At 40.8% G+C, this 121,896-nt stretch overlaps 8 protein-coding genes, 1 long non-coding RNA gene and 1 other non-coding gene across 11 annotated transcripts; 5 read left to right on the top strand and 5 right to left on the bottom strand.

The window, feature by feature from the left end:
• Positions 1-11,572: 11,572 nt before the first annotated feature.
• Positions 11,573-14,921, top strand: LOC137586934 (lysosomal alpha-mannosidase-like). Its single transcript, XM_068303146.1, is given in 6 exon segments — positions 11,573-11,693; positions 11,760-12,130; positions 12,189-12,436; positions 12,439-12,658; positions 12,721-13,615; positions 13,679-14,921. Coding segments are annotated over 6 exon segments (3,000 nt in total). The 5' UTR covers positions 11,573-11,609; the 3' UTR covers positions 14,861-14,921.
• Positions 14,922-15,200: 279 nt separating this feature from the next.
• Positions 15,201-15,272, bottom strand: TRNAD-GUC (transfer RNA aspartic acid (anticodon GUC)). Its single transcript has one exon. It is a non-coding gene; the product is annotated as a tRNA-Asp (tRNA).
• Positions 15,273-18,295: 3,023 nt separating this feature from the next.
• LOC137584761 (lysosomal alpha-mannosidase-like) lies at positions 18,296-21,605 on the top strand. Its single transcript, XM_068300355.1, has 5 exons — positions 18,296-18,407; positions 18,469-18,839; positions 18,903-19,373; positions 19,436-20,306; positions 20,369-21,605. Exons 1-5 carry the CDS (start codon positions 18,327-18,329, stop codon positions 21,548-21,550), a joined length of 2,976 nt encoding a protein of 991 aa, XP_068156456.1. The 5' UTR covers positions 18,296-18,326; the 3' UTR covers positions 21,551-21,605.
• A 1,378-nt stretch (positions 21,606-22,983) lies between these two features.
• Positions 22,984-26,293, top strand: LOC137583915 (lysosomal alpha-mannosidase-like). Its single transcript, XM_068299142.1, has 5 exons — positions 22,984-23,095; positions 23,157-23,527; positions 23,591-24,061; positions 24,124-24,994; positions 25,057-26,293. The coding sequence occupies exons 1-5, from the start codon at positions 23,015-23,017 to the stop codon at positions 26,236-26,238; spliced, it is 2,976 nt and encodes a 991-aa protein (XP_068155243.1). The 5' UTR covers positions 22,984-23,014; the 3' UTR covers positions 26,239-26,293.
• A 1,552-nt stretch (positions 26,294-27,845) lies between these two features.
• On the top strand, positions 27,846-31,343 carry LOC137586464 (lysosomal alpha-mannosidase-like). Its single transcript, XM_068302513.1, has 6 exons — positions 27,846-27,980; positions 28,045-28,415; positions 28,477-28,947; positions 29,010-29,901; positions 29,962-30,422; positions 30,458-31,343. The coding sequence occupies exons 1-6, from the start codon at positions 27,897-27,899 to the stop codon at positions 31,215-31,217; spliced, it is 3,039 nt and encodes a 1,012-aa protein (XP_068158614.1). The 5' UTR covers positions 27,846-27,896; the 3' UTR covers positions 31,218-31,343.
• Positions 31,344-47,204: 15,861 nt separating this feature from the next.
• LOC137586444 (lysosomal alpha-mannosidase-like) lies at positions 47,205-50,474 on the bottom strand. Of its 2 annotated transcripts, none has more exons than XM_068302491.1 (5): positions 50,336-50,474; positions 49,908-50,278; positions 49,377-49,847; positions 48,494-49,313; positions 47,205-48,435 (listed from the first exon to the last, which is right to left on the bottom strand). In XM_068302491.1, the coding sequence occupies exons 1-5, from the start codon at positions 50,417-50,419 to the stop codon at positions 47,254-47,256; spliced, it is 2,928 nt and encodes a 975-aa protein (XP_068158592.1). In that variant the 5' UTR covers positions 50,420-50,474; the 3' UTR covers positions 47,205-47,253. The 2 variants fall into 2 exon arrangements, with proteins under 2 accessions (XP_068158592.1, XP_068158601.1); XM_068302500.1 differs by having other exon boundaries at positions 48,337-48,443.
• Positions 50,475-50,787: 313 nt separating this feature from the next.
• LOC137585094 (lysosomal alpha-mannosidase-like) lies at positions 50,788-54,160 on the bottom strand. The gene is made up of 5 exons (XM_068300782.1): positions 54,030-54,160; positions 53,552-53,922; positions 53,018-53,494; positions 52,085-52,958; positions 50,788-52,025 (listed from the first exon to the last, which is right to left on the bottom strand). The coding sequence occupies exons 1-5, from the start codon at positions 54,111-54,113 to the stop codon at positions 50,853-50,855; spliced, it is 2,979 nt and encodes a 992-aa protein (XP_068156883.1). The 5' UTR covers positions 54,114-54,160; the 3' UTR covers positions 50,788-50,852.
• A 401-nt stretch (positions 54,161-54,561) lies between these two features.
• LOC137582805 (lysosomal alpha-mannosidase-like) lies at positions 54,562-57,903 on the bottom strand. Its single transcript, XM_068297537.1, has 5 exons — positions 57,784-57,903; positions 57,351-57,721; positions 56,813-57,286; positions 55,866-56,757; positions 54,562-55,808 (listed from the first exon to the last, which is right to left on the bottom strand). Exons 1-5 carry the CDS (start codon positions 57,862-57,864, stop codon positions 54,627-54,629), a joined length of 3,000 nt encoding a protein of 999 aa, XP_068153638.1. The 5' UTR covers positions 57,865-57,903; the 3' UTR covers positions 54,562-54,626.
• Positions 57,904-68,806: 10,903 nt separating this feature from the next.
• On the bottom strand, positions 68,807-69,619 carry LOC137587119 (uncharacterized). Its single transcript, XR_011033869.1, has 3 exons — positions 69,576-69,619; positions 68,911-69,407; positions 68,807-68,853 (listed from the first exon to the last, which is right to left on the bottom strand). It is a non-coding gene; the product is annotated as an uncharacterized lncRNA (long non-coding RNA).
• Positions 69,620-92,926: 23,307 nt separating this feature from the next.
• SoxN (SoxNeuro) lies at positions 92,927-96,381 on the top strand. The gene has a single exon (XM_068303164.1). The coding sequence runs from the start codon at positions 93,895-93,897 to the stop codon at positions 95,737-95,739; it is 1,845 nt and encodes a 614-aa protein (XP_068159265.1). The 5' UTR covers positions 92,927-93,894; the 3' UTR covers positions 95,740-96,381.
• Positions 96,382-121,896: the final 25,515 nt, after the last annotated feature.

Below are 121,896 nucleotides of genomic sequence, written 5' to 3'. Positions count from 1 at the left end.
TGGTCCCGAGAAGAGCAGATTAGCGAATTTATAAAGCAAGTTAAAGTCTCCATTCAAACTTTGGGTGGTTAAACAATTTACTCGATAAATGAAATCTTCTACAGTTATATCTTTGGAGGACCCTGTGAATCGTATATGCCAGTTAAAAATTATACTAGATACTCGATCGGGTCGTTCTGGTACTATCTCTTGGTCAATTGCATTTGGATTACTCCGAATATTGAAAGCTCGAGTTCTAACACTATTTTCGAGACTTCTTCGCGGAGCAACTGAGGGTGGTGGAAAGTCCCACTCTAATTGAGGTTCATCAGTGGATTCCGCACGAACTCCCGTGATGCTTAAATTTCTCATGGCGTTACGAATTTCTTCGGTAATTACTGATGCCATATTAACTCGATAAGTTTCTAATGAATTGGAAATAAGTTGTTGAATGCGTTCTTCTGACACTACTGGTGGCTGGTTTGCAACTGAATTTCGTGGTTGTTCACGTCGAGGTAGTCCCACAGTTCTGGGATTCTGATTTGGATTGGCACGAGTATTTGCTCTTGTGTTTGGTCTTTTTGGTATTGCTCCTAAGGCTGCCGAGTTGTCTGCTCCAAGAGAAGCTCGTGGAGGTTGACCATGAGTAGTCAATCTATCCTCGCTCCCTAGTAGACTTTTTGAACAAGGTTGCCTACAATTTGGACATGATTCATTGGTCTCGAGCCAAATCTTGAGACAATGTTTATGAAACATGTGCCGACATGGGGTCTCTACAATCTCTGTCTGCCCACTGGTGTCATTGCAAATTACGCATACGAGTGCTGTTTCACTTGGCATAGCAGAAGCCAAGTTTTCTAGGCTTCGTCTAACGGCCATACTAAAAACTAAAACTAAAACAAAAAAAAACTTTGAATATTAAAGGTAAGTATCAATTTTTCGTAATCACGAAAGATATAAAACAACTAAAGATAATTTGACGATTCTATTTCGTAAACACGAATTATGGATTCAAATTTTTTAAATATCAAAATAATTTCCTTACAAATTTGGGACTTCTCCTTCAATAAGAGTTTAACAGCATTAATACCCCCACCACTCTGCAATTTATTTGCATAAGCTGTATTTGAATGTGTAATTCGTTGAAAGAGGGACTTGCCAGTAACGATTCCAGAAAGAACAGTTCTCAATTTCACCTCACTACAACAACTTTATTTAAGATCTAGGAAATTGTATGGCCTGGTAGGTATCCGAACTATATCCAGACACATATTCCTAAGCTACATAATTTCCCATACTTTGTTCTATTTATTTAAAATGATTTGTTCAAAATTAAGAAAACATTATTGAAAGGGTATACAATTTCACTTGGTCCAGCTATAATCTGATACTCATACGCTGGCCTCTCCAAAGTGATATATTTTACCATCATATTGCACGGTAGAAGGTGTTGTGGGAAGTAAAGGAGTGGACTAAGGACACGTAGGGCAAAAAAAAAAAAAATATCCTTGCTTCTTCGTGCCCCACGTTGGGCGCCATTTATTATGTAACGAACACGCGGGTGTCGGAGTGCACTCTCTGTCTTACTAACAAGTGGCTCGGCTGAGCTCAGGGAAAATGGGGTGGTTCTTGTGCTCTCCCAAAACATGCGCTACATAAGTAAAATGAAGACAGAGATAAGGAATAAAGGACTACACCTAAATAGGGATTTTATGCAGAGGTGATGGAAGTTGTTTGAAGGACCTAGATGTTATTGCCTTCTCTTTACCCACCCAACCTTGTAATACCTAATGAAACCCGGTATTACCCATCTTGCGGCTGTTAAATCTCTTACGTCAGGTGCCCAAATAAACTAACTCAGCAATTCATCATTTCATACATATATTCAATTCAATGGAAAAACGGCATATGCCTTTAAGATCAGAAGTTAACATCGGATTTCATATCCAACTTATATTCATAGTATTAACAAAAATTTCAATTATATTTAAATCCTAACTAATTTGGTAAAAGTAATCGTACAAAAATGTGTGGGTAGATTTATAGGCATGAATTCGATTTAACTTAGATTTTACGTTAGGCATTCATTTCAGATTCAAAATCTACAAAAAAAACTAGCTCTGTGGTCACGGCAAGCTGTTATATATTGCCAATGGATTTTAGGCGGCTATGCCGTACTTACAGTTTGTAGAGTCCAATCCAGTCAGCAGGCCTGAAGACGGGCGGAGCACTAGATGCTGTTAAAAATATTAATAGTGGTGGCACCGAAATATAACTTGCTTCTCATTACCAACAAGAATCACTTTTAACACCTGCTATATAGAAAGTTAATTATAAATTGCAAGCTTATAAATTTTAACACATGTTTGTACGATACTTAAATGAAAAAAAAAAAAAGAGCTGCTGGTTAAAGGCCAACTACGGGCTGGGGCCGAGGTTAGGGTTCCTCAACGATGGGTTTGGAGTCTGCGACAACGTCTTCCACTAGAAATCTCCAGTGATGGTGGGCGGAGCTATCCCGAGTCCTACGGTGAATCATCCACTCCAACGAGGGTTCGCCTAGGAATTAGGCTGGTTGGCTACGCTCCCCACAACTATATGTGTGAGCACTTATGGCCAAATAGCTCTCCAAAACTTATCCGCTGGTCAAGTCAAGAACCGGGTCGACATTTATTTGGTCGCATTCCGAAAAGTTCGACTTGCAACCATGGATGGGGTCGTCGTCTGGCACTGGTCTCTTTGGCCTTATATGGCTAACATTAAGAGTACGCGCTTGCAGTTATTGAAGGCAAGACCGCGCCGGCAGTGGCGAATAAATTTTATTGTTCCTTCCTTATAGTTGGAACTTGAGAAAGAGGCGTGGACTTAGGAAATGTCCACGAGGGGTATGGAGTGTTACGTAACTCCACGTGCCTTTCTTGCACTTGCGATTTTTCTTTCGCTTTCTCCCTCCTCTTATTCGCACAACCGCACTATCGCTCAGACCATTCTAGACTCCCTGCACACTATTCAAGCTCAATTTTTGGGCACTTGGCTTGCATGAGCTTTTCTATGGAAGTGGATCGTGTAAGCTCGGTTCCAAAAAAAAGCTCAAGGTCAATTCGCCTTAGAAATAGTGTATGCTAAATATATTCGTCTAGCTAGCAGATTTACATATATAATTTAATGTTTGAACCAGCGCACCCTTACAAAATTCTTAACGATATGCGTGGGGCGTAAACTGAAAAAAATAAACAAACAAATGCCTCATTACATGCGAAATTAAATTTAAATGTTTGCTTAATGTGATTTCACAGTTGGCCCGGGGTGGCCTCGCCCCGAGTAGGAAGGGGGCAAAAAAGGTATACGAATATTTGCCCAGCACAACCGAAATTAAAGAACCAAACAAACCCAAGCATATAAAATATAATTTCATTTTGAAGCCTTGGGCTAACCAAGGATGATGTTTTCCATGATGTTGATGACGACGATGACGACGCTGATGGTTCGGGCAGCGGTCCAGGGAGGGGGCAGTCTCGGGCTTAGAAATATTTCTGGAATTTATTTTCTGTTTGCTGTTTTGGGTTGAGTGGAGAAATTAGAATTTTTGCGTGTGTCTGCGGTCGCCGGTGGACGCCGACGGAAGCCGGCGCAGCTCCCGGCCGCATTTCCTGACACCCTCATAAAAAAAGAATGTAATATATTTATGCACGGTGGGTACCCTGGCATAAGGGTGTATCAGAAGGAGCAAGGAGAGGCTAAGAAAGTACAATTTGCCACTTTAAGCTTGAAATTTCTGAAATGTACAATCAAAGTCCTTCTGCCACTAGGAACTATCCTTCCAAAGGGGGAGTATATGAGGTATTCGAAGTGTCGACCCATTGAAGGGATGTGTCTATACTGGAAACCGCAAAATCATAATAACTTCAATATTTTTGTTGCCTGTCAGTGGCAAACCTGTCAACGTTGGGCGTTTATTTGACAGCTGCCGGGGATTAGAGCGGTGCGGATCCGATGCCGGAGCAGGAGCCGGTGACGGTGCCGGTGCCGGGCAGTGGGTGGCAGTAGTACTCTCAATTAAAATATATAATTTTTGAAAAAATAATATCATAAAAATAAGAGAGAGGCACTCGTCCTTTGGACCGCTGCATTCACATGGCCATAAATTAAAAACTTAATAACGAGCGGGGCAAGGACTCGTACCAAACCAGGACATGCCCAATACGTGTGTCCCGCTCCTGTTGACAATGCATCCGCAGTCCTGTCACATATTCCCTTACTATTCCCGTCTCTTCCTTTCTGTCTCTCTCTCTCTCTCTGCCTCTTTGTCCTTCTCGCCGGTCTCTCGCTGCAGCAGCAATAAATCGCTAACAGCAAATAAATCAGCGCGCATAAATTCCAATGTTCAACGACGATGCCTGTGCCCCGACTTTATTTACGACATTGCGACAAAGACAGTTACGGCAAAATGTTGGCCCAGCCCGGACCGTAGGGGGGTTGATATAAGCGGAGCGAGGTCAAGCCAAAAGGGGAAACTGTCCCCTCTCAGTCCATGAGAAGCCACAGAATATTGAATATTGTCTAAATTCAGAGTGTAAAATGTTTCACAATTTAGCACATTTCGACAAACAAGGATCACAGTATCATTCCAAATAGAATAAATTCTATTTTAAGCCAGAATTAATCTAAAGTTAATCTATTCGGTAGCAGCAGAAAAAGGTTATCAATGTTTGATAGTATAATCTGTACCGTGAATACCTGATATAACAATCAGTTACTCAACCTCTGTGATATAATTTCAGTAGATTATTATCTGAAGATTAGCAAATCTCAAATAAGATTTCTTATTCTTACGTATTTTTTATTTCGACAACTTGCCAAACTTATAAGCAGCTTTTACTAGTTGAGTTTGGAGAAGCCTTATATATATTTTGACGACTTTAATATTCCATTTCCCTTCATGGGTGCATGGTGTAATAATGTTCTTATAGCCTATAGAATGCCACAACGAAATGACAGAGCAAATCAGATCTATTTCCGACTTTATGTATGAAAATTTCAAAATGTGTTATAAATAAATGCAAAATAGATCTAAACTTTTGGAGAACACGTCTGAACTTCTTTTTTTCCAAACAAGATCAGATTTTTTCGATTTCTTATCGTGCATAGATGAGTAGAACCATTGTTCTAGTTTAGAATTAGAGAAGAATCCAATGAGAGTAGGATGGTTAAACAGTGTGAGGATCCACTGTGGGATCCACTTTGTGCTGTATGTGACTAGATGCCGATGAATTGCCCCTAAAGAAGAAAACTTGACCTACTTGAACTTGAAAGATTGAGCAAGTCTCTATAAGCCACCGACAGAAACGCAAACATAAGTCTGCCATGAAAACACTCGGTAAATGCTGTCATTAAGATCCTTAACTAAATACAAATTAAACTCTTATTCTAAGGGCATGACCAGAAGATACTTTACCTATCAATGCTAAAGCTGGGAAAAGGTTTTGGGTTTTAAAAACTGGCGCTAAAAACTACATATTATCTTTGATCTCATGGGTTATTTACTTACTTCCATCGGTTCCCTCTCCAAATGAATTTTGAATTAAAGAAACGATGATTTGGTTTAATTAGAAAAGCCATATGAATAAAATGTCATTAGATAATTCTTTGGCCTTATGCATGCCATCTAGTGCCTATGCCACGTTGTGGTAAAGCCAATGAACATGAAAAAGGTTGACCTCAGTGTCGTGACAATATGTCCTGGAAAAATGTCCGTGGTTAACCAGAAAGAAAAGATAAAGAGAGCGAGCGAGAGAGAGTGTAGAGCCCGGGCAGGACATTTGCCAAGGGGTTAAAAGGGTTAACCTCCAGGCGAAAAATGACAGAGAAATAAAAGGAAAGAATGGAGAGAAGAGGAGACAACTACAACAACGATAGCGACGAGTATATTTGGCGTATTTAAAACAAAAGGATGCCGTGTGCTAGGCGAAAATAGACAAAAGGACAATACACACACCGCACACACACACACACACACACATACATAAAGGCACATGGAAGGCGCCAAATCAAGCGTTGATTTATGGTCCAAGCCAAAGGATTGTCAGCCAGCAAAAATCCAGAAAATAAAATGCATAAAACTAACATTAACACCCTTGTAAAAGTGTAAAACCGCCAGTGACAGGCCGAGAACTAGAGAAGGAGAGAGAGAGAGAAAACGAGAAAGACATATGTAGAGAAGAAAAAAAAGAGTCAACAAATCAAAGACTAGAAAAGGAAAAGGAACTCCCATCCCGTAGCCGGCAACTATTAGCTAAGCCACTCGGTGATAATTTATTTATTTGGGATTATTTATTGCTCGTACATCATAATTTTTCGAGCCTCTGTGGATAATATTTTATTACGACCGACTGAGGCACGGGAAGATCCTTTGCATTTCTTTTTTCCATCTCTCAGGATAAGGATATGTGTTCCTCAGTCTGCAGAAGAAAGAAGTATAAGTTTTAACAATGAAGGATGCGCAATAAATTAAAAATTCCGAAACTTAAAAACGTAACAATAAACACACAACGAAATACAGGAGCAGGCAACAGGACATGCAGTTGATTTATTTCCCTCAAGTAAAATCGTTAAAGAGAGAGACGCATAGAGTGACAGACAGAGAGAGAGAGAGCGAGTGAGAGTGAGAAAGAGACAAATGTAAAAGAGAATAAAGTAAAAACGCAGATCCCACTCTCCTTCCCCATGGCGAAGTATGTACAAACCCAAGGATTCAAAAGAAACGGAAGTATTTATTTCATAATCGTTATGAAGTAATGAAGAAAATGCTTGAAATGCTGTTGGAATCGGCGAGGTTGCCTATCGCTGATCATTCACAAGGCATGTAAAATGAAAATACAAGTCCTACTGACCCAGGTGGAAGATAGAATATAGTGAGTTATCTCTGTCTAACATTCTGTATTCCACAAATTGCTCTAGTGAATGATAGGAAAACGATATACAGGGAAAATAAAATTTCGCTACTGAAAACACATAAAAATACGTGGCGCATATTAAATTCTTATAAAATCAACGCTCGCAGAATGCGCTATATGGGAACACTAGGGAGCCATTGTTGTAGGTACGAAGGCACTTTGTGTGGATGCGCTGTTACCTCACCACCGAGGAACTCCAGCTGGGATATTAAAAAACTTGTTGCTAATAAAATCCACGAATGCTGTCGCTGCTGATGCTCCTGGCGCAGTCGATGGATGAGGATGCCGTTGCTGATGATGACATCAATGACATTTGTTGCGGTTCAATAAATTCGCAAACGGCTGGAAAAAAAATGCGGAAGAAGGGAACGTATAATAAAAATCAAAAGCGGAACATCATCATGGAATAGCTATGGGATGTTGTTTATAGCGCCTAAATAGGCTTCGGGCCTCACTGCGCATTTAATTGTCATATACATGGATGGATGGATGGATGGATAGATGGATGGTAAGCAATTGTCAACACAGAGTACTTCCCCCATACAGCGAGACTATTCATTCATGTCCCTCTGTCCTCGGTGTATATCTATTTTTTACGGGTTCAGGGTGTTGTTTAGCTGCTGGATAATCTGCTTGCATATTGCCATTGCACCGTTTTTTGATTAAAATGACATGCACAGAGGGCTGCATATGGATGTGGATGCCGCAATTTACCGCCTGGTTGTCAATGGGTCCATCGAATGCAGTTTGAAGTGCCAAAAAGCTCACTTTGGTCTCGATTTGCCCGTTTTGCTGAAAGGATTTGCGCTCTATGGCGATATTTGTTTTGCCGCTTAGTTTGCCTTTTGCCTATTGTTTTAGTCCGAATGTGGCAATAGCAAACACCAGCAAAAACAGATTTTCACTTCGACTCGTTTGAACTTTGTTTAAGCCGCTTTGCAATGTTAAGTCCCTATATGAAGGGATTAGGTTTTCTTCTTATTTGATACTTCACACAAATCAGAGGCATGGGTTCTACATTAATTATGGCCACAAGTTTATGTACATATAAGGCATAAAAGTAAATATGCCCATCCAACTTTTTTTGGACGTAGTTAAATACTCTGATTCTGTCCTTCTTTGTTTGCTTCGTCCATCAAGAGAAGCTAATCTATAGACTTAAAGCCTTCACTCTGACGTTTTACCTGTAGCTAACTATTAAGTTTTTATAAATTTTCAAAAACCAATGCTGTTAAGAGTTTAAAATTTGTATGGAAAAGGTTTATGATTGTTAAGACTCCAGATTTAAGTGAATTAGATAGCTGGTTCGCGGTAAGTTTGCTGAATTGTTTTTCTTGGTGTCCATTGATTATAATCAATAATTATTGACAGTGTTAAGGTCCGGTCCGTTCCGGTAGGTATCAAGTAATTACATATATATAACACGTCCTGCCGATGCATTTCTTAGTATTCTAAACGCAAAACTGTCTTTATAAGAAATAAAGGACTTTAAATGTAAATTTATCTTTCTTTCTTATAAAACTTAGATGGTTGTGGTTAAAAAATATATGGCATGTCGGTCCGCCTAGAGCGACGCGATTTTCTCCTAGACCTAGTAAGAGCGATAGAGCAGTAGGCTTGTATATACGGCACAGTTTGTGTAACTCGAATTAAGCCGGATCGGACAACTATATCATATAGCTCCCATACAAACGGCAAAATCACGAACAGCGACTTTTCTCAATTACTTCGTTTTTTCAAACCATGCAGCCATAGTGTGCAATGGTATATTAAAGTCGCCAAAATCTTTGTAATAGGTGTTCTTGATCAGGATCAACAGCCTTGTCGATCTGGCCATGCCCATATGTCTGTCTGTCCGTCCGTCTGTATGAACCAGTAGATCTCGTAGACTATGGTTCATTTCCTGCGATAGAGCCATTAAATTTGGTATGCACACTCGTGTAGTATGTAAATGTATAGAGTTAATTGGAATTTTGGCCACGCCCTCTTTCGCCCCTCAGAATTTACATAAAGCTGTTTTTCGATTGACTCCTGCCTCCTCGACTGACAAAATCAAATTAGGCACACTTAATTTCTACCGATCTGCCAAATTTGATTAAAATCGGACTAGCAACACTCGAAATATTCGTATACAAGTGCTATCCTAGGCGGTTTAAAAGGCCGGAGTTCACATGTCGAGATGGCATTTAAATCGAAATCAAATATTTGTTTCACCTGGTGCATGGTATACCAAAGTCGGCGAGACGACTATTTACTTTATTTTGAGCTATTGTCGTGATATTAAATATTTGTAAAGTAACTTTTGACCCGACTATCGGCTATCTAAATTATATATGTAGCTGTCCTATAAACACACGATGAAATAGCTTGCCACATGCACTGGATTGCTTCAGGTTGAGCTTGAAGGCTGCTGTTTCGCTAACATTTTTATATAAAGCATTTTTTCTCGTTGATGGGTATAGGGAAGGGAAGATTAACAAGGAATACTTGCAAGGATATACAAGCTTGGGCGCGTCAATGTTGGTGGACATTGTTTAAATATATATGTAATTGTTTAATTCTAAACCGAAACTAGGCTTCAATAAAGGTTGCTGATAAAGGTATTATACATAGGTACAATTGTTTGCTTTGTTACAATCAAGTTAACAATGATTTTAAGAGCTGATTTTAATTTTTTGGTTTAAGCTTGTGAGTCATAAGTTTTCCTATAGTTTCTTGGGCAAGACATTGAAACATGGATTTTACTAATTATGAAATATTGGAGGCTTTTTTTCTATCCAGGCGGACTACCTCTGAGCCTGCAACAACTGCATAATCGAAGAAATTCTGTTGTATTGCCCAACGAACACTTTGAGGCTTTGGGTGAAGAAGGTACTCGACATTGGAATCAATTGACCAGAAACAATAGTGCGCTGGTCGGAGGTGGAGATGGACCAGTTCCCAATCCATCGGACATAATTTTGAACGGGCAGGACGCTCCGACTCTGATTATTATCCATGGCAGAAAGGTTACAAGCTTTCCCTGGTCCTACTTGGAGAATGCGACACAGATTTTGATCATTCTATCCGGAGTTCTGTTTAAAAGGTTTTCGATGCCTTTGGCATCGATATGCGCAGTGTTTTTATATTGGGACTATCCTATAATGCCTACGTGACAATTTTTCAATTCCTGATTGCCTTTGGTTCTTATTGGCTGAAAGGATCCTTTGGTTTGTAGATTCCAGCTTAACGTCATTGTTGAGTATAAAAAAAACTTAATTTTTTTTTAGTTAGTTATATCTTTCCGGGACAAACAAGGCGTTAAAAGGGGCGTTCTTTGGCGTACATATATGAAAATAACTTTGTGCTTATAAATCAATGCGATCAATCGGATGTTAAGCCAAATATATGGATAAAGTTACATAACAAACTTAACTCTTTGTCTTACTTTAGACTCATGGGGCTGGCTACAATGAAGCACAAGTCTCTAGCTATCATAGAAGGATGTTAAAATCACTTTCAAGGGGTTAAGGAGGGTTAATTTAATTTTTAGTATTGCACGAACACTATTTCCCTTAAAATAATGACTCAGATGGGATATAAGTAGATCTTTTGATCCATAAACAATTCTAAGTTAATAAGTCGTTGGATTAACTGAATACAATTTTGCGCTAACAATACAAATTGAAGTATGATAGTGATAGTTGCTATGGGTGATACAAGTCATGAGGAAATTATCCACAAGAATATAAGCCCGTTTAATCAAAATTACCAACAGCAAAGCCCTTAGAGCGTAGTACGTGTGTTGACATATATGTATGTGGGACACGAAAACGCGGAGTAGACAGAAATAATTTATTACATCTTAGTCCCCTTTACTATTTAGATTCAAGGGAACCTCCAAATGAAGATTTTCGCAAGGTCTTCCATCTTGCGTTTTAGTTATTTGTTTTTAGTTTAAAACATATTTAATGAAACATTTTCATTTTAATATTACATTATTAATAACATGGAATTCGTTTGTTGTTTACTGTTTTGGAACGTTAATTCAGTTAACATTCAATTAGCATTGACCACAAGTAGACCACTTTGCAAACGCTTAAAACTTATCATAGTAACCAAGTATTTTTTAAAAATTTCATTGAGTTTTTTTATCATGATCAATTGAAACCCCGTAATCTGCCCCCCGAAATAAACACTTCATTTGGGGTCCAATTTTGCTTATCAACTTAATTTGCAATTTGTATACTACTAACTACTTGAATTAGTTCAAAATCATAAACATTACTAAGTGTAATTAAAATCCATTTACCTAATCGAATTGTAAAGATAAGAATTGCAAATATAATTAAGACTTTGCTCGGCATGAGCAATTGAGATATGCAGAATGATTATTGTTGGAGGAGCGCATGCGGAAAACTCTTCTGGTTTCAATTCGGCTGAACTTGAACTAAGCATTTACCTGTTTTCACTATCGTAAAATCGACTACAGAGTTAATTGGCCTTTACAGCATGCTTCCCCACTTGCCCTAATCCAAGTTAATTTCAAGTGGTGATTGCTTATCAAACTGTCGTTTGCTGCAACAGCTCCCCCAGGTGGGTTGGACACAACTAGTATAAAAGCCGTGGCTTAACCAGTTGGTCAAATCAGTTCTGGATTCAGTTCAAAGTCGTTCGGGAAATCGGGAATTTGTCGCAATGAAGTATTTGGGTGGCATTGCTCTTCTTGTCGCCTTGTTGGCCATCAACATTAAGGACGCACAAGCTGTCTGTGGCTACGAAGTATGCAGAAATAATCCGAATAAGTCAACGCGACTCGAGAGTGATTTGAAACCTTCTTCTTTTTAGTCATGTCCTGCCACACAGCCCAACATGATCAACATTCATATGGTGCCCCATTCCCACGACGATGTCGGCTGGCTAAAGACAGTTGACCAGTACTTCTACGGCCATCGCAGCAACATTCAGCACGCTGGTGTCCAGTATATTATTGACACAGTTGTTGCTGAACTCATCAAGGATCCCAAACGTCGCTTTATTCAGGTGGAGACATCGTTCTTCCACAAGTGGTGGTCTGAGCAGTCGGAGACTTCTAAGCAGGTTGTTCATAAGTTGGTAGAGGAAGGTCGCTTGGAATTCACTGGCGGTGCTTGGGCCATGAATGATGAGGCAGCCGTTCACTACCAGAGTGTGGTTGATCAATTTACCCTTGGATTGAAGTAAGTTGAATTGCAAGAAAAGGGTTGCAACCGTGTTTCTAAGTTATTAATGTCACAGATTCTTGGATGACACTTTTGGAACTTGTGGCCGTCCCCGCGTCGGCTGGCAAATTGATCCCTTCGGTCACTCCCGTGAGCAGGCCTCGATATTTGCTCAAATGGGATACGATGGTGAGTTCTTTGCCCGCATGGATCACAACGATAAGGACAAGCGTTTGGATGATCTATCCATGGAAATGATTTGGGATGCCAGTGAGTCGCTGAGCAATGATGAGCTTTTTACTGGTATGCTGTACCGTCACTACTCCGCTCCCCCGGCTACTGCTTTGATGTACATTGTGGCGATGATCCCATTATTGATACTAAGAGCTATGACAACAATGTCAAGTCCAGGGTGGATGATTTCCTCAGCTATGTATCTGGGGTGGCCGCAAAGTATCGCTCGAATCACGTGATGATTCCTATGGGAGACGATTTCCAATACGAAGATGCTCAGGTTAACTTCAAGAATATGGACAAGCTGATCAAGTGAGTAAAAAAAAATTTTTTTTTTGAGACTAGTTTATAGCGGATTATCTTTTGTGACATAGATATGTCAATGAACGCCAGTCGGAAGGATCCACCTACAATCTCTTCTACTCCACCCCTGGTTGCTATCTGCACTCTCTTCACGAGAGTCTGCAAAGTTGGCCCAACAAGACCGAAGATTTCTTCCCCTATGGTAGTGACACCAACAGCTTCTGGACAGGTTACTTCACCTCTCGTCCAACCCAAAAACGTTTCGAGCGTGATGGAAACCACATGCTGCAGGTTGCCAAACAATTGACCACACTTGCCCATCTCACAGGCGAACAGCAGAAAGAAGATCTGCTCTACCTGCGTAAGATTATGGGTGTGATGCAACATCACGATGCCATCACTGGAACTGAAAAACAGCATGTTTCTGATGACTACGATCGCCTGTTATACGATGGCATTCTTGGAGCTGCAAACACTGCCCGCGATGCACTGCGCGAGCTAACCAACCTGCCTGAGGGAGAGTTTGAATCTTGCCTGCAACTGAACATCAGTGTGTGTGCCTTTACCAAGGATAGTGCTGACAATGTTGTCGTTACTTTGTTCAATCCATTGGCCCATTCTGCCACTGAGTATGTGCGCATCCCGGTTAAAAAGGAAAGCTACGAAGTTACCGATGAACAGGGCCGCACTGTAGCCTCTGAGGTTGTCCCAGTGGCCTGGCAGGTTTTGGACTTGGACTTCCGCAGCAACGATACCCAACATGATTTAGTTTTCAAGGCTTCTGTCGATAAAATCGCCCACTTTTACATCAAGAAGGTAGACTCAGGAGAAAGTGACTCAAAGACTTTGGTGAAGATCAATGGACATAAATCAGAAGTGCCCAAGCGTTTCAAGAAGGTGCACGCAATGCAAAATGTTGAGACTTATGATGATGATGACTCTGGTGAAACTGTCGTGCAGAATTCGGTAAGATTTTATGGTTAAGATTCCATCCATTGAACCTCTCCTAACAAAGTTTTTAACAAACAGCTCATCAAATTGGTGATCGATAACAGCTCTGGCCGTTTGAAGACTATCGAGATGAACGGTGTCTCCGAGAGCGTTGAGCAGAAGTTTGCCGTGTATGAGACTAAAGAATCGGGAGCTTATGTTTTCCGTCAGAATGGTGACATTAAGGAGGTGGACGATGATGTAGAGTTCTCAGTCTACGACGGTACCTTGGTTAAAGAAGTTCACCAACAGGTGAGCGAGTACATCTCTCAAGTGATTCGCATCTATGAGGGTGTTAATCGCGTTGAGTTTGAATGGCTGGTTGGCCCCATTCCCACGGATTCTGATACTGCTAGAGAAATCGTCTCACTCTTTAAAACTGGAATTTCGTCTGATGGCGTGTTCTACACTGATTCCAATGGTCGCGAGATGCTGAAGCGTCAAAAGAACAAGCGTGAAAACTACGATCCTGACTTGGGTCAGCAGCCTACCAGTGGCAATTACTATCCAATTACCTCTCGCATTGCTTTGGAAGATAGCAAGAAGCGTTTTGCCGTCCTTAACGACCGTGCTCAAGGTGGTTCCAGCATGCAAAATGGACAGTTGGAGATTATGTTGCACCGTCGCCTGATTCGTGATGACGGTTATGGTGTTGGTGAAGCTCTGAACGAGGAGAAATACGGAAATCCCCTGATTGCTCGTGGTAAACTCCATGTGATCTTGAACACTGCTGGAAGTAAGGCAACTGCTGCCGAGCGAAAGGCCGAAAAGGAAATTCACTTGCCATTCGCCAAGTTCTTTAGCAAGAAACCTTCCACCACCAGCAGTGCCGTCGCCAAGGCCCTCCCCAGCTTCGATGACTTCCCTCAGTCTGTTCATTTGTTCTCTCTGGAGCCCTTCTCCGACGATGAGATTCTCTTCCGCGTAGAGAACTTCCTGGATCACAATGAGGGCAATGTAGTTAGCTTCAACATTCGCCCCATCTTCGACAGTTTGAATGGTCTGGAGATCCGTGAAACTTCCTTGGATGGTAACTTGCCTCTGAGCGACATGAAGCGTTTCAAATTCCATCATGATGGTTCTGGAGTCAGGCCCACAGCTGTTGAATACTCGTACCCTAGCCACAAACCTCTAGCTGCTGATAAGTCGCAAGATGCTTCTGATTTCAGCGTTACTCTGAATCCAATGCAAATTCGTACTTTCATCATTAAGTATGAATAGATATGGTTCTTAAACTTTGTATTACCTTTGATAATAAATAAATAAATCAATATTAAAGACACATATGTACTTTTGAAGCATTTACAAAAAATGGTCACGTTCCATATCGAGAGGATGTTGCGAGAGAGATCGGCAATACATAATCGGAATACAAAAACAAAGATATTCTTTGGTCAAAAAAATATAAAACTATTTCAATTAGTGTATGGTATACCTAAGTCAGTAAGACGACCAATTTCATTGAAGATGAGTGCATACATTGTGTACTCGTTGCAATCTTATTAAAATTCGAAATAAAATAAATAAATTTTTACAATAGAAAAAAAAATAAATTACACCTCTCCCCGACGGGGAATTGAACCCCGGTCTCCCGCGTGACAGGCGGGGATACTAACCACTATACTATCGAGGACATTTTGAACCACTTTCCCCAATAAGATCTTTCAACATTCTGACTAGGCATTTAAAATATCAAAAAGTTGTACAATCTATATTTAGAAACAACAGTTGATGAATGATAATGATTGAAAGTAAATTTCTTAAGAATAATAACATTGAAATGCACGTGAGATTACAATATCTAATATAAAGGAACTGATTGGAATTTTTAACCATTTCGAATCTATATTTCAGAGGAAAAAACTAATAAAAGCGTTGTAGAAAATACATATGTATAACCATATATGTATGTATGTACATACATATATTGTTAAGCTATTACCATAATATACATTCATACATAAAAGAATATTTAAATACATACATGCATACATATATGTACATACATATGAATGAAAGAAATACAATTTCTTTTATACCGTTGCAAAGAAAGGATATTCATTTTGGACAGAAGTGTGCAGCAATTAGAAGGACGCATCACAGACCACAAAAGGTATATATGTATATTCTGGATCAGCATTTCGAGACGAGTTCAAATAGCCATATCCGTCCGTCATTTCGTCCGTTCGTCTGTCTGCCCGCATATTTAAAAACGGATGTAAATAAAAGTGACAGTGGCAAATTCAAGTGAGCTCAAGATTAGGTAATTAAATAATATATTCAGGTGTGATCAAGACCAGATGACTATATTATATAATTGCATAGGGACGATTGGCCAAAACCTGTGCGTTTTGTCAATAACTTCTTCCAAAGTTAATACTTGACTGTCCTACAATGACTGTGTTAAATTGAATAAAAAAATATCAAAGAAGCTAACATCGGCTATGCCGAAGTTTATATACCCTTGCAGTCCTTGACAATAATAATTTTACATGTTCAAAATTTGATTTCTGCAACTCAATTCGTCAATATACAAACAAAACAATTTTACTCTTTATACTACAATTTTTTCTTCTTCTTCCCTCGTTCCCTAAGCAAAGCAACGCACGCATACACATACAGTTTATGTAGCGTTGCGTCTGTGTGTGTATGCATGTGCTCTGTTAACAGATGGTGACGTAGTAGGCAGCAAGCAGAGCTGCCGGCAGCGATTGAACCGATTTATATAGACTGTAACTTGTGTTCTATTTATCCGATCAGGGTCAAATTTTGGGATCTGAGATTTTATATCAAATTCTATTATATTGGTAAATTTCATGGGGATACTCCAATTTTTGCAAAAATTTTTGTTCCAGAGCTATATGATATAGTAGTCCGATCCCAAAGATTTTCATACTTTATCTCACCCGGGTAAAAAAAAAGCTCCCAAAAAAAAATTTCATCCCGATAGCTCTTAAGATGGCTGAGTAAAACGCGTACGCACCGACGGACATGGCTATATCGACTTAGCTTCTCATGCTGATCAAGAATATATATACTTTATGGGGTCGGAAACGTCTCCTTCTGTGCGTTACAAACATCTGACCAATTTTATAATACCCTCTGCAAGGGTATAAATATCAAAGAAGTTAAATTCGGCTATGTCGAAGTTTAAATACCCTTGCAGTCCTTGGCAATAACATTTTTACATTTTGAAATTTTTATCCCTGCAACTCAATTTATCAATATACTTACAAACAAAACAATTTTACTCTTCATAGTACAATTTGTTCTTCTTCTTCCCTCATTCCCTAAGCAAAGCAACGCACGCATACACATACAGTTCATGTAGCGTTGCGTCTGTGTGTGTATGCATATGCTCTGTTGATGACGTAGTAAAACCGATTTATATTGACTGTAACTTGTGTTCTATTTATCCGATCGGATTGAAATTGGAATCTGAGTTTTTATATCCAATTCTATCATCGTAGTAAATTTCATGGGGATACTCCAATTTTTATGAAAATGTTTGTTCTGGAGCTATATGATATAGTAGTCCGATCCTGACAATTTTCATACTTTATCTGCTCCGGGCTATAAGTAGCTCAAATACCAATGGCGGCGTGAAGTTGATTTGTACAGACGGACGGACGGACAAGGCCATATCGACTCAGCTTCTCATGCTGATCAAGAATACATATACTTTATGGGGTCGGAAACATCTGACCAATTTTATACTACCCTCTGCAAGGGTATAACCAGAGGGCGCGGGCTAACTTCGACCGCGTCAAAGTTTGTATACTTGTATACTTTATAACTCTTTCTTTACCTATGGTCTTCAAAGTGCAAAAACGTTTTAAAGGGTTTCTTTAAAGTCTAATGTTTGCTAAACGGCTTACATATTAAAAAACGAAGTTATTAATCAGAGTCACTGTTTTCCACCGATTATTCCTATGGGAGCTATAAGATACAGTCGCCCGCTCTTGATCAAATTTGGAATCCGAGATATGCAACCCCTGCAGTATATACAAGCCTACATGCAAAATTTCAGCTTTGTAGCTCTTACAGTCTAGGAGGAGTTTGCGTTGATCCAAACAGAGTGACAGATGGACGGACACTGATCAAGAATATATACACTTTATATGGTCGAAAATGTTTCCTTCTATGCGTTGCGTATGCACACTTCTGACTCCGGCAAAGGTCGGGCCCTTTGCTTTGGCTTCATTTAGATGTTTTGGAGTTTAGGATATTTAAGATAACTGACTACTGCTAGGCAGAAGCGACATACAAATGAAAGAGCGAAGATCGTATGCAGCTACTGATAATGCTCGTACCGTTGGACCTACTTATACTAAACAGTTGTAGATACTATAGTAGATTATTTTGTGAAAATACACTACTGCACTGTAATAGGTACCGTGCAAATTTGTTATTTGAAACTTGTTCACGAATATCAATGAAAATCCATTTATATTTAGATAAGAAGAGTAATAACAATCAATAGCCCAAGATAAGCATCTGCATGATTGCTTTGAACACAACAGCACTTATAGAACATAAGTATTTGGTTATTCCATAAAGTTCCTAAAAATGCTCCAATATGCACTTGTCATTCTTATCAAATGCTTGGCTTATAAGGCCGTGTCCATACCCCACACAGGTTAGTTCTGGTTTGGATGGTTAACCGACTGCTGGATCACTTTTCATCATGAAGTATTTGGGTTATCTGCTCTTTGTCGTCTTTTTGACGGCCAATATTAAGCAGTCAATTGCAGTTTGTGGCTACGAGGTAAGGATAAATTTGTCAATGCTCAGAGGAACCCATTGGCAATTGTAATTGTGTTTTCTAGGCCTGCCATGATACCATTCCCGGTATGATCAACGTTCATATAGTGCCTCATTCCCATGACGATGTTGGCTGGCAAAAGACAGTGGAACAATACTTCTATGGCCATCGAAATGTCATTCACCACGGTGGTGTCCAATACATTTTAGACTCCGTTATGCAAGCTTTACTAAAGAACCCTGAACGTCGTTTTATACAAGTGGAGTCCGTGTTCTTTTCCAAATGGTGGAAGGAACAGTCAGAGGTTATTAAACAAATGGTGCAGCAGCTGACAGATGAAGGTCGCTTGGAATTCACGGGCGGTGCTTGGTCCATGAACGATGAGGCTGCGACTAACTATCAAAGCGTGATTGATCAATTCACACTGGGATTGAAGTAAGTTCATTAAGAAAAAATCTTGAACTTAATGGTATTAAGTGTCAATGCTTTCGAATGCAGATTTTTGGATGATAACTTAGGCTCATGTGCTCGACCACGCATTGGCTGGCAAGTCGATCCTTTCGGCCACTCCCGGGAGCAGGCTTCAATATTTGCTCAAATGGGATTCGATGGCGAATTCTTTGCCCGCATGGATGAAACTGACAAGGCTCAACGCTTGGAGAAATTGAATATGGAAATGATTTGGCAAGCTAGTGAATCCCTAAGCAACCATGAAATATTTACGGGTCTGCTCTACCGGCACTATTCCTCACCTACCGGATTCTGCTTTGACGTTCACTGCGTCGATTATCCAATAATTGATACCGATAGTTACGAGAATAATGTAAAAGATAGAACTGATGAATTCATTAGATATTTGGATCAAGTAGCCCCTCATTTCCGATCAAATCACATCATGGTCCCATTCGGCGGCGACTTTCAATTCGAAGACGCTGAGTATACCTTCAGAAACTTGGATAGACTCATTAAGTAGGTGTATTGAATCCGTTAATTGTACCCAGAAACTTCTAATGGTCCATTTAATTTATCAGGTACCTTAATGAACGACAATCAGATGGGGGGATGTACAATATGCTCTACTCGACTCCAGCTTGTTATCTAAAGGCTGTGCATGATAGTGTGCAGACCTATCCCAACAAGACATTGGACTTCTTCCCACTTGCTACAGACAATAATAGCTTCTGGACTGGATACTTCACCTCGCGCACCACTCAAAAGCGTTTCGAACGCACGGGAAACCATATGCTTCAGGTAGCCAAACAGCTTTCCTCATTTGCCCATCTCACAAGCGAGGAGCGCAAGAAGGAGTTGGATTCGTTGCGTTCAATTATGGGCATTATGCAGCATCACGATGCCATTACGGGAACGGAGAAACAAGCTGTGTCCGATGACTACGATTACCTTATGTACAACGGCATTATCGGTGCATCAAACAATGCTCGTGATGCTCTACGGCAGCTCACCAATTTGCCAAACGGAGAGTTCGAGAATTGCTTACAGCTCAACATCAGTGTATGCGCCTTTACCAAGGATAGTGCTGACAATGTCGTCGTCACCTTGTTTAACCCTCTGGCCCATACCACCTCCCAATATGTGCGCATACCTGTGAAAGACGAAAGCTATGAAGTTACCGACGAGCAGGACCGGACTGTTGCTTCTGAGGTGGTTCCAGTGGCTTGGCAGGTTCTGGCTTTGGAATATCGTTCCAATGATACTCAGCATGAGTTGGTTTTCGAGGCATCCGTGGATAAGATTGCTCACTACTTCATAAAGAAGGTGGACAAGGTAGAAAGTTCAATCGCCGCTATGCCAAAGAAATCCAAAATCCTGACAAACAATGACAAATTCAATAATATTGCAACCTATGATGATGATTCAGAAGAGACTGTCGTCGAGAATTCGGTAAGTTCCCGAGCGGAAAAATAACCTACAGAACTACGACTTACGCAACTTTTATTTAACAGCTTATAAAACTAACTTTTGACAACAAATCAGGTCGATTGAAGACGGTGGAAATGAACGGTGTCACTGAGAATATTGAACAAAAGTTTGCTGTGTACAAAACTAAAGATTCAGGAGCGTATCTATTCCGTACGAATGGGGAAGCTGAAGAGATCGAGGATGATGTTGAGTTCACCGTGTACGAAGGAGCTTTGGTCAAGGAAGTTCACCAACAGGTGAACGAGTATATCTCGCAAGTAATTCGTATCTATGAGGGTGTCAATCGTGTTGAATTCGAATGGCTAGTTGGCCCAATTCCCACGGATTCAGATACGGCTAGAGAAATCGTTACTCTTTTTAAGAGTGGCATTTCCTCAGACGGAGTATTCTACACAGATGCCAATGGTCGAGAACTGATTTGGCGTAAAAAGGACAAACGTGAGGACTACGATCCTGACTTGAGTGTTCAACCCATCAGTGGTAACTTCTACCCAGTTACCTCTCGTATGGTTCTCGAAGATAGTAACAAGCGCTTTGCTCTCCTAACCGATCGTGCACAAGGTGGTACTAGTTTGAAAAATGGACAGCTGGAACTTATGCTTCACCGTCGTCTGATTCGCGATGATGACAAGGGTGTCGGAGAAACTCTGAATGAGCAAAAGTTCGGAAATCCATTAATTGCTCGCGGAAAAGTCCAGCTAATCTTGAATACGGTGGGCAGCAAAGCATCTGCTGCCGAGCGGTTGGCCGAGAAACAACTTCACCTGCCTCTATGGGAATTTTTCAGCAAGAAGGGTTCAGTCGACAGCAACGCAGTCGCAAAGGCAATTCCCGATTTTAATGACTTCCCTCCGTCTGTTCATCTATTGACATTGGAGCCTTTCTCACAAGATGATGTGTTGTTCCGCGTGGAGAACTTCATGGATCACAATGAGGGCAAGGTTGTGAGCTTCAACATTCGTTCCATCTTTGACACTTTGGGTGGTCTGGAAATCCGAGAGACCACTCTCGATGGCAACTTGCCTTTGAGCGAAATGAAGCGATTCAAGTTCTACCATGATGGCTCTGGAATTGTTCCGACAGAACCTCAGTATTCCACGGCATCTCACAAACCTTTGGCAGCCGATAAATCCCAGGAGGCTTCTGAATTCAGTGTTACATTGAACCCAATGCAAATTCGCACATTCATTATTAAGCGCGAATAGTTACAGTTCAATAAAAATAATATTTACCAACAAATAAAGAAACGAAATTAACCAATTTCTTGTGTATAATTGTTTTTGCAATCAATGATCTGCACCATGCAGCAAATCATGTTGATGAAATAACTTTTTACTCTAGTGGTTAGAGTCTCTGGCCAAATATATCTCGATTCAAACCTACATAGCATCGATACTGTAGAATTTGGGATTTGCAACCAAGTCGCAATTTATTTTAAAGATGACGTCTATCCACTAAGCCATCAACTCGCCTTCTAGCCTTCTAAAATCGCCATAATTGAGGACTTAGGCCACCTTAGACCTCACAGGCATTTATATTTTTTTGGTAGTCCTTAGGAAACTGCTGCAAGACTTTCATCAATGTTTACCATATTGACGATGCAGAAGTAAAAAAAACTGACGTTAAAGAATGGACATTTTAACTAATACTTATTACAATCTTACAATATTCAGGATAGTAATTTGGGGGGTGCTGATCACGGCCGTGAACTTAATTTTTGTCCAACACGTGATTTAAAAAAAATGGTTGGAGTTATTCAAAATGACCTCATTTGCAATATTTAATAGTATATTATAAACAAATTATTATACTGAAAATTATTATTTTAACCTTTTAATATGTTAAATATGATTTAAAAGCAATTTCCAAAATTTCAACGAGGCGCTTCTTTGTAATGCATATTATCTGACACTTTGGATATTGTTCCAAAATGAGTAAAATTTTAACCAAAAAGTATGCTATAGATATGCCAGATCCCTGATTTCACAAAATCTGCATGTGATGGACGACAACCGAGTAGGCAGTCAGAATTAGCGCACCCGAAGAACACCTCTCAAGTCACCAAAGAAGAAACATTCTTAAGTGAATCATTCGACTAGTACCACCACAAATAATTTTTTTTCTTATAAAAACCTTCGTTGAATTTTCCAATCTGTTTTGTGGTTGAAGATATTGAATGGCCATTACAAATTTAGTAAGAGCTATTAAAAAAAGCTTAAAAGAGAAAGAGAGAGAGGGAGAGAAAGCATCTTCTCACTTTCTACTGCTAGGAAGAAGTGATAAACAAATTAATGAGCACGGATTGTACGCAGCTCCTGATAACGCTCGTACCTTCTAATACAACACTGTAATTGGTATTGTGCAAGTTTGTTATTTGAAACTTGTTTACGAGTATCAATGAAAATCCATTTATATTTAGATAAGAAGAGTAATAATAATCAACCAGAAGATTAAAATATTATAGCCCTAGATAAGCATCTGCATGATTGCTTACGAACACAACAGCACTTATGGAACATAAGTATTTGGTTTTTCCATAAAGTTCCTAAAAATGCTCCAATATGCACTTGTCATTCTTATCAAATGCTTGGCTTATAAGGCCGTGTCCATACCCCACACAGGTTAGTTCTGGTTTGGATGGTTAACCGACTGCTGGATCACTTTTCATCATGAAGTATTTGGGTTATCTGCTCTTTGTCGTCTTTTTGACGGCCAATATTAAGCAGTCAATTGCAGTTTGTGGCTACGAGGTAAGGATAAATTTGTCAATGCTCAGAGGAACCCATTGGCAATTGTAATTGTGTTTTCTAGGCCTGCCATGATACCATTCCCGGTATGATCAACGTTCATATAGTGCCTCATTCCCATGACGATGTTGGCTGGCAAAAGACAGTGGAACAATACTTCTATGGCCATCGAAATGTCATTCACCACGGTGGTGTCCAATACATTTTAGACTCCGTTATGCAAGCTTTACTAAAGAACCCTGAACGTCGTTTTATACAAGTGGAGTCCGTGTTCTTTTCCAAATGGTGGAAGGAACAGTCAGAGGTTATTAAACAAATGGTGCAGCAGCTGACAGATGAAGGTCGCTTGGAATTCACGGGCGGTGCTTGGTCCATGAACGATGAGGCTGCGACTAACTATCAAAGCGTGATTGATCAATTCACACTGGGATTGAAGTAAGTTCATTAAGAAAAAATCTTGAACTTAATGGTATTAAGTGTCAATGCTTTCGAATGCAGATTTTTGGATGATAACTTAGGCTCATGTGCTCGACCACGCATTGGCTGGCAAGTCGATCCTTTCGGCCACTCCCGGGAGCAGGCTTCAATATTTGCTCAAATGGGATTCGATGGCGAATTCTTTGCCCGCATGGATGAAACTGACAAGGCTCAACGCTTGGAGAAATTGAATATGGAAATGATTTGGCAGGCTAGTGAATCCCTAAGCAACCATGAAATATTTACGGGTCTGCTCTACCGGCACTATTCCTCACCTACCGGATTCTGCTTTGACGTTCACTGCTACGATTATCCAATAATTGATACCGATAGTTATGAAAATAATGTAAAAGGCAGAATTGATGAATTCATAAGATATTTGGATCAAGTAGCCCCTCATTTCCGATCAAATCACATCATGGTCCCATTCGGCGGCGACTTTCAATTCGAAGACGCTGAGTATACCTTCAGAAACTTGGATAGACTCATTAAGTAGGTGTATTGAATCCGTTAATTGTACCCAGAAACTTCTAATGGTCCATTTAATTTATCAGGTACCTTAATGAACGACAATCAGATGGGGGGATGTACAATATGCTCTACTCGACTCCAGCTTGTTATCTAAAGGCTGTGCATGATAGTGTGCAGACCTATCCCAACAAGACATTGGACTTCTTCCCACTTGCTACAGACAATAATAGCTTCTGGACTGGATACTTCACCTCGCGCACCACTCAAAAGCGTTTCGAACGCACGGGAAACCATATGCTTCAGGTAGCCAAACAGCTTTCCTCATTTGCCCATCTCACAAGCGAGGAGCGCAAGAAGGAGTTGGATTCGTTGCGTTCAATTATGGGCATTATGCAGCATCACGATGCCATTACGGGAACGGAGAAACAAGCTGTGTCCGATGACTACGATTACCTTATGTACAACGGCATTATCGGTGCATCAAACAATGCTCGTGATGCTCTACGGCAGCTCACCAATTTGCCAAACGGAGAGTTCGAGAATTGCTTACAGCTCAACATCAGTGTATGCGCCTTTACCAAGGATAGTGCTGACAATGTCGTCGTCACCTTGTTTAACCCTCTGGCCCATACCACCTCCCAATATGTGCGCATACCTGTGAAAGACGAAAGCTATGAAGTTACCGACGAGCAGGACCGGACTGTTGCTTCTGAGGTGGTTCCAGTGGCTTGGCAGGTTCTGGCTTTGGAATATCGTTCCAATGATACTCAGCATGAGTTGGTTTTCGAGGCATCCGTGGATAAGATTGCTCACTACTTCATAAAGAAGGTGGACAAGGTAGAAAGTTCAATCGCCGCTATGCCAAAGAAATCCAAAATCCTGACAAACAATGACAAATTCAATAATATTGCAACCTATGATGATGATTCAGAAGAGACTGTCGTCGAGAATTCGGTAAGTTCCCGAGCGGAAAAATAACCTACAGAACTACGACTTACGCAACTTTTATTTAACAGCTTATAAAACTAACTTTTGACAACAAATCAGGTCGATTGAAGACGGTGGAAATGAACGGTGTCACTGAGAATATTGAACAAAAGTTTGCTGTGTACAAAACTAAAGATTCAGGAGCGTATCTATTCCGTACGAATGGGGAAGCTGAAGAGATCGAGGATGATGTTGAGTTCACCGTGTACGAAGGAGCTTTGGTCAAGGAAGTTCACCAACAGGTGAACGAGTATATCTCGCAAGTAATTCGTATCTATGAGGGTGTCAATCGTGTTGAATTCGAATGGCTAGTTGGCCCAATTCCCACGGATTCAGATACGGCTAGAGAAATCGTTACTCTTTTTAAGAGTGGCATTTCCTCAGACGGAGTATTCTACACAGATGCCAATGGTCGAGAACTGATTTGGCGTAAAAAGGACAAACGTGAGGACTACGATCCTGACTTGAGTGTTCAACCCATCAGTGGTAACTTCTACCCAGTTACCTCTCGTATGGTTCTCGAAGATAGTAACAAGCGCTTTGCTCTCCTAACCGATCGTGCACAAGGTGGTACTAGTTTGAAAAATGGACAGCTGGAACTTATGCTTCACCGTCGTCTGATTCGCGATGATGACAAGGGTGTCGGAGAAACTCTGAATGAGCAAAAGTTCGGAAATCCATTAATTGCTCGCGGAAAAGTCCAGCTAATCTTGAATACGGTGGGCAGCAAAGCATCTGCTGCCGAGCGGTTGGCCGAGAAACAACTTCACCTGCCTCTATGGGAATTTTTCAGCAAGAAGGGTTCAGTCGACAGCAACGCAGTCGCAAAGGCAATTCCCGATTTTAATGACTTCCCTCCGTCTGTTCATCTATTGACATTGGAGCCTTTCTCACAAGATGAGGTGTTGTTCCGCGTGGAGAACTTCATGGATCACAATGAGGGCAAGGTTGTGAGCTTCAACATTCGTTCCATCTTTGACACTTTGGGTGGTCTGGAAATCCGAGAGACCACTCTCGATGGCAACTTGCCTTTGAGCGAAATGAAGCGATTCAAGTTCTACCATGATGGCTCTGGAATTGTTCCGACAGAACCTCAGTATTCCACGGCATCTCACAAACCTTTGGCAGCCGATAAATCCCAGGAGGCTTCTGAATTCAGTGTTACATTGAACCCAATGCAAATTCGCACATTCATTATTAAGCGCGAATAGTTACAGTTCAATAAAAATAATATTTACCAACAAATAAAGAAACAAAATTAACCAATTTCTTGTGTATAATTGTTTTTGCAATCAATGATCTGCACCATGCAGCAAATCATGTTGATGAAATAACTTTTTACTCTAGTGGTTAGAGTCTCTGGCCAAATATATTTCGATTCAAACCCACATAGCATCGATACTGTAGAATTTGGGATTTGCAATCAAGTCGCAATTTATTTTAAAGATGACGTCTATCCACTAAGCCATCAACTCGCCTTCTAGCCTCCTAAAATCGCCATAATTGAGGACTTGGGCCTTAGAAAACTGCTGGAGAAGCAAGGCACTTTCATCAATGTTTACCATATTGACGATGCAGAAGTGTTTTTTCCATAAGTGCAAAAAACTGACGTTAAAGCATGGACGTTTTAACTAACACTTATTACAACCTTACATTGTTCATTATAGAGAAGTGAGGTTTTCACCCATGATTGCCATATCGAAAAAAACAGCAAAACTTACGCAGATCATTGATTATTTTATTGATTCAAAAACGGAGTTCTCGAACGACTTCCGACTGATTGTTGTTACACATTTGATATTTATCGGATGAAATATATATCTTACGCTAAATAGCTTTCTCTGTTGAGAACACTAGCGCCACTTGGTGTCGCCGACACAACTCTTACAAACATTTGTAAGAGTAGTTTTACCTATGTTAAATTTTAATAAAATTTGGTATGTTGACAGAATTTAATATGAAATACTGGTCTACCAAAAGTTATTGTGATAAGTTAATTATTGTGAGAGAAATACTTTTCTGATTAAGTGGAATTTGGCGTCTTTCTAGCTTTTAAAAGTATCTCGAATAAGACTTGGTCGACTCGAATGATGGGGAGGTATAAAAATCTGTCTTTTGTCAACTACATTCATTTTGAGGAATCCAAAATACCATTTAATTCTATGAAATTGAAGTTTAGAAATGAATGATGGGAAGATTTCAGGTAAAGAACTTATTCAAATGAAATATCTAGGTACAGATTTGTCTGATCTTCTGTACTTAAGGTCCATTTATACTGGTAATAAACTTCAACCTTGTACTTGACAATATTACGCAATTTGCATTCGATTTCCTGTTAAACATTAATTTTTTGCCCATTCTTATCAATGTCGTTAATTCATTAGCGTGGTAATAAAAGTCGTATCAGTATTCAACTTTTGTTGGATCCAATCGTGTGCACAAATCAATTAAACTCTTGAGATAAGGAATGTAATTACTTATTAATTCAGAAGTTACTATGCCAAACTGAATGATTGATAATAATTGCGGCTCATTAAGATATGGATTATTATTACGATCGAAAAGGGAAAACAAAATTGTTAAAGAACCCCTCTAAGAGTCAATTTACCAAACATGAACCCAGCAAAGAGGAACTAAGTGTTCTTGAAATCGGTTATCGTTACACTAATTAATAATTGACTTTTCACCATGCTCCACTTAACGTAATCCATGATACCCCTAGAGTGGTGATTGCTTATCAATTGACATCCCTCCAACGAATGTAGGTTGCCCATATATAAGCAGTTTGAGTCCATTTAATTGTTAGTACTTAATAGTGTCCGATTCCTAACATCTGCCTTAGTGAGTCGGAAATCGACATTTTCTTGCCATGAAATCTTTTGGAGCGATCGTCCTTGTTATCGCTCTTTTGGTGATAAAGGACGTTAAAACTGACTCAGCATGTGGATATGCGGTAAGGAAATATAATTAGTTTGCGATTAACACAAATCAAAGAAATGTAACCACACCTTTTTTAGGCATGTAATACTGGCAAAGCCAATATGATCAATATCCATTTGGTGCCCCACTCCCACGACGATGTAGGGTGGCTAAAGACAGTGGATCAGTATTTCTATGGGCTTAAGAATAATGTTCAGCACGCTGGTGTCCAATATATTCTGGACACTGTAGTTTCTGAGCTCATCAAGGATTCTAGTCGCCGTTTCATCCAGGTAGAGACTTCGTTCTTTGCCAAGTGGTGGGTCGAACAGCCGGAAACGACTAAGCAGATCGTAACTAAGCTTGTCAACGAAGGACGCCTGGAGTTCACTGGGGGCTCATGGAGCATGAATGATGAAGCGGCTGTCAACTATCAAAGTGTGATAGATCAGTATTCCCTGGGACTGAAGTGAGTCATCATATTTAATGAAGGAAAATGCGAGGTATTAAACAAAAGCATCTCTGACTAGGTACTTGGAAGACACCTTTGGAGCTTGTGCCCGTCCCCGCGTCGGATGGCAAATTGATCCTTTTGGACACTCTCGCGAACAGGCATCTCTTTATGCTCAGATGGGTTATGACGGCGAGTTCTTCTCTCGTATGGATCATAATGATAAGGACGCCCGCTTGGAAAATTTGTCCTTAGAAATGGTTTGGGATGCTAGTGAATCACTTAGTGATGCGAAACTGTTTACCGGCATGCTCTACACCTTTTATTATGACATTCCCGGTTTCTGCTTTGACGTTCACTGTGGTGATGATCCAATTATTGATACCAACAGCTACGATAACAACGTAAAGTCGAGAATAGATGATTTCATCACATATGCAAAAAAGGTTGCTGCACACTTCCGTACAAATCATATAATGATTCCATTTGGAGGAGACTTTCAATATGAGGATGCTGGACACAATTTCAAGAACATGGACAAACTGATTAAGTAAGCAGAATATGGTAGCATAATTTTTAAATTCATTCATTTTCCCCATTTGCCTTCATCAGGTACCTTAATGAGCGCCAAGCCCAGGGTTCGAACTTTAATGTCTTTTACTCCACTCCATCTTGTTACTTGAATTCTCTCCATGAGAGTCTTCAAACGTGGCCAAACAAGACCCAGGACTTTTTCCCTTATGGCAGTGACACAAACAGTTTCTGGACTGGTTACTTCACCTCTCGTCCCACTCAAAAACGCTTCGAGCGCGATGGAAACCACATGCTTCAGGTCGCCAAGCAGTTGTCTACATTCGCCAATCTCTCCAGCGATAAACAGAAGGAAGATTTAGAGTACTTGCGTCGCATTATGGGTGTGATGCAACATCACGATGCCATCACAGGAACTGAGAAGCAGCATGTTTCCGATGACTACGATCGTCTGTTGCACGATGCCATTGTTGGCGCCCAAAACAACGCCATTGATGGCTTGCGCAAACTTACTAATTTACCAACTGGAGAGTTTGAAAGTTGCATGCAGCTGAACATCAGTGTATGCGCCTTTACCAAGGACAGTGCCGACAATGTTGTCGTTACTTTATTCAACCCATTGGCTCACACATCGACTGAATATGTCCGCATTCCCGTGAAGGACGAGAGCTATCAAGTTACTGACGAGAAAGGACGCGTTGTAGCTTCGGAAGTGCTTCCCGTCGCTTGGCAGGTTTTGGCCTTGGAATACCGTTCCAATGATACTCAACATGAATTGGTATTCAAGGCGTCTGTGGATAAGATTGCTAGTTACTTTATAAAGAAGGTTGATAGCGGAGACAGTGCAGTTAAAGCTCTTCCAAGAAAATCGAAGGCAGCATTGACGAGCAATAAAAATATCGCATCCAACCAAGTCAACATGGTGGAGACCTATGACGACAATGACTCTGGAGAAACAGTCGTTGAGAACTCGGTAAGAATTTTTACAAAACTTTTTCATTTCCATTTCGCTAATTAATAGTTTTTGTAATAGCTTGTCAAACTCGTGATTGATAATAAGACAGGACGCCTCAAAACCGTAGAAATGAATGGGGTCTCTGAAAGTATTGAGCAAAAGTTCGCTGTATACAAAACACAAGATTCAGGTGCATATGTCTTCCGCCAGAATGGTGATATTGAACAAGTTGAGGATGACGTCGAGTTCAGCGTGTACGAAGGTGCTTTGGTCAAGGAAGTCCATCAGCAAGTGAACGAATGGATCTCACAGGTTATTCGAATTTATGAGGGAATCAATCGCGTCGAGTTTGAATGGCTCATTGGGCCAATTCCAACAGATGATGATACAGCTAGGGAAACAGGACGCCTCAAAACCGTAGAAATGAATGGGGTCTCTGAAAGTATTGAGCAAAAGTTCGCTGTATACAAAACACAAGATTCAGGTGCATATGTCTTCCGCCAGAATGGTGATATTGAACAAGTTGAGGATGACGTCGAGTTCAGCGTGTACGAAGGTGCTTTGGTCAAGGAAGTCCATCAGCAAGTGAACGAATGGATCCCATCAGTGGCAACTATTACCCTGTGACTTCTCGCATTGCCCTTCAGGATGGAAACAAACGTTTGGCTATTCTCACCGATCGTGCTCAGGGTGGTAGTAGTATTAACAATGGAGAGTTGGAGCTTATGCTGCATCGTCGTCTCATTCGCGATGATGGCTATGGTGTTGATGAAACATTGAGCGAAGAAAAGTTTGGCACTCCGCTGATTGCCCGTGGCAAAGTGTTCCTCATCCTTAATGTTGCCGATGCAAAGGCCACAGCTGCGGAACGAGTAGAGGAGAAGCAAATTCACCTGCCCTATTGGAAGTTCTTTAGCAAGAGTAGCTCGGTTAGCAGTAGCGCTGTTCCACTCGAAACACCTGACTTCAGTGACTTCCCTAATTCCGTTCATCTGTTGACCTTGGAGCCCTTCTCAGAAGATGAGATTTTGTTCCGTGTGGAGAACTTCATGGATCACAATGAGGGCAAGGTTGTGAGCTTCAACATTCGTTCTATCTTTGATACATTGGGCGGCGTTGAGATTCGAGAAACTACTCTCGATGGTACCTTGGCTTTGAGCGATATGAAGAGATTCAAGTTCCATCAAGATGGTGCGGGTATTAGTCCTTCCACCCCGGAGTACTACACTGCCTCACACAAGCCTTTGGCAGTAGACAAGTCACAAGATGATGATGATTTCAGTGTTACCCTGAAACCCATGCAAATTCGCACTTTCATCATTAAAACACAATAGGAATTCTGCTTTTCTTGGGTAATTAATAATTTATCTTTAGTTAAACGCAAATCAATAATACCCAGTTATTTGCCAAAGCGTTTGACACCACCTATATTCAAATAAAGAAATTATAATAAAACCAAAAGCAAATTTGAATAATGAATATTATTCCGGCACATTACTTGAATTAGGTAATACCAATACTATCAGGTGATATTAAGCTTGAACTGAAAATGGCGCTAATCGGTTGTCCGGAAGTGTATGTGTGCATTTAGAAGAAGTACTCAGATAATGCTCATATGGCGATCGATTGCATTGGGGCAAAACGTGATGGGAAGCCAGAGTGGCAGACTGATTGTAATAACCAGCTTGTTAAGGTAAATAAACTATCTAACGTAACATTCAGATTCACATTTGGAGAAACCATCTATCTTTTAGATTGACCCAAATAAAATAAAGGACGGATCTAACTGCCGTCATGATGTTTTCCTGCTTCTGCAAGCTTTTGTGTTCCTCTTTTATTTCCTGAGATCCTATGGGGAACCGATCTAATCCCTAGACTGGCAATCTCTGTAAATGTCATAAATAACATATTGTGGTATTTTTTTGTCTCCAGATTAAGGAAAAGGCGGACGTAACTATTTGATATCGTCTAGAGTGCAGTTTAAGATAACATGTATTTATATTTCGGTGGGTAAATTATTAAAATCAAAGTCAGTTCAACATTATTTGGCTTATGGTTAACTAACTGTTGGACATTATTGGTCAATACAGATATTTAAATAAATAGATTGAAATTGTAATTTTACATTTAAAGTTATTTTAGCAAATCAAAGTGAAATGTTTCCTCTACTTCGAAGATGGTCGAAAGTATTTTCCAGGAGAAAAAAGAAGACCAAGTAAAATACATCAGCGAGAAGACATCTTAAAATTAATGCGCTTGGCATAAGGCATAACCATAAGAAGGGACCCAAAAGCCCTGGCACTTTTCAATTTTCATTAAAATAACAGCGAGCCGCTGTCGCCATTATTTCTAAAGCGCCGCATGGATGCTGGCAAACTGGAAACCCAAGCCCACAAGGCCCCAAACTCGAGAGTCCGCAAGCCCAACCCTGATCAGTGTATAAAGTTGGAAGAGCGGGTGAGGAGGAGAGAAAGAGAAAGCAATAGCAAGTCATCCCTTCCAATGAGCCACCATTTGGGGCGACCATCGTCATCATCGTCTCGTCGTTGTCGTTGTTATTGTCGTTGTCGTAGCCATCTCTACGTGATTGCTGGGCTATGGATGGATGGATGTCTGCCACCCGCTCCCAAAGAGCTCGAGCCTTCGTTCCATTCGTTAGTTCAACGCACACTCGGGAGTATGATGAAATTAAATTGGGGAAACTTTTGCCAGTACTCCGTCCTTGCTGCTGCCGTTGCCGTTGTCGTTGTCGCTGATGATGGCTGCCATCAACAACAACGTCATCCACATACACAAACATCACCGGCAACAGCACCAGCAACAGCAGCAGCGGTCGCCTGGTCCTCTCTGTGTCCTTCTGTTTTGGGCCACTGCTTTAAATCCTCGTTTTCTGTTGGGCTGCCATCTTCCTTTTTTCAGTGCAAACGAAAGCGAATGTAAATGTTTCATCGCTGCCTTGTTGGCTTGTTTAAAAATTTAAACTTGTCGAGGGAATGTGAATCCAGCGCTCTTCTTGCCACTTCTTCTGCTGGTTGGTTGGTTGGTTGGTCGGTTGGTTCTTTTAAGCTTTTACCTGGCCACTCTCTCCTATGTGTCCCATCCCCAGGGCACCCATTCTACTTGCCTCCTGCTTCCCACTCTCCCTCTCTTTCCTTCTTGTTGGAAAATTTAATCAGTTGCCAAAGTTTTGCAATTTTAATTAAATTCTCCAAATTGGTTTTGACTGCTCTGCGCTAAAGTTTTTCTTTTGCCTCAGCCTCTGTTCCATTTCATTGTCGTTCACTCATTGCCCTCTTCTGTTTTCAGTTATACCCGTGCCCCGCCTCTATCCCATATCACCATCGTCTTGTTCTTGTCGTATTTTGTTTTTGTTCTACACCAAATCCTTCGCCTTGCTCTTTAAAAGTAAGACTGTCATCGAATCGCTGCTTTTGTTGTAGGTTATCCAAATTGGCAACTTTGTTGTAGGAGAAAACTTTTTAATTGTTAAAGAAATGCAAGGCAAATGATTCGCTTAACTTGTTGATAGTTACATTAAATAAAATCCTAGAAACCTCTTTAACTGTAACTAAAATTAAAGTTATTTTCAAACGTGTAAAAGACAAAAACAAAACAGGCATTTTAAAACTAATGTTTCAACTTTTTTGAAATGTTTCGGAAAGGTTCTAAACCCATGGACCCTCACGATATATGTATGTCCATCAGAAATGAAGTGAGTATGTGAATATTTTAAAGGTATATTCATTTCTCAAAGTGGCATTTAAGTTGTTATTACATACAATGGAAACATAAGCAAAACCTTCGAATGGAGTCCTAGTGCCACCCTGAAAATATTTGACCAAAAGTGAAAGAAGGAAGTAAGAGCAGAAGAAGCACAAAAACTCCATTTAGCGCACAGGAAGCAGTTTTAAAAGCACGACAGACGGTCAGGCGGGCGAATGGAACGGCGACTGGTGACTGGCGACGATGCTGATGGCGGAATGGCGACGTCTCGTCGCACTTGGACCAACGCAATTGCGTTTAATTGCAGCAAAAAATGAGCCAGCGACTGCAACGACAAATTACAAATGGCGAAAAAAGGAAAATTAGAAAAAGGTTTTCTATTTTGGCAAATTACCAAATGGTTTCGAAGCACTCAGCCAAATGTTTTGATTTTAGGTAAAGGCCTTTTAATGTGGATGTTCGATCGATTCGGTGAGCTAGATTAAGATCGGCAATTACACTCGATTAGAATTCTTCATCTTACTTGAAATTGAAAGTTTTTAAGTTCGATTGCAAATCGGTGCCATCGGTATCTCTCCCTCTCTCTTTTGTTCCTCCCTTTATATATATGTACATATATCTTACTTACACTTCTTTATTCTTTCTCTATCTAAATATCTTCTTTCACTTATCAACTATATGCAATCACTTGCTTAGTTTACTTCCAAATAAAGGGGTGGGTCAGCTCAACGGAAGCGCGAAGATTAGTTGATTGCATCAATATGCTAGCTGCCCAGATTCACCCTCCCATTCAAAGGCCTCCCCACCATCTCTTGTCGACGTTGCCTTATCTCATCGCTCATGCGAATCCGAAATTAAATTATCTGCCAACTGCGAACAGGCAGACTACGACGACTATCAAGGCACTGAGGACAGACAACCCTTGTTTCAAAGTCGTCCTCGCTCTAGTCCTCCAACTCATCCTCATCCTGGCCCACCCACCACACTAAAGCTACGGCCGCCTTTATTCCAATCAGATTGTTTCCGTGGTTGTCTCTCTCTCTATGCATGTGTGTGTGGGCCTCGAAATAGGCTTTTTACTTTGCCTTGCAGATTGAATTCGAATTAATGCCTTTGACCCGCCCCGCTGCAACCTCATCATCATCCTCATCAGCCACACGTTTCGATTTGGCTCTCGTCCATTTGGCTGGTTTCGTACCCTCTTCGTCTCCGTCCTCCCCGGCCCTTCGATGTCCTTTCTGGCGCGTGTTCGTGCGCCTGATTAACATATGTCAACAGTATTATATAAAGTGGTATTTTTGGGCCCAGTTTTTCGTTGGGGTGCTGGGCACATGTTGCTTACCAAATTCAATTATACCGACATTTGCTTATTTTTGTAAGAAATTAACTTGTATTTTTTGCTTATATTTCGATAAATTGGACAGGACTTTGAGAGACTGTTGACGGGTTGACACTAGGCCTTGTATAGTTAAGTTACTTGTTCAGTTGTGGCTGCGCAGCTTTTTGGCCACCGTCTATCAGCAAATCAAGCTAATTAGCGGCCATAAAACGCACATAAATATGCGCTTGGCCAATAAATCATAAATTATGACAATTTCACCACCCACAAAAGAATATGAAAAGCTGAGCACCCCGAACCAAAAAACCGCAACAGTTTCATAAAATTTCCACTCGACTGCGCAGAATCGCAAAAGCAGGAGCAAAGCCAAAACCGAATCAGACTTAAGGCGGATGCATAAAACAGTGCGATGACTTCCGGTATTAACTAATTTTTTTCTCTACTTTAAAACGAGGGGTGGGGTAGAGAAGGGGATCAGCCCAAGGTTGGGCATAACAAAAATCGAGGAAAAAATATGGGGAGAAGAAAAAATGCCTGCCGTTAAGTCCTATCCTATCCCTGGAGTGGTTACAAGTGGAGAATGCTTGTGTGGGTGCAAAAAGAGATGATAGGTAAGGAGAGCGGCCGGGGTAGTGCGGGGGGATAGACTAATCCCTAGCACTCATGATGCCGTTGGCAAATACTTTGCACCGCCGACTGCGCGACGAATTGGAAGCAATCCGCTGTCGCTGTCTGTCTGCCGCACAGACTCCACCAACGGGGGGTGAAGTAGAATCAAGTGGAGTGGAGTGGCAAGCATGGGCGTTCCTCTTAGCTGGGGGTTGCTTTTGCTACAAATGCGAATAGCAGAAGCAGCAGTAGCTAAAAAAAAGGGAAAGAGGAAAACAAGTAAAGAAAAACTTAAACAAAGTATCAGGCCAGGCAGCCAAGCGCAAAGTGACAGCTCCAACTTCAGACTCCTCCACGAATCTCGCTATGTAGTGAGATTCCAGTCGAGTACTCGCTCTCCTCGCTTTCGTCTCGCCTCAGACTCTCTCTTAGGCCAGACTAAAATGTGGAGTTTGGAGTCAGCCCCAGTCAAGTGGTCCAAAGACTCGGCTCAATTCGACTCACTCATCTAACCCAAGACAAACAGCATGTGATTTCCAGTGTCAAAGCAGCGACATAAGTCTCTATTAAAAAATAGTACCGAACTGACTAGAGATGGCCAAAGGTGGCAAAAGTATCTATATTAAGACCTTAAAGGACAAGTGACTATGCAAACTATGTAATGATTTAATGATAGATTAATAATACTAGGTTAGGTTACATAAAAGTACTATGTCATTTTTATTCTATCCTGCCGGTAAGGCTTTCCTTTTTATATTGACTGCCATCTCTGGCATCATTTCTAGTCTTGGCACTTCGCGGCTCATTGAATGGAAAAATTATAGACAAGTAATCAATGCAGAGTCTCAACTTGCCCTGTGTCTATTGTGGGTATTCATTTACTTCTCAAATTTAGCAGGTGTTTACGCTTGTTTTACCAACAATTTGCCCATCTAACTGCGGTAGCAGGTGGGTCGAAGGGCCTCAGGACGGGGCAATAGCCGCCTTACGCCCCGCCTAATAGGCGGGCAAATGTTTTCCACTTGGCAAACACCCAAGTGAAGTCTGTATTTGTTTTCTGGTTTGTTTGTGGGTGCCAAGCGCGAACCTTTTCATGTAGCATATTTATTTTTTGGCAAATTTTGAAAAATTTCTCCTATTTTATTGTTGTTGTCTACTTTTCATTTCAGAATCGGAGAGGAGCAACTTTTGCCGAGAAACATTTAGCAAAAAGTTGGTGGTTTTTTGCGCCGTGTTTGTTGCATTTGTATGGCATATGCTCGAGGGTTTTTGCAAAGGGAACCCGAAAGGGGAGAAGCAAAATATTTTGCTTGCCATTTTAAATAATAAGTTAAATGTTTGTTTGTCCAAAGTTTGTAAAACGTTGCACAAACAAATGAGATTTGTTCATATCATTAGGAGGAAACGAAAGCAGCCCAATGTCAAGTGTTTTGAGAACTATTTCATGAATGAACAATTCGACAATTCCACAGCCAATTCATAAGAAATGTGATTTCTTTTTTTCTCTCGCCCCTCTTCAGTGTAGTCAGAAAACGTAACAAACAATAACAGAATAGGTAGGAGCATGGGAGAGTGGGGGGAGGTACTTGCAGGACCAACAAAAGTAGAAACTCTTTTGACTTTTTACGTTCAGGTAGTCCATGGGCAGAACAATTCAGTGGAAAGAAAACCTGAAAACCTTGTTAAACAATGGCGGAATGACGAATGACACATTTCTTGATGTCGAATTGTGTGTCATTGACAGGACATTTTTTTTTCCTTTTGGTATGTTTTCTCTTTTTGTTCACTTCTTGTTTTTTCGCACCCACCCAAAGGAAAAAAGCAAACAATAAATTATGCCAATGTCATGTGTAGTTGGAGTAGGCTCTGGACGCATAATACGCAATCATTCATTCACTCTCTGCTCCGGCTCAGACTCCGACCTGACCATGAAAACCGAAAAGACCCATCTGAGAAATGTTGATTGATTTTCTCTCAAATTTTAAAATCTAACCCCAAATCGAGGCAAATATTTTTCGAGTTTTTTCCTCTTGGTTTTCACACTTGAACTCTGCAACGCTAAAAGGCAGCTTGTCAGTCAAAGAGTGAGGCGTAGGTAAGGGAACGCCGTCATCCTCGTCCTCGTCATCGTCAAGGCATAAGAACAAAAGCACTTCCGGTGACGTTTAAATGCGTGGCATGTCAACGCAGCTTCTGGCAGACAGCCGCATCCTGGCAGGCACAGCTAAAAGCTATGGCTACGGAGTGTGCCCTTCTGCAGGAAGCGATGAGGAGCGTGTTCCAAGACCCCAGCGGCGCAAATGAGCTGGGATCAGCGCCAGCAGCACGAAGGCAACTCCACTGAACCGAACTGAACCGAACAGAGCTGAATATGCCGTTTCCAACAGACTTTACACTAATTTATGCATTACTTCTAAAAATAAAACTGACGATGATTCCATTTTCTTTAATCAATGTCTTAACTAAACAATAGTCGTGCCATAATTAGTTGATTGCAATGTTAAATATCTTGTAGTTTGTGGTTCAAATGCTAAAGGACATAAAATTTATAAAAAATCTTTAACTGAAGCTTGAAAAATTCTTCAAGTTTTTTAGCTAGTCACCCATAAATTTTGGAGTATAAAGAAAATTGCATAAGTTTTTGTTTTTGTTTCACTAATTTGTGTTGGCCTTGTTTACAGATTGTCTCTTTTTCCTGGAAGTATTCATATATACATAGTTGGACAATTAAAATCGATATTATTATTGAAGCTCTGCAGAGTTTGCCAGCATAAGATTATTTTAAGTATTCTTTGTGGTTATTAATTTTGGCCAACTCTTAGATGGTGAAGGGAGTTTCGAAAAGAATCATCTCTTTAAGCATTTACTTGCAGTTAGTGCTTGCCACGCCCACTGCAGCGCTCTAATGGCCTTTCAAAGTCAAAATGCCAGTTCAATCATGCAAGAAAGACGCGTAAGTCTATCAACTTATTAATTTTATGAAGTGCTGCTGCTGCAGTCGAAGGAAGGAAGAAAAAACCCATACACGTTGACAGCACATCAATGTCTTCCAATTCAGGCAACAACAATGCAAAGACTGCTCCGCCTGCCACCACCCACCATTCGTTGGAGATGAGGATGACGACGACGACGACGACGACACATCACATCATCACGTATGATTACGCACATTGTTCGTGCGCAGCACAAAATGCTGTCGAAAATTAAAATTCAGAGACCCTTCTACTTAACTTACCTTAGCCCAAAAGTTTTCTGGGGATGGGGAGCAAAAAAAAAGGAAAATAAGGAAAAAAAGGAATAGGGGAAAATGAAGCAAAACAACGACGTGATTGCATTACACAATCAAAACAGGCAGCAGGCTCAGGATATAAAGCACTATACCGGGGGTTGCTGCTGGACCGAAACCAAGATCTCGTCTCGGCAAAAATCAAAGACCCGCCACTAGCCGAAATGTTGAACGTGTGCGTGGGCGTTGCAATTGCTACGCCCCATCATCAGAATCCAATCAAATTAACAACAACAGGCCACAACAGAAGCCAACAGCAGCAGCAGCAGCAGGAGTGGTAACGCCGTTTGGTAGCTTTATGGAAGCCACGACGACGACCAAACCAAAAACTGAAATTCAAACTCAGCCCATAGAACGTTAATTTCAATTTGATTTCCGCCATGCCACCCTGCGCCCCCTTCCACATCCCTGTGCCAATCGTTGCGTCTGAGCAACAATTATACGGCAACTTCATTAGGTCAACATGGCCTCAACTTAGGACTCGTCTCGCCCTTTTGTCCTGATATGTAGTGTGTGTGTGTGTGTGTGGGATGATGTGTGTGGGATGGCGAGGGGCGGTTGCGGCTAGGTCAGCCCAATGATGAGGGGGGCGTGTGCGTAAGGGCAGATTAATCAGGGTAAAACTATTAATTAAATACCAATTCATTTCCGCAAATTCAAAGCACACACACACACGCACACAAACATACAGATGAACTCGAACTCAATGTGGGTTTTGGTTGGATTCCTATTTCTGCTCACTCGGAGAGGGCTTACAATTTACTCCACACTGTGGTTCGTTTGATTTCAATTCCAATTTGGCCATTATATTACCAAATGGCCATCGCGTTGTAAGCAAAAGGTGTGCAGGCCAAAGCTCATTAAGGTTAGTGGAACTTTTGGTTAGCACTGCAAACACTTCAATAGAATTCAGCATTAGAGGAATCTCTGCTGCACAATTCAGTTGACTAACAAATACAATCCAAATGGCAACGTTTCGATTGGAAGACAGAAGAGGATTCTCCCCACAGGATAATTTTGAAATTTGTTTGCTTTATAAGTCGTAAAGAGATTGAAAAACCCAAAAAATATCCTTTCTTTTCTCTGATAACATACATGTCGACTCTATGATCTTAGGACTTTGATTTGTGAACTTCTGAATACTTTTCCTAACAAAACTATTCTCTTCAAAACTTAATCTTGTCTTGCATTGAAAAAAAAAATACACTTAACTTCTTCATTCCTTTCAAAGGACATTTTTCTAATACTCATTTATTATTTAAACAGGATAATTGCAAGTTAATCTAGATAAAGTAATTGACACAAATGAAATGCTTTCTTTAAACACATCCAATTGGTCTTGTATGAAATATGTATCCATATAGGATATGGCTTATATCTGAAGAAAAAAATCTACACGGATCTTTCTTAGTGATTGAGCTTAATTTTGCAGGATTGTCTCTCTTTAAATTGTGAATTAGCATTCCCCGAAATATTAAATTCCTGACTTTGAATGAAAATGGCATTTAACCAATTTTCGCACCTCCTCCTCGATACCTCTGGCATTGGGAGTTAGCATTGTATATTACCCAGCAATAAAACCCTTTAACAGTCACAATGTATCTCACTGTTGAGACTCCATTGCCCGCAGCTCTGAAACCAGCTGCAAAATAGGACGAAAGGCAACCAAAAACACACCAAGAGGAATATGGGGGAAAAAGTAATAATAAAATCCCCAAGCTTATCAGTAAGCACAGCGCAGTCACAGGGTATAGCAAAGAAAAAAAAAAAAAAATAAGAAATTTAAATCAACGTTCCGACTTGGGCATACCCTGCTTTAACTGAAACAACTATAAAATTCCTGAAACCAAATGTTTGTAAGTATTTTAAATTCTATTCAAATATCCACTTTAAACCCTTCAGAGAGAAACTAATCCATTGGGTTTTCTATTCAGAAGGAAGATTTATCCGATATTCTTGGTGCATACGAAGGACTACCTCTACATTCAACGATTCTAAATGGTACATGCATTTTAGCGACTTTAATATACCATTTCTTATTGTGAATGCATGGTGTATAAAGAACGTAAATTCTATGCGGCTTGGAGATCTAAAAACAGAGCCAAGCAGAGAGTTTCGCTCATCCGGTGTGTCAACAATTCCCAAGCTTCAACGCTTTGATGTTGCCTAGACTAGGGTTAGGGATGGAACTGGAAAGCGAGTTGGAGCTGAAGCTGGTTGCAGAGACATGGCCACTAAGCCAGACAGTGTCATCACTCGGGTGACGATGATGATGATGCCATCATTAACGCATTTTCCATGCCCTGGCTGCCTTTCGGGCATAACGAAACGCCCGTCGTCGTCGAGGAGGTTCGCTTCCATTTCCGCCTTTTGAAGTTTGAGCAAAGCTTTTAATTTTCTTTGTGTTTTTTTTGTTGTTTTTGTCTTCACGCTGCTGACATTTGAGGTCAAAAGGCGTGAATTAATCGAAGGCTTAATTAGTAAACAGACGCCGCAAGGACTCCCAAGCAAAGCTAGCTGGCGTCAACATGGCGTATGATTAATAAACTGCCTTTGCTCTTCCAGTCTCTATTGTTGCCTGTTTATGGATATCGATGAAGGTGAAGGTTGCCAATATTTGCTGCTAAATGAGAAATAAAACAATCCATTCCATTTCGAATGTTTTTTTAGGTTGTTGTAACAATGCGTTGCCGTCCAGTGGATGGGAGGCACTTCTCCATTGCTTATTCGCTTTCTCTTTCTCTCCCTCCATCATTCTTTCACTCGCCCTTTCTTTCTACCTCTGTATTCCCTTTACCACCTATTTATGAGTGCTGCGGCAATGTAGTTGTTGGGTGTAGTACTTAATGCGTTTTGCCTACTAATTAGGTTGTTGGCGGCTGCCTTCACTTTGTGAAGTGTGACAGAAAAAAAGAAGGAATATGAATGTGAAACTCAGTGCAGAAAATGAGAATTACAACAACAACAACAACCAGCGACAGCAACTGCACTTGTAGCTGACACTTTGAAGGCGCTCTTACCTCGGAATATATACATATGTATCTTCGGATAAGATGATTATCAAGAAACCTTGAATAAATTAAGCGACGAAAATGTTTTGTAACTTTTCTCATATAGCAACAAATCTGGCCATGAATTGCAGCAAATTTCAGACTATATAATTTCAATTTGAAATAATCTTATCCCTTGTCATTATTAAACCAAATATTGGGAACAATTTTTTCCCCCAATAAGGGATATACATATGAAAGGATAGACTTGAGAGTTGCAAAAGAAACTGCATAGAAAATAACTAATATGCCCCATTTTTCTATCTTTGTCGGCGTTTGGTCTACCATCGTAGTTTTTTTTTTTATTTTGAAATAGACACATAGTCATAAGTGGTGCAAAAAGATGTGGCTGGGATCACCGATGGCTGAGGGAAAGGAGTGAAAAGTGGGGGAAAATGAGTTGCCTTCTTGCTTTATGAAAATGCAGGCTGAAACTTTGTGAAAAAGCGTGTTAGGCAAATACAAAACCCGAGGAAAGAAAGAAGAAAACCCAGAAGAACAAGAGTGTCGGAGCAAAAAGAAAACGCAAAGTGAAAAATGTTTTAATTACTCATTCAAAGAAGTGGAACCAACGCCTCCTCTGTGTCTCTCCCTTTGCCAAACGACATGCCCATGGTCATGATACGACACGCAAAAGGCTAAAGTGCATTTCTGTCGCAGTGCCAAAGAGGAGCCAACAGACAAACAAGAAGGACATATAGAAAACGTTATGGTAGATGTGGAGAGAGGTAGGTTTAATCGCGAAATCATAATGAATATAGAAAACCAAAATCAGGAAAAATCTTGCTTTCACATAACATCTTTAATCTTGAAATCAAAGCTCATTTAGCAATTGTTCTATTTATATTGCATACTGGGGACACTCAAATGCATTCATTTTCTTTCCATTCCATTCCATTTTATTTTACGAGTGTTCCATTCTCTTTTTTCTTTTTTCCAACTGTTGTGTGCTAAATAGTTCCCCGAGGGCAAAATCCACTTGAGTCGTGCTAATGAGAACACCCAAGCGACAACAACAACTCTGATGTTGATGCTGGCAACACCAAACACCAACTCGTGGGGGGGGCCAAGAAGCTGATGGGAAGTGGTTGGGGAGGAAGGGAGGGAGCCAGCTGCAATATGCAAATACAAGGCGAAACAATTTTTGCCGCATTGCTGCTGCTGTTGTCGCTGTTGCTGTTGCTGATGGAGCAAGCAACAGATCTCAGCCATGGCCGCGAGCAATGCAGCCGCCGCCTGCTCCATTTGCACACATTTCGACAAGGCAATTAATTATGCTAAATTCGTTTAGAGAATGAAACGACGACAATTACAATGGCGATGGCAATATATGTACAAGTATTTTACAAGCACACATAAATATGTAATATGTACAGGGCCATGTCAATTTCTGCTAATTAAACAAGGCTTTATATGTATGTCCTCAATCATTAAATCATTAGCTGCCGTTGTCGGAACGTTGCCTACTTTTTGGCGTAGGAAAACTGTCGAATTGTCAGACTCATTCTTATTCCAATGTTAAATGTTTCTAAATTTTTCAAAGCCATCATTTAACTAATCTTTTGTTTTAAATATCAGAAAGCATTCTTCATTTCAGTCGTCTAAAGTAAAAACATTAAGACATTAATGACTGGCTGAACACTTTAAATCAAGATGAGATCTGTTTATATAACTAATACTCAATCTGCTTGAGACGAATCCTCTTTTGATATGTGGCATATTAATATTTGTTTCCTGTGTGAAGCAAAAGTCACTACACAACCTTTAAGCCGCATCTATGGCGACCATTGAGTGACTTAAGCGGTGGTCAGCAGGTGCCCAGATGCAGGATGACATTTGCTGGCCATACGCAATTAATTACAACAAAAAAGTGTTTGCGGACAAATGGCGCACAACAAACAAACAGAAAGCTCGGCACACGTGTGTGCAAGGACCCCAACTGGACCAGGTTGTGGACTTCGCCATGGATGACTGGACCCAGGATGGGATGGGAAGAATTTCTTTCAGCGTTGACGTGGTTCAAGTGGCACACACAGGAAAAACGAGAGTGGGAGAGGGCGAAGGGCAACCAGGTAAAGCGTTTTGCTTTGAGGTTATTTACTTTTAATGACTCGCAAACTACACACAGGACTCCAACAGGGGGCGACTGCATGTGTGGATGTGTTTGTGTTTTAGGTGGATGTGGGAAATGTGAGGTCATGTTTGTGGTGCTTAAGTGTTTTCAGATATCGCGCATCAGTAGCCAGAACGGTTTGTTGACTTTTAGACCATGTTTGTTTGCCAGCACACAATTTTTTGTTCAACTTTTTTCAGTCCTTTTTTTGGCTTTTCATCTTGGCATCATCTTCTCCTTGCTGGGCGTAGACGGGGCCAACAGCATCCTCATAAATGAGCTTTGAAGTTTGCCTGAAATGCATTCTCTCTCTCTCTCTCTCTCTCCGTCTCATTCGTTTTCGTTGGCCAAGGGATAATGCGGCGCAATTATAGACATGGACCCAGCCAGCCATCCAGCCAGTCAGCCTGCATATACATACATCCTTGAAAATAAATTGTTTTGTTAATTATTTATGGTTGGTTTAATGAGTGTATATATGTGTGTGTGTGTGTGTGTGTGTGTGTGTGTGTGGGGGGGGTGCGACGACTTTCATGAGTTTGTTTCTACTTTCTGCATTTTGCAATTATTTTAATGAGTTTTGCATTTAAGCGATTTTTTAATGCGAATACCATCAAACAGAAAGTCATCATCGCCATCACAATTATTATTTCACTTTTCAATAGTGTCGGGTAAAAATATATGCATAATTGCCATTTTTGCGCTTCATTAAAAACGCGAGACTTGTTCTCTTTCTGCCACCGTAAATCTCATTAAAAATGAGATAATAATTGAAAAGGTTCTAGATGTATTAGAATTCTATACATAGTATGTTTGTACCCTTTACCCTTTTATCCTTTTGTTCATGTGATGTTAATCTAATATTCATTTCGGATAACAATTCCTCAATTAGTATAAATGCTATATTAGTAGCATTAGTAGTACTTAGAGTTCCTATGAGGGTGCTGAATGAAAAAGGCCAAGTATATTGATCGACGGTGAAATTTGTAAAGTTCAGCAGAATTCGAAGAAAATATTGCAGTATCAGCTAATATCGAACTTATCTTGTTTCTAATTTCCAATTAGATACTTATTATTTATAAACACTTTCAAGTTTTTTGTTACCCTGTTGTTTGATATAATAATTTACATTTCAGCCAAAAAATGGTTTATAAAATCAAGCTGAATCAAGGCAATTCACAGTGTAGGACCATAAAGTAACCGATTTGGATCAAAGTTGTCAGAATTATAGTTTGGTTTATGGCCAAGTTAATAACCTAATTTGGTGAAAATCGAAAGGAAAGCAAAAATGATTGTAAGACAATATTACTTTTAGGGCCGACTGTTCCAAAGATATTTTAAAGATATAGTCCATGGATTTCCACAGTGCTCACATTGTGGCTATAGCACCCTAGGATGAGTATCATAAGAACTCGTCGTGTTACGCTATGCCCAAAACCAAAATATATTAAGGCTCTTTGCCTATCACTGATGCATCTAATTTGTTTGAAATAAAGTAACTCTTAAGTAACTGAATCACTATGATGAAAACGTCAGGAGACACCTTATCACAGCTGATTCCACTAGTAAACTTCGGCCGCCAGGAAATCCACAAGATAGTGTCTCATGTAATCGAGCAATACGAAAGAAAATTTTGCCATTTGGAGTCTTCTTTTTTCTCAATCTTGTGTTTACGAAAAGAAATGACTGCAACTTCTGTCATAGCATTAGAAGTGGCTCCTAATCGTCATCAGTAGCAGGCGATGACTTTGAACTGTGGGGGGAAATGATACCCTTAACGATAACTATGAGTTGAGGTTGTACCTCCATAATTACTTTTGTAAGTACATACAACAACATAACATAACAAGGGGTTCACTTATGAGTTTGGTCTTGACATCATCTATTAAGAAACTATTATAAAATGTATTGTTTATTGTTTAATGTTAACTCTAAAAAGACCACTTCTATTACACTAAAACAGTAATTATTTGTGAGGAATTCACATGAGTAAACGATTAGAACATAATTAAGGTAATTGCAGTCAAATTGCATATGCCTCAAAATCAAAGTACTGCAGCAAACACAGCGGCAGATGAGCAGCTCCTGTAAGCAATAATAATAACCATTGTTGTTCTACGGTGGGGGTTGTTTCGGTGAGTTTTTGTTTTTTGCATGGGAGACTCGCCCACACATGGGAATAAACGGCTGAGTCTTGGATTTGCACACCAAACTTATTACAAGCTCTACGGACGTTGAAATTACTTAATCAATGTTGGATTATCTGCAGCCCGGAGAGTGACGAGAGTTGTGTACCATGGTGTGAGTAGATCGGAGTAGGAGGGAGTTAAGAGTGAAAGCATTGTATGGCTTTCATTTGAATTAAAAGCGTCAGCGCCCGAAAGTCGGCAGCAAGTTTGACAGATTTTTGCCGCAACAGCATGGGGGCAGTTTGGCACATATATGCTTATACTATGTACATATATAGATTTACGTGAGTATGACTCCACACACACACACACACACAAACACCCTGTTCACACCCGCTACCTATCACTGGGCTCTCCAATCCACTCATACACTTGGCAAGCAGCATGCAGCTGAAACTAAATTAAATTCCATGTCTAATGCTCGCACAAGGATTAGGCCAAACAACGCCTCATCGCCTCATTGCCTCAGACGAGACTCAGAGTATAATATTAAATAATTTTTCCCATCCGCTCGAACTGAACTCACTAGGAAAGACGGCTCAAAGGATACTCACACACAGGCACACATATGCCATGAATTCGTTCATTGTTTTGCATCGGCTGTCCCAACCAGGAGAGCCCAGAGCCACATATTAAAGTCTCCCGTGGTGAACTTAATAATAAAAGCCCAGGAACGGACGATAATACTTGGCAAGTATCTCGTAGGCAATGTGAGCGAGTACCAGAACGGGAATGAAGGGGAGTAAGAGAGATGATACGATATTTTTTGAGTGCAAGACATTAGCAGCATTAGAACAGCAACAGCAACGCAAACAACGAAAATATTGCATTCGAAAAATGCAAAAACAGAACACAAAATAGGAAAACGGAAAGAACTTAAGTCGGTTAAGTCCCTTTGAAGCATCAAAGCCTTTCAAGGGGATCGAGTTAGGCGAATGGGAATGTTGAAACACTTATCTGTAGAAACAAGCTGAGATTTTGGTTTAGGATATACATATGTAGATTGATATATTCAAAAATCTTTTATACATGCAAGGGGATCTATATTTTCTTCATTTTCTTCACTCGTATGTGATAATAAATGTGCGAATCTGCATGGGCTGCAAGGTGACACTGAATTCGGATACCTCCTGGGACTTGTCAGCGGCGAGAGGCTTATGAGTGGCTGTAAAATACTCAGCAGTTGTGGGTCTAGCCCCGGCTCCGTCGTGGTAAAACTTTAATCTCTTCATTTCGCTGAGGGGCAAATTACCATCGAGTGTAGTTTCACGAATTTCCACACCTCCCAAACTATCGAAGATTGAGCGAATGTTGAAGCTGACCACATTGCCTTCGTTGTGGTCTAGGAAGTTCTCCACGCGGAACAAAATTTCATTCTTTGAGAAGGGTTCCAGAGTCAGCAGATGCACCGACTGAGGGAAGTCACTGAAATCGGGAAGTGTCTTAACTATAGCCTTACTTGTTGCCGTATTACGCTTGCTGAAGAATTTCGAAAATGGCAGATGAATCTCTTTTTCGGCCAAGCGTTCAGGAATTGTGTTCTTAACTTCTACCTTGTTGAGTACTAATTGAATCTTTCCGCGTGCAATTAGGCCCTTGCCAAATTGCTCCTCATTTATAGCTTCATCAGCGCCCGAACCATCGTGAAAGACGTGTCGGCGATGAAGCATAAGTTCTAAACGGCCGTCTTCCATACTTGTGCCAGCCTCAGAGCGATCGTTTAGAAGTGACATGCGCCTACTTCCATCGTTTAGAGAAATGCGTGACGTAACTGGATAATAGTTTGCGCTGGTGGGCTGAATACTTAAGTCAGGATCAAAAGATTCCCGCTTGTTCTTCTCTCGCTTCATCATCTCTCGACCATTCGAATCGGTGTAGAAGACACCCTTTGAGGAAATACTACTCTGGAAACGTGTAATCACTTCCATTCCGACATCGCCGTCAATGGGAATGGGACCCACGAGCCATTCGAATTCAACGCGGTTAACGCCCTCATAGATACGTATAACCTGGGAAATGAACTCGTTAACGTGCTGGTGAACCTCCTTGACCAAGGTGCCGTCGTATACGGAGAACTCCACATCATCGGTAAGAACTTCGATTTCGTCGTTTTCGCGGAAAATGTAATGACAAGATTCTCGAGTCTTGTAGACTGCAAAAATTTGCTCTATTTCCTCGGAGATGCCGTTCATTTCTACCGATTTTAAGCGACCTGTGTCTTTGTCAATTACGAGTTTGATTAGCTGTTGGACTAAATATAGGTTAATTGATTGATTTTATGTAAACGTTTTCATTTCTCACCGAAGTCTCTAGCACAGTATCTTCAGATTTGCCACCTGGTAAAGTCCATCTACCTGATTTCCTAGAACTCTTTGACTTTGTAATGTAATAGCTGGCAATCTTATCGACAGAAGCCTTGAAAATCAACTCGTGTTGAGTGTCATTGGAACGGTGCTCTAGTGCTAAGACCTGCCAGGCAACAGGCACAACTTCAGAAGCTATTATAGTTCCCTTTTCATCGGTAACCTCGTAGCTTTCATCTTTCACTGGTACTTTAACATATTGGGTAGACGTGTGAGCCAATGGATTAAAAAGAGTTACGACGACATCATCAGCACTATCCTTGGTAAAAGCGCACACACTGATGTTAAGCTGCATGCAACTCTCAAACTCGCCATTAGTCAGATTGGTCAGCACACGTAGGGCATCGCGGGCGTTGTTTTCCGCACCCACAATGCCATCGTACAATAGACGATCATAGTCATCGGAAACATGCTGTTTCTCAGTTCCGGTGATGGCATCGTGATGTTGCATGACACCCATGACTTGACGCAAGTAGTCCAAATCTTTGGTTTGCTTATCGCTTGAGAGATTAGCAAAGGTTGAAAGTTGCTTGGCTGTCTGCAACATGTGGTTACCATCGCGCTCGAAACGTTTCTGCGTAGGACGAGAAGTGAAGTAACCAGTCCAGTAGCTCTTGGCTTCGTTTGAATGTGGCAAAAAGTCCTGTGTCTTATTAGGCCATGTTTGAAGACCCTTATGCAAGGAGTTGAGATAACAACTTGCTGTTGAGTAGAAGATATTGTACCGCGATCCATCTGCTTGGCGTTGGTTCACATACCTTAGAGTATGAAAAGGACCGCTTAGAAAAAAGAAAACCAGAGAAGGGTTAAGATTGACTCACTTGATGAGCTTGTCCATGTTCTGATAGTTTTGCTGGGCATTCTCATAGTGGAAATCATCACCCATAGGTATTAGGATATTATTGGAACGGTAGTGTTCCGCAACACCGGCCACGTAGTTTAGAAAATCATCGACCCTGGACTTAACATTGTTGTCATAGCTCTCCTCGTCAATAATTGGATCATCACCGCAAAGTCTGTCAAAACAGAATCCAGGTGGAGCCGAGTAATGATTGTAGAGCATGCCGGTGAAGAACTCAAGATTGCTCAGGGACTCGCTGGCATCCCAGATCATTTCTAGACCCAAGTTGCCCAATCTCACATCCTTATCACTGTGATCCATGCGGGCGAAGAATTCGCCATCAAAACCCATTTGAGCAAACAGGGAAGCCATTTCACGGGAGTGACCAAAGGCATCTATTTGCCAACCAACATGGGGACGACCACAAGCTCCAAAGTTCTCATCCAAGAACCTGTTTTAGATAGAGAAGTTCTAGAAAGTCAACGTTAAAAATCCTTAACAAAACTCTTACTTCAATCCCAAAGTAAATTGATCGATCACACTCTGATAGTTCACTGCCCCTTCATCGTTCATGGACCAAGCTCCTCCTGTGAACTCAAAGCGTCCTTCGTCTACCAATTTTCTCACAATTTGCTTGGTGGTTTCTGGTTGATCTACAAACCATTTGGCAAAGAAAGCCGTCTCTACTTGAATAAAACGACGACTTGGATCTTTAATGAGTTCGCTGACAACAGATTCAAATATGTATTTCACTGAAGCATGTTGAATATTTTGCCTATGACCGTAATAATACTGATCGGCTGTCTTTAACCAGCCGACGTCGTCATGAGAGTGGGGCACCAAATGGATATTGATCAAGTTCGACACGGATTGAGGACAGGACTAAAAAGTGCGCATTTAAGCGGAGTTGTTCAAAATATCTCTGAATATTATCCTTACCTCATATCCGCAAGCACTTTTCGATCCATTAATCGTTATTGCAAATAGGACCGCGAAAAGGATGAGATCTGCAAAATGCTTCATTGTAACAAATTGTTGATTTCACAAAACACTCCCAGCAGGTGGGTTCCAATCATTAAGAAAACTGACTAATTTTTTGGAACACACATTCCTTTTTATATAGGCATATTGTAACAACACGATAAGCAATCATCTACTTGAGGGGTCTTTGGATTATATATACATAAGTGGAGCATGTTGAATAGGCAATTAAGGAAGTCACTTAAGATAATCAAGGGGTTCAATCATTCATTATAATTGCCGCTACTTCTGTATCGAACGGAATTGCAATGCGATAAGTCAAATAGATTTTCATTTTGCATCGTAATCTTAAAGATTAAGTTTAGTTTATGAATTTGTACTAACTGACTAATAAGATAAGAGTTCAAGTATTTGGTTTGGTTTACACAAACAGTTTGATTATAAAATCTCTTTATTTTTGAAAATTGCAATTTGTTTATATTTTTATTATAAAGGTGCGTATTTGCATGGGATCCAAACAGATTTGGGAATCATTTAAGTCCCGTGAGTTAGCTTCCAATGGGGTGTAGGAGGCTGTGAAATATTCGGGGGACTTTGATTGAACGCTACCAGAATCATGCTCGAATTTAAGACGCTTCATCTCCGTCAAAGGCAGATTGCCGTCCAGTGTTGTTTCACGAATCTCCTTGCCACTCAAACCATCAAAGATTGAGCGTGGACTGAAACAGACCGTACTTCCTTCGCTGACATCAAATATATTTTCCACACGGAACAAAATTTCATCCTCTGTGAAGGGTTCTAGAGTCAGGAGATGTACAGAATCTGGTAGAACATCTAAGCTTGGCAGAGCCTTAGGAACTGCACTTGTAGAAGCGCTCGCCTTGCTGAAGAACTTCCAGAAAGGCAGCATTATTTCCTTTTCTGCCAATCGTTCGGAAGTGGTAATTCCCTTATTAACCGGGTTAAGCATAAGGTAAAGATGTCCGCGAGCAATTAAGCCAGTACCAAACTGCTCTTCATTAAGCGCTTCACCCACGCCGCCACCATCATTGAAGAAATGGCGACGATGTAACATTATTTCCAAACGTCCATTATCCATCCCAGTTCCACCCTGTGAACGATCGTTGAGCAGAGCCAAGCGTTTGTTTTCATCCTGCAAGGCAATTCGCGAGGTTACTGGGTAGTAGTTACCGCTGTTTGGAGCCTTACTTAGATCCGCGACAAAGGATTCACGCTGGTCCTTTTCGCGTTTCAGGAGCTCGCGGCCATTGGAGTCAGTGTAGAATACTCCATTTGACTCGATTTCACTTTGGAAGTAGGTTACGACTTCCTTGCCCAAATTATCATCAGTCGAAATTGGACCCACCAGCCACTCAAACTCCACGCGATTGACGCCTTCATAAATGCGTATGACTTGGGAGATCCATTCGTTTACTTGTTGGTGCACTTCTTTAACGAGGGTACCATCGTAAACGGTGAACGCGAAATTATTCTCAAAAACCTCGATGTCATTGTTTTGACGGAAGGTGTAGGGACACGATTCGTAAGATTTGTAAACACCGAAATTCTGTTGAATGTTCTCGGACACACCGTTCATTTCAATATTTTTCAAGCGTCCAGACTCGTTATCGATCACCAATTTGATCAGCTAAGGAAAAAACCTTTTGTTACTAAGCTTCATATTAAGTACATAATATAAACTCTTACCGAGGTCTTAACTACGGTTTCGGAGCTGTCATCGGCAAAGGTCTCTGTATTTTTCAATGAATTGATTTCCTTGAATCGTAGAGGGACTTTGCTTTCGCCATCGTCAAATGCCTTGGCTGACTTATCAACCTTATTAATATAGTAGTTTGCTATCTTATCGACAGAGGCCTTGAAAATAAGCTCGTGTTGAGTGTCGTTGGAACGATATTCCAAGTCCAAAACTTGCCAGGCAACAGGCACAACTTCAGAATCTACCACAGTTCCCTTTTCATTGGTAACCTCGTAGCTTTCATCTTTCACTGGCACTCTAACATATTGGGTAGACGTGTGAGCCAATGGATTAAAAAGAGTTACGACGACATCATCAGCACTGTCCTTGGTAAAAGCGCACACACTAATGTTTAACTGCAGGCAACTCTCAAACTCGCCCGTGGTCAAATTGGTAAGCACTCTTAGAGCGTCGCGGGCATTATTTTCGGCACCCACAATGGCCCTATGCAACAAGCGATCGTAGTCGTTGGACACAGCCTGTCTTTCAGTACCAGTGATGGCATCATGGTGCTGCATTACTCCCATGATTTCACGCAAGAAGTCCAGGTCCTTTTTCTGCTGTTCGCTTTCGAGTTTAGCAAAGGTAGATAGTTGTTTGACGGTCTGTAGCATATGGTTACCGATGCGCTCGAAACGCTTCTGATTGGGACGAGAAGTGAAGTAACCTGTCCAGAAACTATTTGGTTCATGAGCATAAGGGAAGAAATCTTGTGTTTTGTTTGGCCATGTTTGAGCGCTTTGGTGTAGTGAATTTAGGTAGCAACTTGGAGTCGAATAGAAAATATTAAATTGGGATCCCTCCAACTGTCGCTCATTTAAGTATCTAGGCGGTAAAAAGTAGATTAAATTAAATTAAATAATAATATTAGAGATTTAACCTACTTGATCAGCTTGTCCATATTCTTAAAGTTCACCTGTGCGTCTTCATATTGATAGTCTCCTCCAAGCGGTATCATAATATGATTCGTCCTATAATGTTCAGCAACTTCTGATGCATAGCTAATGAATTCATCGATCCGAGATTTAACATTATTGTCATAGCTATTGCCATCTATGATTGGAGAATCGTTGCAGAGCACGTCAAAACAAAAGCCGTATCCTGGAGTGTCGGAGTAAAAGGCGTAAAGCAAGCCTGTAAAGAGTTCCACATCTTGCAGGGATTCACTGGCTTGCCAAATCATTTCCATTGACAAATTCTCCAATCGAGTGTCCTTGTCATTGTGATCCATCCGTGAAAAGAACTGGCCATCGTAACCCATTTGAGCAAAGAGTGACGCTTGTTCGCGTGAATGGCCAAACGAATCAATCTGCCAGCCCACGCGTGGTCGAGCACAGGATCCAAAGGTTTCATTCAAAAACCTGTTGAATTGGAGCTAGTTACTTTTACTTACACCAATCACCCACCCGACAACTTACTTCAAGCCGTGTGTAAACTGATCAATTACAGGTTGATAATTAACAGAGCCCTCGTCATTCATGGACCAAGCACCACCAGTGAATTCTAAGCGCCCTTCGTTCACTAATTTTTTGACTGCTGATTTCATGGTTTCTTTTTGCTCCTTCCACCATTTTGAGAAAAATGCAGTCTCAACCTGGATGAAACGACGACTCGAATCCTTCAGGAGCTCGGTGACCACATTATCCAATATGTATTGGACGCCAGCATGATGAATGTTGTTTTTGTAGCCGTAATATGACTGATCGGCTGTTTTTAACCAGCCAACATCGTTGTGGGAATGAGGGACCAAGTGGATGTTTATCAAATTGTCTTTTGTAACTGGGCATGACTAGAACAGAAGTAAATTATATAAAAACATTATGTTAATTCATTTGCGCTCTGCATTGCACACTGCATTTGAGTGTTTAGTCTTTATCGAACTAATTGATTTGTTACCTCGTAACCACACACCGCCATTGAATCTTGGATCTTTATCACCAAAAGGGTGACGAAGACTGCAATACCGGCAAGTAGCTTCATTGCTCTGACTAGCCAATCTACACAACTTCAACAAGCCACACAGTAGGGTAAACTGTTTGCTAAAGGCCGTCTGCCTTCGTTTATATGCCGCAAACTTGGGGGTTCCATACGTGATTTCATAGTTAATAGCCACTTGAATGCTCCAATAAAGCTATAAATGAGGCCAATAAAAATTGTACCGCTTAGCGTCAATTAACTTATAGCAGTGGTAATTTAAATTTACCAAGTATTTTAAAAACAGTTTCAAGTATAGCGAAATTTACGTACCCATAAGTATATTTCTTTCAGTAAAGTATTTTTAAATTTACAATACGTTGTTGACAAATAAGTATTTTTTACGATAAATAGTTTCAAGTACAGTAAAATTGGGGTTTTGAATTTAATACTGCACTCATAAATGATAAGGAATATTTGAATCCATTGCACAATTAAAACGGGTTAGCTGCTGTTCGCTTTTTATTTTGAGTGATTTCGTTTATTATTCAAAAATAGTTATTATTGTCGACAAAAAAGTTATTCTTTTTTAATGATGAAAGTGCGAATTTGCATGGGTTTCAGGGTAACACTGAAATCATCATCATCGTGTGACTTGTCTACTGCCAATGGCTTGTGTGAGGCAGTGTAGTACTCCGGGGTGGAAGGACTAACACCAGCACCATCTTGATGGAACTTGAATCTCTTCATATCGCTCAAGGGCAAGTTACCATCGAGAGTAGTTTCTCGAATCTCAACGCCGCCCAATGTATCAAAGATAGAACGAATGTTGAAGCTCACAACCTTGCCCTCATTGTGATCCATGAAGTTCTCCACACGGAACAAAATCTCATCTTCTGAGAAGGGCTCCAAGGTCAACAGATGAACGGAATTAGGGAAGTCACTGAAGTCAGGTGTTTCGAGTGGAACAGCGCTACTGCTAACCGAGCTACTCTTGCTAAAGAACTTCCAATAGGGCAGGTGAATTTGCTTCTCCTCTACTCGTTCCGCAGCTGTGGCCTTTGCGTCGGCAACATTAAGGATGAGGAACACTTTGCCACGGGCAATCAGCGGAGTGCCAAACTTTTCTTCGCTCAATGTTTCATCAACACCATAGCCATCATCACGAATGAGACGACGATGCAGCATAAGCTCCAACTCTCCATTGTTAATACTACTACCACCCTGAGCACGATCGGTGAGAATAGCCAAACGTTTGTTTCCATCCTGAAGGGCAATGCGAGAAGTCACAGGGTAATAGTTGCCACTGATGGGTTGCTCACTCAAATCGGCCTCGAATGACTCGCGCTTGTTCTTCTCTCGTTTAAGCATTTCACGGCCATTGCTATCAGTGTAGAACACGCCATTTGACGATATTCCACTCTTGAAGAGAGTGACAATTTCCCTAGCTGTATCATCGTCTGTTGGAATTGGCCCAATGAGCCATTCAAACTCGACGCGATTGATTCCCTCATAAATTCGAATAACCTGTGAGATCCACTCGTTCACTTGCTGATGGACTTCCTTGACCAAAGCACCTTCGTACACGGTGAACTCCACATCATCATCAACTTCTTCGACATCTCCATTGGAACGGAAAGCATAAGCACCAGAATCTTTTGTCTTGTATACAGCGAACTTTTGCTCAATACTTTCAGAAACGCCGTTCATGGAAACAGTCTTCAAGCGACCTGTCTTATTATCAATCACCAGCTTTATAAGCTAAAGAACAGATATCATATTAGGGCAGACACGACAAAATTTTGCTCTTAAACTTACCGAGTTCTCAACGACTGTTTCTCCAGAGTCATTGTCGTCATAGGTCTCCACCATGTTGACATCGTTGGATGCGATATTTTTATTGCTCGTCAATGCTGCCCTCGATTTTCTTGGAAGAGCTTTAACAGCACTGTCCCTGCTATCAACCTTCTTTATAAAGTAACTCGCAATCTTATCCACAGACGCCTTGAATACCAATTCATGTTGAGTATCATTGGAACGGTATTCCAAGGCCAAAACCTGCCAAGCGACGGGAAGCACTTCCGAAGCTATAACGCGACCTTTCTCGTCAGTAACCTGATAGCTCTCGTCCTTCACGGGAATGCGGACATATTCAGTCGATGTGTGAGCCAATGGGTTAAATAAAGTAACGACAACATTGTCAGCACTGTCCTTGGTAAAGGCACACACACTAATGTTCAGCTGCATGCAACTTTCAAACTCTCCAGTTGGTAAATTGGTAAGTTTGCGCAAACCATCAATGGCGTTGTTTTGAGCTCCAACAATGGCATCGTGCAACAGACGATCGTAGTCATCGGAAACGTGCTGCTTCTCAGTTCCTGTGATGGCATCGTGATGTTGCATCACACCCATAATGCGACGCAAGTACTCTAAATCTTCGTTCTGTTTATCGCTGGAGAGATTGGCGAATGTAGACAACTGCTTGGCGACTTGGAGCATATGGTTTCCATCGCGCTCGAAGCGTTTTTGAGTGGGACGAGAGGTGAAGTAACCAGTCCAGAAACTGTTTGTGTCACTGGCATAAGGGAAGAAGTCTTGGGTCTTGTTGGGGTATGTCATGAGACCTTCGTGCACGGACTTTAAGTAACAGGCAGGTGTAGAATAGAAGATGTTGTAATTTGAGCCTTCAGATTGTCGCTCATTTATATATCTATAAAGGAAAGAGTTAAGAATGTAAGGATTCAATTAAGTTGATAAGTTCCTACTTGATCAGCTTGTCCATATTTTTAAAGTTGACCTCTGCGTCTTCGTATTGGAAATCGCCTCCCATGGGAATCATAATGTGGTTTGTACGGAAGAAAGCAGCAACTTTTTTAGCATAGGCTATGAAGTCATCAACTCTTGACTTGACGTTATTATCATAGCTATCACCATCAATTATTGGATCATCACTGCAATGGACGTCAAAGCAGAAACCGGGTGTTTCCCAATAATACGTATATAACAAACCAGTAAAAAGCTTTGCTTCGTCGTTTAGGGATTCACTGGCTTCCCAAACCATTTCTAAGGACAAATTTTCCATGCGAGTGTCCTTGTCATTGTGATCCATACGGGAGAAAAACTCGCCATCATAACCCATCTGGGCATACAGCGAAGCCTGTTCACGAGAGTGGCCAAAAGGATCAATTTGCCATCCGACGCGGGGACGGGCACAAGCTCCAAAGGTATTTTCTAAAAACCTAATCAGAGTTTACTTTTGTTTAAAATCTCCTATCATCTCCGTCATCAAATTTGATTGCTTACTTCAGTCCCAGGGAATACTGATCTATCACACTTTGATAGTTGACAGCGGCTTCATCATTCATGCTCCATGAGCCCCCAGTGAACTCCAGGCGTCCTTCGTTGACAAGCTTAGTTACGATCTGCTTAGTTGTCTGCGGCTGCTCAAACCACCACTTGTAAAAGAAAGCACTCTCCACTTGGATAAAACGACGACTTGAATCTTTGATGAGCTCAGAAATAACAGTGTCCAAAATATATTGGACACCAGCGTGCTGAACATTGTTCTTATGGCCGTAGAAATATTGATCAACTGTCTTTAGCCACCCTACATCGTCATGGGAATGGGGAACCAAATGGATATTAACCATATTTGGTTTCGTTTCATGACATGCCTAAAAGCAATATAACAAAATTTGACATAGTTATAAACTTAATAGAAAATCTGTTTTCTTACTGCGTAGCCGCAATCAGCCTCCGACTCTTTAGCGTTAACGACTAATAGAGCCACCAGCAAAATACACCAATGGTATTTCATGACTTCCTATTTGGCATGCACGATGCACTCTGCGCGAATGTGAAGCCAGAACTAACAGAACATCCGTAGATCAAACATTTTATATGCATCGAAAATGGGGGTACTGCTTCTATCGCCACAAGCTGATAAGCAATCGATACTTGAGAACCGTTCCTATTTTAAGCTAAAACATGTGTAATAATGATTACTTCATGAGGGGTAATTCAAGAATAACACTTAAGACTGCAAACCGATTAAATAGCAATCTACAAAGAAAACATAATTAGCCGTTCGTTATCAATAGGATTTTCTAGCTGAAATAGTTCGCCTACTGGTAATGCAAAAGGTAGTCATAATGAAATTGATTAGTGACCTTCTGTCCGTCTGTGCCGTGTGTTCCAAACTAGTCTATTAGTTGTTAAGCTATTAGTTTGAAAATTTGTTGTATATCCAAAATAGAAATCGGAATCGTTCCAATATGTTTTCTTTATGTTATCGGTCAGACCAAGAGTGTCATTCGGGTAAGAAAGCAGCTGGATTAGAACAAAAGTGAGAGTTCTGCAAGTGATGTAGATTCTTGAGCTTCTCTGAATATTGAGACTTCTAAGTTCTTTGTAATTTTTACTCATATGTATTGTAGGTCGTAATCTAAAGACATGATCTAAACTAGTTCTAGTTTAAATGTGTCCCAAATAAGTTTTAAGATTCCACATTATTGATTTTAGGGTGAAAGTTAGAATAATATCGATTTGGTCTTACTTTAAATTATGAAATTTTCCTAGTAACCTTGAAACTGTATTACAAAAAGGCTGAATGATACACAGGTCTACTCGCAAATATATGAGGGACTAGCCCACGAGCCAAATTACATATCGATACTAGCCCTTAATAAAGGGGGGAAAAGAAAATGAAATGAAATGATTGCACTTAAAATTGCGCCGCCGCCATTTTACCGACTCTGGATGGTGGTCAACCAGCAATAAACCTGCACAGAAGCCCCATACATATCGAAAATGCAAATGAACAGCCCAAGCTCCACTGAGTTTCAACGAGAGTTGGATGAAGTGGCAGGGGTAAAACACCAATAACTCGTCTAGGACCCACAAGCCAATCTCCATCTCTGCCATAAATCAGAGGACCAATAATTGAGTAAGGCTAAAAGGGTTGGCTCGCAAGTGTAGAGTTGCCTGTCCCCCTGACGTCTGGCGTGGTCGTCTGGTCAGCCTAGTCAGACTCTCAAGTGCTGGTTCTCGTTCTGGTGCTGGATCAATGTGGGGTTCCCCTTTTTAATTAGGCGCGTAATTTATGAAATATTTTCATGTGATATTGAAGTGGCTGGCAAAAGGCGGCTGGCGACTGCTGCTTCTGTGGCTGAATCCGTCGGCGATGCCTAAACAACAATTTTTCACCCACTTTTCTTCTCATTTGTTTAATTTTTTTTGCAGAACTGCCCGACTACTCGTCTCATGGAAAACAATCGACGAGGAGGCTCTGCCTCAAGTACTAGCCACCGTGTGCACTCGAGTGCCTGGCGAAGGGTTCATCATCATCATCAACATCATTCTCATCGTTGAGGTATTTCTTCGTCGATGAGTTTTGTCTATACAGTGGCGGATGGTTTCTGCTCCTGCTGACTGCCTGTTTTTGCTTCTGCTCCAGCTCCTGCTCCTGCACTTGCCTGAACCCAGGCAGCCACACTTGAAATATTTTGTGGTTGTTGTTTGATTGAAGCAGTTCAAGCCGTTTGCAACGGAAGTGTGTTTGATTAAACGCACAAGAACAGACAGAGGCAGAAAGTGATAAGGAAGCAGGGTGGGACAGAAAGATGGAGTGGTGTCTACAGATATCCTCTCAAATATTTGGGGACTTAAAAACAAGTCTTGCAGGTAATAATAAATACGCATCCTGAGATGGGAACTCAGCGATTTCATGCTGACTGTAAGCAACAAAATTTAAAAGTCTTGAATGAATAACTTAAAAATGAAAATGTAGGTATAGGCACTCGTATGTGCTGTATTTGTATACATACTTTCCTGAATCCCATATATATATATTTTTTTAATAGTGTAGTGCTTAGTTACTTTCGGTCCATTTTGTAATAACTGGATAGTTCTGGGCTAAAGAACGCACCAGGAAGGAAAATCAATTTTTCACATATTATGACGCTTTCTGAAAATCAAGATTGTAAATTGGTTCCTAAGGGCTTTTTTTTTAAACCGCATTTATTCAAAATCATTCATTTAAAAGGCAAAGTTTCATAAGTAACATAAAGTGAAGGAATTAAGTCAACATACACCTTCAATTTGGATGGGTCTTTTCGGAATGCAACAAAGTCCTACATCCCTTGACGAACATTTTGCGATGTGATTTCTTTTTCTGCCCGATTGTTTTGTATTTTGAAGGACTTTTGTACGAATACTGTTTTTTTCGAGATTAAATCCGGTGTGTTAACTTCTGAGCAATAAGGGAGACCTACAATTTGCCGAAATATCATTGTTTTTTTTTTTTTTTGGCTATTAAGAGGAGGGACTATTAACTCCCTTCGTGTTTTGACTTGACTGCATCAATTTTCCACAGACGGACGCATAACGTGTTTATATATGTATTTCTGAGCAGTCTGATTTCTCATTCTGAAATCATTTCTATCATTTATGAAACAGCAATAAAAGTTGTTGGGCAGAATATCATCCCTCTCCAATCAAACCAAATAACTTCTTAGACTCGTTTGATACCACTAAACGATAACATCTATTAAAGACTTTTTTTCCAATACTTAAAACCTCTGACTGAAAATCAGGATAACATTTTAGATGGCTTTTATTTGTTCTTGTCTGAAAAAATGAATTTAAAATCTGGTTGTTGCATGAGAAAGCTACAATTCTTGTCAATAAAAGTAATCAGTAACCTTGAATCAATCATGTCTGGCTGACATGCAGGAGTTCTGCTTTTAATGGGATATCGATTTATGGCCCGTTGACCATTGTAGTTGCTCTTATTGCTGTTGTTTTTCTATATGTTGCTACCTTTGTTGATCCTGGCCGAAACCAAGACCAGGGGCAGATGATAACGGACCAAAGCCTTCTCCAATGCCACACCAGAGCCACCTCGGCTGCTGTCTGCTGTGTTCCTGTGTGTGACATTGTCGCCACTTAATCCGTTTATCTAACTTCGTACACCGTTGGACTTAATGCCCCTCTCCAAAAAAAAAAAAAACCAAAAAAAGTAAGCTGAGCATGGTTTAAAATCGTTTTATTTGTTTCTTTCTGTTTGTTTCCCTTTTTATTTGAAGCTGCCCACTCCCTAATTCCGAAATGAACTCAACCGTAGTCGCTGCCCAGAGCAGGAGCCTCTCCGCCGTGGCCCAAGCACTGGCGTCCATTAGCAATCGCCGTCATACAGACTTCCGCATCATACTTTGAACTTCCGCCTATATTTGATGTTTGTGTTTATGTGTTTTTGAATGACTGTGTGTGTGTGTGTGTGTGCACACAAAATGGCGGTCCAGGTCCTTGTCGGCCATGCGCGAGCATCTACATCCACCTCCTCCCAATCTCAAAACATATTTTTGGCGCCTGCTTTGCTTGTTGCCAGAGAACTTTTCTTCAAGTTCGTGGCCGATTGGACTCGTTTGGTTGTTTGCAAATCCATTGGCCATTCCTGTTACACTTCGCTATGTCTGTCATTTTCTTAAGGGATTAAATTTAACTGCAATCGCATAAACTTTTAATCACCTTTTGTCATTTACCTTTAACAATAATGTATGCCACCTGATTGATATTGGTTGGTGAGAGTAAAAAATGGTTATCTCAAATCTAATCAAATTTAGCAGAACTTAAAATTATTTAACGATTAACGAATGATATTTTCTAATTTACAAAACTTAAACCTAAATTTGTAACAAAGTTTAAATTATCCGATCTTAGCACTCGATAAATATTTGAAGTTTTTGATGGCATTTGTAATCTCATTCTTAATGCAATATTTAAGTTAAATAATAGATCATGAATTCATGTTAGATAATGAGCAGAGAGAAAGTCTAAAAAGCATCTATGTAGAAGAAATAAACGTGTTTTAGGGAACGATCTGGAAGAGGTTCCACAAAAGATGCAACTCACTCACCATTGTCTTGCAGGAATGGTCTTCTTTAACCTATGAAATTTCTCCTAATTCCTCACAGAATTGGCCTGCCATATAATAAATTTTATTATTTTCTCTCAAGGAAAGTATTCTATTAATTTGAAATTTCTCATAAGAATTTATACTTAATAATAATACTAAATATTCCTCAAGATTTGAAACTCACCTCTTATTTGATTGGGAGGAAGCAGTTCTGAGCCATTTGACTGAACCTATCCAATAAGCCAAAACACACAAAGTATTTAAAATGCACAAAGAAAATATTGCGACAAACGACAACACAGAGGATATCCATCAAGTATGGGGATGGGATCAAGGATGACGATGCGGATGAGGTTGTGGAGCGGTAACAAAAGTACATTTGCACGTTCATATATGTATACAAACATATACTCGTTCATATATTAAGGGCCTTGAGGCCATTAATGACTAAGTTTACATAGTCAACGACCACACACACGATTGCATTCGCTTGATATCAATTATTCACGGAATTTGTACACGGATTTTTGCACATGGGTCTGAGCCCGGACCTACGCCACCCCGGAACGCTTTTTGGGTAAACATATATTTACACTAGGCGCATGTCAAATTGGGCGTGATTTTCAAGTGCCCCGAACGAGGTACACACATACTTTTGATTATGTTTGTCTATTTGTTGTGGCTAAGGGCGGGCAGCAAGCAGCAGGCAGCAGGCAGCTGGTTGCCATCATGCATTTTTCAAGCTGGAGCTGCCCGGGAATTGGGTGGGTGGTGGTGTGTTTTCAAGTGGGTGTGGAAGGAAGTCTGTTTGTTTGCTTACGGTCAAGGCAATTAGGTTTTTCTAGCCGCAGGCCGAGTAAATATTCAATAAGTAAGCGTCTTAGTACACCCAACTCGACCCAAACCAATCCTGGGCAGTGCAAGCCAAGGCAAGGCAAGCAACCAACCAGGCAACAGTCTGCGAGAGTTGCCTGCTTCTTTTCTGACATTTAATTTTCGATTTTAATTGGATACTAACAGCAGGATGCTTCTGCTTCTACTGCTGCTGCTGCCTCACTACAACTACATGGCAAGGACTACGAACGTAACTCTCTTTGGACGTTGCAAAAATAGTAAATTAAAAGGTACACAACATGCCAGAAGAGCACCAGCCCAGACCAGCAACTCAGCTCGAAAAAAGGAGTTGGCTAACATAATTGAAAAAGCGCTTTTCTATTAAGAACGCGCCAGGGCTTTCAACCGAACAGGCAAGCCTAGGAGAAGGGCTCGTTGGGTAACGGCAGACGGTGGGCCAACTTGAAGCACTGATTGGCGGCGGCGCCTATTGACTGACTTAACACACCATTGAGTGATGTAGCTGGAGACCAGGACGCAAATTGGCGCACCAACATGCAAAGGAGAAGGCAGAAACTGAGGCAAAAAAAGCGCAGATTTCACGATGCCGAGCACCACCCTGGAGGAGACCAGGATAGGAATGACGTTCGACGCCAAAGCTGGCAGCATTACAGCCAATTAACAAGCTCGATTCGATTCCAACTCGACACCGGTGCCTAATTAAAATAAGAATAGGGCTTAAAACAATGAAAGGTACGACTATCTGAATACCTCAAAAGATAATATGCAAGTGCCAATTCAAAAAAGAATCATAAATATGTTTAAGCCTATTTCAGATTAATTTCACACATTGAAACGTTGATATAATATTTGAAGATTCTAATATCGAGTTGCCTGTTCTAGTCCTATGCGTTCTTTGTCGACTTTCGGCTCCAACATGCCATATTCCATACCCTTGTTTGTAAGAATGCTTAACAAGAAGACTGAGAAAATTGTGTGTGAGCCACCAGGTTTTCCAATCAATCAGACGCCATCGTGTGCATGGGAAAATTAGGCAATTGGGAAATTGTGAATGCGTACTACGGCAATTTTCTTCTGCATTGTGTATTTTCTCAGCATCTCTCCACCCATATCCATCCGAATCCTCATCAGCCACTCGTTGGGTAAAAATATTGCATAATTATCGCTGATAATTGTGGATCTCGGGCTCCGAGGGTTGTTTGTTGACAACTTGATGTGGTCGTTGTTCGCAATGATGTTGTTGTCGTCGTCTTAGAGCCAGCCCCTACATGTCTTGCGAGGACGGTTTTGAACGGCAAAGTCAGTAAGCCAGCAGCAGGAACGGCATTGAAAAGCTGAAATGATTGACAGTCCTTCAGCATAGGACTCAGCATGCCGAATAGAATTATAACTTAATTGACATATGCTGAGCACTCATCTCTTACGCTTATCGTGTACTTACGTGTCCCTTCTCCGTCAGTTCTCGGCAGGAGTCGTTTTCACCCTTTACTTGCGTATTGTGGAATGCGGGATAATATTTCTTTAAGTAGACACCAACTGACAGCGCAATTAAGGCGCAGTAATTATTTTAAGTAGGGTTACATTTGTCATTACAACACAGACAGAAGCAAAGCAAAGATTTCCAAGTGGTTCCTGAGAACAGGATGTACCCTAGCCATAAACTTCAGTCGTTGACCATAGTAATTTATCCAAAGCCACCCCATGTAAAACAATCCAACTTTTCATTTAAAAAAAACATACATTTAATAAACGATTTTAGATGAAAAACTGAAGTAACACAAATTATTAAAACACTAACATCATAGAAACTGTGTCCTAAAACTCAATATCAAACGATGGTTGGATGATCAATGGTGAAAAGAACTCTGAGCTAGTTATTGTAAGAAATGTTGTACACCAAAGCACACTTATCCACATTGCAGATTTTGAAGCATATGCTGACATATTATCTAGTCTTAAAACAGTACAAAGATCCTAGAATAGTTTGTGGGCTTAGTCAGCCCAGCCCCTGTGAGGTTCAGAGCTTGCATTAATTGCGGAGAGAATAGTTCTTGGTGGGTGTACAAGATAGAGACTTAAAAAAAGACTACAATGATTTGGAATGTACTATCATTCCCTTTATTTGGAATATCTTGAAATTAAAAAAAAAAAACCAAGGCAGTTGTTGACTTATTAACTACATACTTATCTGATCCCGACATTAGTCAGAAAAGTTTACACCAACAATCGTCAATTCGACAACACGATCTAAAAGTGACAATTCTTTCAAGACGGAAATTTAATTCGGCAGTCTCTTATCATTTTGGATCGTCAGAAAGTACGGCTTTCCCTTAAATCGATGTCTTTAAATATTTTGATAAAAAGGAGACAGACTAAAAGTTTGATGGCCTTTTGTTCAAATTTCTCTAGTTAAATTTCTCCTCAGTTCTGAAGCTATTTAGCTATAGCATCATCTGAAAGTAAAGACTGATTTTCGAAGTTGACTTTTCTTTATAGATTAAGTTTAAAACACTTAATGGCTTGAGTTCGAAACATATTGAGGGTAAAACATTTTCAATATCCTTACTTGATTTTTTTGAGTTTTTATTGCCACCCTTTGAATCTTTTCAAAACTGGCCGAAAAAGGAAAACTGTATAGACCCGGGAATCATTAAATCATAAACAATTAGCCGTTTATTACTTCCCCTTAATCATGCGCCATTTGCAATTAATTTAAGCGCAATTTTGGTAGTCCTCGCTCTGAGGGAGGTCGAGCAAAAGGACAAGGACACGGGTTCGGGAACGGACACATTAAATCCCAAGACACAAGAGCTTCCTGCACACCCACACCCACACACACACACACACACGCACATGCATACAAGACAAGCAAATCTTTTGCACAAACATAATTTTGAAACAGACACACGACTTCGGAGAGATGAACACTCCCCTTTCCTCCAACAGCTTTTCCTCCATTTTCCCTGAAAGTATAAACCAGAAGCAAGAGAACTTCTTGGAGAAATCTCGGCAGCAAATTGCAGGCAATCCACGCAAATGGCTTAGAACAACGGGTGGGCATTAGAGCCACGACAGAGTGAGGCGGAGGCGGAACGGAGCTACTTGCCTGGCCAAATAATTTTTCGCGCATATACCTCTAGTCAGCCCCCACCACCCCGGGCAAGCAAAATATAAGGAACTTTTTGCCAGAGATACATGGAGAACACCCTTACCCAATGGCGTGCCAGGCATAAATCATAAAGCGTAAAGCAGCAGTGAAGAGGAAGACGCGGGGGATAAGCAGGAATAGGGCAGAAAAACTTGGAAGGAAAGTTTTTCCACCTCATCCCAGACTTGAGACCCCATCTCCCCCCCGCCCACAGCGGATCTGTGAAATTTGTCTTGGCGTTTGGATTTATGTTTTTGCGACGCTTCTCTGCGAAACAAACATTGAAAGAGACGGAGACAGAGGCAGAGACAGAGAAGGAGACAGCGAAAACAGACATAAGAGAGAAAATAAGCGAGAAAGAAGGTAAATTCAGGATATGCTGTCTTCAACAAAACAAAGGCGAAAGAAAAATCAGAGAACACAACAAGCCTACCAAGTTGGTGGCCCTTGATTTATGGCTAAGGTAGCCAAAGTTCTTCTAGTTGTTGTTGCCGTTGTCCTTATTGGGCTTTAAAAAGTTTGCAGGTTTGCACAGGATTTGCATTTGAACACGCCACAGGAAGCACTTCTGCTCCTCAGATATATTTGTATAAGATGGGCACAGGTACAAGCATTTTGTTTCGACTGAGTTTGGAGCTCGAGTTTCCTGTTTTGTGTCGGGCTCCCCAAAAATTTGTCACATTTTGTCGACGACTGCTATTACGGAACCAAAGCCAAGTGGCAACATTTTGTTTGAGAAAGAAAACGAAAACAATTTGCCCCATAATCTTGCCCTTTTTGTTTGGTTTGGCAGAAGTAAGAAATCGGAGTTTAATGAGGAAGAATTATGGCCACTAAGGGAAGATTTACTTATAAATTGGGTATTTCACCCTAGGAATAAGTGGAATATAACCTCATACCTAATCCAAAGATTCTTTATAACATTAACATTAATAATCTAAAAGCCCCCTGATTAACTTGGAACTCAGTAACTAAGCCATCTTGTATAATTTTGATATTATGACAAAAGTTAAAAATATCATTCTTTTCCATTCTTGTTGGTCCTTCATGTTCTAAACATTTCCATTAGAATTCACTGCTTCTGTCTTCCCCTTTTTGAGTCACTCAGCTAATAAAATCAATACCCTTTCGTTTAAGCTTAAATTTAAAAGGACTCCGGATGTGTATCCGTTCCTTGGCCATGTCTAATCATTTTTTGGGTGAACGATGATGGGGCGTATAAACTAATGTGGCTTGCTATGACCAAAACTGAATGCAGAGAATTATTCAAGCATTAATATGGAAATGCCAAAACTGAGATGGATGGTTCCATATGAAATTATAATGCCTGGGAACACTTTAATATGACGCTCGTCTGTTTTTATTCCCGTTCTCGTTTTTAATAACGTCCTGGCACGCAGCAAGAAGAGTGAATCGCATGACACAAAATGATAAACAAGAAACGAAGGAATGTACAAAAAATTATATAAGTATATTATATACATAGGTATATATATGTATGTATATGGATGTGTATGTATAAGGAGATTTATTACGCAGGCGGAGGCAACGTCCGTGAGATGCTGATGATGGACCATAAACAACAACAGCAAAACAAAAAATGCAAAACATCATAAAAAACGAAACGTGGCTGAAGAAATAAAAAAAGATATGGTATATACATAGGTACATGTTCATATTTATGTATATGCCGCACACCCATACAAATGTATGATCTACATCTGTGTGTGTCTGTATGTGTACCCGGACCCGGGACAACGGCAACCCAGCAGCGTGCCACAAAAGCCATCAATCATTTTGAGCGAAAGGGGCAAAGCGGAGGAAACAGAAAACCATCCTCACTCTCGTTTGGCTGCCTGTTCGCTTAGTCGGCGGTTGGGGGCATCGGGGGTGTCAGCGGTTGGCATAATATTAGAATAATCATCCAGCGTCATCACGATGGCCGGGCAAAGCCTTTGCCTCCTTCCAACTTCTGCTCTCTGTCCTCCGTCAACCCCTCCAGCCTCATGGTTATTAAATATGGAAAATCCCACCGATACCTAAAAAAAAAACACCGCAAGCCCCCAAAGTGTTGACGAGCTAATCGATTTATTATGCTAACCAGGCGATGCAGCAAAGTGTGGCAGAAAGTGGAAGTACATGCAAAAAACCAACAGCATTCCATTGAAAGGACGGCACATTAAGCAAATGAAGCGTGTGGCCTCAATGAATTTCAATCCTGGCCCGAGATTCAACCTATTTCACTTTGACGCTGTAAATTAAACAAACTTTATTAAGAATAAATGAAAAAAAAAAAACAAAAGGTTGTTCTAACATTCAAAGTCGACATATAAAGACTAAAATGAGTCCATGAAATTGATATTGTATGAAAATCTTCCATCTCATCCATTTAGTAAGATTATATTTTTCGTCTTTCTCCACAAAAGTTTTATATGAGCAAAGGAACTATTTTGAAAGAGTTTTCCCGAGGTGAGGAAATTATTGCGAATGTAATGTCCTGTAGGTGTTATGGTTTGAGTCGGTTTAGTTGTTCAAAATACTGTCCAAAACTAACATTCTACTAAGTGTTCTGAGGAATTGAGTATAATTCGGTGTAATGGTGTGAGGATTGTGTCTACAGGTTGTATTTCAAGAGTTCAAACTGATCTGTAATGCTTCTGTGATTCATTTGCTTTCACAAATGAAGGGAAGGAGTTGTGCTTCTCGGGCTGCTCTCATTTTCCTTGATGTTGCTGTGTCCTGGTAGCCAAATCAGAATAATACACTGCAATTTCTGGGTGATGATGTCTCTTATTTCGATTGAAGTGTTGATAGAGAGTCTATGCAGACGGCATAGTATCGGTTACATCGGTCTACTCTTGTGAAGGCTTCTAATATAGCTGCGATTTCTGCAATATATGTATAGTGAACTATGAATTGGGAGGACACGGGACTTAGTGACTGACACCTGAGCTGAAATCCTTTGGTTTATTAAATGGGCCTACTTTGTTTTCTGTTGCAGAGAGAGGTTTATTTGGTTTGAGTGGCCACGGTGGAGGACTCAGTTTCTTTTTTGTGATTACTGGGAATAGGTACTATAAAGGATGATGAATTATAATACTAATACTTATGGCATTAAAGTAGTATTTACCGGTAACTGAAAAGTAATTCAGAATTGGTTCCACTTACAATTAGAAAATGAAGATAACTTCCTTCTTTCATTTTGACTTTGTCCTTTAAAGTTTGACTTTCACTAGTAACTTGTAATTGATAAAATTTATACCAGTTATTCTAGTCCTAGGTGGAATCATTGACACTTGAGGTATCGGTCAATTCGGAAAAGTGTACATAACCAGCGTAAAAAGTAAGATCATCCTTTACTTTTTACTATTTAATGAAGACAGTTTATAATTTAATAACTGAACCTAATGTTTGATACTGTAGTAAAATTGTATATTGCAATCTGTAAATAATTTATATATTCATTGAGTGGAAGGCCTTGAATGATTAATGATTTTTCGTTTAGCTAATTAAGAATATGTAAATTTTGGTGCAAAAGAAATAAAAAATGGAAAACAATCCTTCAACTGATTTACCAAGGCAACACCAGGGCAATAAGGAACATACTTACCCAATAGCAGACCACTGATGGCTCTGGGCGTCGCATACACACACACGGACACACTAACAGCAGGATGTTGAGATGGAGATGATAATGGGAAGGGCGACAGCGATGACGACGGCAACGTGGCCTGGACACGTGCCGCCAACTTGGCCGAGCGTGTGCAGCGCCAGTAGCATCATCAGCATCATCAAATGGTGATGGCGACAGCAGCCCACGGCGCTTGAGATTGAGCCTGAGTGTGAGTGCTAGTGTGAGGACTTGTGGTCAGCCAAGCGATTGCCTCGGCAAGGCAGCCACGCCCAGTGATGGCGCCCCCTCCAACTGCAAGAGCATTAACATTATCGTCAGCCGCTGTCTCCGCTCGTCCGTCGCCCGCTCCGTATACTTTTGACATTAATGACCGAGGCGGTTCGAGCTGATGTCCATCAAACATTTTCGACCATGTTTATAAATTGCCATTTGTAACGCTTTTCTCTCGCTTTTCTGGCTTGACATGCTACAAATTTATATACATACGTATCTGTATCCGTATCTGAAGCCGAATCTGTATCTGTCGTTGTCATTGATGTCTTTATCTGCACTTTGCGCTAGAATGCTCGTCACTTGCCCCAACTTTTCAGTTCAACGGCATCGGCATTGGATTCATCGCTTCATCTTCATCAGACTTCATTATCATGTCATATCGCGGAGCATTTCACTTTGATTCAACTGGGTGTAAAAGTTTGTCTGCTATTAATAATAATAATAATAATAATAATAGTAGATACTAGTACTAATAATAATAAGTCTGCATGTCTTACGCTTCACTGGACTTTAGTTCCGGTTTATGCTAATGCAGTTATCTAAATTTATGCTCACATGTCACATTTGGAAGTTAGGTGCGGACTAGGCTTAGTAAGGGCAGCTAACCCCCTATAATTCACATTTAAATGAATTGAATCCATATACATACACTCGAAAACCCTTAAAGTTCAATCCTATAAAAGTTTTACAGGCATGAGAATTCAAATTTCCACACACTCCATTTCCATACACTCCATTCCATTGAGTGGCAGGTTTATAGAAAAGGCTTCGTCTTCTTTTTTCACTCATGTTTATTGAATAAATCAACGCTTGAAAAATTCCAACTAAACTTAACAGCTTTTCATTGGCCTTAGCCAAATAGCTTTGGCTATTTCAAATACAAAACGGGAACGAGTTACGAAACAAAATGGAAAAAAGAACATGAAAACTGTAGCCAAAAAAGTGCGCGTTTTATACAAAACACTGACAGTTCACTGCAGATGAAGAGCCAGTGTGTGTGTGTGTGTGTGAGTGTGTGGCAGGGGGGACAGGTCACTAAACAAATGGCCAATGCAAATACATAGTGGAGATTCAATGAAGCTTAACCGTACGTCTACAGAGTTCTAAGCGACTAAAAACTTGGTCTACTAATTGGGCGTGTGACTTGCTAGCTAAAAAAGGAAAATGTAAAGGGGATGTGCCTGAGGTGGGGGGTTAGCGGTTAGGGGTTAGGGGTTAGGGGTTAGGGGGATGTGTGTGTGTGTGTTGAGGACATGCTACGTGCATCAATGAACCGTAAAGCTATTTCGTCATTTAACGTTAAAAGCAAGCAACGGGCCATACACACACACCCACACACCTCAGCACAACACACAAAGACCAACCGACAAAAACGCGAACGAGCGCGACCAAAGTGAAAAAACTAATTTGCGCTGCTTCAAAAGCAAACACAAGGCAACACGAGAAGGAGGAACTAGGACTGAAGAGATGTATGTGGCTGGCTGGGTGTGGGATGGAAGGAATATGAGGCAGAGAGGAGGATCCTCTTGCCGGCTAAAGAAAAACATACACGTATTTTTGGCCAAGAAAAAAGAAAATTGGGTATGTGCTGAGTGCTAACCAAAAAACTTTTTCATTTATGCTCGACAGAGAGAAAAAAATCAAGCAAAAAACAACAAAAATTCAAGGGACAGAGAAGAAAATGGAACCGTGGGTCAAAATAAGCAACAGAGCATCAATCTTTCAGTAGGAAGATCTATTTTCCATCTGCACTAATTACAAAAACCTGAACGTTTCGACGAGGTTATGAACTAATTAAGCCCAATGACCATACGAAATCATTAATTGATGATTCAGGTGGATAAAAATGTATTTCTTGCCTCGCCATTTCCATAATTGCATCGAATTTAGTTCGAAAATCAATTAAAATGGTTTCAAATGACTCTTCTGACTCGTGTGGACTTGGAATCTGTAGCTTACATTTCCTGGTTCTTCTTTTCGACTAGTGCTACTTGGATGAATTACTAAATTGATTTGGTTTTAAAAGGTCTTAGATTCACCCCAAAATGAATTCAATCCTCTGAGACCACTGTGCCAAAGGTGAGCAGAACCTACAGCATACAGCAGGCAGCTGATGGCTTCTCCAGTAGCTTCTCCGCCTCCTTCGATGACTTCCTGTATATGGACGAATGAGTAAGTGTGTGAGTGTGTATGTGTTTGCCTGTCAATATTGCATCAGAGGCGCCACAGGCGGTGCAGAGCTAAACTGGGTAACTTCTGCCTCGGCTCCTGTAGTCAACGCGCCAAGCTTACTTTTGTGCTGTATTTGGAAACCCGATGTCAATCAAAAATTCCCATAACCCATGCAGACCTCGCCTCCACATAAGGATGAAAAAATGGTCGAGTAGTTGAAGGCGGGATGTGTGTTTGCTTTATGAAAGCTTTTGGCACATGTGGCGCATAAAAAAACGACGAGACGAGATTGAAACCAGGATGGGAGAATTCGTGCACCTTCACCAGTTTCTTTCTCCTTGCCTTTCCTTTCCTTTCCTTTTCTCTTTTTATGCTGAATGGCCAACCAAGAAATATGTGCTGAAAAGGATTTTGCCCCTTGCGTCTTTTACTGGCCTCTGACGAGGACACTGCCCCGCCCACGTCAAGGCGTTGGTACAAGCTTTTCTTTGGCAATATTAAATTGCCAAAAAAAAAAAAGGAACAAAATCAATTAGGAACATGTCAAGTTTGCGGAAAAGCTGTTTTTGAAAATTGGTGTCAGAAGCAAATTTAATTTCCAATTTTTCCTCCCCCACGCAGAAGTCCCGAGAATACGCTGAAGCTGATGTGTGAGTATATGACAAATAACTTATAGTTATTTACTTACAATTAGATTGATAAGTGAGAGCTTCTATCCTAGTACAAAAAATATTCAACCAAATCGGCAAAGAAGTACAAGTTGTCGTCACATAACATTCCATAGGCCTTGGGAGTGAGCTCTGTTCTGTGCGCATTGTTCTTCTACTACCTTTGCCTTTCCGGACAACCCAAAATGAAAATAAACTCACATGTTTAGTTAACTCTTTGCACAGAGAATTAAAGTCAAAATGTTTCCAAGGAGAAAAGTGTTGATTCGACACAGTGATACCTCTTACTTTCTATAGGGCAACTAAATTTTGACAGAATTCTTATTTTCATCTATGAGGACACTCGGAGAGACGTGTTGGTGTGGCCACAGGGTATTCAACTGCAGGAACAACTAACTCGTGTTACCCTGTGACTCTCTGACTTTCTTTTTTTATACCCTTGCAAAAAGGGTATATTAATTTTGGTCAGAAGTGTGCAACGCATAGAACGAAGCATCTCCGACCATACAAAGTATATATATTCTTGATCAGCACGACGAGACGAGTTCAACTAGCCAGGTCCGTCCGTCCGTCCGTCCGTCCGTCCGTCCGTCCGTCTGGATCAACGCAAACTCCTCCTAGACCGTAAGAGCTACAGAGCTGAAATTTTGCACGTAGGCTTGTATATACTGCAGGCGTTGTATATCTCGGATTCAGCAGGATCGGACCACTATATCATATAGCTCCCATACAAACCCCAAAGTCACGAACAGTGACTTTTCTCAATAACTTCGTTATTTTCTATGCTATTATCGTGAAACTTAATATTAGAGAGTTTACTACGCCTATAAGCGACTATGCCAAATTTGATCAAGATCGGGTGACTATATAATATAGCTCCCATACAAACGGCCAAGTCACGAATAGTGACTTTCTCAATACCTTCGTTATTTTCTGAGCTATTGTCGTGAAACTTAATATTAGAGAGTTTACTACGCCTATAAGCGACTATGCCAAATTTGATCAAGATCAGGTGACTATATCATATAGCTCCCATAGCAACGATTGGTCGAAAACAGTGACTTTTGTAAATAACTTCGTTACTTTTAACGCGATTGCTTTTAAATTAAACATTTCTTAATTTAATATATATGTTAATGACTGTGCCGAATTTGATAAAGATCGGGTGACTATATCATATAGCTCCCATAGGAACGATCGGTGGAAAACAGTGACTTTGATCAATATCTTCGTTATTTCCTATGATTGTAGGCCATTCTTTCGCAAACATAAGCCTTTTTTGATAAAACGTTCTTCCACATTGATGGCTAATAGGTAAGGATAGAGTTACCAAAAAAAGTTGCAAGGGTACACAAACTTTGGCGCGGTCGAAGTTAGCCCCGGCCCTCTGGTTTTTTGGTTTATTTAATTTTTTTTTGCATTTTCTACTTAATTTCAAACTGCTTTCTAGATGAACCGAAAGGGGCGGAAGACAGAAAAAGAGAAGAGACTGGACCTTGCTTACACCCAGCACATGCAAATGTCACATTGCATTGCTCAGGACAAACAGGACACACAGTTCGAGATTCTCATTTCTAGATATGTATGCATGTAAATTTTTTTAGCATCTCTCTCCTTCTCGCTCCGTTTCTCGGTGTCTTTGTATCTCTGTTTGCTGGCAATTTGAAATGATTTCAGTAGGAAGCCGGCAAGTCCAGTGCAATTTACTTTATTTCTAGCTTAGGGACATGGCAAACAGGAAGAGACAAAACTCACACATAGACAAACTTGCACACACGCATACCCAGGACAGAGCGAAACTGTCTGGAGAAGAGCAGAGTCAAGTCAATGACTAAGTTCGACTTCCTCTATTTGTTTTTGCTTCATGACGAAATAAATAAACTCTCTTTCTCTTGAAAGTCTTTGGCCCTATGACCTTATCCATAAATCATATACAAAAGTGTTTGATATTTTGTGTTGCATACATTTGTGCGCCTATTGATTTCAGAGAAAGAGCAAGAAGGACAGAGAGAAGGAACTCTGAACTTTGCGTGCCAAGTATCGGTTGTTGGTTTTAATCAACCCATAAATTGTCTGCACACGCACTCGACAAATGTGTCTTTAAGTCGTAAAATATGAAATTGCGTGCAAGTGTTAAATTATCCTTAGTTATTTCGTTACACTTCACGCATTTTGCGGTCCTGCCTCATCCTAATGGATTCCTAAGTAGTTTAATACATATTTCATGTATGTATGTGCATATGTAGAGGTGTGATTAGCACATGGCTGCTGCTATTTTACGAGTGTTCATTCATTACTCATTCGAACTTTTACTATCTCTTTGGATCCCCGATCCATTTTAGCAGCTGCCGTATTCGCCGCTGTTACCCTTGACCCAATCAATAAATCAGAGACATCACAAACTTGTTGACAACAGAAACTTGAATGAATTGCAACACGTGTTGATTATTGAATCTTTCTCGCCCGGTTCATTGAGCAAACCCAGCCCAGGCGACGGAACATACAAAAGCGAATGATCGCGAAAGATGTTGTGGAGACAATGCCCAGATCGTGTCCATTGTTATAGCTCAGGGAGACGATAGCGAGCGCCGACGAGCTCTCTTATTGAATGGAAGTTTTCTTCTTTATGCCATCTGAAGTGGGTTTTTTTCATAGGAAATTTCTTGTTATTTATATTGCGCACGCGGCTCGGCGCTCAAAAGGTGTTCTCTATAGGTGCGCAGCTGCCAGGATTGCGGAATGGTTGAAATCGAGGACCCCAGTGCCAGGCCAGTGCCAGTGCCAGTGCCAATGCCTGCCGCATGCCAAGAAGGGTGGGTTCTATTATCGATTTTAATGAATTATGGTGACATATGATAAAGTATGGGGGTAACATTTAAAATGGGGCATACAAAGTACAGTTGTGCAGGAAATTTAAACAAAACTAACAAATGATTTTAAGGCTTACCATAGAGAACGACTTAACTTTGATAACTGATGGTACAGTTGTGCTTGGCATACATAAACCATTTGAATATCTAAAACAAATCCTTAGTATGCTCTCGGATTGCAGTGACAGCCACATTATGGATTATGGATTAGGAATTATGAATATATTTTATATTTCCATCAGTCTTAAAAAGTACCGATCGGGCTGGGACTCTAAGCGACCAGCGACCACCAAGCAATCGGGCAGCCAAGTCAAGTCACCTCGGCTTAGGCCGAGCCAGGACCGACAAAATCTTTGGCACAGTGTTTTTCGCTCTAATTCACCTTAAGCCTTCAGAAACTGCCGCTCTCAATATAAATATATTGTGAGCGACAAGAAAAACGAGAGCAAAAGAGGGAGAGAGGGAAGCTAAAATCTAAATTTCATTTTACCAGAGAACAAAACACGACACCGCTGGCCAAGGACCCAGCAACCAGGATCCAGGACCAACCCCTCTGTGTAAGGCCAGGTGTGCCTGTGTGCTGGTGCGCAATCAGCTTTGTAGGCGATTTGTGAGGATTAAACTGCGCACCATGCGCATTTATAGTGAAAGGCAGAGAGAGACAGAGAGAGAGAGAGAGAGAGAGAAAGAAGAGAAAGAAGAGAAGGGAAAAGAGAGAGAGAGAGAGTGAAATAGTTGTCTACCTGCTGGAATGTTGCTTTGTCCTCCCGGATGGATGGATGTGATGTAGTAGGAGGAGGATCAATTTGCTGACTAAATACCTATGGAAAGGTGTAGCCGTAAAATCTGTCAGAGGGGATAAAAATCTTTCATTTTTTGCGTTTCAATGGGCACTTTGAGGGCCCCGAACTCACAAATATCGTTTACGAAATTTTGAAATTAGAAAATTGAAATACCAACAGACAGAAAGGAAAGAAGGTATAAAAATTTCATGCTTCCTGGTAATTGGCAAACAACAAACAACAACAACAACGTCGAGAAATTGTAAACGGTAAAGCAGTTGGCAACAATGCGAGTTGGAGAAACAAGTTATAGACCATCGAGAGCCAGTTACCCAGCCAGCCAGCCAGCCAACCAGCCAGGTGGCCTATCAATTTGAGTCCCCTGAGGGGTTGCTACTTATGGAAAAACCAATTCCGAATTCGTCTCTCTGCCAACTCCAAACTGCGCAATAACGACTGGTTCCATTCCATTGGTGTCTTACGTTCGAGATGACAGAGTTTAATCACAACCCAAATCGTCGCCTCACTGTCTGCCCAGACGGGCAAATCGATTAAGACTGGTCTCCCAGTCCCTCTGCAGGACTGGGCCTAGTCCTCACACCTCGAAGACTTAAACGACAGGCGGTAATCTTGACTGCATTACAGCACATCATCGATCATCGTCAGACTGCGCCTCAGGCCTCTTTCACATCATGGTGTGGTCTTTGCAGAAATTGAGAGATGGACGTATGGATACTTGTTATGTTTTATTGCTCCGTTGGGACTTTTCTTTCAACTGCTCCAATGGCAGTGACTAGAAGGAATAAACCACTCTTTTGAACATTGCTCAAAGCGTCTAAAGAAACACTTGCCTATCGGTTCTGAAGTTATAATGTCAAATGTCAAACAAGTAGGAACAATTGGGTTAAAATAGCTAATATGACTGCAGGGCTCTTCGTCAAAAATCATTCATGGGTGGGATTCCCAGCGAGTACCAGTCTAGGTACTCACATACCCCCAAGTCATTGAGTCATTGCCATTATTTGGTGTCTTTATTAGAATTCCCACTCCCACACTTACTGATGGAATCGCATAAACACTTTTACGACTTTTGCACAATTCCAGTTCAGTTATTTCCCAGCAAATGAAGAGAAAAGGTAAGGAGACGGTACGTATTCCAAATAAGTTGGCCTACATTGAATGCAGTTCACCCTATCCCGAGGCCACTGCAATCACTGACAATGCCAAGCCGCAGGATATATTCTGCCTGAGCAAATACAATAAATACCTGTTGGCTCTATTGTATGTTCCTCTGCTTATGTATATCATCATCGACCATTGTCAATTGAAACGGGAATGGGAATGGGAATGGGATCGGGATCGGGAAGCTACAAGTGCCTTTAACCCCGAAAAGGAACAACAGTTAGTTAGTTACCTACACAGAAATAAAAAGAAGAAAATGCGAAATGTCGGCAACTGCACTTGAGTTTGGTCGAAGGTAGTCGGAAGAAACGTAGCATTTCCCCCATTGTTGGGTTGGGTTTGGTTCCAACTATTGTCTATCGATTTTTTGCACTTCAAACGAATTGCACAACGGCAGAAGAAAATGCAATTCATTTTCACACGCAAACGAAACGGGACAAAAAAATTTGTGAAAATTTCATGGAACGGATACACATTTGTTTGTGTGTGTGTGTGTGAGTGTGTGTGTCGCTGGAGTGGGCGTGGAAGTGTAATTCTGATGGGTGGGCGTAATTTATGGCACTTAACGATTTGCCTGCCCAGAGAATCAATAAGCGAAACTACTGAACTCCCATGCTAGCTTTAACTTTAACAACTTTAACCCGAGGCTGTGAATTTATTGTTAGGTCGTAAATCTTGGCAGCGATTTTTTGTTTTATTTCACTTTATATATATATTTTTTTTAAGGTAGACTTTTACGATTTATTCTGGTATAGAAGGAAGACGGTTGACCCCAGGATGGAGGTACGCTTGGGGTTGGCGTCGTCTTGTCTGGTTCTCGCCCGTAAAGAAAAGGATTCCTCCAGCAGCCCAGGGGCAGCTGGGATTCTCTTCTCTTACGCATTTCTTAATTTTTATTGAATTTTTATTTCTATGTCATTTCGGAGTGAGCAAAGTTCGTTCGTCTTTTTTTTTTTGTTTTGTTAACGCTTTGAAGGTATACATGTAGGTTCAGATCAAGTCAGGGGCAGTAAATTAAGCGTGAAATCATAAAACCAGGCAAGGTGTGAAATTTTATGCCAACTTTGATTTATGCGAAAAGCAGATACCAGATGCTCGACAGGATTAGCAGTGATTTAAGTGTAGAATTCCGTGTGTTGGGAGCACAAAAAACATTGCCATGTATGAGTGTAATTAAATTTTTTTATGACTTAACTCGAATGAGATTGGTTGATGGAGGATGCCGTTGGGATGTAGTCGAAGGACGTGGACGGGGATGCGAATGAGGGACCACCGAACATTACTTCTGGTCAAGACTGATGGTAAGAAGTCCAACATGTATGTATGTACATATATCTGAAAAGAGAGATTTATCCAATTAATTTTGAAGTCTTCCATTTTCTCTCATTGACAAATTGACTTTTACCATTAACAAGTCTGAAAACTTTTTGTTAATTATACTCACCTGCCCCTTGCCACCCCTCACATAATGTCTAATGGTCCTGCTCTTGAACAATGCCATGTTCTCAACGTTTTTGTTTCCGCATTTCTTGTTTTTTTTTTCGCAAGACTTACACTTGAAACTCTACAACATCTCCCATGAGCCCTATCAACTTTTTGTCATCAGGTACTTAGCTGAGTACATCTGAGTAAGTATGAGTATATTGGGGCCTTGAATGCTACTCCGAACTCCGACTGACTGGCCAAATGTAAGGCTCTTGAAGAAAATGTTTAATTGCAGGCAACTTAAACTCCAAATAAGCACTTAATTTACCAGGCAAGTGCTCCCAGAGTTTCCACTTCCAGCCGCCATAAATCGCAACGAGTCTATGTACATAAATATGCACATGGAATCAAGTAAATAAAAAATATCCAAGCGGAGCAAGGTGACATCAAGCGATGGGTAGGGGAGCCACGACAACGTCCAAGGCAAAAGAGGAAGACTCATTGCCAAAGACCCCAGACAACGCAATGAGATACAGTGTCCAGGTTAGTTATTCAATGTAATCGAAAAAGTGATTTCATTATAAGGCTAAATAAATAAAGAAAATGCAAGGCAGAATTATGGAGTTTGCAAAAGTGTGAGGTACAATTTCGGATACTTTTCGATTTCGGGACAGAGTAAACGCTTTTATTTTCGCCCATAACGACTGAAACCAGTGTGCTTCCCATCTCCGACTCCTCTTGCTCTGTCTCCGACAACGACGACGACGACGACAGACAAACAATAAGCGACAGTAGCACTGATTACTTGAGCACTGGCATAACAACGGTTCTTGTCCAACCATTCCCCGCCAGCTTCAGCTTCAGCTATCACTGAGGCTGCTGCTGACATTCGAGCCACGTTTGGTTACATTTCAGAGGGGGGATTTAGGGGCAAGGAGGCAATGGAGATGGGGATGGGGATGTTGCTGTTTCTGACAGCCCATAAGGTACATGTGCCTTGAGTAAGTGCAACGTTAGAATGCTGCATCCAGCCAAGAACTTAAGTAAAATAACTCATGTGCAAAAAATAGAATGCGAATGCCAGAGAGCACACCGAGAGCTCAGCGGAATGAATATGTCTAGCTATGCTTATGCTTTTGCCCTGCCCTTGCCAAGCCGAGCCAGGCCTTAGCTGTCCCAGGGTTTTCCACGTTTAAAACGTTCGTTGCACTTGGATGGGCTCTGCCACGCTGCAGCGTGGCATACAGTTTGAAAGTCATTGCGTTGTACTTATTTGCACATTTACTCAGGCAAAGTGCTTGGCTTACTTATGGATGATGGAGGTGCCCCACTTGATGATGGCGCGGGGTGGAAGGTTTCGGTTAGCTACCTAAAGGCAAAGTGCTTGCTGCTCCCCCTCCCCACCAAACAGACCGAACCCCACGTCATTGGAGCACACCAAGTTGGCTCTTGCTGTATCTTTGCCTGTTGTTTGTTTGTTTGTTGTTTTGTCGTAGATTGCTTTTAAATTACTTCGACTCAAAGGCAAATGGTCTGAGATTTTTGATTGATTTTGCTGCAATTTTTCCTCCCTCCCGCATTTTTTCTGTTTATTATTATTCCCCACACTCACCCCAATCGTTTTCCATCCATTATTGTTTTGACTTGGTGAAATTGCTTGGAAAGTGCGCAAAAATGAAGATTGAAGTTGTTGAAGGGAGCAGCCAGAGGAGGATTGAGTGAAAAGCAAAATACTAAACCGGAAGATGAGTAAAACTGAGGATGGAAATTAAAAGCAACAAATCAGAAGCAAGTAACTAAAAGCAAATGGAAATATACATTTTAATAGATCAATCATAATGAACTTTAACGCGGTCTCTACTCAATATATCGAAGAGAAAACCATATCTTTGAAAGATTGAAACACCTCGAAGACAGTCAATCAAAGTGATTATGCATTGAATGGAATGGAAAAGAAATTAACTAAATGTTAATACTTACTGTCGTCTCAATAGTCAGTTAACTTATATATCAATAACCCATAAATCAATTTAAAATCTAATGGCTGAGAAGCCTTTAAAATCTAACAACAAAGAGAGCCACTTGATTCTTGGTTCAAATTTGAGACAAGAGGCAAGCCTATGTATAATGTAATCAGAAGTTCAATCGAAACAACAAATCAAACTGAGGCCCACATTAGATAAGAGGGTGTGGCTTCTCTCTTCAATCAGCTTAAATAAATGGCTTTAGTCAAGCAGAAAATTAGCGTCATTTCGCTTTTTCAATTAGATGCCCGAAATCGGTGACCGTGGACAATAAAATTGTAGCAATACACAAAAGTCGGGATAATATATGTATACACTATACACCTACAAGTACCAGCATATGAAGAGGGCATTCTCGCCCCTCGAAACCGAATTTCAATGGCCAACAAAACAAGTGCTTGGCTCAGCGAAAAGTCGCCTGTCGAACTTGAGTGAACGTGCGGATGTTGAGGATGAGCATTTTATTGGTGGTGTCAATTGCCAATGGCCATTTTTTGGTAATTTACGCCAGGAACCTTTCATCGCCTCATCGGGCGAAAGATTCAACTTTCAAGACTTTCAATGCAAATGCTGATGGTGCATTTCCTTTCAGGTCGCCGAGATTTGCTGCCGTTGCAAATTGAAAATGGCTCCTACAAGACTCGTTTATATGTCCATATACATATGTATGTATGTATGTATAGATATATTTGATTTGTATTATTTGTCTTGCAACTTAATTGAATGAAATGGCAAATAGCCGTACCAAGTGCGACAATTTTAGCTTGCTTTTTCCGTCCCCAGTTTAGAGGGGAGCGAGAGCCAAAGACATTTTATTTCATTGCTTCACGTTGGACATGGACATAAGACATGGGACATTGGACAAGGGACAAGGGACGACAGCGACAAATTGGCAGCCATATTAATAACATCCACTATGTGGTGACGGCGGAATGAAGGCGGTACGATGGAGGGGATTGGGCATTATTGTTCCGTACTGGCTGGCTGGCACGTTCATTGTTCGCTCTTCTGTTACTTGTAACAGCATTTCAATGGCAAAAGACGACAACGTTGGGCTTTGCTTATTACTTTGTGGGTTGAAGATTGCAGATGAAACCGCAGCAGCAGCAGCAGTTCATCTCTCTGGCCCTTCGCCCTACTCCCAGAGCCCCGAAATAAATGTCTTGCCACATGCTACGCGGTCAGCAAGTTCTTTGTTCACATAATGTGCGTGCGCATATCTGTGAAGTAGTCGAAGCCACCTTGGTTTATCCATCCAAAATGACCACATTGGTCTATAATGTAAAGTAATCTGGAATTTGGTATGGACCTGATCATTATCAATATCGATTTGTTAATGCCATTCTAGAGTTTCATATGTTTCATGTTATTCAACGCGGTTTTCATCACTTCATACCACTGTACGATAACTGACCCCGTCTAATTTATGTTTGACAAATCTCACACTCACGCTCCTAGCCTCATCGGAGTCCAGAGTCTCCACTAATTTATGCTCCAATCACTGTCCACTTTTGTTCGCCCTCCACCCAGAGAGGCAACGCGTTTCGGCGTGAGGTTGCCTAATTATAAATTAATTTCGCGCGACATTGGCAAAAAATTCTTTTACGCTTATTTATGGCCATCATTAAAAGGTTCTTTTGCTGCGTTAGTTTTGTCTTGGAGTGCTCAAAGTGTTTTAGCTGCTGCTGCTGCTGGTGAATGATGCTGAATGAATGAAGTCATAATCGGGAATTATTAATGTATGTCCACATGTGGCAGATCTAATGAATTCACTGTTAATTTATATTTATGAATATCGCGACAAGCCCCACTGGCAACTCGACATTTCAACGAGAATTTATGTATAGATACAGATACGGTTTTTGCATTTTTAATCTCTTGAACTCCCATTTAAGTTATGCGAATACTAAATACATATTCCAGCTATATCTTGTATCTCTGGAGAAATACATATGTAAGTTTCGAGTTCAAATAAAATCTCTGATATATGATCAGAAAGTCTTAACTGTACGAGCTGTAAATTACAGGGGTGATGGCACTTAACAAATAAAAAGCAGCCTCATCCCCAACATATTTAGATCTATCGATCTGAGGTTGGTTATTTGCATATGAAATGCCCTAATCTGTGGAGCATGCCACATTTCACAGGTCAATGGGTGGAATAAAAGACTCCAGAAACGTTGTGGGGGGAGACGACAGAAATCAAAGTGTGAAGATCTTTGTAAATGTCTTTGGGGCTATCAGCACAAGGTAAGACACAAAACTGAAACATTGTGCATATATTTTTTGGTTTCATCTATATATTTCATTCGTCGACTCTTGGAAAATTGATTCGCTGTCTTTCTTAGAGAAGTTTTAAGTAATCAAATCCAGGCTCACACGATGGACCACCTGTACAGAAGATTTATCTTTCGATCTCCGAAATTATGCAGTCTAAACATCGTTTAGAATAGCATTTAGCTAGGACCACTGAAGGCCAAGGATTGCGTGTAATTGTATACAGAAACAGACCGTTCCATTATGGTTGAAACATTAAGTCCCTAGCAATTAATGGGAACTATGCTGCAACCCTCGGCCGGCCGAACCAAGATTTCAAGATCAATCAGAGGCGCTTATATTTGATGCAAAGTACACACACACACACAAAATGAGTAGAAAATTTCCATCTAATTTAGCAGAAAACGTTGTTTGGAATACACTGCACCAAAAATCTGTCTTTACTGACAGACAGCTGGCAATTAGGGCACGCAAATTTTGTTCCAAGTAATGATTTTGCGAGGGGGTAAAATGGTAGCCGTAGCCCAAACCAGAGGCCTCTGTATGTAACTTGAGTAGATTTTTCCGGCAGTCTGTTCGACCGAAACCCAGACTCCATCCCTCCCTCCCCGCCGTCTCTCTGGCAATTCCCTTGCTTTAGCTTGTCGTGGTTCCATATTAATTGCAGCAAAGAGAAAGAACGAAAGAAGAGAAAAAAGGTCGCCTCATTTGCAATTAGATCCACAAGTAAACTGAAGCCGCAGACCAAGGAGAAGGATCTCAAAGATCGCAAGATCATCAGATATATAGAGCATACCCTTCAGAGGCTGTGGCCGTGGCTGCTGCAAAACGCTTCTTGCAGGATCTCTCGTAGTTCTTACAACCATCTTGGGATCTGTAATTACGGCAAGTCGTGAGAAACCTGCCCTTGCCAGGGCCAGCATTAACTCCAGGCAAATTAGAATAATTTGAATGACAATGACGGCAGGCGAATTCATTCCTCCTTTTTCGCTGGCGGAAGTTCGGTTTTAAATATTTAGTAAATTTTGTGGGCGTCGTCGACGAAATGTCTGAAGATTTGTGTATTTAATAAAATTATGTGCGTAGTCGCCGGCACCGATATAGTACCTATAGTAAAATGGCGCAACTCACAACGTATACTTATACATACAAAGCTGATAATGTGCTGTGCACTGGAGTGTAGGAAGTTTGAGGAGCAGACGACAACAACGACCACGACGATGACGACGACGACGCATGTTTTGGACACTCCCTCGAAAGAAGAGACTCACAATCCGACTGAGAAGTGAGGAGTGGCATAGGGGTAGAGGGGCGAGTGAGGGGTGTTGCCACAACCCCACAACTCAACTCCATGTGATGTTTGTTTGTGTGCGCTCATTCCAGTTGGTCGGTGATGAGTTTTTAATGGCTGGTCCACAGCGTGTATACGTATTCCCAACACTGCCTGGCGCTGGGCCAATGTGAGTTATTGTTTTTTCTTTTCTTTTCTTTCGTTTTTCTCTCTTCACTCTTTTTGCACAAAACTGGTTATGCTGATTTCGATTTCGACTTGGGCAAAGTGGAGCTAATCAAATGTGGACGAGCTATACCTACATACGGAGGTATGCTTTTTGCGCAGTACTTTTAGGCCCAGGCAGGGAAGAAACGAGACAAGTTTGATGTAGGTTAGACAGCGAATGCCTAACTGAGGGGGACGGAGTCACTCCAGGCAAATCTGTATGATTTTCCAAAAACAAACGATAAATTATTTCACCCAAAACCTCTGGCAGAGCATCAGAAGCATCATTCTTTATGAATTATACAAAGTGTCGTCAAAATGCTGTAACTTCCATTCACTAGTCTCCGGATTACACGTGGCATTACTCAACAGATCAAGCATAAGGTATGGCAAGTTTAAATATCCATTTATTTGGGTTATAAAGTATTTTTAATTATATTTTTAATTACTTTTGGAAAATTGATTTTTGAGATATTGAGATCAGTTACTCAGTATCAAGTTTCGTTTAGTTATTTTGCCTTAGGACGTGATCTTTAAACAATTTAACTTGATCAGTGGAATATTAAAACAATAAACAATCAATAAATACACCAGAATATGGCCATAACCCTTTAGTAACTTTTTCTACTTCAAAGATTGCCTTTTGCCTAAAGGAAACCCTTCAGATCAGCCAAATATACAAATTCCTTGATCATAGCTGTGTTTTCTAATTTGAAGAATTCATATGCTGAAATATATTCCATAATGTTATTATAGATTATTATATGTATATCATATAATTAGAGCCGTAACGGTCAGTGTAGTACATCTACAGATAGATGTCTTTAGATAATGAAAGAGTAACCATAGTGTTGGTGCCGTTGGGAAGTCCAATTGGCCAAAGGCCGACAAGGTAGTGTACTGGGTCCCCGTCCTCTTCACACTTTTTGTTGACTAATGAGTTCCAGAATGATTGCAATATATGCTGATAAGACAAAGTCCACCATGACCCGGGCTTAGCCACAATAGTTCATCCAAATCCCTCAGCCATCGACTTGGCCTTTCGACCTACGTTTTAGAAGGGTTTCTAGCTTTTTAATACATACATATATTCTCTTTCTGGCATAGAATTGAATTTTGCTGCCATATAACAATATTTGAGTTGGGCTTTAAGAATTAGAAACCTATCCTTTGTAATTATTTATTAATCTCATTGTCAGACCGGACAAAGTTTTTAAACCAACTGACCTTAAATCATTTAATCAGCCTGCTGAAAGCCGCCGCCGGCAATGGCAAATGCCAAACAAACGACCGAACAAGGCCCTGCCAGTCCCTGGCCTGGCCTCCTCTCTGCCAATCCAGCTCTGCCTTTGGGTAGAGCAACAGAAGAAGCACATGAAATATTTGTGAATTTCAAACGTTGGATGACAACTGTTTGCAGATTTTAATCTTTCAAAAAACTCAGAGCACGCACAGGCAGAGACACAGGCAATAGCAGAGGACTGTCCGATCTGTATGTCCAGTAGCAGTCCAAGACCAGTTCAGCTTTAGTCCAGAGGAGGGGCAAAAACTTGCAGTGACACTTGTTAGACGGGCTGACAGCTGAACTCTACGAGGACGGCACTGTAAGGAGAGGATTTCGAGGATGGCATGGAGTGAGTTGTGACCACGACCCAATGCAGATGCAGATGTTGTTGTCGTCGGTCATCTCAGGCTCGTTGTCCTTCAGATGCTGGACCCTACAGCTGCCGGGCTGCACAGCAAAAACTTGGACTGGATGACGACAAGTTTTGCGAAACGAAACGAACGAAACGAACCGAACCGAAATGACTTTGACAGACGCCATAACTTGGACTAGAGTAACGCCTTAACCCAGAGGCAGCCTGAGTCTCCCTTCCTCTCTTCCGTCGGTCTCCGTCCCTCCAGTAATGAGGACAAAGTTTTGCATTTGAAATGTAGGCAGAATTGCAACTGCGACTCGGATGCGAGTGGCGACTGCCACTGCTTCTGGTGGTGGTCAGGCGTGGTGCAATTTGCAAACTTCATTTATTCACGCCTGCAGGGAGCTGGTTCTTCCTCTCAGTTCTTGTTGCTGCCGCTGTTTGCCTACCAGTTTTCTCAAGAAGTTTGACGCTTTCGACAGCGCAGCAGAGCCAGAGGACTGAAGTCCTTTCGCCAGCCTTACTGGACTGGTTATTATATTTTTGTGTGCCTGAAAGTTGGCGATTTGTCACTTGCTCGGTTAAGCGAACTTTGTTGCTTAAATGTCAATTCGAGGGCGAAAACTCGAAAGAAAGGAACCAAAGTTCTGAAAGCGAGTGAACAGAAGAAGGGCAAAGCAGAGCTAATGGGTTTAAGTAAATGGTCGAGATGTCATCAATTCATTGCCAAAGAGTGAGGCAAAGGGAAAGGATTATCTAATTGATTATTCAGGAATCTCTGCAACGCGCATGGATGCATATCCATTGCGAATGGCTATTCCCTGTGACTCTATTTAGCATCTGAGCTATGTTTTATATCACTTTTTGTGCCGCGTTTTGTGGCATTTACATCCATTCTACACTCTAGTTTTAATTTCAATTGTCATAATCAAATACATATCCAGTTATTCAAGATGCTCTCTTGCCACAGGGCAAAGTGCCCGCCCGGTCATCTACTTAGTTAGTTGATCGCATTTTAAATTTGTTTAAATTGAATTAAATGGCTGCACAATTCGAAGTCCGCCATCGCCCATAGGAGCAACGTATGATAATGATGCGATAAATTACGCCGACCACTGGCCAGACGAAGCTCTGCAGTCGCTCTGGCAATTGGCTATATCCGCCAACTGAGAGACATACACTAAATGGAAATGGAAATGGCGATTGTCAGCGATTTTCTTCATGCTCATCTTTTATTTTTCACTCGACAAGTTGTTGACTTGTTTCTTGGATACCATCCCATCTGATTAGTTATATTAAATGAGCAATTGCCACTTAACATCTGAGTCCCAGCGATGTCGTGATGACGATGATTGTGATAAAGATGGAGATGATGATGGTGGGATTGGTCTGTAGAATGCAAATTAAAATGAAACCATCTAACTACCCAAATGCAATTGTATGATAGACATTGACATTGTTTATACATGAATCGCAGAACTCAGAAAACGAATACAATTTACTTTGTAATGGATCAGTAAAATATAGAAGTCAGATTTTTCCTCAAAGAGACTAAACAGATTTCAGATAGCCAACATTTTGTCACTTCTAAACCACCTTCGAAACCCTTTTACCTCAGAGTTCTATTATAAAATCCAGAATGGAATTCATAATCAATAGTTGTTCCTATCTTTGGATACCACACATAACGTTTTCGATCTCAAAACTGAGCTCGCAGTTTATAAAAGTCTCGTCTGTGCCGTCGGTGTATGAAGTCAAGTCAATTGTAACTGAATCGGATATAGTCTTAGCAGTTTTTTCCTCCTTTGTCGAAGTCATTAAATATTCGATTGATGATGTGACTCAACTAATTAAGCCACGTGAGCATTTTTGGCCCAACTAGAACTTCTGAACAAAAGAGCAATGAAAAATATTTCCAATTCGTTTAGATATTGAATTCGGGTGCACCCATAAACAAGTTTTAAGCGAATGGTTCTTTGGCAATTGTTTTCCGCTGATTAACAAAATCGACATCAGCCTGAATCCGATTGAATGGAAATGGCAATGTAACAACTGTTGCGGCATTTCAATGAAGTGAGCCATATTCCACGTGCTGGGCTGAGGTGTATCATGACAACCTACATTTCGTTGTGGCACAATTGGAATTGGATGTTTTGTTTTGCTGCGCTGATGAATTGATTTCTTATTGCACTCGTCGTTCCCTCTCCCTCTCTCTCTCTCTGTCTCACCGTCTGCTTTTCTCTGGCGAAAAAGTTCAATGACACACAAGAGAATAAAAGTATAACGATAATAACAATAAGAAATAATATCTTTTGCCTTTTATATTATATTGTTTTCTTTTTTTGTATTGTTCGTCTTGGCTGATAAACACGCCCAGTCTGCTAAGGGATTCCTTTATTGTGTTGTGCCCCAGTGAGAGAGAAAAGGAGAAGGACATGGCGAGCCAGAGAACGATGGTATTCTCTATTATTTGCATCTTTCACTTTTCAACTCTTTTTGTTCTCATTGAAGCTCTATCCTTTTCTCTCTTGGCTGACCGCATAAAATCGATGAGAAGAGTTTGCCTCCATGGCTCTGACATCAAGTTCAGCCCAAAAACTAATGCCATTTTATTGTTCCTGGTGACGACAACGACAACGACTACGACGATGTCGACGACTTTCACTTTTCTGCCACCCTCACCACACACTGTAAATGGGTATGAATGAATGTGAATGAATGAATGCTAGAGACACACTCATCAACACGTTCATCGGAATTTCTATGGCCAGAACTTCGCGCTTATCATCATCATGCAATCAGGACATACCCACACACACACACACGCATACACAGACACAGATACATAATACATTCATTTGTTTGTTGTTGGCATGTTTCAAAAGCTAGAACAACCTGTTGCCATACTCGACTCGACTGAAACTGAACTTCTCTGGCATGCAATGCAATTTTCAACAGCGTCATCATCATCATCATCATCATCGTTCTTCATCAACATCAACAGGAGCAACAACAATACCATGTTATCCTCTCCTTTTCTCACTCTCTCTCTCTCTGTCTATTTGTCTGTCTCTCTTTCTCTTTGGCAAAGCCACAACGCATATAATACATTCAACAAACAATTGAAATTTCGTATACAATTGCGAATTGAATGAGGAAATGAATGTGTAAAATGAATAAGTCTGAATAGCGTCTGTGTCTGCCTGCCTGCCTGTGTATGTATATGTATATGTTTCTATATGTGGGTGTGCCCGCGTGTGTGTGTGTGTGTTTGGGTTCTCGTCTACAAGTGTCGAGACGGGTCGTATACGTATTTTTTTGCGCTGTGCACTTTTTGTTCTCGCCTCGTTGAGTGTTTTGCAGTTTTTTTTTAGCCTTTTTTTCTGGTGTTGGTAAACGGATAAACTCACAAAACGGCAAAAATCGTTAGAGGCAAACATTTATAGAGAGGTTTTTTGGAGATTAGAGTTGAAAGTTTGGCAAAAAACAGTTAACAGCATCTCCGCAATTGCCGCAAAAAGTATGCAACGAAAAAAACTATAAGAAGGCTTACCAAAGTGGCAAAAGTTCAAAGTTCAGAACTATTTGGATTGGTGTAAAAGAGTTGCGGGAATTGCTGCCATCTGATAGTGAAGAAAGATTGGAATAGCGATTTCCATTTCATCTGTAACATAATTTTCAACATAACCATAAAGATGCCCAGGATCTGCGACAGCTAATATCTGGAAGTGACTTGCAATTAAAGTTATCATGAAAATATCCGAGTATGTAACTTCAAGTTTCAGTAATTTATCTCAATTGTGCGTATCTGGTTGAAATGTGTCATTATCGGTCACATTCAGGGCGAATTTACCTACCAAATGTGTTGCTATGCCAAACACTTGTCTTGTTATGGACTTGACTCTTGTGAATTGTGTGGAATAATGTTTTGTGCAACTTGTGAGATTGCCTTTTTAGCCTCTCGTGGCGTAGTTGTTGGCTTTTGCTCCTCTTGTTGCCTCTCTGCCATTGTCCGTTGTTGCTGCTGTTGCGGTTTTATTTCTTTTATTATGTACGAATGTTTGTTTGGAATGCTCTTTGCCATTGTTGCATACATATGTATGTATGGGTGTGTGTGTGTGTGTGTGTGTGTGTGTGTGTGAGTGTGTGCGTGTTTGTACTTTTATTTAATTTTTTTTTCTTTTTTGGTGCGAACAATTAAAACTCTTTACAATGACCTTGACTTTGTTTTTTTTCTTTCAATTTTGTATTTTTCTTTTTTTGTGAGTGTATTTGAGCTTCCTTTTCATTCACACGCGCCCAGCACGCTCAAGCGTCAAACATAAAACACAAATACAACAACAAAGACGTCTGAGTGTCTACTCGGCCTGAGTCTGGGTTTGGTCTGCTCTGGTTCGGTTCAGTTTTGGTTACTCTCGCAGAAAGGGTATATTCATTTCGACCAGAAATCTATGAACTCAACTGGAACACAGATGGTCATTGCCTACCATCGAGTATAAGATAGTTCTTAGGGATTAAATGGTCCTTTTAGATCATAATGCGGACACTTAGATGAATGCCCAATGAAACGGATAGTTGGAAATTCCTTATGGAATGATTCATTTGCAAGAGTATAGAAACTACGGCACAGGAGAAGTTAGACCGGCCCTCGGATTTGATTTTGTTCATTTTCAACTGAATGGCAAATCGTTTTTTCTCTTTTTCAAGTGGCAACAGCTCCCTCCCCACCCCCTTTTTGAAGAGAAGAAATAATAAAAGCGAAAGAAAGAAAGAAAACAGAATCAATGGCTGCACACACAAAAAGCAAAACATACAATAATAATAGCAACAACAAGTACATGGATAATGAAGAAGAATTGTGTTTGTATTTTGGCATTGTACAATAGAATCGACTTATTCCTCCATCCTTCCCCCCTCCAGCCATCGAGGTATGTATTTCTGCCAACATTTGCGGTTAACATTTGCCATCATTGTGTAGGTCAGTTACTGGGGCAGGTTTTTGCATTGTTTTCGGTTTGTTTTATATTCTGTTTCTTTCTTTTTATTGCCTTTTATTTTTCGGTTTACTTCTTTCCCTTTGTTCATTGCCAAAATCATTTGCAAATTGGTCATAAATTTGTTAAACAGCCGAGCCCCTTTAATACATATATTAACTCATTAATAAAGGAGAAAATTAAACATTTAATGACTTGCAATTAAATCTCATAAAATGATTAAGATTCTTAACCTTCATGAGGAATATCGATTTAATGGTTTTCCCTAAAGAAAGTTAAACAAACTTTGTTTTTTAAGCATTTGTAAGAAGAACGTTCCATTCCGTTTAGCACTATTTCATTGAGGTGGCTTACACCGGGAAGTAAGAAATTTAGTAATTTAGTTAGACATGACTTGCATTCGGTTTGATTAGTCACATTTCTTTTCTTTTCCTTGGGCCCATTAGAGTGACTAACCGCAGCCCAACCCAATCACTTTGTGCTAATGAAAATCCTAAAACTAATGTAGAAGGCATCCAAATATTACTCGGAAAGAATCTGCGCCAAAAACCTCGCGGCCTAAAACAATACCGACACACACACACACACACAGATCCAAATGGATACACACACATTCGAGACCACATCAAAGCCAAGCTCATATGTACAATAAGATTCATACGTATCTATCTATGTATGTGTGGATGTACATACTAAAAGATACATTTTCGTAGTCAGTTACTGCAATGCACTTGCTTAATAAATTTTCCAACTGCTGCTGCTGGTGATGCCGTTCCTGACGCCTGCTACCTTGGCAAACCCATTAGGTTAATAAGAAGAGCAGAGGAGAAAAAGAAAAACATGAGCAAAAACAAAATGAAGGCAAAAGAGGAGAAAAAAAAAGAAACCCAGAGGCTCCCGAAAAAAACTATGCGCGTGAGACGCGTGCTAACGGTAAATACGCCACAAACACTGGCAGCGCCAGTGAGTGCCAGCTTGCCATCCCGCCTGCTGACCCCTTCCCCTGCCTGTCCACCACCAATTCCTTCGGGTCGGCCATGTTTAAAGCTAAAATTTATCTAGCGCAAAATTCCTACAGACAAGGCTCGATTCGATTCGAAGCGGTGCGAGTGCAGAGTGAAGTGCGGCAACAGCGCTTCCCATAAAACGGCGACATTTTTATGGCAGAGTCACCGCAGATCGATATAACGCGAGTGAGCGAGACGTGTGTATATCGCCAGTCTGCTCGGGCCATTCGTTGATTGGCGTTGCCGGCTGCGCAAAATCCAACCCAGTCCCTTATACCAACACACACACTCGAGTCAGACAGAGGCAGTGCGTTTATATTTGATTTATTAGCATAAGCAGCGAGGGCCAGCTAGTCGTCTCTTTCTGGCCGCCTGAGACGCCGAGGCCACTCATCGAAACTGGTTTGCAAATGCCGACACACATACTCACACGAACGAACAAGCGCGCGCACACAAACCCAAACACACACACACACAAACGCGAAGAAACGTAAACACAGACAGAGACTCGTTTTTCTAGCCATCCTGTCTCTGCCCGTCTATGCTTGTCAGCATTTCCAGCGACAGTCAGTCTCTCATTCGACTCTCGTATTCGCAGTTGTTAGCACACGCGCGCACGCAACGCAACGGCCTCACCTTGCCTCGCTTCGGTTTCGTTTCGTCTCGGCTCGTTACCGTTCCCGTTCGTGCTCGTCATCTCGCAGCGCATCTTGAACAGGTTTCGCCTGTATTTCACTTGGGACGGAGAAACAGAAAGGTGCTCAATTCCGTGTAGTGTGGAGGTATTTTTTTCGGCGCGCTGATTTTTGCCAACCACAAAAACAAGAAAAAGAAAAAAGAATTAATAAGAACTGAACTTACTACTAGATACTACACACACTCTTTCGCACACACACACACACACACACCTATGTACACACACAATCATCATCATCAGCAGCACTAAAAACGACATTTCGCGACGCGGTAAATTTCAAGTGTTTTTAAAACAAATAGAAATTCGTGACATTGGAAACAACGCAATTTCCAGCTGTTTCAAGTGTAAACTGCCAAAAAGAAAAGAGAGAAAAGAAACAAAGTAGAAAAAGTAAAAACGAAGTTGGCCTACAAAAATCTACAAATAGAAGTTATACAATCGTAAAACAGTTTATAAGAAGTGCAACATGGTTTCCCAAAAAATGTTCAAAAATATCCAAACAGAAATCTAAATACAAAGAGAATGTGTTAAAGCCGATATGCAAGAAAGTGTTCGGAAGAGGCCCCAAGATAAAGGTATCCAACAGCTTCTTTTCACGACATTTGCGTAATTGTGGAATTCGACCAAAAGGATTTAATCGAAGGAGCAGATCCAAAACCAATCTATTAGTTCAATAGAAGCCTTTAACCGTTTATTACGACCATCTCTCGTATGTTCACGGTTTCCTGCTCCAGCTAAAGAGCCTATATTAACACACACACACACACACATCCAACACTGGTGGACATGCTGACCATGGAGGCAGATATGAAGGGCGGCATTTTGCATGCCACTATGCCGCCGCATCATGCCAGCGCTGCCCTGCATGGCCATGCCGCATCCCCGTACTCGGCGTTGGCGCCGCTGATGAACCTGGGACAATCGCATCTCACCCACTCACAGCTGAGCCATCACAATCATCATCACCATCATCACATGGGCGCCCACATAGCGGCTAGCCAGAGTCCGAATGGATTGAATGGCACAAATCCATTGAGTTCTCTGCAGTCCAGTATGGCCAGCACTCTGAATGGAGGCCAGGTGGGGCAACAACAACAGCAACAGCAAAGTTCTCCGCTCCACAGTTCCAGCGAACTGAGTCCCACCCAGAGCAGCATTGGCAGTCATCATATGACGTCGCCCGTCAGCCATCAGCAGCATTCCCAGCAGCACTCCCAGCAACAGCAGCCGTCGCAGCATCCCACACATTTGGCCGCCGGCTCTGCTCTGAGCAGTATGACCGGGAGCAACAACAATAATAACAGTGCCACGGCCAACAAGAATCAGCAGCACGCCGATCGCGTGAAAAGGCCGATGAATGCATTTATGGTCTGGTCCCGGGGTCAGCGCAGGAAAATGGCCTCAGATAATCCAAAGATGCACAACTCTGAGATCTCGAAGCGTTTGGGTGCCCAGTGGAAGGATCTGTCCGAGGCCGAGAAGCGTCCGTTCATTGACGAGGCCAAACGCTTGCGAGCTGTGCATATGAAGGAGCATCCAGATTACAAGTATCGTCCGAGACGGAAGACCAAAACCCTGACCAAGACCAAGGAGAAATATCCAATGGGAGGTCTGATGCCTGGCCAAGCAGTAGGCGGTGTTCCGGGAGGAGGATCTGTGGGCCCGGGCGGTGAGCCAGTAACTCCCACTCGCGGACAGGGTCAAGGACAAAGTCAGTCACTGAATGGCAGCGGCGGTGGCGGTAGTGGTGGTGGCAGTGCAGCGGCAGCAGCTGCCGCGGCGGCCGCAGCAGCAGCGGCTCGCCAGGATATGTACCAGATGAATGCGCCCAATGGTTATATGCCTAATGGTTACATGATGCACGCCGATCCCGCTGGAGCGGCGGCGTATCAGTCGCAGTATATGGGTCAGCACTATGCCCAGCGGTACGACATGGGACACATGTACAATAACGGCTATGCCATGTACGGCACAGTGTCCGGAGGACAGACTTCGCCTTATGGCAGCAGCTTACAGCAACCCGGCTCCCCCTCCCCCTACGGCGCCAGCAGCCTACATCAGCAACCTGCCTCACCCACGCCCTACGGCGGCGGCGGCGGTGGCGGCGGAGGACAAGTCTCCTGCCAGAGCCACAGTCCCAGCGATTCGAGCATCAAGTCGGAACCCGTCTCGCCCAGTCCCAGTGCCATAGCGCTCAACAACAACAATAACAATCATATTATGAAGCGGGAGTATGTGACGTCGGCAACAGCACCGACAGGGGCAACCACAGCCGGTAGTGAGCTGAATCATCTGATGAACATGTATCATCTGCCGGATGAGCAGCGACATTTGCTCCATTATCAGACAACAGGCTCTCCCGATCTGCATCAGCAACAACAGCAATATCAACAGCAACCACCGCAACTGGGCCAACAACAGCATCAGCAACAACAGCAGTTGGGGCAACAGCAACATCAACTGCATCAGCAATCGCTGAGAGCAATGGCTCCCCCTGGCACATATGTGAGAAATGGCCAGCGCCTACGGAAGCCTGACACCGCCGCCGCCGTCGTCGATTGCCACTGTCAGCGGCTATATGCCGACGGCAACAGCACAGCAACAGCAACAGTTGCTCAATGGCCGGCCTAGTCCAACGGCCTCGGGGTCGGGTCGTTCCTCGGCGCATTCCAGTGGCCATACAGCCGCGCATTCACCCGCCTTGGCATCTGCTGCTTTTCAGCTGTCCACATCCGCCGCCTCCTCGTCGTCGTCGTCCGCCTCGGCTGCCACGGCCAGCATGCTGGACATGCATCAGGAGCAGCAGCAACATCTTCACTACCAACAGCAAAACCTTCACTACCAGCAGCAACAGCTCCATCAGCAGCAACAGCAGCAGCAACACCAGCAACATCATCAGCTTTATCACCATTACCATCATCATCATCCTGGTCATGACACAGTTGTGGGCAGTGCTGCTGGTCTCCTGGATATATCCACATTGTAAATTATTGAAAATATTAACTAGAACACCCTTCCCCTCCCCCCCATCCGTCGATCCCTTTCCCCGTACCCTCCCTCGCCCTAGACATATTTAATTTAACAAGAACCGAACGGGAGAGACTTCCGACTGGTCGATCCTTCCACCAGTTTGGGCTCTCCTCGAAATGAAACACACAAAGTTTTAGCTTTAGTTTCTAAGCAAACTAATTTAGTAACTAGCAATTAAGTGTAACTACAATTAAATCGGAAATAATTTAATTCTAAGCCTACGCACTGTTGTACCACGAAAAAGATTAAAACCCAGAGACAAGAAATGAAAATCATTCCACTTTGCATTCCCCATTCTACGAGTACATCTACTTATACGACAATTGTGTGATACCAAGAAATTGTTGCAAATACTAAACAAAAAACATAAAAAAAAAACAAAAATTTCGTTTAATTTCGTTTCGTTTTTCCGTTATTTCAAAAATTTTCTGTACAAAGTAACAACAAGAATATATATTAATTAATCTGTGCGTTCACATTGGATGAAATAGAAGAAGAAGAAAAGGAATTCTTATATGAAATGCTGCAAAAAAAAAAAAAAAAAAAACACATTCTTTTTTATATAAATTCTCTTAATGTATTAAGTAATTATAATTATTATCTATTATATAAAAAGCAAAACAAAACAAAAAAAAAAAAAAACCAACAAACAAACAACAATTTAATTATTAATTATGCTTACGAAAAAGAAAATACAACAAATACAAAACACACACAAACACACTGAGAATAATTGTATTGTATTAATTATTATCTATATGAGAGAGGAAGTCGAACAGAAGAGAACAAGGCAAGAATCTACAATTAACAAATAAAAAAATGTTAGTAAACCTAAAGAAAATTTAGTAAAAACAAAATTAATTGAAAGAAAAATGTGAACGTATAACATGGAGCTAGGGCATCAGCTACAACAACAACAACAACAATAAATTGCCAAGCTCTTTAAACAGAAACAAAAAAAAACAACAACAACCAAACAAAAATAAAAAGCCACAAAAATCCGCAAAAAAAAAAAAAAAAAAATAAAAGAAAAATCTTTACAAAAAATATAAAAACCAGACAAATCTTTCTTTTCCCTTTGATTCTAATTGGGGTTTTCAGTTGAGGGACTCCAAAAACAAAGCCAAAAAGAGAGAGAGAGAGATACAACTTTTCCAAACAAACATACATACATATGTATATGTGGATACTCCACACTCGTTTAACATCATTTTTCGAAATAAAAACTTTATGAATGTAAATTTTCTACTTGGCTCTCAAGGTTTCATAATCGAAAATATTGCCAAAGATATCAACGAAAACACAAAAAAAAAAAAAAAAAAAACAAAGTTGAAATGCAAGTTGATATTTGAGATTTATTGGCTGCTTTTTTATGGTACCCATTTAGTTCCGTCAGAATTTAGAGGTGATTTCATCCGAGTAACGAAACATCGAATTCACTAATCATAAAATCTTCTAGCATTTAATGAACGTCATTAACAAGTTGTATAAACTTGGCCCAAACTCGATCAAAAGACAACAAAAATTGTCAACAGAAACGTTTACACATTATCTTGAAATTCTACATGTTCGTCAACCTAATTATACGCAGTTTAGAGTTTGGAATCCAAAATGGGAATTCCCATATTTACTATTTTTCGAATTTACCCAACCGAATGGATCTGCACTTCGTTTGAAGAACTAAAATATGAGCTCAGAATATTGAGCTCAGGTGATACTCTATAGTTGCATATGTCAGATTGACATCTGTAATGGAAATTGGTATTATTATAATGTCATCTGGAAACTGCATTTTGTCATTGATTGTATCTAATTTTCGTGACCGGAAGGTGGAGCTTTGTTGCTGACACTGTCGTAGAGTTAGAGTAATGAACAAATCTAGATCATGATGTTTACAAATGTTGATACAGGGTGTCACATGCCAAGCAACCCTTGACCAGTCACAAATATTTATAGATACATATTAAATATAGTTTTCCAGTCACTTTTATGGCCTATCTGCCCCGCTCACTATGTCTATCTGTCTCCGTCTTTAATGACCTTATCCATCCAATCTTTGATATCTACTCTGAACGGCTAATTTATGCTTTAATCCACATCACAAAACCCACGCAAACCCAAATAAAACTCGTAAAAAATTATGATATGTATTATTAATGAAAATTGCAAATTCAAAGAGCCAGTTGGTCCCCAAGAGAGGGCAGACGGGGAGGCAGAGAGTGGGGGAACGCTGAAAACAAAACTTTATTATGTGTAAATATTATACACAGTTTACTCTACTTTATTTATTATTATTTTATTACTTTTGTTGCTGCTGATGCCATTCTGTTGCTGATTATAATAATTTTCATAAATGCCATTTGCCGCACAAGGAAATTAATTGAAATGAAAGCTTTTTGTGGTAAATATTTTCAATTAAAATGTTTTTTTTTTTTTTCTCTCCCTTTCAATTTCCACCTTTTCATTGCTGTCATAAATTTTTCAAACATTTTTATAATTAAAAAAAAAAAAACCTGTACGCCTCTAAATGAATATTTCTTCAAACAAAATTAAATAAATTGGTTAACGATATAGCGATATATATATTTAAGTCGCTAAATCAAAATATTTAATAGACTTCTCATTCATTTGGTTCCAAACTCAGATCATCCGAGATGTGTACGATAAGTATTGATTTAAAAAACCTTCTTAGAAAACATATTGTTTTAGCATTTAATAAATACTGAGTATTTTCTCGAAAGATTTGAACCCATACAGATATTATATATATCTCGATCTAATCGAATTCCTTAAGGGATATGTCCTACGGCTTTCTTACTTTGTGTATAGGCACTAGACCCTATGAGGGTCTTGTTAGAGGGTATCGCTAGGTCGGTTTCCCGATGTGATGGATCTGTTTGGTTTTCAGATCTTTTCGAATGTATGGCCAACTCTCATATCTATGCACAAAATAGTTCATAAAGAGGCTCATTAAAAATATGTTGGATATAAAACCAAGACGAACAAAAGACAAAACGAAACGAAACGAAACCGAGTTTGCATTTGTCGTAATTTTGCATTGATTTTCATAAGCTGATCTTGATCTTTGATGATTTTGAGGCCTGCTGTCGAAACGTGAGAAGCTGAGGCTCTGTCCACAGAAATGTTGGCTATATGGATACATGTTTTATGGGTGTCATTTGTGAGCTGCAATGTGAAAAAGAAGAGATACAAATCGAAGAGCGTTCGAGCGCCTGAGTTCGTTTGACATGCAAATTGCCAGAGATCGTTTTGTTGGAGTTGGATTTATATTTTATTTTTGGTTTTTTCGTGTGTGTTTTGTTTTGCTTTTGTCATCGTTCAGCTGTGTTTGCCTTGTGGTTTTTACTTCTAATTAGCTTTAAAATTTCGTTCTATTTTATTTACTAGCTTATTTGGCTTTACTACCCTGCCATTGCTGCCATTTGTTGCAATCAGTGAGAAAATTAATCGAAGTCAGATGACGTTCAAGGCATTACCCTGTACTCATCGTGTGGCGAAGTATATTGAAGCTGTCCTAATCGGCAGCTCAAGTTGGTCAACCTTTTCCCCTACTGCAAATTCCTATGAATATCAATCAGTTCAGTTCAGTCATTCATGTATTTGATTGTGCATATGACTCCCACATGGTGTAGGGTATCTTTAATTCGGAGCAATAAGCAGGTTATTGGGACAATTCTTTCTTTATTGCCTTTAAAATTAAAGCCAAGTCCCGTGTTTAGCAATAATTTCTGATAATTTCTGTCCGACAGGTGCTTGATTTTTTAAACCTGCAAGAGGGCTGAGTCATCGGCTGCTATTGATCGTGAGAGTTTTTTTTTATTTAATACTGAAACGTTTAGTTATTCTGCTTAACATTGAATATAACTTATATTATTCTCCTCGACTATCAGACTTAGACAAACATTCGGGAGTTTTATGACCCCATCCACAAAATATCTTGAAAAATTTCAATACTTTAAGTAGAATAATGAAAATTGACAATACCTTAACTATATGACTGTATATGTATTGAAATTGATCATGATTAGAATTTCTAAAACTACAAAATTTCTGGAAGCTTATGATAGAGTTTCGTAAACTATATACTTCAGACCGCGAAATCTTCTGTAAAAGAAACTGATATAGTTTAATAACCTTAATCAACATTTAAACCAACTTTCGTCAGTTTAAGAAATGCTTTGTTTAATTCTAGCTACTAAATTTTTGAAGGACTCTTTGTGAATGAAATGTGTGTCTTATGATAGTGGAAACATTGTTTGGTTAATGGTCAGACGACAACCTTCAATTACGAATGCAAAATCTTTGGCAATGGGAGTCAGAGTCCCAAACAACAATCAGATGTACTGCAGTCGAGAACTAGCCAACTAATTAAACTTTAACAATAGCCAAGTTGGCAAACAAATGGCCAAAACATAACAAATTTGGGCGGGGTGGAGGTGGCCAGTCGGTGGCCCTGCCGCGGCCACCTAAAGGGCCTGACACATTTCAAAACTAGGTTAACAAAGTCAAGTTGACTCAATAAGCCCAAAACTGTAACCAATCTGGGGAAGTTGGGCTTGTTTCGTGTTTTCGTAGACTTTTCTGTAACATAAGCAAATCGGATTAGTTGACAAAAATCCAATTAGCTGTGGGACACTCCTCGCCCCCCCCGTCCCGTCACTAGCCTTCCGCTGAACACCGATTCCAACATATTTTCAAACTGAAAAATATTAAAAGCATAAATTGTTGATGGATGTGTGGCATGCGTAAGGAATTCATAGATCCAAATTGATCGATGGGCTCCAGTTAGTCAGTCAGCAGTCAGTCGAATATTGATTTATGAGAGACAAACACCTCCAGAGGTGAGGAACACATGCAAATTGTCAGACTGCCTGGCGACCCGAGAGCGACCTGGATTGACACCTGCCATGCACAAGTGGGAAAAACCCAGGAAAGGAAAGGAAAGAATACTGTGAAAATACAATAGACAGGTAGACGGTACGGAACGGTAATGAACCTCTAAAATCCACGCCTCGCAAATCCTTAAACGGATGCTGAGGTCCCTTCTCCCTCTCCCCCCGTTCGCCAGAGGCTACAATAACATTGAGCTCTGGGCACTGGATAATGCAAAAACAATAAATGCCCAAAACGAAACAATGGATATTATCATAATCACCAATAAAATTCTGGCCTGGCCTGCTCCGACCGGGACTTAAGCCAAAAACGACAGTGAAAATCCAGAAAATCAGGCAACAGGTTGTTAAATTTCAAGTTTATCTGCATAATACTTCCTCCCCAGTAGAAAATAGTGATTCTTGGTATTCCCTAACTTTCCCCCTCCCTTTCCCATTCTCGTCTTTCACTGTTTTTGTGCCTATCTCCCTTTTGCAGTGTTCCCATCCATCCTCTTTCGTATCACCCGCATAGTTTTGGATTTCAGAACCTGCATAAAATGCGCAATCTGGCATTCAGTCTCGTACCAATTGCTAATCGGTGTCTAATTATAATTTTGCATTTTTATCGTCTCCGGAACGGATCCCTCCTAGTAGTTGTGGTTTGCTTTGCAATTAGGCATTTAGTCACGCCCTGATTTGTCATTGATATTATGTGTATGTACATAGTATGTATATATGTATGTATGTATGTACATAGATGAACCCAATCTGGGCGCTACTAAGAAACATATGAACACATGTGTCTGTCGTGTCCCAGACGCCATGCGGGCCAGATAAGAGGGGAAATTGTGCGTACCATAGGCCATAGATTTGAATATAAAATGGAATCCAACATATGTATGTATGTCCCGATAAGTCTTGCTGTGTCTTTGCGAAAGTAATTGAATATCTATATCTTCAATATCAGTTATTAATCTGTTCGAATATTACTTTTGCAAGTCGAAATCCAGAGCATATGAATAATACTCAGAGTTGGTTAAGGTTAAGTTTTATATGGTAGATTCTAACTCCGAAAGAAACACTGCATTTGACAGCCAAGGTATACCAAGTGCGATTCTCTAGCAAATCATGGACGATTTAAAAAAGAGTTAAAAGATCTATGAACGTATCTACTTCAAAGATGAGCAGAGGCTATGAATATTCATTTGCCACCCTCTTTGACTCATCTGAAAGAAATGTTGCGAATGAGCCGCTAACGATGACCTTTTCAATAGATCTTCTCCCTGCTAAACTATTCGATCGATCAAAGTGTAGAAGCTTCTTAATGCTAAAATATCTTAATCAGCCTCAGCTTAACAAATGCGTTGACTGTTTTATTAATCGAATGGTGGCTCAAATGTCATTTGATTATTTTCCAGTTATCGGCCAAAGATGGTTGGTCACGGTGAAATGGCTAAGGCCCAGAATGATGGTGTTGATGGGCTAAAGAAAGTTTGTCTTTGGTTTTCCTTACATATATTTCGGATTTGATAAATTCTACGTTTAAAAGGCCATCAAATGACAACAAATATGCGAGAAATTAAATGATACACTGAGAAACAGACAAAAGAAATGTCAGTCCAATCACAACTCATTGGTTTGTGGTGCTGGGCACACGTTTTTTCTCTCCGTGTAGAGTGCCCCGTCGGTTTTTGTCATAAACAAATCAGCCGTGGCCGGTCTTGGCCCATTGTTTGGGTCTTTCTAATCCGCTGCCACCTCTGGCATAGTCTAAAAAGAAACGGTATTTTGGCGCACGCTAAATTATTAAACTTAATTTGTTATATTTTCCCCCTCTCTCGCCTCTCACATGATTGTGATGTCCCTCTCTCCACGATCTTTCAGTCTTTCATAGTGTTGTCAAGTTTCGTGGGGTATTTAAAATATTTTCATGTCAGCGCTCGGACTTCTTTTGTCTTTTGGGCTGGCTTTTAGGCCTCGATGTGTGAAAACAGTTATTTTGATTTGTAGATTTGTTTGTTTCGATTTAAAAACTTTAACAATTCTAATATATGAGTATCGATTGTTGTTGTTGTTGTTGTTGAGAAGATCTTGTTGTTTTGTTGCCGTCGAGTTGAACTTTTAATTTATGTATGAACAATAAAGTTTACCAAGTCAAGGAATTATATTTATGGACCCAGATTGAGATGCAACCAAAGTTGACCAGAGACTGGCCACATATTGTTTGAGATCATAGTTAATAGACCAATGTGATGTCATCTACTTGGTCTTAGCCCTATCAAAATGGAACAAGCCACATACATACATACATACATACATACATAAATGGTTATATTTCCATTTTCGATTAAATCTGGATAATTAAGTTTTCGACCCAGCCCCAGGGCACTGCGCACTTCCACAGCTTGTATGTATGTATTAACTTTTGTAACATGCCATTATATACTTGTCCTATACATATGTATCTGCAATACACATACACACACACACACACACATAAACATGTTGCATATAGCCAACAATTGTATACAGTGTACAGCAACAACATAAGCAAATTAATTAAAGTTGCCACTTCAGTTGAATTTTCCAGGTGAGTGATGCGGAACAAAAAATCAATCAATCAGTTCACACACATACGTACACACACACACACATACACACAGACTGCCATGCATATGAAGAACCGTAAGCGCTCGACCCGCTCCTATCTAGACAGAACAGACGGACATAAACTCATCTCCATTGGTCACTCTCTCAGACCATCAATCCCATCAGACAGTCTGTCGTTCATTCCGTCAGTCAGTCATTGAGTCATTCAGTTGGTCAGCACAGCCTGAGGCTTGTCATTGCTGTCCAAATGACGTCGCTTTTGCATGGACATGGCGAAATGTTCAAAATAAGTATACGGCCGGAGTGTGTGTCTCTGTGTGTGTGCATGTGTGCAGTGCGTATGTAAATTGTACCCCCTAAAACAAGACACAACAACACACATACATTTCAACCGATTGCCAAAACACAGTGGGCAAAGGTCATCATCGAATCATAGATCATAGATTGATATATCTGCGAATAAACCAAACGGATTTCATGATTCACAGATTCCGAACATAAACTCAAATAGTGCCCAGAGAAAGTTCGTAATGGGTAGGTCCCACATTTGTCAGAGGTCAAACCGAACTTATATCCACTCGATTTACATTTTCGCAGCACTTTCATCATCTTTCCGCCCACTGTGCACTTTGGTTCGGCCATGATGATTGTGTAGCTGCTGTTGCATTTATCTGCAGCTTTTGCACTCATGCATATGTCTGGGTCTCTGTGTCTGGGGTCTTTGAGAGTCCGAGGTGTGTGTTTTTTTGGGGATCTGGTCAGGTCGCCATTTCGGATGCCCCCACCAACCCCTCTCCTTTGGTTGGCCAGCCGCACCCCGGTTCTGTGTGCGTTTGAACTTTTCCAATTTGCAAGCGAAAAATTGAAAATGCGATGACTACGACGACTCGAATGTGATGAGACTGAGACCAACAAGGGAAAAGCGGATTCAGATGGAGCGGGGAACACGGAGATAGAGTAAGCCATATTCTGGGAGAGAGGGGAGCACATAAAGTAAATAAATGCATACGATTCGTATTCCTAGTCTATATGTAGACTTACATATATGCTCCTCGTTGCCACATACATAGGTACATACATATATAGGAAAAACAATCTGTAGCTGCTTTGTGGCGCAACAAACTGCTGGCCAATGTCGGGGCAATGAAAATCAATGCAAAAAAACAAACTGAAAACTGAAAAATGTTGTTAAGCGCTTGAGTCTGGGCGCGGTTGATTAAAAATATATACATATGCGATATAAAAACAAATTGCGAAAGGCAAAAACAAACCAAAAAAAAAAAAATCAACTTGCCCAAATCGAACAACAACAACAAAAATTGTAATTAAAATTCAATTTCTACACATGTATTTGTGTGTGTATGAGGAATCGGAGACTAGGTACGACAAGTGCCACCTCCCCCTGCTCAATTGGCCCAGCCCATTCGCCAGCTTAGACCGAATATTAGGAGTGTGAGAGCGAGGTAGGGGAGGAGAGGAGAGGGATCTCTTGAGTTGTCATGGCGCCGTCTGTCAAGAGTGTGCAATTTATTTAATTAGATGCATAAAAACTCATTAAGATAAGAGCCTGACGTCGACTTTGGTTGGCTCCACCCAACCCAACCATCCCAACCCGCGTTCAAGTGCGCGAATCAACAAATGCGCCAAAGTGCAGCCAAAAAACCCAAACCCAAACCCAAAAGAGATCCAGTCGGAGGACGAATAATTGTTATGTTCACTTGCCAGCCAGTTGAAAAAGTAGTGCCAGATGAGATGAGTTGAGAAGGGCGGAGATGGAGAAAGCTTCTCCTTTTTTACAGGTGGGAGATTTACACAGAATTGAGCTGAAGCTAAACCCAAAGCTGCAGCCCAGAAGAACTCTCTGAGTAATTAACTTGAGCAACCATCATGATGATGTTGCTCCAGCTCCTACTGACTCGACGACGACAATAAAATGCCGACTTAATTAAGTGACACAAGTGCTGCAACTTGTTGTTGTTGCTTCTCTACTTACTGCCTTCTGGAGTTTAGTCAGAGCTTAATATGTATGTTGATATGTACATAAATTTCTTGTGCACTTTGCTAAACAACACTGAGAAGTGTAATTTATGAAAATTCATCAAAAAGACTCAAAGAAATTTCTCACCATAGTGTTAATTAATTTTTAATGGCAAATTGAGTTATTAATTTAAGTGGCAAACCACAATCCTTCACACTTAATCAATTTTCATTAAGAATTTTACCTCCTTGAGTTGGCCAAATATAAGCTAAAACTCTGTTCTTCAAAGCTAAAACTAGTTGGGAATTGCAACCAAGCGATAAAATAATCTTCTTTTTGAAGATTCTTTTCGAGCCGATTGAAATGGCGAGATAATGTCAATGAGAAAATACTCGATCTGATTTCAATATGGCAGAATCATTTGAGATCTGGGATATACATATATCCGAAACGAGACCCCTTCATTCTTCTAAGAATCAAAGATAAAACAATGAAACATTTTATGACAATTACTTATAATGTTGGATGGAATTTATAAAGTTGCCAAGGAACTCACACACTTAATTGGAAATTTTCCAAGTTAGAGAGTTAAAATAACTTGGTTTTATTAACCCGATTCAGCATGCAGATGTTTCCATTCAACTCAATTAAGTCTAGTTAATAAAAAATAGATAAGCTTACTCAATAGGCCTAAGCACTTGAAATGCATTGCGAATTCTTGGCGCACTTTCAAACACTTAAGCTAAATTAGTTTTTTGCTGTCGGATAAATCCGAATGCGATGAGAGAACCAATTAGTGGACGTCGAACCAATCGACTACGAATATGTTGGCTAAAAAAAGGGGCCCAAAAAATTGGACAGCTGCGGTTAGAGGCGGTTGGATAGACAGTGCTAGCAGTGTGTCAACCGACCGCAGAGAAATGCGAGCAGCGGACATAATGAGGCGGACTTGAGGCAGGGGTAGGGAGCAAGGCCAGGGAAAGGGACATAGTCGGGGTGGTGGGCTGCAGTTTCGTTTGATTGACATGTCGCCGTCGGCTGGACGTTGACTTGCATGTCAATTAAAACTAACGACGCAACGAGGCGATGGCGATGGCATTCAAGAGTGACAGCGGCATCGTCAGGACGAGGATGATGACGATGAGCGAGAGCGAGGAACTGCAAACAGTGAAACTGCTTTCCCGTGGCACACTTTAATAGGCTCAAAGTGGATTTTAATTTTATTTGATTTCATTTGATTTGATTGCACTGAAGGCAAGCAGTGACACACGGTTTTGGGTATGGGCATAGACATGGGCACGGGCTCAGCATGAGGTCCTGGGGGGTGGATGATGTTCTTGCTCGACCCTTTTACTTGGTCACCCCCTCCACCCCTTGATTTGACTTGAGCTCACGTTACGCCGTAGGATTACAGCGTGTTCTTGCGGCTGACATCGCAGCTGCTGTTGCCGTTGCCGTTGCTGTTACTGCTCGGGACAGTAATTCGCATTATTAGCGCTAGACTGACTGGTGGCACACACCCATCAAGTAAACCAAACTCAAGTCCAGGTCCCATCAAAGCCCTCACCTCGGTCGAAGGCCTGGAAGTTCCCACGCAGTATTTTGAGTGGATCTTGGGAATCGGACTGGGTACAAAACCTGCGGCGACACAATGTTCCCGTTTGATAAATTGGGTGCCAAACTTAACAGCAGTGGCAAAAGTTGTAAAAAGTTAAACGTTCGCTTATGGATGACCACGAGGCACGCAAACCTTCCAACCATCGGTTCGGGAAGAAGAGAGACCAACAGGAGATGAAGAAGACGCAATAACGAAGCAAGCCAAAAGAGAAATTGGGAAATTTATATAAGAACTTTGCTATAACTTTGATTACCTGTCTGTCGGACTTTAGCCTCTGGCCAATTGCGTATCGCATCATAAGTAGTAACATACACATAAGTCAACTCAAGTGCTTCTTCCAAAACGCATTAGCAACTTCACACCCAAAATGAGCTCTGCCGTGATGCCAGACACATTTATATTTGCATTTGCCTCGCTTAGCGAAAGCTCCGCCAATTTATTGTCAACCCGAGCCGGCATTTCATTCATTCATCCATTGTCCTGGTCCGCCTAATCCTTGCCCCTCCAAGCGCGGTGTTGCATCCTCACACTTTTTGGCTTCACATCTTCCCTAACGACTTCCGTTTAGGCTTTGCGCACGCGCGACTCTGACTTTTGGGTCCGGGGGATTTCTGGGATCTCTCGTCGCCCCAAAACTTTATCTCTGTCGTCTCCTGCGCCCACAGTTTTTAATGATAATCTCTTGAGTTATGTGTTTTTAAATATAATTTCGTCTGTTGGCGTGCAGACGACGTGGCCCATAATTCACATAGCGCCAAGACCAAGTCACGAACTGTCTGACATGGAAACGGTGCAAGGAGGGCACATGAGCGGACAGAGTTCCTTGGCCAAGATCCCAAATGTTGACATGACTTACATGAACATATTGCACACTCCCACGGTAGGTATATTAATTGCCTCATAAAATAATGGCTGTAACAAATGAAAATGAGTGCAGAAACAGTACACGATATCAAGCAGGTCATTGAAATGCTTTCTGAGACCTTTTCGAATTCCCAATAAGAAACTGAAACAAGGTATTAAAGTAAAGTCTTTTGACTAGCTTTTGACCTCTTTAAATTGCAATCAACTATTTAAATCAGGCAAGGAATGTGATTAGAGTTAAATGATATACTAGACAAGTTGTGGACAACGGACGGAATTAGTCAGTCTGGTAGCATTGGGCTGAACTCTTACTTAATTGTTTATACCATCAAATGTTTATAATGAATTCTTTAACTGGCAGTGTCAAACCTAATCAGTTGATCTAAGAAACATTACAATGGGAATTACCTTCTTTTTTTTTTTGTGCTGTGTTCTGAAAGGTCACGTTTAGGGGGCGACAACATTGGCAACCAAACACGGCCATGTGCTCATTTCTTTGGCCAATAATTACAGTTTATGATGGGTCATGTTGGTGACAGAGTTTTGCGCAACACATTCCGCCTGGATCCTGGCCGGAAGACAATAGGCAAGAGACCCATTTTCAATAGCTTTATTGATACATTTGATGATGATGATGACGATGACTATGACGATGACAATGGGCATGGCCCATAGAAATTTCTTGAAGACGTTGACACGCTTCGCTGGGCTAAATACACACACAAATACGCACAACAAACACACAAACAGACGAAGACGGAGAGGAACTTGGTTCGGTTGCATGTGCAATTGTTTGTTTGTTGGGTTTTGTGTTTAACAATTTGTTTGCTCTGTCACACGCACATTGTGCAGAACCAGGGCTGCTAATTGCACTTGTTGATTGTGTGTTTATGTGATAACAGGTTGCCAAGTTGCTAACTTGGCCAAGACAAGCGTTTTCTGCTTCTCTCTCTCTCTCTCTGTCTCAATGTGTCTCTTTTGGCTTGCATAAGTGCCAATGCATAAGACAAACTTTTGTCCGACTGTGCTTAAGTGGGCGTGTCGTTCAGGCCAACGCCAATTGTCCACATGTTCGACTTGCTACTGCCTCCTGTTGCCTGTTGTCTGTCTCCCGTTTCCCGCCTCCTAATATTGCTGCTGCTGCTGCTTGATGACAAACAAACTTAAGTAGGTAATTTGCAACTAATTTTCAAGTGGGTATTTCAAGTTGAACGCGCTGCCATTTGCCATTTGCAATCACAGTCATAGTTACAACGTACAATTGCTCATACGCAGCGTTGTCCCTAACATTTTGTTTGATTGTCACATCAAAGTGTGTGTGGTCGCAACGCATAACTAGTCCTTCAGGTGTCGCAGTGACAAATTTCTTTAAAAATGATTATCAATTTTATTTGAAATTTGTAACTTGTTTGGTTTTTCAGTTACTTTAATCAAATTAAACTGTTTGTCTTGAGTCCTTTTCCATTCTGAGTTTCAATTTGGTGTACCTAAAATATGTGAGTTTTCCTCGGCTTTGTGTGGTTTCTCGGCGCCGGATTCAACCCCCAACCAGGACAAACTTTGACACGCCTCCCATTTTTTTTGTGTTGACATAAATATGCGTGGCAAATAATTTGCCAAGCAATATTTTACAACATTTTTGAGTTAAGACTTTGCCGACTAATAAAATTTGGCTGAAAGAAATAAAATTAAATAAAAATTTCACGCAGCTTCCCACAGAGCACGAATCAGACTTTCGGCTTGCTGTGCGTGATTTCCGCCCAACGGAGATGCCAAAGTCGCCCATGTACGCGCCATTAAATAATTTCCGCCCTCGAAACGAAGTCGGTATCCCAAAAAACATTGAGCAAAAGTTCAGAGCGTCACGCATTGATGGCTGCATTTCACAAATGAACTAGAAACATGGCCAGATATCGAATCTGTAAATCGGCAACCAAATCGCTTTTCAACTGGAACTGGAAATTTGAGAAATGCTTCTCCAAAGATTTCTCCCCTCCAAAGAGAAGAGCCAAAGGTTTCCTCTATCGGCCGATGGATCATTATGCATACCCATTAAAAACTGGCTGTCGCTGCCGCTGCTGCTGCCGCAGTCGCCTCACATAATTAGGGTACATAGCGGTACTTATTATGGGTGTTAACGGTTTCGCAGCGCCACAGCCGGGCCAGATCAGAGACTAGTCCCCGAGTTTTCAGAGTTCGCAATCTGCTCGGCGTCTCTCAGCCCCATACAAAAAACTCGACTGTCCACAATCTTGGGCTCATAGAGTATATAATTTAAGCAGACGAAGAGATGAAACTAAAAAATCCAAAAATAAAAAAGTCAACGTCATTTCGTATTTAAAATTATGCACAACACTTAAAAATCAACGCGCTTATTTATTTTCAGTCCGTCCATCTGTCTGGATCAGTTTGACAACAAAGTCTGTCGCCAAAACAGGTTTCCGATGAAAATTTCGAAAATGTTTTGGCTCTGCGGTTGGAAATTGAATGCTCATAAATTGTATCTGTTGGGTTAGTTAGTTAGTTGGATTTGATGTGGCAATGTATTTTGGAGGTTTTTTGGTGGAAATTTCTTGGACATTTGGAAAGTGAAAATGCCAAATAGAACGAACAGTTACTTTGTCGTAGGTCTTAGATTGAATAAGAAAGTGAACTGACCTAGGGGAATCGTAATAATAAAAGGGAAATTTTCCATTTAACGTTAAAGACTCTAAATTTCCTCGTGCTCCAAGTCGATGTACTGGGTCTGCCCTATCATAAGATCTGAAAAGTTCAATTAGATAAAACAAAGAAATAGTCAAATGTTTGTTGTATTCGCTGGATAAGTCCAGTAAACATCGATGTGGATAACTTTGTCACGCAGTTCTATAGAAAAAGCGACAGGCAGTCTAGAGAACTTATCTTTGGGATCTGCCAGTTAGATCGATAGGCGATGATCTTTCAAATCAAACGAACCGCAATACACACGGTAGTCGCACTGCAATGATTACCCATGCGGTACCTCGAGCATTGTCTCATAATTCAAATACCGCAAAAATGAGGAAAACTAAAACCGAAGAGAAAAGAGGAAAAACACAGAGAAGATAAAAATCAAAATTGTGAAAATGGTACGTAAAAATGCTGTGGCACAAAACCAACTGGATTTAGTTCTGAGAATTGTCTGCAGCAACCCTGTCTCTGTCTCTATTCCTGTCCCTATCCCTATCTAGGCGGCGGGGACCAACCCTCCTCGACATCCTCCTACACGCTGCCTGTTACATCCTGTGTGCAAAGGTGGCAAAAACTCAAATGCTACCTGCGGAGTAGCAGCAAAAAAAAAATATGTCCCTAGTCCTGAGAGTAGGTAAAGATTTATTATGCTATACATTTCATGAATGTGAAGCGGGTGAGTGAGTGAGTAAGCGAATGAGTGAGTAAACTAACGTTTGTGTGAGGGTTTCCCTAGAAAACTACTGCCAACTTACACACACACACTCTCACGCATACACCAATGCGAACACAAAAGGTGTGCGCACACCATAATGGCTGACAAAAAGTCGGCCTTAGCCTTTAATAGTACAGAGTTTAACAGCCAACACAAACACGACTACAACAACAACAACAGCAGCAACAACAACAACTAAGCACAAATACAACTACTACTACTGACAACTGCCAACACTTGGCGAAAAACCCTAGTATGAAACTGAAAAACCCTTAGACTAATATTAGATATACATAGATGAAACCCATTTGAAAGATACTGGAATTAGTTCAGTTAGTCAAATGGCCAAGATAAATTATTAACTTTGTAATACATGAATTTGCAAGATAAAGAGAAAGAAATGGATTAGATGAAATGGTATTTCATATTCTTCGAGTGTAATTCTAAGCCGCACAGACGCCAACAAAATGGCAACATTCACTTGACACACACACACACACACACTTTGCATTGGAGTTTCCTTTCTGACATTCACACACACACAAAAAAACACATACAGAAAAAAATAAAGCAGGGAAAAGTGAAACTATTTTGCTGTTGTTTGGTTAAGCGTTTTAAAGTCCATGGATTCGTGGAGGAGATGGAGGTTGCTCGTATGGCGACCAAAAGGATGAATTTGAAATTTTTCTGTAAACGGCAATTAGCATAACAAAAAGAAGTAGGGAAACGGGCTTCACAATGTGGATGCCTGGTCTAGCCTAGACCTATTCCGAGTATACTGCAATAAATGTCCGTATTATCTCCCAGACCTTGAGACCGTCAGTTAAATGAGTAGATGCAGACTTCAAACTCAGGTGTCATTCGCATGGGTTCTGTTGTGGGCGAGACGATAATTTGATGCTCACATTTCCCGATGTACCCCCCCACTCGACACCGAATTTCCCTCTTTCTCTTACTCTATACAGATGTAGATTATTGTGTGTTGGACAGCCCAGTTGTCTGAGATGTCAGATACTCTGGGCTCCCAGGGTTTCTGTGTGGGCGCATAATTTCGTTACTCTCCAACGATTTGAAATTTGAAAAATGTGATAATGCAGGAAATTTTGATGTGGGAACATCACAATCGAAGGGTGAAATCATTAGACACATTTCACTAGTCATCCATCGAATCCTCACCGAGTGCGACAAAACAAAAAACCCAAGACAGAACAGTATTGCGATTCCCATCATTTCAATATCTGCCTAATCGTTATAGGTTTGATCTTTGATTTAACTTTTAGTCTGGGGTGTCATATAACAAACTCTAACCACACTGTTACCTTAAGCTCGGCCCGATCTTATGCATATGCATAAGTATTTTGATTTCGTATATATCTTTATACATATGTTCCCCTAAATCACTAAACGTAATGAAAAACAAACGCCATAAAAAGCCACAGAAATTTAAATTTCTAATAATAATGCCAAGAAATCCACAAACTATTAAATTGAAAACCAAAATCATGCAAATAAAACAAACTGTCAAAATGTTTATTCATTGGCAGCAATTTATGTTGTTATGTTTATGTTTTTTAAGCCACTTGAGTGCCTGTTTCTTTGGATAGAGGCCCAACCCATCGAGCCATCCAGCCATCCAGCCATCCATATGCTATATATCCCACATTTCAGTTTCGGTTTGGGTTTCACAGGGGGGATGGATGTATGCGGCTCGGTTAAAGGATACGCTGGCTGTTTCATCTAATCAATTTGGTTGCCGTGACGTCATCATGACGAATTAACACTTTTTGTGATTTTCACTTTTTTTTTTTTGCATTAGGGATGGACATAGCAGCCAACGAGTACATTCAATTCGTTACGTTTGTTATACATTTTATTCCCCCTGCCACCTTTCACCCTCCACCTCCCTTGTACTCCTTGCTGTGTGAGTGTGCCTGTGCCTGTGTGTGTGTGTGTGTGAGTGAAGTGGTTGAGGTGAAGTGCTCTATGCTGGATTTGTTGTTTTTCTCTTTTGGAAGAATTTTGACGATGACGGTGACTATGTAAGTTTTGCATACCCTGTAGAAAATGAACTCCAGGAGTATATTTCGGAAGAGAGGAAAGAGGCACAATCCATGAACCACAAATTTGTCCAGTTCAAGCACTGCTTAAAGAGTCCAATGGGGAATGTAACGTAGGACGCGTGTGTAATGCTAGTACAGGGTATCTGGTGGTCGGCATTCCCACTTGATTTGGTGTTTTTTATTATAGCTGTGGCGTAACTAAATTCTTATGAATATTAATTGGCTGGATGTTAGAGTTTTTATGAAACAGGTTGTAACCAAGCTTATGAACGTTCCAAGTATAAATTTACTTTAATTTTTGCCCCAAGCAAATTAACCTTCCCACCAATCACATGGACGTCATCGGGCACTTGACTAAACATTCAACACCTATCCAAACAGGCGATACTCCTTTCACATTCCCTCCTACCCCTACCACTCCTGCTGGCAAACACATTTCCCTCGAGTACCCCATATTAATTCTATTTGTTTAAGGTCATTTACATTGAGCCCATAGTGCAAATAGACCATAAAACTGGAAAAAAGAAAATTTCGACGTTCTTCTGTGCGTCTCGGAGGTGTCAAGTGTGAGAAAAGGTCGCCATGCTGCACTTGACAATTGTCGGTCAAGTAAACAAAACTTGAGTTTGACTGACAGTCGGTGGCAAATGAGATAATAAATAAGTAGGTAAAAAGGAAAATTCTAAGAGTAACAAAGGTACAACAACCATGTTGTAGGCGTAGCTGGAAAACTTTGTACTTTCAGGGTTCATATGAAAGTTCCAAGTCAAAGTTATTCAAAGTCCAAAGGACTTTGTCTTTGGATGTATGCCAAAGAAATGGTGCACTAGATTGTCTGACTACATTAAAATACAATGAGTGGTAAATTTTATCTCCCGCAATGCCAATAATGTACAAGGATCAGTAATTTCAATGTGTATGCGTATCCTTTTTAAGAATGGCAACTGTTATAATATGCATAAATCGTTTTAATTGGCATATTACCGTCAACGTCACCCTAAATGCTCATCAAAGGATAATATCCTTTTGCGGTTGGCAGCTAATTAGGCGCACACGCAATTCCACCTTCTGTTGAGACTGTCTATCAAGCGGATTTCGGCCTGTATTTTTGTAACTTGATACAATTTAAGCAAATGCTTTGAGGCCAATTAGTTGCTGTGGTTGTCAGGGGTAGCACCTACACGCTCTCACACACCTTAGACCGCACATGTACCCAATGGCTGGAATCTCTTGCCTGTTGCCAAGGTGCACCGCCAATTAAACTAAGTTGCAAGGAGAATGAGACGAAAATGCGACCAACTTCGATTTGGCATGGTAAGTTGTTCCAAATAAAATCGAGAAATATATGCATCTATGTATATGTATATGTACTTCAACTCAAGCTCAACCTCAAGCTCAACCATCGCCGAGTGCCGAGTGCCGTGGTCCACTTGAAATTATGCCAAGAGATGCTCGAGTGGGCACAGCCGCCAATAACCACGCACACAACACTCTCGCTCAGACCCCAGAAGGAGACCACAAACAACCCTCAACGGACAACACATACTCATTCATTCGTCCACATCTTAGGGGTTGGCGTCGACTGGCAGTTGGGGTTCGAGTTTCCAATCAAAGCCCAGCGGTCCCAGCGATCTTTATACTTTGCTAAATGTTCGGGGTTAGGGTTAGCCTGGCTCTGGATCTGTCAGTCAGTTGCAGGCTCTTGCGGCCTCAGCTCAAATTGCCCGCAATTAAGTATTCCCTTCTGGTCTTCTCTGGGAGTTTTCGTTTACTTTTTTATGTTGTAGGTCATGTGCATTGTTGGCATAATTATGGGCTTAGCCCAAATTATTGACAAGTGAATTAGAAATCCCTATCAAACAAAATAAATATGTATTTTCCATTGAATTGGGCTGCATTGATTTTTTCAGTTGGCCATTGTGCGTACAACTATGTTTAATGGGCAATGAAATGTAAACTGAATGGCTGAGGATGTGTGAAAATTTCTCAACTACAAATCCAAGCCAGCCAGCAGAGAGAGAGGGGTTCTCAATTGTCGAAATATTGAATCAGAGTAATGTACTTTTAGTTTGATATCCAATGGACTTGGATTAAGAATGAATCACCGTATCTCTTTTGGGTTTGGATTGATGTATTTGTAAAGCTTCTCATCAGTAAGCACAGAATGGGAAGAACGTTTTTATTACTTGATGTCGAGAGCGAAAGAACATTCGAAGACTTTTAAACCCAACTCATCTCCGTATAATCCTCAATCACACTTGTCCTCTCTTGTTGGCCGCTTCCTCCATATTTGGCACTAAACCAAAGATTGACTACCAATTCGATTAGTCATTTATGACCATTACCTTCACCATTTCCCCCTTATAGCAAGAACCCACGACTGAATACAAATACAACAAGCTGCCCGCATCATCCTTCATAAGTATACCTACATATGGAGAAGAGGTTGTATTCTCTCGGTTACGTTCCTTTTTCGACTGTCATTGAGAAGAGATACACAGGCCGAACTGCTAATGATGTTGCTGCCAGTTTGTCTGGTCAGAGCGAGGCAAAGGGCCCAAGAAGAGAGAAGGGAAAATGAAAAACAAGATGCTACCTACCCAATGCAAGCTCTGCTGCCGGCTACCTGCAACAGAAATATTTATCGATCGGCATCGGCAAACATTTATGAAAAATTTACTTTCATTACAACGACTGCAGCGGCGGACGTCATGAAGTCTGAGGCGGTCAGACCAAGAAGAGTCAGCCGACAACCTCCGCAACTCCCTGTGCACAGCATGAGGTTTATCTGTCGGAGAAGGAGGGAGAGAGATGCATACGTTATTTTTATAATTTTTATGACCTGATCTCGGGTATTTGTTCCATGGAGTGAATGAGCATAAGCATCAGCATCAGCCTGGACCTGAAACTGAAACAGAGACTGAACCTGAATCTCAGGCTCTGTCCGTCGTCGTCTGGGTTTGTGTCCGTGTCCATCGTAAACTCCTGATGAACCTCATAAATAATATGTATATTCGGGTTATATATACCAGTTGTTTCACACTTCATACACACTCGATGCCAAGACTATCCATAAAACCTTTGTCAAAAAGTTCGATCGCCAAAGTCAATGAAAATATTGGATTGACTTTTCCCCTACTTAACATTTTCAAGCAATTTTCCTCGTTAAAATCTCAAAAAGAAATGTCAACCACCTTGGGTAACATAAAATTTAAGATCGCCTTACGTAACCCCCCGGTGTGAGTAAGCCAGCTGGACGGAATTGAACTGCACTGGACTGAACTAGGGACTGAAACATATTTGTAGTTGGGCTCAGTCGAAACCACCGGCCCCAGTGAGACTGTGAGAAGAAGAGTTACACAAGCAAAAGGGTTCATATCTCACTCGACGCTGACTTCTTACCTAATTGATACATCTAAAGTAAATGTGACTTAAATTTTTTAAAGGAATTGGCTTTAAGTAATGTTTCTCCAATGCCTAACCAACTGTTGATACCAGGATTACGTTGCTCACCGAAACTTTGGCAACTGTATGCATAGGTCCTACAACAATTGTAAACTACTTTTGAAAAGGCTGACTATAGCTTCCTTTGTTGATATTTCTATCTGTGTGTTCAATCCTGCACAAATAGGTGGCCGGATTGATGTAGCCCACCTTCTATTACGGTACGGACGCCACTTTGATTGAGCCTATGAAATTTGAAGATGATTTTGTGCTTCATTCACTTGAAACGTTGTTTGATTAAACTGTATTCAAACTTTTTATACCAGGTTGATATATGTAAGTTCGTCAGATATGAAGGAAACCTATCGTCTAATGGCCGGCACTTAGCCACCGACTAATGCATGGAGCCCTTTCAAAATGGGAGCCCTATCGGGCCCTTCAATCTACATCACTTTGGACATAAACTTTCTAGTTGCATTTCATTAACGACATGTCATATTTACCTAAAACTAGTACCGTTATAAGCCCCCCACGGTTAAAGGCAACTAAGGCAAAATCGAGTTCAAGGCAATATCTAAGTCATCGCACCTAATAAAACGCGATCATAAAATGAGGCGACATAAAAAATAAAAGCTCAAGTCTATGAATTGTCATAAAAACGCATATATTTCATTTGAAAGAAGCTTGTGTGTTTCGGCCCAAAGATCATTGGAAACGGACCACCAAGACGACAACAGATCCGTCTAGTCTAGACCTGATACGATTCTAAGTAGCATTTAGAAACAAATTAGAAAATTACGCTAAATGCCATGTTCCCTGTGATCAAATAATCATGTCACATAACTTAGGTTCAGGGTTAGCTTAATGGTGATAGTATAGAGAGAATAGAGAGTGGAGGTCGTAAAAAGTGTTTCGAACTCGGAGACCGATCATCATAAAGGTGCGAAATGTTTGGGAAAGAGTTCGACCCGAAACCTGCTCTATGTTATTTTGATATGATTTTACGACTTTTTAGTCGATATTTTGTTTCGATTTAACGATCACACGCCTCTGGCACACACACACACATACAAGGTGAACAAATCATTTAGCACAGAGCTAAACACAGAGAGACTGGGACGGAAACATTCGGAAAGAGGAAAAGAGAGAGTGAGAGGGAGCGAATGAGAAGTAGGAGACCCACCCAAAATCCAAAAATTATGCAAATTTTTATAAAGATAATTATTTTTGGCAGGAATTTAATGTTTAGATCGTTAAAGAAATCAATAAAAATCATCCAAGCCGGTTTCCATCACCAAAATTCCTATATACACTGACAAAATATTCCCTCTAAAGGGTCATTAAAATATTATAAAAATTTTAATTCAAATTGTCATTGATAAGTTTTGTTATTTAGTTTTTTTTTTCTTCTTCTAACGTATCCCATAAATATTTGCCTATCGCCACGACGAGAGTTCAGACAATGCCCGCATCGAAAAACCTTTTCGGAACTTGGAATATCTCAGCCGAACAAAGGCCACCAATAAGTAAGTAGCTAGAATATGATTTCTTTTAACCACTTTTATAGCGTTTTTACCATTATGATCTATTAGTGGGCATTAACTGATAAGCCAGCTGCCGAATAGGCTTTGTCTCCACACTCTTTATCGTTTTTTAAGTACATATATTGAATATTTTCAAACTTTTTGTTCTCTTCGTCCAACCTGTTGGTTCGCCCCAAAGTCTAGCTAATGTCAGCCATCTGTTGGGTCTCCTGCAGTTTCAGTTCCAGGCACTAAAGTCCTCTACCAGGGCATGGCAAATTCTCGTCCTCCGGCATCGGGAAGTCCTCCGCACAGCTTGTGAATTTTCACCAGACACCTAGACGCCCTGTTCGGGACATTGCCAGGAAGATTGGTGCGCAGTTTCACAGCATGCAATGTGCTTCGTTGCAGGTGCTCGGATGGAGGGTCTGACACCATGATTCTACCAATTTTGTGAAAGTCATGGTCATCAGAGGTGCCCCTAATGATCCTCGAAGCGAAACGTCATTAGTTTTGCACAGCGTTCATTTGAAGTGAGCCGCGATTTTTGAAGGGTTGCTCGGTTTTCCATGCGAGGCCATAGTTTCTGTTAATTTTCGGAAACTTCAAGGTTGACAAGGTGCAGCCAAACCGAAACGTGTAAGGATACGCTGTCAGGATGACAACCGAACGAATTCCATCACTAAACTCGAAAATCAATTTATTCAAATAAGCTGACAGAATTATTGATACACAGTGAGAAAATTGAACTGAATGATCCTGAACCCACGAGCATGAAAGGAATACTTAACGATTGATGGAAAACTAAATAAGGCGTCATATATATTCACCAAATGTGGATGAAAATATGTTAAAAATGTGATAATGAAATTTTGTAGATTGCAATTGCAAATCAAGTCCCAAATCTTTTCTTTTGAAAATGATTTTTCCCGATGAAATCTTAGCTCACTATAAGTTATTCTTTAAACATTTTTATTATCTCCGGAAAAGAAGCTAAGCATTAAAGAGTAAAATCGACCAGAGACTTAGTTGCCGTTTTTTTTGTCCTTATATCCTTCGTTTCCATCCTATCGATTTATTATATGTGCATATATAGTAAAACTACGTTAAATGTTTGAAAGAAAAGAGAAAATAACTTAGGGCTCACGCCCACCCACTACACACTCACACACACATAGCCCATAACACGTACACAAATGCCTTGCTGACACATCAAATGTCGATGGGCGGATGGCCAAACCAATGCCACGCCCAGACCCTAGCAACTAGCCCAACAACAACAACAACATCAACAGAGTAAAAGCGATATAAAAATTTTTATACATACATATGACATAGGGTGTAAATATATATATATTTATGTGTATGTGTGTGTGTGTGTGTTGAAGCATTGAAAAAAGTAAAGAACTTCGACAGACGGAAACAGGAAACCGGAAGTCCATCTTGCTCACAGTGTCGACGACAGCAACAGCATCCAGAGGGAGGGCTGGGGCAAAAGCTGGAAGCAGGAGCAAAACGACGGCCAAGATATTTTTATGCGTTGAAATTTTTCAGCTGGACCAAATCGCATACATATATCATAAATAAATATATACATATATAGATGTAGGTATATGCTTATACATAGTGTGTCAGTGTGTGTGTGTGTGTGTGTGTCTCTATGGGGAAAAATCACAGCCGCAACTTCAATAATCATTATCAGCAACACGACAGCATTCCTCCTGCCAATGTCCCTTTCCCTTTCCATCCACCTCCTTTCCCTCCGGCTGCGTCTTCTTCTCGTTCTCGTTCTCATCGCCATCATCATCATCATCACACTCTTCGCAACATCATGTTGCGGAAACAGATAACGCACGGACACGGCACGGCACGGACATATGGTGGCAAAGACGGTTATGAGCGGTGTAGTGTGAGGGGGTGGGGTTGTGGGTGGTACGAGTACGAGTGGAGCGGACGTTGTTTCCACATAACATTTAATGCTGATAGTTTGGGGAGACTCGACAACTCGAGCTTCAAATTGAAATCAATGATGCGCGAGCTTATGGCCGCCGAGACTGAGCCTGAACCCTGAAGCTGAGAACTGAAACCGACTGGAACTGCTCTAATGTAGCATCAACATATGAGACATCCATATTCCTCAGACAACATGCATGCATGCCCCACAACAAATGATGCGAGCAAATACACAATGCTTCTTGTTTGGGGTTGGGGACGGGAAAGGCACCCGCGATGCATCGACGCCGGACCCACAGGAGTCTCGCAGCTGGACCATAAAAAACTGCTAATGTGTTTTCCATCTAAGCGGCAAAAAATATGTATGAACAGGAATACTTATGGAGCTTGCTTCTTTTTTGGTTTTGGCCAAATCATGTTAAGGGCTTAGCTTTTGGCAAAGTAAGAAAAGTCGTCACAAATGACGATTGGTTTCTTTATGGTTGGGAACTATTTGGCAAATCCTCAAAACTGTTGAAGAAAACATCAAGTTAAGTCGTAAGAAGACTGCAAATAACAAAAGTTATTTATAATTTAACTTACTTTTCTTTTGGAATATTCAAATTGTATTGCTAGGAAAGTCCAAGAAGTAGTTGATAGTACTTTTTCTTCAAAAATCATCCTTTTTCGATCGGCAATTAAGCTAGCAATCCTTCTTGGTTTCAATTCGCAGTTGGACCTCAATCGAAACTTAATTAAAATGTCTCTTCAGTTAAACATGTCTTTAATTCAATCAAACAAAAGTTATATTGGAATCTTAAGAATTTCCCCCTGCGACTATCGAATTACTCTATGAATTGATGTGTATCTTGTGGATGATCGACGGACTCGAATCGATCATCTGGCGTCGGGGACAAGCTGCAACATAATGACACACTTTCGGCCTACGCACATAATTATTTATGTTAATTTTGCTGTTGAACGCAACAGAAATCTAGGTTTTAATTTATGCAAAACACTTTAACCGTATATAAATTCCCGATTAAAAGACAAATTAAATCATCTAGTTGTCTGCCAAGAATCAAACAAAAGAAGAAAACAACATTAACAACAAGCATAACAAATCAAACCGTGAGCTACCAGTGCTTAAAATAGTTCATAGTCCCAGCCCACGCAGAAATCAAATCAAAGCCGAATATGGCTAACAAATTAGACCTGAGCCAACAACAGTGCATGCACATAAAACATGGCCTAAAAGCTGAACTTGCTCTAGCCAAGAGCAATCGATTGATCTACACAATTTATGCAAAAATCAACACTTTACGCTAATGATTTGCGACAAGCCACAAAAGTGGAGACAGGCCCCGGACTTATCTCTGACAGCGCATATGCATTAAAATATCACGCTAG

Source organism: Drosophila tropicalis, unplaced genomic scaffold (assembly GCF_018151085.1).
Source record: "Drosophila tropicalis isolate 14030-0801.00 unplaced genomic scaffold, ASM1815108v1 contig_1009, whole genome shotgun sequence".
NCBI classification, from domain to species: Eukaryota; Metazoa; Arthropoda; class Insecta; order Diptera; family Drosophilidae; genus Drosophila; species Drosophila tropicalis.
This window is presented reverse-complemented; position numbering and strand designations above follow the sequence as displayed.

What these genes read in the sequence shown, in the direction of transcription:
- LOC137585094 (XM_068300782.1), bottom strand. Translation starts at nt 54,113, where the DNA reads ATGAAGCTACTTGCCGGTATTGCAGTCTTCGTCACCCTTTTGGTGATA. An exon ending in CAGTTTACACACGGCTTGAA is followed by an intron (nt 53,495 to 53,551) that starts GTAAGTTGTCGG and finishes CCAATTCAACAG; the next exon opens with GTTTTTGAATGAAACCTTTG. An exon ending in AAACCGTAGTTAAGACCTCG is followed by an intron (nt 52,026 to 52,084) that starts GTAAGAGTTTAT and finishes TTTTTTCCTTAG; the next exon opens with CTGATCAAATTGGTGATCGA.
- LOC137582805 (XM_068297537.1), bottom strand. Translation starts at nt 57,864, where the DNA reads ATGAAATACCATTGGTGTATTTTGCTGGTGGCTCTATTAGTCGTTAAC. An exon ending in CAGTATTCCCTGGGACTGAA is followed by an intron (nt 57,287 to 57,350) that starts GTAAGCAATCAA and finishes AACTCTGATTAG; the next exon opens with GTTTTTAGAAAATACCTTTG. An exon ending in AATATGGACAAGCTGATCAA is followed by an intron (nt 56,758 to 56,812) that starts GTAGGAACTTAT and finishes TTTCCTTTATAG; the next exon opens with ATATATAAATGAGCGACAAT.
- LOC137583915 (XM_068299142.1), top strand. Translation starts at nt 23,015, where the DNA reads ATGAAGTATTTGGGTTATCTGCTCTTTGTCGTCTTTTTGACGGCCAAT. An exon ending in CAATTCACACTGGGATTGAA is followed by an intron (nt 23,528 to 23,590) that starts GTAAGTTCATTA and finishes TTTCGAATGCAG; the next exon opens with ATTTTTGGATGATAACTTAG. An exon ending in AGACTGTCGTCGAGAATTCG is followed by an intron (nt 24,995 to 25,056) that starts GTAAGTTCCCGA and finishes TTTATTTAACAG; the next exon opens with CTTATAAAACTAACTTTTGA.
- SoxN (XM_068303164.1), top strand. Translation starts at nt 93,895, where the DNA reads ATGCTGACCATGGAGGCAGATATGAAGGGCGGCATTTTGCATGCCACT.
- LOC137586444 (XM_068302491.1), bottom strand. Translation starts at nt 50,419, where the DNA reads ATGAAGCATTTTGCAGATCTCATCCTTTTCGCGGTCCTATTTGCAATA. An exon ending in CAATTTACTTTGGGATTGAA is followed by an intron (nt 49,848 to 49,907) that starts GTAAGAGTTTTG and finishes TATCTAAAACAG; the next exon opens with GTTCTTGGATGAGAACTTTG. An exon ending in AACATGGACAAGCTCATCAA is followed by an intron (nt 49,314 to 49,376) that starts GTGAGTCAATCT and finishes TCATACTCTAAG; the next exon opens with GTATGTGAACCAACGCCAAG.
- LOC137586464 (XM_068302513.1), top strand. Translation starts at nt 27,897, where the DNA reads ATGAAATCTTTTGGAGCGATCGTCCTTGTTATCGCTCTTTTGGTGATA. An exon ending in CAGTATTCCCTGGGACTGAA is followed by an intron (nt 28,416 to 28,476) that starts GTGAGTCATCAT and finishes ATCTCTGACTAG; the next exon opens with GTACTTGGAAGACACCTTTG. An exon ending in CAAGTTGAGGATGACGTCGA is followed by an intron (nt 30,423 to 30,457) that starts GTTCAGCGTGTA and finishes TGGTCAAGGAAG; the next exon opens with TCCATCAGCAAGTGAACGAA.
- LOC137584761 (XM_068300355.1), top strand. Translation starts at nt 18,327, where the DNA reads ATGAAGTATTTGGGTTATCTGCTCTTTGTCGTCTTTTTGACGGCCAAT. An exon ending in TTGCAGTTTGTGGCTACGAG is followed by an intron (nt 18,408 to 18,468) that starts GTAAGGATAAAT and finishes TGTGTTTTCTAG; the next exon opens with GCCTGCCATGATACCATTCC. An exon ending in CAATTCACACTGGGATTGAA is followed by an intron (nt 18,840 to 18,902) that starts GTAAGTTCATTA and finishes TTTCGAATGCAG; the next exon opens with ATTTTTGGATGATAACTTAG.